The 144,179-nt window shown below is 39.9% G+C and overlaps 4 protein-coding genes across 5 annotated transcripts in view; 2 read left to right on the top strand and 2 right to left on the bottom strand.

Moving 5' to 3' along the window:
• Positions 1 to 41,996: 41,996 nt before the first annotated feature.
• zmp:0000000926 (ataxin-1-like) lies at positions 41,997 to 67,119 on the top strand. Of its 2 annotated transcripts, none has more exons than XM_041799601.1 (3): positions 41,997 to 42,173; positions 59,591 to 61,338; positions 65,443 to 67,119. In XM_041799601.1, the coding sequence occupies exons 2-3, from the start codon at positions 59,749 to 59,751 to the stop codon at positions 65,914 to 65,916; spliced, it is 2,064 nt and encodes a 687-aa protein (XP_041655535.1). In that variant the 5' UTR covers positions 41,997 to 42,173; positions 59,591 to 59,748; the 3' UTR covers positions 65,917 to 67,119. The 2 variants fall into 2 exon arrangements, with proteins under 2 accessions (XP_041655535.1, XP_041655536.1); XM_041799602.1 differs by lacking the exon at positions 41,997 to 42,173 and adding an exon at positions 55,039 to 57,126.
• A 94-nt stretch (positions 67,120 to 67,213) lies between these two features.
• irf10 (interferon regulatory factor 10) lies at positions 67,214 to 82,895 on the bottom strand. Its single transcript, XM_041799666.1, has 8 exons — positions 82,469 to 82,895; positions 74,637 to 74,832; positions 74,274 to 74,350; positions 73,886 to 73,943; positions 70,461 to 70,565; positions 69,965 to 70,351; positions 69,594 to 69,712; positions 67,214 to 67,726 (listed from the first exon to the last, which is right to left on the bottom strand). Exons 1-8 carry the CDS (start codon positions 82,637 to 82,639, stop codon positions 67,589 to 67,591), a joined length of 1,251 nt encoding a protein of 416 aa, XP_041655600.1. The 5' UTR covers positions 82,640 to 82,895; the 3' UTR covers positions 67,214 to 67,588.
• Positions 82,896 to 85,222: 2,327 nt separating this feature from the next.
• On the bottom strand, positions 85,223 to 124,200 carry bmp7b (bone morphogenetic protein 7b). The gene is made up of 7 exons (XM_041798436.1): positions 123,533 to 124,200; positions 99,933 to 100,125; positions 96,618 to 96,766; positions 93,543 to 93,746; positions 89,874 to 89,950; positions 87,354 to 87,464; positions 85,223 to 87,095 (listed from the first exon to the last, which is right to left on the bottom strand). Exons 1-7 carry the CDS (start codon positions 123,930 to 123,932, stop codon positions 86,946 to 86,948), a joined length of 1,284 nt encoding a protein of 427 aa, XP_041654370.1. The 5' UTR covers positions 123,933 to 124,200; the 3' UTR covers positions 85,223 to 86,945.
• A 14,215-nt stretch (positions 124,201 to 138,415) lies between these two features.
• Positions 138,416 to 144,179, top strand: part of spo11 (SPO11 initiator of meiotic double stranded breaks) — a 10,408-nt gene continuing 4,644 nt past the window's right edge. The window contains exons 1-6 of the mRNA XM_041798745.1: positions 138,416 to 138,528; positions 141,393 to 141,506; positions 142,234 to 142,322; positions 142,596 to 142,662; positions 142,803 to 142,911; positions 144,132 to 144,179. The exon at positions 144,132 to 144,179 is cut by the window's right edge and continues 39 nt beyond it. Coding sequence (XP_041654679.1) covers positions 138,416 to 138,528; positions 141,393 to 141,506; positions 142,234 to 142,322; positions 142,596 to 142,662; positions 142,803 to 142,911; positions 144,132 to 144,179 — 540 coding nt within the window. The remainder of the gene's footprint in view (positions 138,529 to 141,392; positions 141,507 to 142,233; positions 142,323 to 142,595; positions 142,663 to 142,802; positions 142,912 to 144,131) is intronic.

Below are 144,179 nucleotides of genomic sequence, written 5' to 3'. Positions count from 1 at the left end.
GTGGGATATCCAGCTAGAATGAAATTTCTCAAACTAGATTTTGTAACAGTGGCATCCATCACAGTACCATGCTTGAGGTCACTGAGTTCTTCAGATCGGCCCATTTTGTATCACAAATGTTTGCAAATGGAGACTGCATGGCTTGCTGCTTGATTTTATATACCTGTGGGTCTGACTGAAACACCTGAATTCAGTCATTAAAAGGTGTGGCCAGTTACTTTTATCTATACAGTACAGTCCTATAATTGTGATTCAAATTGAGAGGGCTGCAACAATGAACAAAATTTTAAAAAAGATTGTTAATATTGTTGGTAGGGAATTTATTAATTGATTGGATTTGTCAAATGATTATGTCATTTGGTAAGACAGAGCTCTATACATTATGCACAGACAGCTTGGCCGTGTTGGTTGCACTTGGTCAGTTTAAACTGTGTTAAAATGTGATCTTAAAATTAACCTTGATAATTTGAGTTGCCATTTATTTTAATGATGTAATGTAAAGAAGGGGTTCACAACCCTAGTAGGAAATATTTCAGACTTGTGACTGATACTTGTGTTTATCTCATACCACTATTAAACTGAAAGAAAGATGACCCTCAGTAACTTTAACTTTACAGTATTTTCAGAGCTGTCCTTTGCGTTCCCTTTGGTTCCTGTGATCTGTGACAGGACTTAGGCCCCCTACCCAGAAATCCCCACTCTATCTCAGCCCACACTGAGCCATAATTACCTAGGGCTTACAGTTACATAATGGTGGTACAATCCTTCAACTGCACACCCGACATCAGCGGGCTCCTACTGCTTTGTAGTGCATGACTGCACAGCTTAGTGGCTTGGTTGTGTACAGGAATGTTGGATTCAAGGATGAGATGAGGAAGAATGGAATAAATAAAGAAACAATAAAGAAAAGGAAGAAGGAAGATGTTTGTAAAAGAAAGAAGTGTGTTGTTATGTAACATGAGCCTGCTTTGCATTATTCCTGGTATAAAGTAACTGTAGAGTCAGTGATTTGAGGCAAAGGGCTTTTCTGGGTCTGCTTGCCTCAGCTAAGCCTCACGCTGACAAATGCAAGGGTGACGCCATGCAGTTTCTGTGCATTTGTTGCCTGTCAAGTCAAACACCCAGTCTTTTCACAGGCTTTAATAGAGCTTGTTTTCTCATAAATCCTTGTTCTTTTTCTGTCTGGCATTTCTGTTCTTACCCTGCCGTGATCATGTCCTCACAGCTCCTTTGTGTCAAAGGATACAAAACACACAGAAGTAGTGTGTATGTGTGTGATTTAGAGGGTGGGGGTTTGTTTCAGGGCCAGAGGTGATGGTTGAGCTGAATCCTGATTTTTTTTTTCATCTTTCTTATTTTTCTTCAGGCGTCTGATCCCTTCATTACTTCCACTTGACTCCTGATAATCCACACTGCTGCTTTTTTCAATAATTAGATAGACAACACATCGGCCTTGTTTGTTTGTTGATCCAGAATGCACCATGCATTTGTTGTCCTCTCTCTGTGCGCCTTATCAGCATCTTTCGTAGGATCAAAACACTCAACACATGCGTCATTGGACGCTCTGTCATGTTAGTGGTGCAGTCATACATCAAGGCTCCTGGGAACTGCACTGGAAGCAGGGAACAAATGTTCCTATTGAGCCAAAGAGTCACATGGTGAAGCATTCAATCCCCATGTGGTGAGCAGAAAGAAATCCCATGATCGTCTTTCTTTTTGCAGTGAACACAGAGGCTGAGTGAAACAGAGCTTATAGGCATTGCATGGCCAGTCACATTTGACGCCTCATCTATTTCAAACTCCTCCCCTCCTCTCTTGCACCTCAAAGCCCCCCCCCCCGCATTCAATGATGGTGTCACCCACTTCACAGCTGTATACACCCTCATCGTTTTTAGGTATTACTTCTTTTATTTACAGAGCCAATCATTGCTGTTCTCTGCACTCATAGCCACAGCAGTCCATCAAGCATAAATCATTTATGAGTGAGATCACTGCACCACAACAGCCACCTCCCCCACCCATACACACATCCATATCTGTACACACAGCCGTGTAGTAGAAAATGAATCCAGTCAGGTCATTTATGATTCTGCTTCTCTACCTCTTACTCCAGCGCTCATTGTTTTACCGCTCCATACTGCAGGATCATTTTAATGAAGTCTGAATTGCTTTCCTTACTTCCCTTTATCTTCCCATGATCCCTATGCTGTGATTGTATCTTAAACCCACTCTGATTACCAGCTCTGTAAGTGTCTGATCAGATAGTGTATTCCCAGGCCATTCCCTCTTCACAAAGCCATTAAGGCTCTTCACTCAAGGCTAAATGCAAACATGACCTCCAGCCATGCCCAGCACTCATTATTTGGGTCAATCAAAACAGGGCTTTTAGCCCTCTCTATAGATCTCATGTTCAGTACTCTACATCTATGACGTGTTACTAAACACCCCAACGAGACCCACCGCCCCCTAAAGCAGAAATAAACTCTCTGACGCAGTGGTTAGAAAAGGAAAATAACTGATTATTCATTTCATGTGAGGTCATTAGTTCAGACACTGTTTCCTTTTGAAAGCAGGTAGCAGTGAGTATTTCCTGTTTCTATATATAGACCTATTTCCGTTAGCATAGTCACACTCTGAGAAGTAATTGTTATCCCTCCACTGTGATTAAACCTCATCTGCATCTGCAGCCATGAACCACCAACTAGACTGTCAGGCCAATTTAGTCGAAAGGATGTGGCCTCTGGCTGTTACTGTTACTCTGAACAAGTAGAATTTTAATGTTTTTGCAAAAAAGAAATTATAAGAAAGAAAGAAATTATAACAACATGTTTAATGTATGGTTTGTGGTAAGTAATTATGTAATGAATCTTTGGGGTGCAGATTTCAGTAACATGGCCCAATGGAAATTATGTAACGGGAATGCAGTACATCTCATAGACAGTGTATATGTATGTAATTTAAAGTACTGCTAACACTTTAATGAATAAGCTTATAGGTGCTCAGTTAGACATCTCCATTTAAGAGTTTTAAAAAAAATGTGGTTCTTATAGTCAATATAAGAAGCACAGGACCAATAGTAGAACTTGTATGCCCTTTGCATAGCTACAGCGTAAAACTTTACATTGTTTGGGATTTGCATGGCTATTCTAAGAGAATATACCAAAGCATATGACAAGTAAACATCTAAATAAAATTAAAAAAAGAGTGGCTGAAGTGTTATATCATATCAGTAATGGAGTAAAGTAGCAAAGCAATGTAATAAAAGTCTTAACACTTTTCCTTGTACAACTATTCTGTAGCTCATGCACTGTTGGTTACTTACATGCCAGACGCTTGTTGTGGTTAGTTGACCCAGTCGACGACATGATCCAGTAGATGTGGGACAGCTTGAGAGAGTGTTACTAGATTGTTTCTCTCCTCCTGTCAAGGCTCCAGGACAGGATGCTGTTGTATGTACTGGCTGGTCATCTAGTCATGGCATATCTCTTGACTTTTGCACCAGGACAAATCAAACATTCGCATTACACTTCATCCCCCTCCCCTCTTCTCCTGTTTCTTCTCCTCTTCCTCTCCCTGCTCTGCCTTTTTGCTCTCTTCTCCCACCCCCCCTTTGATTGCCTTCACTGTTCTTTCTAGGTTTTCTGTCTCACTGCCTCACACTCTCATCTTGGCTGCCTCTCTGTGTCCCACACACTGACATGCACACACACGCTCTCTCTGTCAGGCTGGCTTGGAGGGGTTGTAAGGCGCTGTGCAGCTTAGGGATGGAGGTGGGGGGGTAGAAGGGGGGGAGTGATAGTGGGCTACGGCATTGTGGCCTGTACCAACTGGTGACAGCGAGGGGGTCAACAGGATCAGACAGAGTATGGGCTTTTTACATAATATTTAGGAATATACTAACTTTTAACCCCTCCCATCTCATAAATCACTGCTTTACATTTTATTCATTTAATTTGGGTATCTATTCACTTTGTTGTTGGATGAAAGCCTTTGAAGTAAACTGGGAATAAAGAAGATGTATTGCATGTTAATATATATACACACACACACACACAACCTCTTTCGTCATTTGGAAAAAAAGATCTGAAAGTTACATCACCTCACTGCATGACCATGACTACTGACTTATAAGGTTAGTTTTTTTTCCAGCAGTCTTATTGGGAGAGTTGTCAAACAAATCCGCATAAAAGGAAGCGAGGGAACTTCCATAAGTGACCCCCAATGTGTTAGCAGTTCTGATGCTGTTACTGCACTTAGGTCTGGATCAGACTACATGTGCTTCACCAGAGTTTGATCAGCTTGTGTAGTCGTTGTCCGTGGTCAAACATCAGGCCCAAATATGAATATTGGTAATGACAAACACTCATGAAGTGTGACTTAAATAACTGTGCATCTTAGATGGCCCACAACCTGAGTTTGACAAAACTCTAGTTTGACACCTTAACCTGATATCAAGGATGTGTCTCCTGATGCTGACCAATAGGGTAGCATTTTTCGTGTACACATAATGATTTTAGCTAGGCTAACTTCCCTGATTCGTAAGGTCCATCTACGTATATCAATGCATTGATTGGTTGATTAATTATCCAATCAGACTATTAGAAACATTGATTGACGTCACATTTGAGCTACGCTTTTATGTTAAAATCCCTCCTGCTCGCCCGTCTACAGTTTTCTCCCTGCAGCATGTCTTTAATAAGCTAGTGTAGCAGCAGTTGCTAAAAGTTAGTAGCCGAAATAAAGAGGATATCCACATCTTTCTCAGCTTTGTAAACATATTTCAGACATAGACAACACCAAGGCAGGCCTCTTGCCTGATTTTGCTGACTACATTTGCCATTTTTAGTTAAATAGAACAGTCTTATGAGAGTGTTTAGAGATAAAAAACATTCTCCTCTCATTATGGCTGAAGTAGTGCAAATGGTGTCTGATACAGGCTCTACAGATAAACAGAAAGGAAGAAGTCCACTGCTTTGGGCCTCCACTGATGAACTGATTGTTGTCTACCATCTCACTTTAAATTTATAATGAAAGTAAACTGTCCAAACTGGGCATGACTTTAGCAGGACAGTTACTCTCTTTATATTTTCCCCCCTATTTCTATCTTGTTATGTGGTCACCAAGAGAGAGATCATCCTTTTAAATAAGGTCTTGTCCTAAGCCCTCCATTTATCAAAATCAAGGTTGCAATAAATTACAAATTACGTAAGTCATCACTGTAACATTAATTGCCATTGATTTAGTCTCACTGAAATATGTATTGCAGCAAAACAAATTAAGTATGGGCTTATTCCGCATTGATAGACCACTATGTAAATTATGAAGGACTGATGAAGTGCAGAAATAATAATTTAAGTCGACTTGTGTGCAACTGAATTCAGAAAAAATCTAAAATATGAAAACAGAGGCCAAAAGACTTTTTCATGGTTATGAAAGGTTGCAGAAAAAGTATAGATTGGTCAGAGTACATTAAAGGAAATAAAAATGTTTGGTACTGAAAATGTTTGCTGTTTTAAAATCAACATGTTTGAATGTAAATGGCCATGTAAAGTTTCTAATTTGAAGTTAATCAGGGGCCTTCTATTTAAGTTATAAAAACACCATTTGCAAAATGAAAATGAGTGAAACACGCATAGAAGTTCATCTTATTTTGATTGTAGGCTCCTATATAAAATATTATCAAAATAATATAGTGGCAGATTTTGTAATATCAGAAAATAACATTGTTATCCAAAGTATGAACATCATCTTGCATCGTGATAAAACAGGTGATTGACACCCCCTGCTACCCCCTATTTTCTTTACATGTTATCACATTTAAACTTTAAGTCTGTTTGACGGATAGCCAGTCCTTATTGTTGTTTTTGTAATAGGAATGAGTCAACAGTCTTTTTGTCTTGGTTGTTGTCTTCTTTTATTCTTTCAAGACCACTACCATCACACAGTGCGCTTATATTGCAGCTATGATGGCCTCTCCTTGAGCCACCTCCCCAACTCCCTATGAACTCATGCACATTTGCAAAGCGAGCAGATAAGATCATGACAGCAGCTTACAATAACTGGTAGGGATCACATGTGTAGTGTTGTAGTGTTGGTCAGCCAAGACAATTGTGGAGAGACTGATGCTTTTATCAGTTTTGCACTCTTAATAATTTCAAGAAATTTTTGATATCCAAGATGGTGGGCAAAGCAACAGAGTCCGGCACTTTGATTCAAATTTTGCATTTTTATCAACACAGTGTGTCCTTGGGATTAATCATGCTGCATACAAAAGAGTGGAAAACACACTGCTGGCCACAAGAAAAGAAGATTAAACAGTTTTGTTATGTGAAGTTTTTTTTAAGCATATGTTGATATTTCCATATATAATCAGAACTTCTGGAAACTTCTTGAACAGTTTCAAGCCACTTGTGTGAATTCAATGCAGCTGATTTTTTCCCCTGGCTTTATACAGAACCTTTTCTGCCAGCTGCATAGTTAAAATTTCTGTTAGGTTTAGTTGATGGGAGAGCACAGAGAGGAAAAAATCATGAAAATTTCACTGTGACAAAACATCATGTGACCGACTTGTGATCAATAACATTCTTTGTTTTTGCATGTTTGCTCTTAGCATATCTTTCATTGATACTATTATTAGTATGTGCTATTACATGAAGCACTGATATAAAGGGAATGTTGCAATGTTTCATCCGACATTTCAGTGTTGTCCTTTCCAATATAGTCTACCTAATAAGACCCCTCTCCTCCAGACTGACAGGGAAAGTCTGCCAGTTAGACCCCATATGTACCAGGTTGGCCTGCCTCCAACAGACTGCCCACAATATCCACTGAGAGTGAGACGACCGGGTGGTGTTACTAAGAGGTAAGAGGTAGCATCACTGACGGGATGTTGTGTATTTTTACAAATCATAAATATATACAACTATACGTTCTTCTTCACCAGGATTGCACCAAAATTTTTTCCTTGTTTCAATGAGAACTTGTGTCTTTGGAAAGCCCACTGTGAGGTTGTAACTACAAACTGCAGGTCTGTGGTCTTGCAGCGTGGCTAAATTGTCTTGTGTGTACATTTGAAGCATTACAATGTTAAAAATCATTTGAACCCATTCAGATGTTTTTGATCTCCCTATTTTATGTTGTTTAAGGACACATAATTACAGATGCTGAGCCAGAGCATGGTGGAACAGGCTATGAAAACAAGCAGCAGAGCCTCAGTGAACCGATCTCTAAATTTAAAACCGGTCCAAACCGGTTCGTGCTGCATTTTTACCATTCCAGGGCTCCGCGGACCGATGTCCTCGGACCGGTGACATCAACGTAACCGGTCCATATCGAAATTATCTTTACACCATTAATAGATGGTGATCATGTATAAATGAAAACTAAAATAAAGAAAAAAATTGAGTTTTCCACCCAAGTAACCATCATTAAGTATCCCCTTCTAAGTGTTAACTAATCTGTTTTTATTCATTAAAACATTAATTATAGACCACAAAGTTTCTTTAGCTGGTGAAAATTGAACTCCAGCAGTCCTTTGTCTTTCCAATCAGCTCTTTTGTTACTGAATAACTCTTTCTAATGGAGAGTTTGATTGCTTTAGCTTTAGGACAGAAACAGCTGAGCATCCTCACAACTTATTAACATTTACATGTGCAGATCTGACAGCTAATTAAAAGGTGAGAAACTGCTTAGAAAGTGCGTCATTAATCATTCATTAATGGAAGCAGAGGGTCCCTTTTAAGTCCACCTGTTATTTTCTGATTAAGATTTTCTTTGACTGCATATTACGCAGAACAACTAAAAAAACATCAAATCATTGCTCTTTGCATAACAAACTGATTAACTCTTTTACTGATTAACCATTGTTAAAGAGTTTTCTTAACACAAACATGACCAGCTGCATACAGGCATAACATATCAAGCACACACATACTATTAAAAGCACACATAATCCAACAAATACCCACACTGCTATGAACACCCCTGATAAATGTCACACATGGGGGTTGATAGGCACTTAGCATCATGGACTCTTGCAGGTCCCCACTCCCCCTTCCCTAAAAAAGGTATCTAACAGCCTTTTATTAGACTTCAGCTGGAAGGAGGCTGCTCCAGTCTAACCACTAATGCCACGATAATACACTGGAGACAGCGTAAAAGGATGGAATAGCATAATGTAATGTGATGTGATTCATGACTTGTGCTGCCTTCATTCACCTGCTTTATGAAAACTGAGATGTTAAAAACATTCTTCCACTGCATGGTTTGAATCTCATACTAAATCTGTGTTCGATACATGTTTATCAGTGCAGCCTCTGACTCAATGTTAAGAATCAATAGGTTGTAAACATGGAGATAACATGACAAAATAGTTTCATAGACGACATCAACTTGTCTTACTAATACAAAACCATGCAAACACCAAATGCTTTAGAACATGCGTAACATAATCTTTTCATAATGATCTTTGATCAATGGTTAATGTTTTCTTTTTATTGGTGGACATTATTGGTTGTTATTTTTCTATAAATCTTTTGTAAAGCATTACTGTTTGCACCCTCCAAAAAACAGAAATGCATGTAAAATATAGTTATTGAACATATTTAACAGTTCAAGTATTTGGCTGAATCAGGACATGTTTTTTGAATCAGTCTTTTCAAATTTAATTGGAAAAATAAAGCCCTAGCTATGCTGTCTTTATAGGATAGAGCTTGCTTAATCATAAAAAAAGAAAAAAGGAAAAAAAAAAAAAAAAACAATTGCTCAAGCTGCAGTGCCTGTTTTGGATTATGGAGATGCTCTATATATGTGCAGCTGCTTCCATGTTGAAGGGATTGATTGCTGTTTATCCCAGTGCGCTTCGCTTTATCACCTGCGATAGATTTTATACTCATCATTGTGGCTTATACCACTCAGACCAAGGTGTAGGACCGAACAGGGTAAGATTACTCTTTTATTAGTGTTTCTCCTGTCACGGGAGTACTGCCCTGGGTTCCCTCTCTGGTTTCATATAGCATTTTTAAAGAGCTTGTCTCTACCTTCCTAAAAAAATCATTGCAACTGCTCTAATGTATGTTTTGAAAATCTATCCTTTATTTTAACAGGTACTGAGGTCTCTTTAACAGGGGTGCCCTGCAGCAATACAATGAAAAAAAGAACAGAAAAAAATGGGTGCAGCAACCCTAAAGGCATTCTTACCTCATTCAGTCCTAAACCTTGGTGTTATTAAAGAGATCAAGTTCTGATATCTGGTTGTACAGGTTGAAATGTTTATTGACAGGAGTGAAGTCAGGTGAGAAGGGAGTTTACCTTTAAGACCCCTGTAAATAAACAGAATACTGTGCTGCTTCCCATGCTGACCCAAAGAGGGCCAGCCAAATGAGTGATACAAGTCACAATGATGAGTACGAAATCTACCACCAGTGATAAAACGAAGAGCATATACAGCATCCAACGGCTTCAACATGGAAACAGTTGCATGTGTATAGAGAGTGTCTCAAAACAATCAGTACTTTAGCTTGAACAATCTTTTTCTATCACTCATCGTTAAGCAAAACTTATTCCTGTAAGGAAACACTAGCTGGGGCCTTATTTTCCAATTACATTTGAAATGTGTGATTTAAAAGACAAATCCTGATCCAGCCAAACACCCAGATTCTTGAACTGTTGAACAGGCTCTATGATTATATTGCTCATCATAGACAATGTAGCGTCATGAGGGGCCAAGGTCTATCTGGGACAAGCGTGTTTGATTTTTGTGGGTTTCAGTGTGAGCTTAGATTAATCAGAGTTTGTTCAATGAATTGAAATCATGTTGAGAGAGAGTTTGACTGGACAAAGGTGCACAAGTATATAGAATAATATCATCAGCATAAAGATGAATTTTACAACTGTGTATTGTGTCAGTTATAGCATTAATATACAATGAGAATAGAAGTGGCCCTAAGAAGGAGCCCTGAGGTACATCTGTTCTAGTGGGATTCACATGATTAAAGACAACTGATTAAGTCCTGTCAGTCACACAGTTGGTAAACCTTTTACAAGCGGGCACATTAAGACCTAGTAAAGAAAGTCTGCTCAATAAAATGGAGTGGTTGACCATACCAAAAGTCTTTGATAAGTCAGTGAAGAGGGCTACACATTTTAGAACTCTATCTATTGAGCCGATATGACCTACTGGCTGGGGCATGGGTTTGTGTATTTATGAATGCATTTATTTGTTATTCTTTGTATTTTTCTGTGCTTTTTTATTGGTAGAATTTATTTTAAAGTAAAACAAATATGGCCCTCTTGGTAAACAAAGTTTTTCATCCCTGCTTTAGAGTAGGAAATCTCTCAGGTTCCCGACTGTAACATCATGGGTTAGTCAACAGTGGCATCTGCTGGTGAAGATGTTGTATTACATCTGAGCTCACAGTTGCTGTGTAAGGTTAACCATGCAGGAACAAAGATTCCTGTAAGAGGTTTCACCATGTTTTCTTTACGCCTTTTCTACTTCCCAAAAATGAAACCTCATGATAGAGACCCATGAATATTTGCTGACAAAATTAGATCACTTTTCATTTTGTTGATGAAAAATAGAAAAAGTATGCTTTTAACAGAAAATGAAACACCATACTAAACATTAAAAGTTGTTTTTCTGGTTTTAGATACTCCCATTTTTAATTCATTTAGGTGAACAAAAGGGGATTTCCAGCCACTGTTACACTGTGTTATTGTGTGTTGTGTGTGCGTTTGTGTGTATCCGTGTTGTGCCTGTTGCTTTCTCAGCTCTATCAGTGCTGGCTTCCTCTTTGAAACTGTGTTGTCTCAGTCTTCTGCAGCATAGTCTCTGATGTGGCTTGTGAGTCATACTGTGGTAAATATACACATTTTTTGCGCATGCACATTAGCATGTACACTCACACTTAAGGACAGAGGATCAATGCTTGTGCTCACATTTACTCTCATAGTTTTGACAGAAAACACTTAAGGACATAGGCTCAATGCTTGTGCTCACATTTACTCTCATAGTTTTGACAGAAACACAGTCAGTATTCTTTTACCTCTACATTAGTTTCATAACGAAGCAAACCTCCTGACAGAAGCTGCTGGATTTTCCCAACACACACAGCCGCGGCGACGGATGAAAGAAAAAAGGTCTTCACATCATGTCTTCACAGCCGCACCAGACAGTAAAGTCAGAGCCCTCAAACTTTATTAAAAATATCACATTGTGCTGTATGGGGATATTCTGGGGGTCACCATGGCAACAGACATCCAAGTGCCAAATGCACAAATGTGCACACCTGCCTGCCAGTGTTCCAACTTGTGCCTGCGAGACATTATCTAGGTACTGTTTGCTAAATGTGGCAGGACGCAAAGGCGACGGCATTGCTGCCTTTGTTCTCAGAGAGAGAGGAGCACGTGGCTCTGTCAAGGTGTTAATTAGCCATTGTGAGACAGGAAAGTTGTTAGGATTGTGCTTGCTTCAGCTGTGAGCTGCACAACCTTTTGTGTGCCAGACTTTGTAAAGAATATACAGTGAGTGACAGTCTCTCAGAAAACAGCACAGCTTCATTACAGCATTCAGTACGCTCCTGTATACCTGTTATGTGCTTAAAACTTTCTGACAGCACCCAGCTCACTGTAATATGACATGTCTGAGCTGTGTTTTGTCTTTCTGTCTTAAAATTCACACTAAAAGTCCCCGATTTGAAACATTCTTAGATCATGATGAGTGATTTTCTGTGAAAGTGAGCATGCTGTAGGATCAGTTTTTTGGGTTACCGTGATGGTTTGTGATGTCAGTTTTGCAAGCGTGTGCAGTGTTTTTCAGTGTCAAAATGAGATCTAGTGACTCATGTGGAGAAAACAGGCTGCTCAGACCGGGTGAGTGACAGTATCGGTTTGACTCGTCAAGCTGAGCCTTGCCTCTGATATACAGCAGTGAACTGACTTTATTATGTGGATATTAGTCATTATCAGATGGAAAAAAGTAGACCACGCAGTCAAATGTTTTGGTTGACCTGTTAATATAAAGGCCAGCTATATTTTCTATTTCCTGTCCATGAAAATGTCAGACTATGTGTGCGAGATGTGTATTTTTGAGTCAACAGAACTTGAACCGCAACATATTTCATTGTGGAAATGAGTCACTGATTTATATATATTCTATATGTAGCAGACAATGATTTAATCTGGATGCTAAATGCTAGCATAATTCAGTATTTATTAGCATGTTAATTAGATTGTAAAGGGTTTTGTTGTGTGGTATCATACTATAAAGATGAAAAGGAAGCCAATATGTCACACTATTAAATAGCTCCATTATTTATGCCTTAGATTATCTCCCTGGGGTTTGTGTGTATAATAGTTTATGTTTGAAAATGAAATAGCATTTCTGTGTGCATGTGTGTGCGTGAATATATGCATGAGTATGTGAGTCACGCACCACTATCCAGCCCCCTGGGCTTCAAATTCTGATGCCCATCTTTCAGCTCCTCTACTGCACACTGAACCCAGTGAACCTTCTGCTGTTTACACTCTCCCCCTCCTCCTGCTCGCTCTGTCTCTATTTATCTCTCTCACACACTCTCATGCTCATCTATTCTCCCTCCGTCTCTCTCTTACTTTCTCCCTCCAGCTCCCTACAGTACATCTCTAGTTCTCACGCACTCACGCTCTCTTGTGTTCTTCGTCTTTTCTCTCTTGCAACTCTTCCTCCGCCTGCCTCGCTTTATAACTGCGCCTGCTGTGTACCTACCCCTGAAGATCAAGACTTATTCAGACTCAGACAGTCTCTAACTCTATAAGCTTCTGTCAGACACTCAGGGTCTCTCTGTGTTAGGGCTGTCTCTTTTTCAATGTGTTGATGTGTGGCCGGTGAAAGAGTCAGACAGACGGAGACGAGGTGACAGAGCAGAGAGAAAGAAAAATATGTTGGTGCTTGAGATGAAGCTGAGGGATGGAAACCATCCTTATCGTCTCATCGCTATCAAAGCTGTCTCTGTCCTTCCAAATGCATTCATCCCATCAGGTTGCAGAGAGGCAAGCAGCTGCCATGTCGTCAGCCCTTCTGGTGCCCGCACTTAGCCCCTTCTATCTGTGACAACTTTCTCCAACAGCAGACTGCAAACAATGCAGCTCTTTTATCTGTTATGCTTGCATGTCTGTGTCAGCAAACCTTTTATCTATGAATGAGGGTACGTGAACATGTAGTGTTTCTGGGATAGTAAGGAGGAGGAGGTGAGGGGGTATGCCTCTGTTTTGTGGCGGCGTTTTTGACTCATTGGTTGACGTAACTTTACCCCCCTCCTGAAAAAAAGAAGCAGTACGTCATCTTTGGTTCCAAAGCTCTGAAATGTGCTTTGCTTGCACTTCTCTGGTGCATTGTGGAACTGAAACATGCTATTAATAATCCTTCCTAAGTGTGTGTCCAGTGTGAGCGAGCAAGTATGGGTGTTGGACCCTGCCTGAAAGTCCATTGAGCTGTGTAGAGGAGGTAATGTTCATCACATGGCATGCACCTCAGAAGAACTCATCTCGCTGCTGCTGCTTCTGCTGCAGAGAACACTTTGCTCTGTGCGTGCTGCTTTGCATGTGTATTAGAAAGTGTGTGGATGTGTATAAGGAAGGCACAGTATGCAGATTGTGCACCCATGTGTGCGTGTGAAGATGCTCACAGAGTGTGAGATTGCTTTAATGGGAATTATGCACTCCCCATAAGTCACACAAGTTTAATTTCAGTGCAACAACTCAGCATCCTCCACCACCTCACAAGCTTCAATCATGCATGAAAACAACAAGCACATGCCTGTTGCATGGTCGTAAACAGTGCCTTTTTTGTTCTTAAATGGCACTGATCAACAAGATTGGTTGGATTCATTTTAATGCTGTCATGCCTTTTTTCTCCTAAAGGCAGAGCGGCGTTTCTGCACACGTTGGGAGACCCCGCGCCTGGTCACGGATAGCATAGATACACTGTAAACGGCTAATCGAGTATCAAACCAGCGGAGAAGAAAAAGCGCCTTCACTCCGTGTCTCATTCATTATTCACAGCCAGCAAATGAAGTTGGTACAGTGGGAGCAATCAATTATAGATGAGAGAAGGTAGGAGGGAAAGAGAGAGAGAGCGAGAGAGAGATAGAGAGAGAGAGATGAAGGGGATGGAGAGAAGCCTACCTTGCATGCAGCAGAGCTTTAGCATGTCAATGAGCATCACTGTGGCATTCTGCAACCTGGATGCACAGAGCTGCTAAGGTAATGGACTCTAGAGGCCTAAGATTCTACAGAGAGAGAACTCTTAAGTGTGTATGCACTGTTTACAACACACCAGTAACACTTATTGTATAATGAGTCAGGATGCTAACTTTGTAGATTCTTAGTTCTCTTGTGTGTGTGTGTGCTTTCTATGGCCCACTGCACTCACACACTCATAGCGAAACTGTGTTTGGTCTTTTCAAAAATGTCGAGCGACTCTCATCGGCTCCCCTCAAAAGGTTACGGCTTGTACCAAAAACAGGATATAAAATTGGTTCAGATGCAGATAAGAAGTTTTAAAACACTCAAGTGTCTTTAAGTCACACAGGCCTTGTGCATCTTCTTTGAACTGCTCATAATTGACATTATACCTCACCTTTAGACCCACAAACAGATTTTCTGAAATAATTTAACTCTCATTGTAGAAATAAAACACAAAAAAATCCAACAGAAGCTTTGGCATTGATGTTGTTGAATGTGCCGTCTTTGGTTTTCTCTGAGTCAGCTTTTGTTTATTTAACCTTTTATGTAACCTAGAAAAAGTCAGTGTGATTAAAAATCTCTTTCCCATGATTGTCCTGGCTAAGACAGGCAGCAGCACTGTTAGTTTTTTTTAAACTTTGAGCAGCCATTCATATAAACATTTAACAAGAATATAGTTCATTAACTTAAAAAAACACAAAATAAAAAACAGTATGATAGACAGATGATTGTAATATGAGATACTGAATCCTTTCTTAACACATATTTGTTAACAGGCTTTAATGCAAATCTCTACATGGGTTTTTACATTAATTTTTGCATCATTTCCACATGCTTGTTAAAGAGCTAGAGTCTGAGCTACTAAAGGGAAGGAATTGCAGCTGTTCTTGATATTAGACGTGGGTTTTTAGGTAAGGATGAGTGGTTTTGAGAGCGTTTGAGAGATGTGAATCTTTTGATTCTGTTTGTGGGGAGTTACGATTTCAACCAATATCAGTTTTTGATCTTAATTCCTGATTCACAACATATTTCACTTGTTTTTTTTTAAAGATTTTCACAAAGGAGTTGTAAATTATTATTTGTTATTAAAAAGCACAATCAAATCTGTTCAAGATAGTGCATTTTTCAGCCTGTATTTGTTGCATTTTTATCTGCTGATTACACTAATGTAATGCATGGTAAAAAACCTTAAACACAGACAGCATTAATTAGTGCTTTAACTGCAGAATCATTTAGTATGAACACAATGTGTGGGCTTCAGCAGGAAAAGTCTTTTTCAGAAACTGCTGGGTGAAAACATAAAAATAATAAATCTAAAGCCTTCACTGCTGACAATGGTAGAGAAGAGCAGGTGGTTTGGTTTAACAAATTTAGACCTGATGTAACAATCGTGTCTTCTTACCGCCAAGTCCTGATGCAATGTCTGAATTTTAGATTATGTTTTTGTTTTTAAAAAACAAACTGACCAAGGAACTGAAACGCAATTTAATAGGGATACGCAATATTGGATTTTTTGGTGATATCCGATATTTACAGATAAATCTTAGTTGATACCCATATTGAAATATGTATTTCAGACCTAGAACTTAAATCCTTTTAACACATTTTAATGTGTAAGGCTGAACAAAGATCAAGCTAGAATACCTAAAACACACTTTAGAGTTTAACAAACAACGAATAAAAAAAAAGGAGGTCTATTTTTCCAGCAAAAATGAAGAGTGGATATATGCTGATATTTGCAGACAAAATATCGCTTTTAAATATCAGCAGAAATTTTGATATCTGCTGATATTGATATCAGGCCGATAATATCATGCATCCCTACACCTTACTAAAATGCATGCTAAAGGGCAGATAGGATCAAAGATATCATCCTCTTAGCTTCTTTATCCTTTTTTTCTGTGCAGAAACGCCGAAGGATGCCACATTTTTAAATTCATAAAGCCATGGCAAAGGTAATGGCTACAGTGGTATTTTAGACAACAAAAACAATGATGAAGACTCTGATCATGATCTTAAATGCAGATGAGTGGGTGAGGGACATACACACACACACATATATATATATATATATATATATATATATATATATATATATTTTTTTTTTTTTTTTAAATCTTTATTTTCAATAAGTAAAAAAGATACAGGACACGGCGATTATTATCCAAACATAACATTAAAAGAAATGACAGAAATAAAGAGAAGTAAAGAAACTAATAAATTAAAAAATATTAAAGAACGCACAAAACAACAAGACAAAACCCCTTTTGAAAAAAAGGGTTTTATGCAGGTTTAGGTCTTGGTGGTTTAAGATGGACTCAGGCAGAATAGAAAACTGTTCTGTGGTCAAAAGACACAAGATAATCCATAACACATTAACACTGCATCAGTGTGTAACGGAAAAGGACACAAATGTTACATCAGGTTTAAATGTGTTAAGTGGTGACTTTCAGCTCAGTGTGTCTGGTAAAAAACAAAACATTCTCTGTTATGTCTAACACATGCTAGAATATATGAATTAAAGAAAAACTAAACAAAGGGAGCTCCATATTTTAGGTTATTATGCCACAGGTGCTTTTCACACATGATCACCTGTTAACATGGCCATTTGTTAAACTGTAACACCAGTGTCTGACATTTATCATTGTTTTCATTGTCAGCAGAATGGCTGTTTTAGCTCAGGGTGGTGGTGTATGACATGAGCTCAAACATATAAACTGCTCCTGATGAAGGCTACATTACTTTCATTTAGTACACTCAGCATACATTTCAGGTCAGGCTTCTTCTTATTGAGGGACAATCCACAGCAAGTCTTATTTTTTTTCTTTTTGCAAAAACAAGATGGGCTGAGTAACTCACAGATCCATGGACTGTACAGGCCAGTATTTCAGGCACAGCCATGTAAATGTTACCAACTCTGTGAGTTAGTGCTGCTAATGCTAACAGTGCAGCTTACTTGCCTCGCACCTTCTCATACATCTTTATACCAGGGCAGTTTGAGACAGTGAATGAAGAAATTACCAGCAGTGGATATGTAGATAATTTCTTAGATTTTTTGCTGTTTAAAATGGGATGAAATAAAGCATTGATTTTTGATATTTTGAATCCATTCACATTCGCGGAAGTTGATATTAGGGATTCCGATGCGAATCGATTTTTTTGAACACCTCTTGTGTGTATAAAACTTTTTTTTTTTTTTACTTTGTATATTTTTTCTTGTTTTTACTTGTTTGTACTGCTGCAGGGCACCCCTGTATAGGTGACCTTGGTCTCAGTGGATTCTCCCTGCTAAATAAAGGATAAATAAATAAATGAAAAAATTGTAAAACAAGAGTGAAAATGAATATCTTGAATATCTTTCTTCATAAAAGTCAATTCGGGACTTTCCTTGACAATCAAGCAACCTTTTTACACTAATGTGATTTTGTCTCTTTTCTGTGGCAGGGAACCACTGAGGCAGTTTCACAACTCCAACCTGTGGCACTTGTGCACCCATTTGCATTCAATGTGGGACTGCCCCATTGATGTTCATATACCCACACATACTCTGTTGAGATAACACGCACCACTGAAATTGTCCTTTGTGAAGGGGTTTTTACTTTCTGTGCCTCTCCTGCAGCTGTCCACAATTCCTCATGCAGCTGTTCTCAATGAGCGCTCATTGTTGTGCTTGTGTTGCTGAACTGTGAAGTTGTGAAGTGTGTGCTGAAATATTTGTATCAATCTCTCCGTCACCTCACTCGTTAAATGTCAGATATTGGCTTCAAACTGCTCTATTTGTGCTGTTAGTATTTGGCGTATTTGTGTGTAAGCGTGTGTTTTTTATAGTGTGTGTTTGTTTGTGCATTTGTCTGTGTGTGTGTGTGTGTGTGTGTGTGTGTGTGGGCAGGGAGGCTGTTTGATGTGAGTCAGATCCAAACCCAGGCTGGTTTCTCTCACATGTGTGTGGGACGCATCCAGATGGCTCCGCAGGGCTACACAAATGTCACTCTGATAATGAGACAACAGGGCCTGCTGAAGCGCAGGTAGCAGGGCTGCGGTGGATGCTTTTACACACACATAGACAAACAAGTGCTCACCTGTGGAGAGGGAAGGGTGTTAAAGAAGACAAAGAAGGCGGGAGCAGTGAGTATGAGTGTTGTTTAACAATGGAACAGTGGGTATATTTAAAGGGCTTCTCCTGGGTCATATTTGGCCAATTGTTACAGGATGTTTAGGGCCAAAAATCCAAAAATAGTGCAGACCTACTGCTTTATTCACCAGCTTTCAGTTTTTCTAGCAGTTTGAATTGCTTTGTGTATGAACAGTGCTGTAAAAATAAACTTGCCTTGCCTTCAGCTGAAAGGAAGCAGGTTTGCCTGTCTCGGTCCTGTCTGATTCAACGGCTGAGGCCAAGAGACAGAAGAGGATGGACAAATAAAGCGAAGACGAGAAAAAAAGAGAGAGGCCATGCAAGAACAACTTTGCAGAGTTGATGAATTTGCCAGATTTCATGTCTGTCATCAGGGAGATCCATCTTGCAAAGCCTCAATTTGAAACATTTGCTCACTTCCCAGTCAGAGAATGACAGCACCAATCAGTGTATTTTGAGGAGAAAGAGGCAGTAAAGGGCATGGTTTGGTCACAATGCAAGCATGTAAACAAGGGTGAGTGGTAAAGAGATTATCATGAATGTAGCTATAACGATCAGATTTATGAGTGAATGTGAAAAAGTGATTGCCTCCTAAACCTAATAACTGGTTCTGCCACCCTTGGTAGCAAAAACTGCTAGCAAGCATTTGCAATAACTGCCACTGAGTCTTTCACATTGCTGTGGAGGAATTCTAGCCCACTTATCTTTGCAGAATTGCCATAATGGAGAGTTTTCAAGCTGTTTAAGGTCATGCCATAGCATCTCAATTGGATTTAAGTCTGACTGACTAGGCCACTCTAAAACCTTCATTTTGTTTCTTTTTCAAGCCATTCAGAGGTGGAGGTGCCACTGCTGGTGTGTTTTCATATCATTGTCCTACTGCATAAATGAAGTGTGTTTGAGCTTTAGGTCACAAACTGATGGCCAGGTGTAAAGAGAGCAGAATTCATGGTTCCATCAATTACTGCAAGTCGTCCAGGTCCTGAAGCAGAAAAAGCAGTTAGTTTAAGCAGTTAGTTAGCAGTTAGTTTCCAGCTGTAACGGAGAGCACACCCATGGATGCCATTTTTGCCCTGTCTCTTAATTATTAATTAAAACTGACCTTAACTGATGCCGTTAGATTTTCTGGGTTCCTTTGTGACCTCCTGTGTGAGTTGTTGATGTGCACTTGGAGGAATTTTGGTCGGCTGAACACTCCTGGGAAGGTTCAGCACTGTTCCAAGTTTTCTCCATTTGTGGATAATGGCTCTCACTATGGTTCACTGGAGTCCCAAAGCATTGGGAATAGATTTGTAACCCCTTCCAGCTTGAAAGATGCCAATGACTTTGTTTCTCACCTGTTCATGTCTTTAGATTGCAGCATGATGTGTTACTTTATGAAATCTTTGGGCCTACTTTACTTTGTCAGACAGTCTATTTAAGGGATTTCTTGATTCAACAGGTTTGGCAGTGATCACTAAACAATTACCCTCTGTGAAAAAACAGAGTCAGGTAGGTTTGGATGGCTTTTTTTCCCTCATTAAATGAAATCATCAAAAATGACAGAATAGTAAGTCATGCTGCTATGGGTCCTGTTTACTTTTTAGGTCATAACAAGGCATCACTATTAATTGCAGTCTGTTTCATAAGCAGGCAGGTACTTCTTACAGGAGCTTTAATGGATAAATAAGCGGAACAAGCTTTATCTAGATGGCTCACTATCTGTGACCTGTCAGAAATGATGAATGCCATAATATCCATCCCCTGACCTGAACTAAATGCCAACTTCACCTCCACCCCTCTCCAGTCCTGACAGGTCATCCCAGGTCGGCGCACAGTTTCCATGGGAACACCAGACACGGAGGAAAATTCTCCTGAGCACCAAACAGTGACACCTTATGCCGTCTCCGACAGACTCGGTTGAGTTGCACATAGAAGTGTGAAAGCGGGAGTGCGAAGTTGTTGTTTATTTAATTTTCTTACGAGTCACAAGAGTGCCCTGTCAACCCTACTCGTTTTCACACTCTCGCTCTCTTTCTCTCTATCTCTTGCATGAAAACCCATTTTCACACGAACCCTTGTGGACATTTGCTCACACATATTTTCTTTGTCTGCATCACTCCACTCAGCCGCGCTCTCACACAATATATTCCTGTTATTTCTAACAGCAAAGCACAGGTGCAACCCTACTCTATGTGTGCGTTTGTGAGTGTGCGTGGGCATGTGTGTGTTTTCCAGCTCCGGCTGCTGTGACCTCATGTAACTATTGCATCTACATTGTCAACCCTCCAACAGCTCAGTCATACTTATGAGGTTACTGCACCTGTTTGTCTAACGCGCACATAAAAACACTTAATATATGAGACAGATACTAATCCACTGACACCAATATGATCCAAGGCTCAGGCTATGAAGGCTAGTGCGCGTCCAGTTCTGTGAGGTAGGTGGCGTTTGTTGTTGTATCAAACACTGTCCACTGCTGGCAGCAGATTTCCTCTGAGGTGATCTGTTATAGTGACAGGGAAGCAAGTATTTTTAGCCGAGAGAAAGGACAAATAATGAAGCAGGAAAGACAGAGGGCGGGAGGAAGAGAGGGAGGGAGCGAGAAAAAGAAGGGAGTGAAATCAGAGGGTAAACCAAAACCACCTGGATGTTGCTGACTTGCTGCTCTTCTGTTCAGAGCACAGTCTATAAACATCAAATTACACACAAACTCACGGTCACACACACCTGAAAACACTTAGATACATACAGATGACCTTTTATTTACATAGCTCTAATTAGGGATGCATACAAGCTGGCTAAACTGTTAAATTCAGAGCCCTTTGTCAATGGCACCAGAGTTATGAGTTGGTTCAACTAATTATAAAAACTATATCATTTCAGACTCACAATCACAGTTAAACGCTTTATCTAAATTGTAGCACAGCTGCCTACTACTATCAGTAGCTACTGTAGTTGTTCTTAATGACTGCTGCCTTGCTGCTGTAGTGCTCTTTATTTCAATATAAAGAACCACATACTGCTATTGATAGTCATAGGAGCAGCATGGTTGAGCTCTATTATGATGTAGAAAATGGGGATAAAGTTGTCCAGAGGCTGTGTTAGGCTCAACTACTATATAACCAAAGTATTAAGGGGAAATATTCAGCTCAAGATTGTCAATGTTAACTTGCAAAATAGATAGAAGGCCTGCAGTGTGCATGCTGCTAACTTTGGCCACATTTTGCAAATGAAATTTGCATCTCTGTGGCATAGTATACCAATGCAGTATGAAGTTGGTTTACAGACTCTATTAACTTGACTTTAGACTAGTCGGCTAAACACAGCTATACTTTGCATGTAAAATTATACGCCTAGGAACAACACTAGCTCAGATGCTGCAAAGATATAAAGTTTTTTCCCCACCAATTTTGACAGTATTACTTGTAGCTTCCAGTACAAAGTAATCATTAAAATATTAAGGTCTAAATGTTAAAAGTCTAAAGAGGATTAACCTCTAATGTCATAAGTTATCAAACATGCTAAAGGTATGGTATATGTATGAATAATGCTTCACCGAGGACTGAAAGATGGGGAAAAATCAGAAATCATTGGCTTAATCAAGACTGCAGCCCCCTCTGCTAATCAGCTGCAGGCTGTGAGAACAGGAAGGCCCACTAAAACACACTGGCTGCTTCAATCCTTCTTTTCCTCTCTGACTTTTTCACTATGGCGATCCAAACAAAGCCTTGCTGATTTACTTTTCCATCACCAGTTTTGCCATACCAGGCTACGCCAAGCCACAGCCAGAATGGTCCTGCTCTGGAGAAGGGCCCAAGTATGCCTGCCCTGTCTCCATGCATACTGCGAAGACGTTTCAATAGTTCGTCATCATTTGGGGATGCCTGACAGATGTGTTTAAGTAGCAAGTGCTGCACCAAACTTTGAATACCTCAGTACAACAGCATGGACAGGCATGATGAGAGTGGACAGCTTCTTCTTCTGGTGGAATAAAACAATGCGTGCTGACACACACCCTGCGTCATCAGTTCTAGAGGCGCCCTGAAAGAGTTGGGGTAGAAAAACAAATGTCATGCCGAATCAAACGAAGTAGTTCCAAGATACTCAATGTATGGAAAAGCCCCATTAGAATCCCCTAAGTTCTTGTTCTAGTTCTTGTGATTTGCTTGCAATGTGCACTCGAGAGAATATTGCTCCCTTGCTAATCAGTCTTTGCAGTTCCCCTGCTCAGACTGTGGTTGGTCCTGCATGTGCCAGAAGCGACTCTCCACGGTGCTGCGCTGGAGATATGCACCAGGTCTATTTTTAACAGAGATGACTGTCAAATTTCATCAAACCATGAAGAGCAGATTGATTCAAACAGGAGGGAGAACATGTAAAACAACTAGTTAACTCCAAAATACAACACAGTCCACAGACTTGATCACTTTATCAAGATTCCTGGAATATGGAAAAGAAACCACAGATTAACTTCAGAAAGGCAAATCTGTGATCTTGTGATCCTTTCCTCCAGTTGCTCAGGGCTGGACTCTGCTGCGGGCCATTCCAGAAATGCATTTAGTGGGCGAGGGCGTGCACCATCTGTCGGGGCAAACACAGAGATATGGAGTATGTGGAATTTGTGGATAAGTAAGTGATAAGCTTGCCTTATGAAATGTGCTACATAGAGGGATTTGACTTGACTGGACAGAAGAAATTATTATAAATTAATTTAAAAGAAAATCTGTCATCATTTGAAAATTAAGTGAAAAGTTGTAGAAGAACACTTGAAAGTTTGCCTGCTGCCTTTATTGAACATAGAATTTTATATTTGGATGGCTGTGGATCAGTGGTGAGTTGATCATCCTTTTAACCAGAAGGTCGGGGTTCAATCCCCAGCTCCTGCAGTCACATGAAATGAGACTCGAGACACTTAAGCCCATATTGCTCCCACTGCTGCATCAATGGCATGTGAATGGGAAAGTTAATACTGATGGCCACTTGACTTAACAGCCATCAGTGTGTGATTGTGGAGTAAATGTAGAGTGTATGCGGCTAAGCGTGACTTGCAGTGTAAAAAGTGCTTTGAGTAGTCCATAGGACATGAGCACATGGTCAAGTTCATTACCAGTCTATTTACCATATTATCATGATTGCATTCCCACTATTTGTTTATTTTCTTTATTTGTTTCTTATTCTACATTATTTTATATTTGTGTTCATTAAAACCCTTTTATTGTCACTGTATTTTTATTTGTTGTGTGATTTGTTTGTGGTTTCATTCGGCATATTGGCACATGTCAGCAAAAAGCACATTTTTGCCTCTGCTTGTGAAAGCAGAGAAGAGACTATTTTCTATTCTGGCACATTCCCTGTCAGCTTCAGCTTTTTCATTTTGAAGAACTTTTTCCTTTTCTTCTCATGTATGGTGGTAGAATTCTAGAAATTGTTTTTGATCACCTCAATGTCCATTTCTTGTCTCTCCTCTGATAATGATAAGTGACTGAATATGTTTCTTTGCACTTTAACTTATTTGATGGACACACCACCAGACTTTTAAGTTCATAACTGTACACATTAAAAAACAGACAATATCAATACCTGTTTTATTACCATGACAACAAAATTTGAGTACCAGGCAGCAATATTGGGCAAGTCTTGTTTTTAGTCACCAAAAATTGTTAGCCAACACCCACACTGTCTACATTGCACAAATACATTGGAAATGATTCAGCACCTAAATGTTGCCAATGTATTTGTGCTGCTAAGACCGTGTCACCTCCTCTGTCTGTTTTTAAGAAACATAAAGGCAGCTTTAACACTAGAAGACTTGAGAAACATCAGAATTTTAATGGACAATAGCAGCTTTCTCCTTCACTTGCAGCACCTTTGGATCAAAATTGACAGAAGAGCTACAGTTTTTGATGAGTTTCTTTAATATGTAGTTGGCCCCCTTTTGCAGCTTAACAGCCTCCACTCTTCTTGGAAGCTTTTCCACAAGATGTTGGAGTGTTTTTGGTGGAATTTGTGCTCATTCATTCTGTAGAGCACTTATGAGGTCAGGCACTGATGTTGGTCGAGAATAACCTGACACACCAGACACACACATCCATCTGGAAACCTTCAATACTAAGCGTTTGGGAAAGGGCAGAGGATTTGAAAAACACTCTGAGTGTGATTGGATGAACGTTCTGTCCGTCACATCTTTACGGGCCAATCTGAACAACGAAACATGACGTAGCCGTGACCAAGGTGCGCATGCGCAACTACCAAGGAATAACACTAACCATGGCGACTATAGACATGTCAGTGCACAACTTTAGTCATTTTTGAAAAGAAAACAACTCACTGCTGTTCTTTGTTCTTCTTATAGCGAAGAAATGTCATCAAGTTCTGATAAAACTGGCGGTTTAGCAGCATCCATGCTAATCTCTTCTGCCATAATTGCACTGGCCTTTTGTTGCTGCTTGTTTACATCACGACTCTGCCGCGCCTGAAAATACTGCCCCTCATCGCTGATTGGTCCTGTCACTTTCTAACCGGGCCCAAACGGTTCAGACGGGAGCTTTGCAAGATGGATTCGCCAGTGAGAAACATGGAAACAGGTGTATCCATCTGCTTTTCAGGGTTAGGTTGAGAAGGCAAAACCTCCATTCCAGTTCATCTCAAAGGTGCTCGATGGAGTTGAAGTCAGACCTCTATGTAGGTCAGTCAAGATCTTCCACACCAAACTCATCAAGCCATGTCTTTATAGTCCTTGCTTTGTGCCCTGGGACACGGTCATAAGGGAATGTAAAGGGCCTTCCCCAAACTGTTGCCACAAAGTTGGAAGCATTGCATTGTTGAAAAATATCTTGGTATTCATTAAGATTATCTCATACCATTATCCCTTTACTAAAGAGTTGTAACAATGCTGTCAGGCAGTTCCCCTGGCATCATCCAAACTCACTATCCTTCGTCCAGGGTCAGTGTGCTTTACACCACTCCATGCAATGCTTGGGATTTGATTTGGTAATGTGAAACTTGCATGCAGCTGCTCGGCCATGGAAACCCATGCCATGAATCTCTCACCGCACAGTTTTGTGCTTACAGTATTGCCACTGGAAGTGCTTATTAGCCATTGACCCTGCTCTGTTACAGAGTCTTCTGCTTTATGGCAAAGTGCTGTTGTTCCTTAACACTTCAACTTTCTTTTAAAATCCCCTGTAGTTGACTGTGAAATATTAAGCAGGGATGAAATTGCACAAAAATGTCTTATTGCAAAACACAGAACAACCTTTTATGTATCACAAATGTTTGCAAATTCGTCCATAACATGTATCTTATAATTTCAAAATTTAAAAAAAAAACAAAAACAATAAGATAAATGCAGTGTCTCTTTGATGTAAGAAAACGTCATTTTGAGACTTGAGGTGATGGACCTGGTTGAATGGGTTTATGAGACGGATCATTGACTGGTAAAAGCTAGTGATGGTACAACGTGAAGAAACCAAAGGAGTTGAGACCTTATAGGAATGATTTTTGGTCTGTTTTATAACTTTACAAAAGTTTTATTATACTTAGGTGGTTTATGTCAGTTTTTATTTTTTCTGTGAGTCTTATTTCTGCTTATATCAATTTTGACATTCAATTTTTTTTTTTTTTTTTTTTTACATTTTCTAGTAGAGTTATAAAGAAAATAAATGGTATAAATAGTGAAATATGTGTGATTTTAGTCATTTCTGCAACAGTGTAACAGTTACATTAAACTTTAATGGCATTAATCAGTTCTTTTTTAAAAATTGGGAGCCTCATAACTACTAAAATCCACTTATTCAATATTTGGGATCATTATAGTTGTTCTGTTGGATTTATAAAATTAAACTGATGGTATCGGCATTACTTATACAGTATTCTGAAGCTAGTCATGTCTTGCATCTAAAAGAGGTCAGAATCTAAAGACAACCTCACCATGTCTTGTAAATTGAATATTTTCTGTCTAAATAACTTTATAATGTGCACGTTTACACTCATTAGACTCTATGAGTTTATTTTCCATCCTAATATGGATACAATGAATGGATTTTTTTTTTACCCTAAACAGGCAAGAAACCAAATTGGTCACTTTGTTTACCTTGATTTCACCATGGTTTTTTTGTTTTACAAAATTAAAATCGTATTTGGGTATCCACCAATAATATTCTTAGGCTTAAATTTGAATTTCTAAGTATTTCATGAGTGTCTATCTATGAACGAAGCTGGCTGAAAGTGACCCGTTAATGCAGTCACTAATTCAACCTTAACACTGGGAGCATTAAGAGGAAAACGGTGGATGAACAGAGGGCAGATGGTGCTGATCTGATTGCTGATCCTAAGCCTTAACTGATCTGTTGTTACTATTGATTATGTTTATGAGTTCAGAATTATCACCATAGTCACTGTTTCCATGTCGGTTGTTTACATCTCACACATCAGGTATTTCGTAGCCCAAGCTCTCTCATGTGCCCTCTAGTGGTGGCCTCTATGTGACATGTGTTGCATGTATTCAAGTGTATGTACAAGAACGCTAATGATGGGGCTGGATGTATACTTGAGCACAAATTGAAACAGCAAGTATATCTCCTGCCCTTGGTGGGGGGCTCAGACCCCAGGTTGGGAACCAATGGTCTGCAAATAACTTGATGGTTGCATCCAAACAGTTTGAAGCTGTTAGGAGATCATTTATGTTAGGAGATCAGTAAAGTGAGAAAAGCAGAAGTGTCAGTAACAGCATGCCAATCATATGAACAAATTAGGAGTGAAAAAATACAACTAAAAGGAAAAAGATTGAATTAGACTTCTTCTTTTCACTTCTGCTTTTTCTCAATGGAATTCTCATAAGAGTACAACTTTGGTTTTTCTGGTTCCGTTGTCACGGCAGCAGGCTGATTTGGCCTTAACCTCAAAGTAGCGGTTAAACAAAATAAAGTGCTTAGTGAGGGGGGTCGGGACATTCTCGTTTGCACACGCAAGTTGGGAGGCCTCTGTGTAGCACAATGTCCTCCCTCTCTTTCTCTCTCTCTCTCACTCTCTCTCTCTCTCTCACTGGTTTGTTCCCTGAGTCAGCACTCTGCCTCAGCTCCAGTTTCTCTACCCCGGCCCGCCTCTGCCCGCCTGCCTGCAGGACACTATTAGGACATCACTGTGTGTATGTATGTGTGTGTGTGGGTGTGAGTGCGTGCCTTTGTGGGAGAGAGCTACTGTTGCATTTACGTGGTCAGGTCCTTTCACCATCTTATGCAATACGATATTTTTCACTTTGCGAGTAACCCTGGATATTTTTGTCTGCTCCAGCGAATCAGCTATTGTACCGGAGCGCCATAAAAGATGCACGTCTCCTCTCGCTCTTCCAAAACACTCCCAATGGGTTTTGCATGTTGTAGTGAGTGAATGTGTGTGTGCCGGATACTAGTAGTTCTGCTAACATGGCCCAAAAATAGCAAAGTGGAGAGGTGTGAAGTAGAAAAGGAAAGGACACTTTAGTAGAGGAGTAACTGACACTGGCTGAGTCACTTTCACGCACGCTCACACTCTATGTGTGTCCATCCAAATTCATACACATACTTCAACACAAAGGCATCTACAATAAAAGAACACACAGGGGTGTGAGATCGTCTCACACTGGTTTTGTCACTGCTGAGGAAGCATGGGTTTGTCACGCTGACATGTGATTGGCTCTTTTGTGTGATTCTGTTCTTTTCCTCCAGATTTCCCATCTTTGGCTCTAGGTGCAGCCCCTGACTGACCGTGCCTTAGTTCTGTTCAGTCAGTTACGTTTTCTTTTTTCAATACTTTATCAAAGATTTTATCTTGTTTTATAGAAAAACATACTGATATATAAACCCATTTGCCTAAATATTTGGGGGCAATTACTTTTCACAGCACTGTTCGTTGAAATTCTGCAGTGAAATGTCTACATTAAATAAAAAAAAAAAAGACTACTCTAATGTTGTATTATCTTAAGCATTTAAATTAATGATGCCAGAGAAATTTTTAATTTTTCTTCATTATAATGGTCCATTTCTAGAAGAGGTGGCTATTGCACTGGTCTATGAATGTAAAGGTCACAAATGCAAAACACATTTTTTTCAGGATTATTCTTACAAAAATATGTGCCCCTGGCCTGTCCACAATCCCCCCTAGAATCAAGACCCCCCCCCCCCCACACACATTTCAGAAAATGTGTGCTGAAACAAGCCATTCCCCGACTTTCCCCTCATGATGTCATGAGGGGAGTTAGCACCGCCCCCAGGTTCGATTGGCCCTCCCTACTTGGAAGAAAGTTTCACCCTCCTCTGCTGATCTTCCTCTGAGCTGGCAGCTGAGAGGAGGATCAGGAGAGACACATCCATTAGGCCGCATCCATTTCCTGAAAGGGGCAAGGTCAGACAGCCTGTTAACATTTAAAGCCACAGACACAGAAACAGCTCATTCTGAGCAGGACTGAAACAGAGAGGTTTTAAGACATGCAGAAACCCAAAACTGGAGTGTTTTTTCAACAACAAACTTCACAGGCATGTTTTGGGGACCTCTGAGAACAATATAAACTTGTCCTAAAAGGGTAAAATACATGACCTTTATAAGTAAGTAAACTGCTTGACCCGTGACACTGAGGAGTTCACGCGGTAACTACAGAATCATGCACTGCCATGTGTAAAGATACTACTGAAGTGTATGAAAACATAAACACACGTGAGGCTGTTGTTTCGATCTGCAGGAGTTGGAGAAGGGTGGACTTGCTTGGATTTGTCTCTTTTTTTTTGTACTTTCATTTAGATTTTTATGCTTCTACCATGGTTAAGTTACTTATTTATAAATAAATACGCTTCCTCTTGTCCCTCTAACCTGTTGACTACAGGTTCGGCAACACCTCATTATGACATTTTGTGGATGCAGTAAAGGGAAATACAATCTGGCAATTGTCTGGCATTAACCTCGAGTATTTATTCTGAAATTTAACCGGATATTTTAATTTGGTTTGGGCGAAACTTCCTGCCCTGCTCAATCTGCTGAATTGGTGTGCAGGACTCTACTGCTGCAGCAGAGCTGGTGGAAACACTATTGGTGACTAAAACCGAAACCTATCCGTTGCCATGATGGCACAGAGATGGACCAAACATGTATCTGGTTTTATTTAGGGGTTAGCTTCCTGAGGCCACCATTTAGTAGAAGGGAGGATTGACACAACCCGGGTCATGCTCTGGATGTCTTTGCATGTTACAAGGGGCATGGGCATTGTTCCTACTGATGCAATATTTAATGGAGCATTTCTCAGAGCTGGACATCAGTTCAAGAAATTAAAAACATCCACAGTCAGATACAGAGATGACGATGTCTGAGCAACATCTAAACTAAATATACCTTTTAAGAAGAATTATGAAAGGAAAAAATCTAATTTTATGAAAGTTCTTTTTATTTTAATGTTAAAAATATTATTTCAACTTATTATTCTCCTGTTTCAGACATAGAGATCTCAGTCACTGTGCTTTCCTTAAATCTCCTTTGATTGTTAAGTTGACTTCACACAGGAGGCCTGGGGTTCTGTCTCTTTCATTAATAACTAAATCTTACTTTCCTCCTTTTGTCAATTTTATAAAGCAAAATGTTATAGTGGGGGTGAGACGTACAGGAAAGCAGCTGCCGGACAGACTTAAACCTGGGCTGCCCACATACTGTACACTGGGCATGACCTAACCGCTAGGTCACCTGCCCCCCATGGTTTTGTATTTTAACTGAATCATCAGTGATTCAGATCATTTTGAGAAGGAGAGATTCACATCCCCTTTAACTATATTTCATGTAACTCTTAGCGTATTTGTTGGGATTTTATCAAACTGTTTTGGGTTTTTTTAAGCAGAGAGAGAAGAAAGGATTTCATTTTAGTTTATCTCCTGTAATTTATTTAACCTGTAGAGGTCATTTTTTGATTTTTGTGATTTTTAGCAGAGGGCTGCATGGTTACACAGCGGTTAGCTTCACAGCATGAAGGTTCCTGGTTTGTATCTGGATAAATTGGTGACTCTAAATTGACATTGGTTGAAAGTGTGTGCCAGCTAGTTTGTCTCTGTACGTCAGTCCAACCAGTCCAGGATGTATGTCGCCCCTCACCCAATGACAGCTGAGATTGGCTTCAGACCCCAGCAGGATAAGTGAGATGGATGGATGGATGGATGGATGGATTTTATCTCACCTGGGCCTTTTATTCATACAGGTTTTGTTTTTTTCTTAATGTCAGTAAATGTTCAGTGAAATTTTTGTCGTTGTAATTTCACTAGTACACAATTGGGCAATAATGACAATTTATCTGAGATAAATCTCTAGCTGTTTTTTTGGCTTTTGTAATTAATATTTTGTAGCAAATTTACATTTTTCAATTTGAACTACTTTTTCCAAGTGGGCTGAGTTACCCAAACTAGATTTCCTTCTCAGGTAGCTTTGATGTTGCTCTGCTTCTTCTAGTGTGGGGTAATAGGAAGTTTGCAAGGCTATGATTATAAAGTAGCTCCTCCATCACCAAGAGCCATGATTTTCAGCAAGTATTTCAGCTCATTTCTGTCGGTGACACCCCAGGAAGTATTTTTTTCCTTGTCATGTGCTGCTGACACATGCTGTGTCCAAATTCACCAGAGTACACTATATAAAACATAAGCTGTTTTGAGCATTATCATACCTTACATAGACCACTTATTATATCCTACAATGCTCTGTGAAAAGTAGTGTACAAATAAGCGGCAACCTCTGTGGTTGAAAACTTATGTCAGTTCAGAGCTGCGAAAACTGCAGATCTTCAAGGGTCCATCCATTGAAGACCAACTGCAGAAGCACCAGACGTCACCTACACATGAAGTTAAATTTACAATTTTTACAGCAGAACTTCTTCTGTTGGATCAGGTTCAAAATGTACAAAGGGTAATTTTTTTTCTAACTCCATTTTGGTTTTAAGGATATGAATAATGCATAGTTATAGCTGACTATAAACCAGCACAGTGGAGTTGTTTGATAAGGGCTCCTGCTCTTTGTCTGTTTCTAGGCAGATCTAAAGTCAGTTTGAGACATCTTTTTCATCTTTTTTTTAATTATGGCATGATGTTACCCTGTAACCAAACAGGTGACATCACTCTTGCTTCCTCCAGCATTTTCTGCTGCCTGTCTAAAGCTGATGTTCACTAACGTGACATTACATAGCATCCATTGCAGCTCAGAGATTTAATCTCACCTGTGGCAGATAGATAAGAGACCAGCAAGAGCACAATAAAGAAAAAACAATCTGTTTTTTGGTGCTACACTGAAATCTAGATTCAGTTTTAAGGAAAAGTCAATGATTTTTATAGGATGACGCTCATTTTTTCTTGATGATGATGAGAAGAATGAAACCATATGAGTTGTGGTGTGAAAATGTTGCTCAAAACAATCTCCTGCTAGCTAATACAGATGTAGGTGCCAATATGCATGCAACTTTTTGCCATATAAAACCTCTAGTTTCCCCTGTACTAGAACTGACCTGTTATCAAAATCACGTCCCATAATTCAACAGCAGGTTTGTATGGTGGTTACCTGACGTGATAATGACAAAGTGCTTAAAATAAATAGAAAACAAATTATTTTGCTGTGTAGAAAGATGAATTAGCTGTAGTTCAACCTAAAACCTCAATCCATAGAACGCACCTCAAACTTTAAAGTATGAAGGTGAAAAAAGGTGCCTGCTCTTCTGAGCTAAACTCTTTTTTGAATACATAAATACAGGACTACATTACGTGACAACTGAACAGCATTTATTTTGACTAAAAATGTTGGTTGACTACCTTTTTCCCCATGAGAAAGATGAGACTATGATTACCTAAGCATAGTCAAAGAGACTAAAATGAGACCACTGGCTGTCTCTATGACCACCAGACAATCAAAATCCATGATATTCCCGCACTGTGGGTAAATCCATCAAAACACAACGTATCGGTGGCTCTTCTGCCTGTCAGCGAGAAAGCAGGGATCCCAGGTGTGGCAGGGTGCATAGAACACATTAGTATAATTTTAGTTCCACATTCAGGCAAAGACAAAAATGTTTTTACTAAAAGTAAAGACAAAAATGCAATCCCTTTCTACAGACTAAAACTAGACTGAACTGTTTTTGAGTTTTGGTCGACTAAAACTAGACTTAAACTATAAAGGGTAGAAGTGAGTAAATGTGACTAAAACTAATGAATGTTTTACTCTTAAAGGTGCAGTGTGTAATATTTAGCATTCAATGTAAAATCCAGTTAACATGAAGCATCATATAAATTTATATATAAATAGGTCTATCTAAGTTAGTGTTTAATCACCTTATTGTGTAAGATTGTCTTATTTTTACTCACTAAGAATAAGTCTTTTGTTTATACATGGAGATGGTCTCCGTGGACTCCGCCATCTTTGATTTTTGCTTCTTTCTTTTTTCTACAGCAACACAGAAGGGACAAAAACAGAAACCTATTTTTTAAATTCCAATGGTCGCCACAGTAACAACTAGATGTGGGCATAGCAATCTAGAGTCTTACTGTTAGATGTCGATATTATTCCCGTTTTACACACCACACCTTTAAGACTAACCCTGCGTTCCTTTTGCTGTCTAAAAGTCGTAGGTCATAACTGTGATAACCCCGTCCATCTGAAAACCCGGTTTCCCCAACTATTTGCATTCCTTTGGGCACAACCACCAAGTTGAAAAAACATGGATGCCCCCAGTAAAGCTGCTCTTGCGTTAGCCAGTTAATGTTTTTAGCAGCATTGACCAGTCACTAGCCGATGAGCTGTTAAAACAACACATTGCGCAGTACTTCAGGCATTACAAGACTACTGTGACACACTACAGGCAATTGCAGGGTAGCGATGTGTCTACAATTTCTAAAAATGCACTGAGAAACAGCAAAAGGTTCTAAAAACAGACCAAAATCAAAGCTTTTACTACGTTTAATGCTCTGTGCCGCCATGTTGTGTCGTCAAGGTTGGGGTGATCTGTGAAAGAACGAGTTCACAAGTTGTAAATATGACCTCCAGAGACATTCCATCTGCCACTTCTGGGTCCAAAGTCGGAAAAATAGTCGGAATACAAGTTACGACTAGTAAAGTAACGCAGCATAAGACTGAGAGGATTAGGTGACGGTTTAGCTCAGCTGGTAGAACAGGCGCCCATACACAGAGGCTATAGTCCTCAACACACTGGTCGCTGTATCAATTCCCAGTCTTGTCAGTGTTAGGTGAATGTCTTCCCTCCACTCTCTCTTCCTATATTTCCTGTCTCTCTTCAGCTATCCTATTAAAATAAAGGCAAAAAAGCCCCCAGAAAACTTTAAAGAAGGACTAAAATTAAAAATATAGCGGTCAAAATTAATAATGCAATTGAAAAGAAGCATCATGGCCATATCTGAAGAACAACATTCATCACAAATATTTCTTAGTTTAATTTACACTAAAGTATAGTTTTTAGATGTCACATCATGCTGTTGACACCTGCTTTGATAAAGCTTTGACTATCTAAAACGATGTTGTACATTGATTTTTTTCAATTTGATTAATGCTTAGAATTTAGGTGTTTTTATTTATTTCTTACGTTGACCACTGCCAGATTTACTTCCTGCTTGTTATTCTGTGTTGCTTTAATCATCACAGTTTGAATTCATTCTTGAAATATGAGAAAGGATTTGTCATTTCCACCTCGCTGAGTCAGCAGTATCATTAATGACTCAAATGACAAAAAAATTTAAGTGTACAATTCTGGTGATATGTCACTCACATTTTTTGTTATTATTATAATAATATTCTCTCAGCAAACAGGGCAGTGTTTATTTCCTGGTACTATTATTACCGATGTTTATAGGATTTTGTATTGAGAATACAGAAGTGAGACTGGGAGAGAGAGAAGGAGGGAGGAAATGATACCAAGACATTTGGCCTGTGCAGTGCCTGATGATCACAAGGGCAAAAGATACATGCACGCACATGAACTCATACACTCACACAAATGCCATGTGATCTCTCGATAAGTGCTGTAGTCACACCCTCCCACTCTTTCTGGTTGTTTGAACTTAATCTCCCTCCCACTCCTGAGTTCCAGTCAAACAGAAACTTTCAACAGATAACGCTCGCTCGGCATGATGTCAGCGATGACCTTTGTTAAAATAGCGGTTATTCATTATTTAAATGTTAAGTGAAAAATTTCAGCTGACAGAACGAAAATTAGTCTTTTAAACAAACATACACCTAAAAAAAGTGGTATCACTTTATTTTAGTAGGCTAATTACTGAGTAATTTACAGCAATATGTCTAACTATCACCTTAATTCACCATAATGATGTACTAATCATTGAATAATTCATTGTAATATTGTGCAGTTCTCTGGTAATTAGGTGGTACTTTACCCTAATCCTAACCCCAACCCCCTAACCCAGTGGTTCCTAAACGTTTACTGCCAGGCCCCCCTTTGGTAGATGAAAGTATTTTCGTGCCCCCTCACCCATTATGGTTAAGGGTGAGGGTTAGGGTGAAATACTACCTAATTACCACAATATTATGAGGGTTAGAGGGTTAAGGGTTAGGGTTAGGGTAAAATTCCACCTATCTACAGAGTAAGTCCCGTTATCCAATTGGAAGATTTGTGTTGTAGGTGTTATTGTAGGTTGTTTTGGAGGAGGGGTTTAGAGGATAGTTGGCGTTCTGGGACCATTGTAGTTTGAGTTTTGAATGTTGTCAGTAGCAGTGCAATTTAAGTTTTGCACAATCATTGACATAATAATGATTGAGGTCTAGATAAGACCTCCAAGGGTGAGGGTTAGGTGTGAAGGCCAGCTACCATACATCAAAGGTTAGGTTTAGGCATGAAGCCCAAATAGTAAGGTTTTGGGTAAGGCAGTTGGGCAGGGGATGTATTTGAGATGATCCAGGTCTAAGGTTAGATTTAGGTGTGAGGCCAACTGACCATATGTATGAGGTTAGGTCTATTAGGGTTAGAGGGTAAGGGTTAGGGTGAAACACCATCTAATTACCAGAGAACTCCATGATAATTAACACATCGTTACTAGGTAAATACTTATTTTATATTGATATAGTTTAGAGTTATTACTTGGTAATATCCCAACTTATTACTAGGTAGCATCCACCTATTTTTGAGGAAATTAAGATATGACAAGATAAAGCTTTATTGATTCCCCCATTGGGGGAAATTTGGTTATTACAACAGCTTAAAAGGAGAAGGAAAAGTAATTGGCAATATATAACAAAAGTAAGTAAGAAAATGTGCCAACAATAGTAAACAAAAGATAATACAAAATAGCAATAATACAACAATTACTGGATATTTTTCTTGTGTACTCCATCACTTCTGGAAGGGCTACAGCCAGAGTAATAGTAAAAACACACAATTTGTATGGTACTACTGATTGTTATTATAAAATTACTAGGTTATTAGGGTCCATTAAATTAGAGTGTTACCCAAAAGAGTTATTTAGTGTATGTTGACATTAAATCCCCAAGTATATGCATCCATAGATTTAATTTACCTACTTATCCTGATACCAAGTCATTTCCAGGTGTTTTTTGTTTCAAGAACTTGACGTCCTTTTTCACAATCTCACAGTGAATTAACCTGGTTTTCCCATTTTAGCAGATTATTTTATCCCAGCTTGTTTTAATTTTTTGCTTCAACAGAATCACTGTTGAAGAAAAATGACCTGCCACTCAGCAGGTCCTAAAGAAATATGTTGAGATCTTGAGAAAACAACGATACGTTACCACAGCTAATGGAGTAGGGAATCAACGGGAGATATTTGCAATGTTACATATTTGGACCTGTAAAAAAAAAAAAAAAAAAAAAAAAAAAAAAAATCCTTTATATCGCTGTTTACGGACTTTATAGACTGGTCCCTTGGAAGGTGCTATATAATAAATTCAAGTTACTATAGTTATTATTTTTAATGGATTCATGTCTGCTGAGGACCTCACTGCCCCTTTATGTTTGATGACTCAAAATATCATGGCTGAATGTACGTCTTACAATAGCTAGGTTATTAATAGACCTTTAAAAGAGAATATGATCTATAAGGGTCTTAACCATAGATGTAATCATGGCTCTGACATGCTGAACTCAATGACTGTGAAAGCACTGACAGTTAGTCACATGATGAGAATAGGAGAAGTGATATGAAACCATCTTTTCTGGAGCTTGATTGACCTTAAAGGGCCTTTTCAGAATTTTCATTAGAGGCCCATTCTGAGCTGAAACCTTCAGACCTTTAGACTTCAACTGTAGAGCAAAGCTTTGTATATTATAACAGAACATTTATGGCTGATACACTGTCCCACTGCACAAGGCCATGTCTTTTTGGGGGGATGAGTGGGAGGAATAAACCGTAGAGGAAATAGTTTTTGAAGCAGTTTCAGCTCTCATATAGGGCGTAACCTCATGCTAATTAGTTGTATTGATTTATTTCCATGTACACAATGTAGCCATAATTTGATATTTTAATGCAAAAAAAATTAAATAGATAAATTGTATATGCAGTGTAAATTCAGTTCCTCATTGAAAAGTCATTTATTTTATACTTATAATAAGTTATTTTTTTTAATTTACTTATTTTTCCCATGCCCACAAATCACAGTTTACTGGTCACATGTTAGATGATGAGATGATCCCAATTTTAACAATAACAACTGATAATTTCTTAATCTAGCATGGATGACTGGGATCTGAGTAAATAAAGATCTCACTTGAAATCCAATTCCCTTTGACATTGTGCTTCAAAGAGATCACTGTCATGTAAGCTGCTCATGTGATCTGGCTTGACCTGTCCTGACACTCACAGCTCTGGACCTGAGTCAAATGTTTGAGCCATGATGACAAAGCCATAACAAGAGAGTGGAAGTCCTTACTCACATTTAAGACATCTAAGTAAAGATTTGTCAGTGAGGCCGATCATTACAGGGTTAGTTGTACAGCGCGAAAACTCAAACTTGACCAAGCGCATCATTCATAGTCAAAAATGTGTCATAACACGTAAAGAGCTAATTTAAACTGATGAACATCATATTTCAAGAAAAGGGAAAAATTAAGTCTAAAATGTTTTTAATGCGTTAAAATGGCTGCTTATAAAGCAAACAAAATGAACTTGTTGAGCCTGGTTCTGACCAAGTTTTATGCTCATTCAAGGAGGTTTTTCTTGCCACTAATTGTATTTCTGTCCAAATGTTTTATAAAATGTAATGACATTTTTTAAAAATGCGTCAAAAAAAGGAAATCTATGTGTTTCCATCCACTACTATCAAGCCAGTATTAGCAGTCAACCAGTTCATCAGTAGGTGGTTCTACCAAGGAAATATTTTATAAAACATTACATCACATTGCATTATGGTCCAAAGTCTATCTTAAAAGCATAAATAGAAATAAACAAAAAAAGGCAGGATTTTAAACTTTTGTACTCTTAGAGAGTTCTAGCAACAGCCTTGGATACTTACTTAAATTTATTAATCCAGAGACACCATTTTTCTTTTAACAATATACTGACTCGTCCACCTCCTCTAAGCATATTTTTTCAGATTCTTTGAGTTGTCGAAGCAATTCTAGTCATTTTTTTTGTGAGCAAATTGAAAATGTGCATAAAATGAAATCCCTCTACTGTAACCTTGCTTAATGTTGTCAAGTGTCTTGCTGTGGTGGATTAACTCCGGGTACTTGCTCTTGAGATAACGCTTAGTTTTTTCAAAATCCTTTTAACCTTCATTTAATCACACTATGAGATTTGCATAATATTTTTCAGGGAGACCTGGCTGAGACAGCACACCAGTTACAATCAAAAGAAGGTTAAAAATACAACAAACATAATAGGCAAACCTGAGGGGAAAAGAGGGAATCCTAATAACTGTTAAAGTGACTGTTAGCATGGCTTTTAAGATAGGGCTGTCAGCATTAATGCATAAATTGCAAAATGATTGAGTTCCAAAATATGTTTTAGTTGTATTCTGACATGCTCAGGAGGGCGCGGATGGGAAGGGTCAACTGCCTGATACGGGAACGGCAGCTAAGCTTTTACGAGCACCTGGCACGCTTTCCTGAGCCTTAGCCTACATACTGGGTGCCCAGTAGGCTGGTCCAGATGCCAGGGGCGACGACATTTGTTGTGGAGGGGGCAGCTGGGAGGATTCCTAGAGAGATAGGGCATGGGTCCAGCTAAGGCCTGAGGATGGCCATCAGGAGGCCAGAGCAGTACAGGACCAAGGCTAAAGCCAACTGGCATATGCTCCCGTACCTGACCTGTTTTTAATACTAAACATTTTGTGCACATAGGTGCACATTCTGTTCAAATTAAGAAGTATACTCAAATGCAGAGTACTACCGGTACGATCAAAAACGTCCAAGGTTGGAGTGTGGAATGATGGGCACTTTGCAATCTCAATGAACACCATATTGATGGAGTAGTGGATGTTGTACGATTAGCAAGCTAGCACACTAGCTAATGTTCGCATTAACTAGCTAGCTAGCTATTGTGTTGATAGCAACTGCAGGGAATAATGTTAAAATAAAAGTTACATAGATGAAATTATGAGGGAAAACAGCTTTCAATTTTGGATTATAATCAGCCAATTTCTGTTTAAAACTTGCTATTCAGAAAAAAAGATAAGGAAACAGAGGCAGTGTGCGCTGTGATTAAGTGTTCTGGATTGCATGTAAATGTACTGTATTACAGTTTACTAAAAGAAGTGTGCAGTTTGAGACACACTGATTATCTTTAATCTACCAAAGTTCCTTATTTTCTTTTAAAACAAAACAGGTCCTTATCCAAATAGGAAGTAATTGCCCTTAATTTAAAGCTCAAAACACACAAGTGCCGTCCCACATGTATCAAAAATGATCACCCTCATTAGGGCCTGTGTCCATAGCCAGCTTTTTTAGCACTGGGGCTAAAAAGTGCTTATTTTTAATTGTTTTTGTCTTAAAGTGCTCTCAATGAAAAACTATTAAATTTTTGAACAGAACTGCTCTCTTCAATGTCACTGCTCCCTCACCTGCCAATCAAAATCAAGAAGGGGTTGGAATTGCTGACAATAGTGAAACCGATCTGACTTGTCTTTTTTCAAGAGTAGTTTTCAGCTCTGCAGCTGCTGCCTGTGTCAGGACAGAATTACTTTACATTGTCTGCAAGTCTTCTGACTGACGTTTCCTTTAAATACAGAAATATTAAGCACATAGAGCTTTTTTTGAACCTCAGATTCTACCGAGGAAAGCAGAATTCATTCCTTGTAATGGAGCATCAATAAGCGATGTCGAGAAGCGCTCTGGAATTGAGGTCCTGAGCGCTGCCAGCACAAAAAAGCAAACCCACACTGCAGCGACCAGACAGCCATGACCACGCCATGCAGTGGCACTTGAGGCCACTGCTCTATTCCCTGCGCTGCCAGCAACAACTGGTGGAGTGTGTCCCAGAGAGAGCAGCCTTGTTTGAGGCAGTTTGAGGGCACAGAAAAAGAAATTTACTGTCAACTTTTGTTTGACGTCAAGAATAGACAGCAGGCCTCAGCTGCTGGTGAAATAACACTGCTCCTATTGTTTTTTCTCTTACCTGGCTTTTGAAGCCAATTCATGGAGGCTTCCATATTGAAATTGCTGTCTCAACTGAACTTTGGATCAACCCAACAGCCCGCCCACTAACTCAACTTCCTGTCAGCCTAAAGTGGACACTCGTAGTATTGCAATTTTTTGCACCTCGGCATTGGCTTCATTCTTCAGGACCAGAGGTTGCTACTTGGCTCAAACGCACACACTTTTGAAAACTTCTAAGCCATTTACTTAACTCAGAAAGTCTCTTGTCACTATTTTGCAGTGCAGGCTTTGGCTACTGGTTACATGCTCTTGCACTGCAAAATAGTGGCAAAAACACAGAGGCCTCCTGGGAATGATATGAAATGCTTCAAAGATTTTTGATAGTGTGTACATTTGAGCCAACATTGTTTTGTGGCCCACCTTTACCAAAAACTCACTTAATTCCATGGAGAAACTGTACCCATCTGTTACACTGTTTAGTCTAGCTTCCTGGCCAGTACAGCCAGCGAGTCCTTCTTAAAGGAGCAATGCTCACTGAAATCACTGGAGGCTACCATTTCTACTGCTACATACCTCACATGACTCAACTTCAAAAATACTGAAATATCCCTTTGGAACCATCCAAAAAGTCCAAAATGAATCAAAACCAGTTTCAAATGCAAATAGTGGAATTAACTATAGAAATGCTGATTAATTGAGTTTGGAAAATGTGATAGTAAATGTGACAAAAATGACAGCCCTACTTTAAAATGATTTGGTGGGATTCGTTTTTTTTTTCCAATGTAGCGTACTCTGCAAATTTTTGCAGATCAGTTTTGAAAAAAATAGGCTAACAACTTAAGGTATTTCCATCAAGAGAAAACTTGAAAAATTAAGATTTGTTGATTGACGTAACCCCCCCCCAAAAAAAGAAAAAAAAATGCTGTATTGGAAGCAATTTTAACTCATTACATGCAGACAAGTTCTTGTTTGTTGCTTCTTTTTCTTGAAATAAGATGTTTATCCTGACTTGACAGGCGAATAGGGCTTACATTAAGTATAATGAGATATTGTTAACAGGAATTAGACAATTACACTTGGAAAGATTTGAGTTTTTGTGATGTGTGTGCAGTTAAGTTCAGTCAAGGTTGCATATGATACAAATGTGAAAACAGAAAACTTTGAATGGCCAGAATGTAGTCATGGTTGTTTTCTCTCTACTTTCATTTCCCAGAAAGTGTTTATCATCCACAGTTGTCGCAGCAAGATAAAGGAAGCCTCTCTTGAAAGTTTATACCAGGTCATATGTGGTGGGAACTAGGGTACGCCATACAGTAAAGAGAGCATATGACTTATTGCCACATTACACAGGACATTGCCATACCTCACTGCGCTTTCACAATAAGATGTGTGAGTGGTCTTTTGTGGTTTCATGCTTGAAAGAAAAGCACATGATGCCACTGCACGCAGATCATGACCAAGTGATTAAGCTAAAAGAGAACTTATGACTGTGATGAAACGCTCAATGTGTCAGATTTAACCAGCTGAAATTACACTTCACCTGCCTTAGCATGTCAATACTCAGTGATTATGATTAGCCCTCTCACCTACACTAATGTGTGCCCCAACCCTGCCCTGCGAGCGCACCTTTCCCATCATCCCCCGTGGACTGCGATTGGCTGCCGGGGCTAAGAGGCTGAGTTGTTGCAGCAAATAGCGCGAGCAGTGGGCCGGTCCATTCTGCAGCTCGAGGGAGGTTAATGAGTGAAGCCGCTGGGCTATCAGCCAAACATGAGCAGCAATGCTAAGGCTCCCACAATGAGCCTGACTGTATTACCACTGAGCTCTGTCTAATTATACACTCCCGGAGAGGGCGAGCTAGCAAGAGAGAGACAGGCAGAGCATATTAGGTGGGGTGGGGTGGGGGGGGGGGGAGAGAGAAAAAGTTATCAAGTGTCAGCGTGTGTCACAGAGCAAACTAAGAGACTGAAGTTGTATGGGTGAGACGGAGAGAAGGTGTGTGCGCGCGAGTGAAGGGGAGAGACAGAAAGGGAGGGGAGCAAGCAAGCTGGGGGAGAGAGAAAGAGAGTGCACTCAGAGGGAGATAGAGAGAGAGCAAAGAGGCGTTTAGAGAGTGAGAAGGAGGAGAGGCAGGAATAGGATGAAGGGAGGGGAGGCTGAGCAGTAGAGAGGAGGAAGAGACTCGCAGTCTCAAAACTGGATATTCCTACGTGCCTGCTGCCGCCTGATCCAATGAGTAAACTCTCTGCTACCTGCTACGCAAAGGCACCCGGCGAGGTATGTGACCACACTGCTTCCTCATGGGTGTGTGTCTGTGTGTGGGAGAGGGGGGAGCGCAGGTGTGTGAGCAACTTTGAATGAAGGGATGAACAGACAGGACAGTGGTTTATGTTTTCAACGCTCAGAAGAGACCGGTTGTGGAGTTAGTGCGTACATGTCATCCTGAAAAAGTGAGTGAGCTGGGTTAATTATAGTGGGAGAATATGTCTGACATGTGTGTGTGAGCATGTGGTAAACACTCATGTAAGCCGGCACCTGTGTGTGGGGGTGTTTGTGCGCGTGGAGAATAACAGAGAGAGTGTGAACAAGAGTGTGAGTGATCCAGAGACAAGGAGTGTGTCAGGAAGACCAAGACAGACAGAGAGAGAAAGAGAGAGAGGTCCATCACTCAGACTGACGGCAGATCAGGACTTTCAGAATTAGAGCAGTGGGCTTAAATAGCCCTAGTCCAGAGATAGCCAGGGGCCCTGGAGGAGCCCGCTTAAACTGAGAGGGACGGAGATGAGAATGGTGAGGGTGGGGTTGGAAGAGTCAGGGGGAAATTTAGAAAGGGGAGGAGAATGAAGGGAGATAAAGGAGGTGCAGATGTTTGGGAGTAAGCTTCAAAAATCCTATGGGAGGATGTGCAGGTGTAGCATCTTAAATCTAACTTCTTACCCAACCATGTGCACCGGATAAACCAGAAAACATGCACTTGAAGAACTTCAAACATTACCTTAAATTTTTGATTACATCTTCCCTTCAAAGGGGACTTTAAATATCTGCTCCTGCATCCCTCTCTCATGTGTTTTTTCACTGAATTCCTCCTCATTTTTTGCAACTCTAGATGGAGAAATACTACGCCGGCATACACAATTCTGATTTCTGTATGTCTATTTCTGCTCCAGCAGGAGCTGTCCTTCTGCTGCAGTGATACCCCATATGCTGCCTATAGGAACACTTCACAGGTTCAAACAGTTCGCAGCTATAGATGTCTTTCAAGCGAGACGTACAACATTTGTCCCCACTGACTTAATTCACTTATTTCAATTATGAGGACGATCTGCTGGCGTGTACAGGAAATCCTGTGTCACTGAGGGATTGCTTCTAGAAATGCTCATTTTGAGTAGTGCACAATTACACAGCGTGCATCACATGCTACAAGGGGTTTTTCTTTGTAGTTTCTACTTTTATATTTGTCACATTGAACCACATACTGTGAAGGTGTTACAGTGATAGTTTGTGCCAAGGCAGGGCTTCAGCTGTCGTCAGGTGGCTTCAAAAGCCACGTCACCTGTCTTTGTGATGTTGACAAAAAAATCAGAGGTTTATTTCACGAGTGTGGCTGTGTACGGGAGAGGTTCCCCTCATGAATGATGTAAAGCTGACAAAAAGAAACTGAATGTAGGTTGTATCTTTTTCTTTTGGGAAACAGAAGTACAACCTGTCTCTGCAGGCTGAATGAGACCTACAGCGTGTTCTCCATTCCCATGTTTCTTAGAGTACTGTCACCCTGAAGAGCAGAAAAGGCCTCTTGTGGGAGAAGGTTGAGTGGCTGCTGGCCCTTTAAGAGGTCTATTTTTACAGGGGCACACTCATGCATGGAGCGAGGCGCACAGAGGAGGCAGTGGCACACGGTGCTCTCTCTGCTCTGCCTCACTTCTGTGACTCCACACACAACACATCCTATAGGACTTTACCCTTGTGACCGAGCGGCTGACAGCGAGTCGTAGAAACTTGTTTGGCGTGTAGAGGAGCATGTGTTCTTCCAACAGGGAAAATCATCAAAACGAGAAGTTACGAGGTTTGCAGCCGACATTAGGAATCAGCCCTTTTTCAAGTGTATCTCTCTGAAGTCTAGAAGTGATAATGAGTGGGAGCTCGCAATAAAGACACCCTTATGCACACTGTACACGAATGTGCCAACATTCCCACATACTTGTTTTGATATGCAGATAGCTATGAAAGAAATCTGAAAACATTCATGCCCCCTCTTACAAACACATAATACACTTTAGTTTACTTACACCCACACACTCCTCGAAAGAAACCACAAAATGAGCACATTTCAGAACATTTTTACACAAACGCACATCCGTGCACTTAGAGGTGCGCATAGTGCTGCTCACCCACGCAAAAAAATTACTTATACATCCTCAATATCTGGACCTAAAATAATCTTCTCCTTATGCAATCTGCATGTTATATAATTCATGGCCTGTCATTATCACAGCGCTCCTTCACGCCCTGCTGTGCCTCTCCACCTACAGCACCGCACAGACAGGCAGACACACACACACACCCTGCACCTTGTGTTGACAGTCATATACTCTACTCTAGCACTCTCACCCACGTTGAGTGTGTGCTCTCAAACAGCCAGCCAGATGAGTGAGAGGGAAAGACAGAGAGGAAGACCGAGAGTAGGTGGGCTGGAGGGACTGAAAGTGAAAGAAAGAGAGAGGGAAAACTTTGAGAGTTAAAGACACATTCATGCAGAGATGACACATTTGCATGATTACTGTATTTAAATGTGTGTGATTCTTTAAATGTAGTCCCTGATAGGAAATTCGACTCTTTCACCCATCGAAACAACACTTTGTGGGCTGAGCAGTTAAGCAACCTCCTGTTTATCGCAAGTCACGTGATGAAGAGTCACTCTCATTATTTGTAGTCACACCTATGGATGACCACACACCAGCAATTCTTTGAATTTCCTCTTGTTGTGTTGTGTAATACTGATCATCAACTGGCAGCCTGAGGGCCACACCAGGTCCCCAACATCTTACCAGCCCGGCCCTCAGAACATGTTCTTACTCAGAAAAATGCTGAGGAACAAATATGTTGTGGTGTATTTGGTATATCTGTTTTTAAATCCCCCAAAACTATTAAACCCAAAAAACAATTGAGATTAAAACAGTTTAATCAGGATAAGTAAAATGTTTGATCCATTATAAAGAACCACCACCTTTCAGACATTTTGAGCATTTAAGATGTCACAAACATGGCTAACAAAAGAGGAGGACCCAAGTGTAGAACCAAACTTAAAGATTTTTTTAACAACGTATCAGAAAACAAAGAAACACTTTAAGCTCAGTCCACAGGAAAACACGAAAAACAGAAACCAATAAAAAATTGCCAGATAATCAGGAGAATTCACAAGGAGCTGCTTGGAGAAAGATATGCAATCTGACCCAGAAAGGCAGGATCCCAGAGACTAAATACACACAAGGATAATTGGACACAGGTGAGACTCAGAAAATCTAGCACATGTGAGATAAATGTCACAATCACAGTGGAGGGAAAACACCAGGAAGCCAAACTGGACATGAAACACAAGGGAAAAGGATTGCAAAATACAATGGGAAACTGGAAGGACTCAACAAGAGAACAAATTAACACAAGAACAAAAGGAGGGAAGGATGACCAAGTAATGCTAAATAAATGATAAATAAACAATAAATACTAGACACTAAGACCTGGGAAATACTGTCATTCAAAGCCCAAAAAAAGCATAAAATAAATAGAAACTAGAAAAGCACCCAGAGAGCGCAGACGTCCGCCATTAGCCCTATCTCCCAATAGTGAAGAATCCTTTTAAAAATTCCTGGATCCAGATCACTGGACGGTGATCCAGATCACTCCAAAATCTAATCAGTTCTTCCTTATGCCATTTCTGACATTTCCTGACAATTTCATCAAAATCCGTCCATAACTTTTTAAGTTATGTTGCCAACAAACAAACTAACAAACCCTGCCAATCACATAACCTCCTTGGCGAAGGTAAAACATGGCAGCTAAAACTGGGGAAATATGAACAACCAAGGAACAATGAAGGCAAAAGGTAACCTATTAAATAAAATGGGACACATGACAGTCTGAACAAACAAAATAAGCACACATAGAAACACAAGGGAAATAAATGTTAAAATAACACTTGAAAGACATAAGGCTTCCAAAAACTACAACTAAAGATAACTAAGGATCAACTCATGGCATATGATGCATGAAACAAATACCTATCAATTCATTCTTGATTAAAACTGGGTTTCTTTTTACTTCTTCCTGAGAATCAAAACTAGACCTGTTTCTTACACTGGTGTTTCACCAATCACAACACAGCATATTAGCTTCAAACCCAGTGATGGGGAACGTAACAGCCCCCAAAAAAATATCTCACTTGCCCCCCTGTGGCTGGCTGGGGTAGAACAACTGAGCTTCCTTTCAGGGGAGTAAAAATGTCATACATTTGAAAGAAAATACATGCATTTTTTTAAACTATGTTAGTAAGAACAAAAATTTCTATCTATTTTAGTTATTTGAAAGTTCAGCCCCCAAAGCATTCATGACCCCTGCAGTTTAAGCTCCAGTCTTATTTGATGGTGTTTAAAATAAGTTTTAAATGTAAAGTGCATACTCTGTAATTGTTCATAAGAAGTGCTGTCAACATTAACATACTTATCGTGTGTTGAGACCAAGTTTCAGCATTGATGCATCATTTTTTAAAAACATGTGTGGCACTTTTGTTATTTAAGGTGCACCGTTTAGCTAATGTAGCAGGGCTGTAGCTGACATCTTTCTGCTCCCTTAGTGATAGAAAATAAGGATGAGAATGTGCTTCTGAATGTCTCATTTCACCTGAAGAGACGTGAAGACTCAGTGGACCAGGGCTGCCCATAAGGGGGGAAAGGGGGGCCACTGGGACATGGAGGTCAGCAAAAATACGGTCCATTATATTGATATTTAAAAAAAAAAAACATCTTTCACTGGGCATTTCAAGGGCCGAGCTATTTCTGTGGGCATTCCTGAACTGACAACAATAATGTAATGTACACCTAAAAATGTCCAACAATTTCCTTATTTAGGTTTTTATACAAACAGGAAGTATGTTAGCCCTGGCTTAAGAAAGAAAAAGTTACAAAGTAAAAGCATAACAAACATTTTAATGAGAAAATGTTGTAGCTAAATTCTCAACATTAATTGATTTTCTTACACTGAAAAAACAGGGATCGTTGAATTGACTGAGTCATTTTGTACATGCACTCCTGCATACTTATTTATATTAGGGCTGCAGTAATAGATTCTTTTTGTAATCCAGTACTCTTATCGATTCTTCTGACCATTAATCGAGTACTCTAATAAGAAATATTGCATTTTTTTTAATCAGTCACTTTTGCTTTTTCAAGAGAAGAAGTACTGGACAAATGAGAAAAGGAGCTGGGTCCCTCAAATGAACTACTTCTTATTAAACATTGGTATTAACAGGTTCTCAAAAAAAATATTTAACAAAGTGCAATTAAGTTCTGATGGAAATTTACATTTCTTAAAGTTACAAGGAAAGGAAGTTAAATAGTTACATTAGATTATGCCATATTTGGGGTTTTAGTGATCCTCTACCAGGAAATGTTTGGTGTCAACACTTTATTTCTTCTTTAGTAGTTTATTTTTATTTTCAAATTCGTCATTAAAGTAAAGGGACACTTAATCATTTTAACATCCTCTATGAAGAATAAAGCTCCATCATTCACACAGTGGTCTAATGATGTCTGAAAGCTGAACCTTAAGATTACAGGAATATGGTCTATTTTTTCAAAGGGTGTTCACTTTTAATCTTTGCACATTTTTTGTTTGTGAGTTCATCCACCATAAAAATCTGACCTTTAAGATCATCCACTGACATGGAGAACACATTTTAAGGGGTAAATCTGTGTCTATGATCTGTTGAATCCTGACTGTATGATGATGAAAATTAACCTATTTAGTCTCAGTCACTGTCTGTGGCAATAGCATGTTTCAGTTTCACTGGTGTCAATTCATTATCACTATAAGTCTTACCAAATTATATGGGATGCTAAAACTTTTTGAAAAATACACTGGAATCAAGAAGTCAGTGCGCTGAATTTAAATGATTTATAATTAAATGTATAATGTGCGCACGCGAGAGAGAGAGAGGGAGAGAGAGGGAAAGAACCAAAACAGGACTTTAATCGTGAAGTCTGGCTGTCTTCTGTGAAACCGTCGGGTCCATCAGAGAAGTTAATGAAATTCCCTGAAGTCTGAAGACACTAACTGAGTGCTGTTTCACACCAGCGAGTCATACAGGCAGCACGTAAACTTGGAGATCTGCATAGATTTACAGGTGCAGGCATAGTGCCATATTTGCCATGAAGCCACGGCTAGTGACTGCGTAAAAACGCAGGACGAGTGCCGGTAAACATCACTGCATCAACTTCTCTTCCTTTGTGATTTTCATGCCTCAAATCATGCATGTTATGCTATAGTATTAGCGAAAACAAGTGCATTGTGCCACACATATAGCTGTCCATGTGAAACACAGCACGCCATGCAACACACGATGCGATACCAAGCTTCCAGCATGGGCGTATATGGATACAGGACTGATTAAAGCAAAGCCTCAAGGCAGATAATTTGCCTCAAGGATTTTTTTGAATCGAATCACTCGGATAATTTGTTTCAGCCCAAATATATATACAAGGGCTTTGGAGCTTCTCCTTCCCCTAAGCCATGGTGTTGGACCACATTGGTGTGGCAGTGCAGCAATCATTTAAATAATTAATCTAAAATTTATGATGATACAAAACACTTACACTGATAAGCAGTGCTTCACATTGTCAATATGGACTTAAAGGTTGCATTTTGACGTGCAATGAACTGACAAATTCAAGTAATCCTGCCCCTACCAGAATTTTACATTTTATCATACTTTTAAAAAGTCCTAAACCCCAATTTAAGGAGTTTGATATTTTTAATCTCCAAAAACTAAATCAAACTCCCACACACTGTCTTAACTGCACAAATACAACAAAAACAAAACACTGACATAATGTTGATGGTGTATTTGGACGGTTTGGAGAGAATCACCTTTTTCCTGCTTGTAAAAAAAAATGTAACTTTTCTTCTTCATGAGACACCAAAAGGAGCTCAGAAACATCAGCATTTGCCAACATGGGAATCAGAATCAGTCACTGCTGCTCTCTTCTGCTTCCAGTTGGAAATATGTTTGAAGATCTGCAGTTTATTTCAACTTTAATACCTTCTGATACTTTTGATCATTCCAACATAAGAGTAAGCATCACTATGGTAAAAAGTGTCAAACTATGAAAAACTTTGACTACCTGACTGCCTCCATATAAAGTTTTAAAAGTGTCATTCTGAGTTTTAAGGGGAAAACAAACAACTTTTAGAAGTTGCTTATTTGCTGTTGTGAGTTAGTTCTTTGTTTAAGCCATTTTAAGATCAACCAATAGGATCTGCTTGGCCACCATTCCCAGATCAGCTCTCTCACAGTTGGAAGCCTCTGAGAATTGGCTTGGGAGCTCAGCCGGGGAGCCAGGAGTGTGATGAATAATCCCAAACATAGGCAGGTGTCTGAATACACTTGACACAGAGCCAGACTACTTAAAGGTGACAGACACACCTGTTGGTTGAGGTGTACCATGAGAGTAACGTGCACACTAAGAGAAAATATGCGTGCGTCTGTGTACATATGCAAACTGCAATCAACGAGTTCTCCGAGTCATTCCTTTGCTCTGTTTATTTCGTACGGATTGTTTTCTCCCGGCCCTGAATCACTAACCCTCGCGTATGATCAGGCAGTATGTTCTCCTCCTCCTCCACACTTCAGCTACAATGGGGGTCGATGACCTTTCAACCCCTCCACCCACCGCTCACACCCACAGTTTTTCAGCCAGGCCTGCCTCTTTGCCTGATGGAGCCCGTGCAGGAGAGAATTTGCAGATCCAGTGTGCACAAACATAATATATCGCACAGTATCACAGTACAGAAAGTGTAACATCTGAGACATCCTGCAGTATACAGCATCAATAGTGTCCTGGGAACCTGTGCTGGAGTTGGATCTGTATAACCTTCCCTACCCTTGCAATGCATCTATTCATTGACTCCTTCTTTTCAATCCTGCACTGCTTTTTCTCTCTTTGTTTATTAATTTGAGGCTTTTTTGGACATTATTACCCCTAATAATCAAATTACAAGTGAAAAAAGGTTCCCTCATAAGTGGGAGTGCCCCTTATTTTCATGTTAAAAACAAGCATTAAACCCACTCAATCCTATTTCAAATAAATTCCCAGCACCCTTTTGAACAAGCAGCATAAGCCATGTGTTGAGTTAATGGCTGTGACCGTGTGTGTGTGGCTGGGCAGCAGATTTGGTGTGGGAGGGGTTGCAGAACAAAAGCAATAATGGCAGTGTATAGCAATGTTGCCTTGAATACAGTGAATACAGTGCAGTGATAAAGGTACTCCAGACAGTATCTATGAAGCCAGTCTAGACAGTCTCTTAGAAGATGAATGGCACTTGAGCTGCCAATGGGAGACCTGGCCATGCTCTCTCTCCATGGAGATGTCATCGCTCTGCTTTCAGCTTGCTGACATTTTGCTGTTTAACCAGAGAACCAACAGAAAACCCAGTTTGACTGGCAGTCTGCGGGGGGAACAGTGCCAAAAACAACAAATCTTTTGGAATGAAAGTAACCCCCCCCCCCCACCCCACCCCACCCCACCCCACACACACACACCCCCACACACACACACACACAAATTCTTCTCACATACACACTTGTCCTCGCTCTTTCAAGCTGCTTCTACCCCGTCAGACGCTTCTCGCTCGCTGAGCCTCTCTCTCAACTCTTTTCTCCCATACTCCCCCTCCTCCCCTCCCAGCTCCCCTTTATAAGCTACTGATCTCATAGCGTGAGAGTACTACTCACATCAAGGGCTCTGACTTGGGCTAATCATAAACTAGTAAGAGGCAGACTTCTACCTGAAGCTGAGCATGTCAAAAGTTTGAAAACTAATTAAATAAGCGATGTGAAAGAGAAGGCACAAAAGCATGACTGTGCACCAGCAGTATGTGACATCAGCGCAGCTCTGCGGGAACTGAAGTCAACAAACCGATACAAGAGCATTTGATGTTTGTTTCATGTTCCTTTTTAACGTGTTTGTGATGCTTTTTGTGCCTTATAAATTTAAACTAAAGTCATCTCTCTGTGGTGGGTGCAGGTACCGCATAACAGGCAAATTATCAGATCGAGGCAGTGGAAAAGTGCAAAACTGAAACTCCTATCAGCACACACTTAAATGTCAATGAATGACAGCAACATAACACCTGCCACAGAAAATGTCAGCCACAAGGCTTTGCAGAATACCTGCTAACTGTTACCACTTGTTCCCTGTTGACCTGTGCGTGCATGCTCGTATATATGTCTGCTTGCAGGGAGACAGACAGAGGAAAGAGAGGAGAGCGAGGTGGAGGAATTTTTACTTCTGCTGACTGGCTGACCTGCATGTAATTAGTCAAGTCATATTTTTAACTGATATTGCGTAAAAGCCAGCTTAAGGAGCCATAGCTGCCCTATTTATACCCTAGGGGCTAATGGCCTGTACCACTACACAGGGGGATTTCCTCCTAGAACTATACTAAGCCTGCCTTAGGCCTGGACAAGTTAGGATTCACAGGGATTAACCCAGCAATACATTACAGGCCTCACCCTCTCGTCTGCATTTCTCACACTCGTCTGCTGTCTTTCAGCTCTTTTTGTCCCTCTGACTCTGCTGTTTTCTTTCCATATTTAGCAAAATCTGCTTCAAGCAAGGTGTAATATTCAGTTTATTCTGCTGCACAGATTGCATACACTTTAAAATCTGTCCCTTTCAACAAGAAAGGGCAACATTTATGTCAGAGGAGTTTCAATTCCGTCATAAGAGAGCTGTTTTCATTTAGAATCGGTCTAAAAATGACTCCTTGCTTGCATGTTTATGTTTTAATGTGTGTGTGTGTGTGAGCAGTAAGTGGTGTGTGCGTGGGTGTTAATAGTAACTCCTGAGCCATAAGCCCATCCTCATTGTGCTTGAGCCTGCTGCGGGCAGGGCTGCTGGCTCATCCTGTTGAAGAATGGGTCAGAGCGGTGACCAGGCTGACCTGGCCTTTTGCCCATTAAGCTATCGCCCATATCACCCTGTCCTTTATCAGCTTAGCCGGCTCCTTAGAGAGTAATCCACCACAGGGCTAGTAGTACTCCTTACCTCCTCCGCTCGCCCCCCCTTCTCCCTTTAACACTTCAACTCTGTCTGTCTTTTCAATATCTTTGCATCCATATATCTATTTAGCTATCTCTATAGCCACTTTGTCCTCTAACCCTCCTCCCCCCTCCCTTCTTCTCAGATCTGTTACATTCAGCAACAAATTTCTGCTGCATCAGACATCCATCATAGATCCCCCACTCAGCCTGAAACGTGATCAGACACCCCATACGAGGCTACGCATAAGGCAGGGACTAAAAAGAAACAATGTGAAAGGGCATTTTGGATTCAAAGTGAATATCAGAAGCAAACTTTTTCATGAGGAGTGGGAGTGATTTCACTCATAATTTCTCACCCGCAGAGGCTTTTGAGCCCTTTTTGACTCCTTTACCTTTCCATTTCTTTGATTTATAGAGTGAAGTAAACTCCTGTGACCTTTTCTTGTCAAGGCCCTGACCCTGTGCGTGTTTGTGTGTGTCTGTGTGTGTGAGTTTGTGTGTTTGTGACAGTCAGATTAAATCGTGCAAAGCCAGACAGAAGGACAAACAGACAGAAAGAGAGAGGATGAGAGGGAGGAAGAGTGCGCCGAGTGCCTCCGCGGTGCCTTTGCTGATTGACAGCACAGTATGACTTCAGTGATAAATGTGTGTGCGCGTGTGTGTTCAGTATGCTTAATATCAAAGTATACATGCAGAAGAGCACAACAGTCATTTCTATATTTCCATATAGTAGTAAACACCCTTTGATGAACTTGCTCTATTTTCTTCTCTCTCACTATGACTGAACCGTCACGTCTAAATTTGTCATGAGTTTTGTTGATTCATACTGAAGATCTGTTATTTCGTAATAAAAAGCAGGACTAATGCAGTTATTTTTAAAGAAACTAATTATCTATTTGCTTTACTCATATCCTAATAATTAACTAAAGTACCATTTTAAAACAAGTTTGTCAAATCAACCCTGACTCATTTATAACAAGAGGTTGCTTTTTAGTGATGTTGTTTTTAATTATTACAAAACATTTTAATGTATTTCATATATTACAGTGCTAGAAATTTAAACTTTGGTGCAATTCGAGTAAAGTCAGATGGTTTCCTTATATATATATATCAATACCATGGCACTAGTTTCAGGTAATTTCTTGTTTTTTTAAATACCAAAAATAGAAAAATTATATACACCTTCTATTGTTTTGGTTTTGAACTGAGTTCTTTCTTACTTGGCAGCTTCTTTGGGAGTTGAAGTTTTCAAAGGGAATGATGGTCTTGTGTAGCCAAGAGCCAGATCCAGCCCACCAATGTCAATTATGTGGCCCACATGGAGCCATGTCATTAATTTGCATTATTATACAAAGGGTAAAATGATGCAATCATGACAAAGTTAGCCCACTCTGGGTGCTGGTTTTAGCTCAGTGGGTAGAGTAGGCCTTTAAAAAGTCACTGCATTTGCACTTTGTAGAAATACCTCTCTTTTCAGAAAAAGGAAACACTTTAATTTTTTGGAAAGTATTAAAGTCCCTGTAAAGTCAAATCCAAACTTTGCCTTAACACACTAGATATGTTGGAAAAAGGTTGCTGTAAACATGTGAAAACACTAAGATCTATGTGTGACAGACTGTTTTAATTGAGTATGGCAAATTTAAGAGTCTATGACATCACCAGTATGAATGGGGAATTACCCCGCCCCCCTACTGCTACAACAATATAAAAAAATCACCAAGCAGTTCATCTCAACTCTGTCTGTTGTTAGCTGATGTCACTGTCTTCATTGAAAGTTAACGGTCAGCTACACGCTGTTTTTTTGTTAATTGTGAAGTGAATTTCCAAAATCTATCAGCCACGGTGGCCCACGTGTCATTAAAAGTATCATAGCAGAGAGATTGGTACCAGAAAAAAACGAGTTTAATCTCAAACTTCAGTCTTTCCGTGAGTGGGTGTGGCTTCAGCTCATTCAACCGACACGCCCACACCTTCCTAGAGCAGATTTCACTGCCTGGTGGTTCATAACACAGTGGGCTGTCATACAAAAAACCTAAAATAAAGACTTTTCTTAATCACTTTACAGTTTAAAACAGTTCTGTAAAAACTTAAGGCTTTGTATTTTTATGCTATTAAATATTTTTATGTTTTGAGTAGAGAAATTCTCACTTGAAAACCATCATAACTCTCTGCATCTGCATTTGTCCTGCTTCTCTTAGGCTCTCCTGTCAAAATAAAGGCAGAAAGGCAAAAAAAAAAAAAAAAAAAAAAAGTTTGCCCTCTCTATTTTTGACCACATTTCAAACCAAATGATTTTACTTCAGTAAACAAGATAATTATAAACTCTGCCATTAGGCTGAAAACCTCCTATCTCCAAAACCACCACTTTTCAGCGAATGAAAAAACCTGCTGTATTTTTCAAATGACATTAACACTGAATAGTGATAGTCAGCATCTTTATAACACTTTTTAGTGGTTTCAAATTTGATAGATGTAAAGTGTGACCAGTAGCACAAATTTGTTTTTTAAAAAATGCAGATATGAGGTTTTGGCTCGACGCCATTGGTACACAGATTATAATTATAAAATAAACATGATTGAAACAATTAGAAGCAAATACATTGCTGACACAATTTGGCTCCTAGGACTAATTAATTAAGAAGCTATGGTCTAGTGCCTTGGTTCGCGACCTGGGGTCTGGGACCCCCTTAGGGGGGTACCAGAGATTAAGGGGGTCATGAGGCTCTATCTGCTCTGAGGTTGTTAAAATTAAAATTGATTGATTTAAACAAAAATGGGGCAGGGGGGTGGGGGGCTCAAAGGAAAAGGTTACAGAGATTGTGTTGTTTTAAGCATCTTGAATTGAAAAGTATGATATATTTGACACTCATACTGTCAAAATAGTTTTAATAGTGATAATTTATGGTGAAAATATTTTTTTTTTAAATTGTAAATACATAGAAGTAAAATTAAAACAAAAATCTGTCCCTGAAAACCTGTCCAGTAAATAAAGAAACCTCTAAGTACCAGGTTGTTGAGCTTTTTTGTTAAATATAAATTCATAAAAACATTGGAAAATCAAATTTGCTTTTTTGCATAACATCCATAGAATAATTTAGAATTTATTTTAAGGATTTTTTTTGCCAAAAATAACCCATAGTTATTTAATCCTAATCCATACTGCTTCATAATTGAAGAAATATAAATTTACTCTCTGGTAATTGTGATACTCATAATGAACCCACACAATCACAGCCGAGCAGAGCAGACAGCGCTCATGCCCACACAACCTCACATCGCACATCGTCTTCACAGAGCATTCACTATAAAAAAAATCAAAGTAATCTCCTCCTAAATGTCACAGGAGACTTTCTTGGCAATTGTTGTTCTGCTGTGAGGATATTTCACTGTGGCCTTCAGGCTGATGTGCCTGCACACACACCTCCAAGTCTGATTAACTTTCCATTCCATTGAGGTTGAGAAGTTAGACAAGGTTAGCCTCTAATTCACTGTTGGTGGATACAAGCCTGTACCTTGCTACCAGCTTGGATAAATTGCTCTTAGAGTGATTGAAGAAAAAAAAAAGATTGCTTTTAAAAAATTAACCACCCTTGATGGATTGATTGCGTCATTAAATCCTTTAGATTCAATTTTCCCACTCTGCTTCCATTTATTATTGTTCCTGTTCCACATTTCTGCTCTGCTAATCAGCATAAGCCTGTTTGAACCTTTGCTTTTTTTGGCTGGGTGCAGATGTGTGATTTGCATGGTGTTGCATTTTCAACCTTGGGCCTATTTACTATTTTCTAAAAATAAAGAATATTTTTCGTAATGACAGGTTTTGGATTTCTTGCTGTGAAAAAAGCAACACTGCTCTCACAAAAATGCAGTCCTAATAAGCCATACCAAGCACACATCTGTTGCACTTGACTGAATCACTGAAGCAGAATCATTCACAGCTCTCCTGTTCGCGTATGAACCCATGCGAGAGTGTTTTTATGTGTAAATTTGTTGTGTGTGCAGGAGTCAAATCCTATTTATTCATAAAAGCTCTTTTTAACAACAGGCATGTCACAGAGAGCTTTGATGAGAACAAAGGAGGCAAATTCAGATGAAGACTAGAGAGAAACAAAAGAGCAAGTATAGTGTAGGTCTTTTGTGAGTGTGTGTTTGTGAGCTTGATGGAAGTGAGGTTTAGTTTTGAGTCAGAGGCAGCAGCAAAAGCCGAAGTCTGAGAGTGTGTAGGATGAACCTCCTACCAAGTCCCTCCCTGTCTCTCATAAACCGTCTTTCCCCGTCAATTTCTTCTTCTCTTCTGTCAAACCCATAATTATAAATTGATTAATGATTAATCCTTTAACCTGACCCAGTCAATCCATTGATTTAACAGGTAAAACCTGTGGAAAGCAAGCCATCAGACAGTACAAAGGCAGCATATAGCACCCACTATATAATCTGTATGTGCTGCATCCATGCCTGTTAGTGTGTATATTTGTGTACATGCATATATATGTGTGTATGCATGTTTGTATCACTCACAGTGATTAAAGCAAGTGGGCGGCAGCAGCAACTGGTCTGCCTGTGTGGCTCTGCATAGCAGACATGTTTCTCACTGCTAGATATTACTCATTTCCTCAGCCCTTTGCACACACAAGCACACACACACACTTGACACACACAAACGCTCACATACACAACAGTCACAGAGACGGATAGCTGTTCTTTCCCTCAGTTTGGTGGGCTCGCTGGTGTTATTTCATGCATACACAGATCAGAGGCAGCGTGTAGCTGGAGGCTGCTGCTCTCTGCGGGTGTTGTAGCTGGCAGTGGTGCTGCCGTGAAGGAGCAGTGTGGAGCTGAGGAGTGGGTTGACCCCGCTGGGAGGACTGGAATATGAATGACTGCCAACACTGGGACGCCTGCTCAGCCCGCACTAAGGTCAGTCTCACTTCACATCACAACAACTACAAACTCCATCAACCTGTCTGCTCGCCTCAGCACTCTCTAAATGAATCAAAAGGGCCGGTGTTGACTCATTTCAGCTGCAATTAACAACTTTAGCTTATCATATGGAGCTCCTTTAGTAGCAAAATAGCGGATTCTTTTTTAAGGTTTGCATTCAAGAGCGCAGAGTTAAGTTTGACAGTTCTCCCGAGAAATGCTTGTCAAGAAAAGGCGGGATGAGAGAGGGCTCTAAATAGATTTTTCAAACATTTTCCCTTATCATACCATTTTTTTTTATTTTGATCAGTATAAAGAAAAACTTTTCAGATAACTTTAATTACTGCTTGTAGAGGAGTAATTTTTATTTATAAGACAACAGAATCTCCAGCTAAACTCCAGCTCTGTGTGCATGTCTGCACAGTGTAGGAGTGTTCTGTTAGAAGACATTTCTCTGCAAACTCCTCCACATGCACAATTGTGTTCTTTGTTTTCTTTTACTTTTTTGGCAAGTTTATATCGGGTCTGCTTTGACAACCTTTATCATGAAAGCTGTCGGGTAGACAAGGGTGTTAGAGGGAGTCATTTGAGGACAAAAACTCAAGATTTTTTTTTTTTTAACAAGAGATCTAGAGTATAGACAAGCTCTTTTGCAGTCAAAATCAAGCCTTTTGATTACAGCATGTTACTTATTTTCCAAATTTAGTTTTGCAAAGGGGATTGTGCGATTTTAAATTTTTTTTTTGTTCTTTTTAGCTTATTATTTATGAATGTATTCATGAGGAATCAAGAAAAATCAATGTTTTTTCTGGGATAAACAAGTGAAAAATGTTCATAATTTGACTCTTGAAATATCAATCTACTAACAAGCCAATCACATACTAATTTTATTATAGATAAACAGACTCTAAAACTTACTGATTAGTGCCAATGACTGTTTTCAAGTCCAGACTGGATGTTTTATCTAAATTTTGGATGGCAGTTTCACTCACGAAGAACTAAAAATGATCATTTTCACTCTGCTTTTTTGCCTTGGAGTTGTTCATAATGAACATTTCCTGTGTTATACCCATGACTCCCGTCTTGTCGGTGTCTGGGAGAAAGACTCCCCCTCCTCTCAGCGCCCACTCTTCAGTTTTCCACTCAGATGTACAAACAGCTTGCTCCACTCTAACACTTATTCTGTTTTTGGACCAAGTCACTTGATGAGCAACAGTTTACCCGTCTCTCTGTGGAGTATCCCCATCTAACCTCTAAAGCCGACTGTATTTGTGTGTGTGTGGATACAGTTGCCATGGTGACAGTGGGGCGGATGGTGAGACGGTAGGGAGTTGGAAGGCTGTTGAGACAGACGTGCGGGTGAGTGCGGGGCTGATTGGCAGCACTATGCTGTGGTGTTGTGGCGGCGGCGGGAGCAGTGATGGCGGGTGTTGGTGTTGGCGGCGGCGGTGGTGGAGGGAACAGCTGGGCTGTCTGCGCGGCAACCATCACTTCAAAAGAGCTCCTTTAAAAAAAACGTTTGGAGAAGAATTAGTGGAGCTCCCCCGCACTTCTCACTGAATGAAACGAGGCAGCAAAATCTCTGACACATTCGAGGATTTCAACACAAACACAAGCGCGCACAAAGGCCCAAACAAATAAACACATTCACATATTTCCTCCATGAAAAGTCGCACAAACATGGCAAACATGCATGAACACACAAACACTGTCACCCACACCCCTGCTGGGACACATAATTAATATGCAACGACACATATCCTGCATCCACAACAACTGGTGGCAATATCAACAGTGTTTCTGTCAGCTTTCGGGTGGGTGGTGACCAGCTTTGCCTTTCACTGGGGGAGTAAGTACAGCTGCCTGAGGGAGTATTTGTATGTCTGCTGCTGTCCATGTGTGTCTGAAAGAAAATGAGGTAGGGGGGTGCTAGTAGTAAGCTTATAAAGACGACAAAGAACACTCGGGGGTGTCATGGGGGTGGCTCATGAAAGTGGTACAAAAACATATCTACATATTCCAATCATCCCCAGAGAGAAAACTCTCCCGCTGTGAGTGCTTTGTGTGCGTTCGTGTTTTAACACACACATAATGCACTGCCTCTGAACTTCATTGGCTGCAAATTATATTTTTAGCGCACATGTGGGAGTAATGTGTTTGAATGAAACGAGTAAGTTGGGTAGTTTCAGTCCCACCGCAGTGCACAGAGGTAATGACTAATTAGCAACAGCAATCATAGAGCTAAGAGTTTCTAACCTACAAAGTAGTTTATATGAAGGAGTCACTCTCCATCTGTCTGTACAGCTGAATGTTTGTTTGCATGTCAGACCACACTGACAGCTGAGTCGCATCAACAACTGATGCCAGGACCTGCGAGAGCATCTTTTCTATGAATCTTTGCTGTCTGGCTCCTTGTTCCAGTCCTTATCTCTCTTTCTGTCCTTGTCCGTCTTCTCTGTAGGTGAGTGGTGCTTCAATACAAAAGAATCAACAGTGAATTGACAGTGATGCTGTGGAGCAGCCTTCCCCTCTGTCTGCGCCCCTCGTTTTCCCGTGAGGCCCATGTGACCTAGCCAACACCCACGCACTGGGGGCCCCAACTGCCGCTGGAGCCTACCCATGAATCCCAGCCCCGATCGCGGCCAAGAGTGCCTCCCCCCTAAGAAGAGGGAGTCTCGGCAAGGATCGACTGAACACCACATCCCCCTGGACGAGTTTAAACCCCCTGTGCCGTTCCGGAGTCGGTCCACCGGAGGGGGAGGGGACGGAGGCAGGGAGGCCAGCGACAGGGAGCGAGCTCTGGTTAACCCAAACCCCCATCTCCTTCATACTCCTCCACCGCTCCCTGCTCCAGCGCCAGGCCTCCCCTTGCCACTACCTTGGCACTTGAGCTATTCCCCCTCTGTCTCTCTTCCCCTCTTTCCAGGGTCGGTTAGTGAGAGGAGGGGCTCGGGGTCTCCTGCCTGGAGAGATGATCCTCTCTCCTTACCCCTGCCCCACCACTCCAGGTGGCTCAGAGGAGAAGGGCCCCTCGCCTTGCCACCTTCCCCATCCTCCTCCTCTGCCTCCTCCTTTAAGACTCCCTTTCCGGCAGATTCCAGAGAGATGTGGTCCTACATCAACAGCGGCCGGCGTGAGAATAGCTCATCTCTCTTCTCCCCATCGTACTTGTTTAGCCACCACTCGCTCTACACTCAAGAACCGAGCTTGGTCGAAGCCCGACATCGGTACCTGGGCAAGAGGCCCAACGGCCTGGATGGGCCGGGCAGCAGGACTGCTTCAACTTCCAGGCCTCTGCTCACAGGAGAATACGGAAACGATAGCAGCAGAAGCAGGCTGGACATCAGTCCTCACAGCTCTCACACCAACGGAGGAAGGAGACAGCAGGAAGATCTAACATCCCGAGTCCATTCTGGAGGGCCTTTTTTGTCAGATTCTCAATCTCAGGAGGGCTCTGAGCTACATTCCTCACTGCAGGACAGACATGGTATAGTTAAGACCAGCTCAAATCTACTCTCCACTAGTCCTCTTCCCCTTGGGCCAGTCCCTAGGCCCAGTAGAGGGGGGCTATTGGATCCCCTTGGGGCTACACCAGCTGAAGCCCAGATCTACTACTCTCTGGGATCAGTTTGCCACCCCGGCCCTCAGGCCCAGACTTTTCCACTCTACAGCCCCTCAGGAACGCCTCTTTACAACCTGCACAGGGAGCCAGGCCACAGGCAGCACAACCTTAGAAACTCACCACACTCCCCCGTCGGCCTGCCCAACAGCCACGACAGGTCTCAGAGAGAGCCAGACAGAGACAGAGACAGAGACAGAGACAAGGTCCCACAGAGGGACAGGGAACGAGGGAAAGACAAAGAAAAGCACCTTCAACTCGACCAAGAAAGAGACAGTGAGCGAGAGAGACGACGGGACAGAGAACGAGATCGAGGGAGAGAGTCATCTCCTTCCCATGTTCGCACCTCACCCCCTGACCTTCACCCATCTCCCCCCACGCTCCTACCTCACTTCACCAAGGGGTCTCTGATTGAGTTAGCCAGCGGCAGGTTGAAGAGGGTGGAGGAGCTGCGGACAGAGGACTTCCTCAGGAGCGCGGACACTTCTCCGGAGTTTCACCTCAGCACCTGCACCGTGCTGCTGATTTCTCCCAGCAGTGCTCAGGGCTTCAGCCACCTGCATGTCCACCTTACAGACCTCAACACTCAGGTCAGCACTCTCTTTAGATACATGCTTCAGCTATAGATTTACTTTACTGCATAATTTGTAAATCTTTAAAGGGATGATTTGGATCTTTTGAAGTGGGGTTGTATTAAGGTTGGTTTCATAGCAGCTCTGCCTTTTTTGGAGAAGCTGACTTGAGTACAGACTTGAAAGCTAAGCTATGTGCAAAAATGGACATTTGGGCTAAACTTAAAGATCCTGTGAGTAGATTTCAGCTGATTAAGAAAATGACTGACATTTACACAGATGTATCTGTGTAAGATGAAAAATCAAATTAGACCATCAGCGAGAAGATAAATTATTTCTATACATTTACATTCTTTATGCTTGTTTATCTTGCAGCAGGGTAGATGTCAGGTAAAGTGATTAAAAGATCACTGCTGAAACAGATTTAAACATTTTTCTACACCAACTAGACTCATCAGGAGTTGCACTTAAGACATCTTCAAGGGAAAAATGTATGACTTTGGCATAGTGTTAAGTTAGTAGCTATTTTGAATTTAGTCTTAGTGTTTATCCTTCAATTAAAATGCTTTTTAGTTTACCTGAAAATTAATATAAATGCATAACAATCATTAGTTCACTTTTTACACTTTAATTATGTTTAAATATACTGAATTAAATACTGACATAACCTGAATCCTCTCTAATCTAATTTCTTCTTGTGTTTATATCGATTATATGCACAGTGGAGAAATATCATGGATTTTTACTAACATAATTCTCCTTGATGAAAACTAAACTTACTTTTCATCTGAGTTTTTATCATCAAAGATCTATTAATAGCTGGTCTTTGTCCTGTCTTCCTCATGGAAATAAGGTTGTTGACTAACATTTTAGTCATAATTTTAGTTGACAAAATTAACACTGCTGTGACAGCAGTTATTGAACTGTTGCACTGACCTCTCAGACCTAAACAAACTCGACCAGATTTTGTCTTAACAGACACTGTTGGGGCTACCATGTTGTCCATCACTGGGTTTAGGAAATATGCTATGTCATGATTGGTGGAAAACAAAGCAGGAAACAGGTCTTTGGTTTTGATTTTCAGGTAGTGTAAAGTACGCTCTCCAAGAGTCAAAAAATGAAAAGTTGGCACATAAAACAGCAGATTTAAACAGGGCTGAACTCACAAGTCTGTGTTTATCATTCTTCACATTCACTAATAATGGCTGATTGGTAGATTTCTATAAATCTGATCAAACATAAAGTAATTCCTGATAAAACTGTTTAAAAATCAGATATGTCTTAGGGTCATATTATTAGCTGTAGGGATTCAAAGAGAAAAAAATTACAACTTCTTTCCTTCACATGTCTTTTTGAGTCTAATAATCTTTTGGGGGCCAGATGGGAAGCTTTCAGGGGCCTGATGTGGCCCTTGTGCAACCAGCTGATGAATCACTGTTCTATGTGGTGTCAGGTTTAACAGTTGGAAAGAGCAGGGTTCATGGGTCACACAAAAACACAAATGACATATGTTTGAGCCTCTGAGTGAAACATTAACAAGCTGAAATAAGCACTATTGTGTCACTGTAAACACAGCGCTGAGAGAAACAAACCCAGAGGGGGTTTGACCGTATTCATTTTTTGACAGTCATCACTAAACAATTTATCTAGTTTGTAAATATTTTAAATTTGCTATATTAAGGATTCATGCTTACATATTGTACCTTTACACAAAAAAGGTGGAATTTTTGGTCTGAAACACATCTTACACCTCAGAAGGACAAAAGCATAGAGATTAATGATCATATCATCATGAGTTTCTGGCTGGAGCTTTAAGCCACAAAGTAGCCCTTCTGCAAAAAGTAAAATGTTATTTTAACATTGTTGATATTTTGACTATTTACCCTTTCTTTAGCATGTGACAACCGTACACTTTGTATTGTCTTTGCATGCCCTGCAGTATGTTACGCTGTGGGTCAGCTGACTGGATTAGAAAGTGCCTTGACAGCTTAATTTTACATCAAACTTCACTTCTTTTGAGATTTCCCTTATGCTTCAGAGTCAATTTCCTCAAATAAAAACCAAGATGAAAAATGTAAGTCGGCTTCCTTTTTCCATGTTAAAAAAACAGACTATGACTAGCTAAACAGTTCTGTGGTGATAAAAACTCGAAAAATACATTTAGTTTTCATCAGAGACTAAAACCAGACAAAAATGTAATTCACTTTCTCTCTGGCATTCAAAATCCATGATATTTCTCCACTGTGAGTAAATCCTTCTAAACACATCAGATTTGTAGCTCTTCTGCCTCTCAATTGTAGAAAGCAGGGATCCCAGGTTTACAGGATGCATACAACACAAAAGCATGATTTGGCACCAGACTGAGGCACAGAGAAAAAATGTTTTAACTGAACGTTTTGACCAAAATGTAATGTTCTTAACTTTTGGTCAACTAACATTTTAAGAGTAGAAATGTATAAAATATGATTAAAACTAATGAACATTTTAATCTTAAGAGTCAGACTAACATTAAAAATCCCTAACACGGGGATGCCTGAACTGTTAAAACAGAATATCTTGGGCAACATATGGATTTTATATGTCCCTTCCATTTATTTGGTGACTCAAACAACTGATGACCTAACAACATAAAACTGATCAAGTCGAACCTGCTCAAAATTTTTGTTAAAACTAATAACGTCAAAGTTTTTAAATAGTGGAAATAGATTTTTTAATAATCATTACTCTTACAAATATGTTGGTTTAATTTGACTTTTTAAATTAAACTACAATGTGGAAACGTTCATATACTTAAAAAATCTGTTTTAATCAAACTCAAAACATTTTTAAGTACTTGTTTTAGAGATACGAGTTCGTCATCTACTGAAATTTACCCTTATTTCTATCACATACTTTAATGCTGAATATTAATGCCACTCAAAGTGGGCCAACTCTAGGGACTACAAGTGACAATATGTGAAAAGTGAACCCTGAACCAGGAAGTTCGCTTCCATCATGTTCCATATATCATCCATTATAAATGATAGTTACTCCCTACAAGCGGCACTTCTCTAATTGAGTCAGTAACTTCACTCATGGTGCAAAAAGTGTCTAAAAAGTGTCCCAAAGGGATTCTTGGAAAACTGCAGATTAAGGGATGATTGTCACATAATAATGAGTACAAGACTAAAACTTGAGGCAATGATAACACACTTACTGGATGTTTTTGTCAAAGGTCTGTAGTTTAAATAACAAAAATATTAGGCTTCTTGGCCACTCATATGGTTCAGGTCTAATGAAATCAGTTTACGTATTTTTTTTTATGGCACTTTGGCTCTTTTTGTCTGAGTACAAGGGGGTCTCAACTTAAGTATTTAGTACAATTGGTGGACTCCAAGAGAAAAAAAAAAAAAAGGTTTGGATCAACTGACTTAAAGTGATTATATTTGTGATCTACTGAATACGTAATCAACTGACTATCAGTGTTAATTTTGACAGCTATTTTAAATTTAGTCTTTAGATTGAAATGCCTTTTAGTTTTAGTGTAGTTTTAGTTGAGAAAAAACTTAAAATCATAAAATGTTAATTCCAGATAAGGTCAATAAAATGTCTTTATATTTTAGTCTTAACTTTAAGTCTCAACATTTAACCTCTTTGAACAAATTTTGCAGCCAAACTGTAAAATTAAAACGCATGTAAAAAGATTATATCAATACACTATCAATACTTGAATTGGTTCAAAATATACTCATGAAAACATCAAGGAACATCATGTGTTTTGAACCTCCAAACAGTCCAGCACTAACAATTTAGTCTAATTTTAGTGTCCTTGACTATAACTAGACATGCTTGTCATCAGAGTTTAATCATCAAAGATCTATTTTTAGCTAGTCTCAGTCTTCCTCATAGAAAAAGGTTATCGACTAACAACTTTTAATCATAGTTTCAGTCAACCAAATTAACACTCCTGGTCTTATACAACCCTAATTCATGAAGTGAATAACTACATATCGAGATGACTATCACTGCAAGTCACTAACAGTTGAAGCATTTACCTTAATCTTCTCAGACTGAAGCAGATTGTGGTGATGATAAGTGTCAGACATGAGACATTGAGTGTAATAATGTTGTGGTTTTGTGTAGGAGTTACTGAAGGTCTTGGTGGAGTATCCATTCTTTGTGCAGGACCGGGGCTGGTCATCTTGCTGTCCCCAGAGAACCTCACAGCTGTACGGCCTGCACTGCCGCCAGCTGGTTGAGGGGGATGTCTGCCTGGCTCTCACCCCCACGCCCAACCAAACCCACCGGAATCACCCGCGTACCAGCTCCAGGGCCCACCATCGAGCGCACGTCCCCTCCAGGGCGACGGCGGAGTCGAGCAGCTCACACAGGGACGAGATGCCCCCTCCACCTCCCCCTCCTCCTCTCCCTCAACACCCACCTCCGACGACCGTGCCAGCCCCTCCTCCTCGTGCTCAGGATGCAGAGCCCCCTCTTCAGGAGCAGCCGCGTCAACGCAAGCGGCGATGGTCTGCCCCGGACCTCCTCCCCTCAAGTGGAACTGATGAAAGTCTCCTGGATTTACCTCATGGCTCAAAGCTGATGAAGTGGCAGTAAAAAAAAACACACAAAAAAAAAAAACATGGAAATGCACATGTATACACGCATACTTCTACACACATAAGCACACACACACCCTCCTTGTCTCTGTTGCACCCACCAACACAAACAATGGAGAGACCTCAAGGCAGGGTTGCAGGGAAGGAATAAAAAATAGAAAACACAATTAACGGGTGTCCACACTGCTGCCCAAAAGATTAACCTCGTCCGCCATATTCTGCCCTTCTTTCCTTTCGCTCCTTTCCTTTCTTCCTTCCCTTCTTCTCCTAGACTATACTTAGCAAAGCCCTGAAAGGAGCAGCAGCTGAAGAATCTCTGGAAAGCTCCTTACAGACACACTGAAGACATTTAGTGAGACAATCAAGCACTTGTCTGTGTTCACTCTGTTTTTGTAATGGTTGTCCAGCACACCTACTTACTGACAGTGTTATCTGCAGGGTATCGATTCTCAATCAGTGTTATGAAAGTAAGCCCTACTGATGAAGTGCAGATATATATATGAACAAAAAGTTGACTATATATATATTACATGACAAATGTTATATACAGTAAATATGCTAAACAGATTAAATGCAATCTCTGTCAGTTTTGCAAATGCATTTTGTTTTTTCTTAATTTTCTTGCTTTTGAGCCGATGGCTACCTGTCAGCCTCGGCAGGCAAGGTGAATGTACGAGCAACTCTTCGCCTTTTTTTAATCCTCATCACTGGGAGTCATTTCAAACAATTGTTCGTCAAGGCATTACCCTCCAATATGTTCTTAACATCTGAGAAAGGGAGAACACTAATGAAACTGCGTAACAGACAATCCCGCCCACACAGACAGGTCTGTGCCACATCACCTCGACACTCACGGTGTTTTTCCATTAAAAAGTGAATGATGGAAAGAGTGAAAAAAAAACATAAAATAAAAAAATACAAAGTACAGCATGGCTTAAGAGTAATGGTGCTAATAACACGTTGGAACATGATGCTTTGTGAATACTCTTGACCCCTGTGTACTGTACACTTCTGTTCCCATCTCATTTTTTTATGTACTGTATTTGTTTGAAGGCAGGGAAAACGATGAAAGTATTTTAAACTCAGATACGGGTATCTCCTCTGATTCAGCACACTCTCTCACTTTAGTTTTTGTGTTTTTTTATTTTGTTTTCAAAAAGAAAACCTTACCTGTTGATTTTTTTTCTTTTTAAATGTTATAGCTACAAAATGTATATTTTTAAAAATTGTGAATCTGTTATATGATGTTCGCTAGAAATAAAGGAAAAAAAAGCTTTATAGATTTAATTGCAGTTGTCAATTTATTTTCTCCATGTGTTATCAATTGCCTACATGATAAATTTTTGAATGTGCTCGGTATTAGATTGGAGGATATTGTTGTACATTATAAGCATGTTATTAGCATGTTTTAAAGGTGCAAACAAGCCTTTTGCTCAAACAGGAACTTGCTCTTCTTGCTACATGGGAAACAGGAATAAACATCAATCTAAGGTAAAAAAGAGGGGATTAACTTTTACTAAAGCACTGCAATAAAAGCTAAACTGCAGCTTTATTCTTTAGGTGTTAAATATTAACATATTAGCTGACAAGTCCTTGTATCTTTTGCTCTGTTTTTAGATTTTCTTGTCAGGACAAAGACAAAAAAGAACTATCATTTCCTAAGTTGTTCGTCATTCCCCTGTTTCAGGACTGCTCTCCACACCTCTCCCATCTTCTCCCCGTGTGTCGGCACTAAGAGTAAGCTGTGTCTCCTTGATTTCTCCCAAGTTGAACCTCTTCAGCAACTCCGCAGCAAACAAGGGCACAACCTGGCCAATAGAACACAGTGAGGGGCAATCAGTATGCTCAGGAGGACCTCTGCTGGTACTTAAAGTTACTACGGATACACTACAACCATGAGGTCAATTCAGCACAGGAATTACAGTGCATTCAGAAAGTTTTCAGACCCCCCTCACGTTTTTCCAACTTTGTTATGTTGCAGCCTGATGCAACAGTTCAAGAAAATATCCTCATATCACTCAGTGCCCCATCATGACAAAGTTAAAACAAAATTTTAGATTTTTCTTGCAAATTTATTAAAAATGATTAAAACTGAAATATCACATTGGCCTAAGTATTCAGACCCTTTGCAAAAAAAAAAAAAAAAAAACTTGATGCATAGCTCAGGTTCCTCCCATTTCTCTTGATCTTTGCTGAGATGTTTCTACACCTTAATTGGAGTTCACCTGTGGTATATTAAAATATGAGTATGATTTGTAAAGGCACAATGTCTCTATAGAAGATCTCACAGCTGACAACGCATATCAGAGCACACACCAAGCCATGAGGTCTTTGGAACTGGCTGCAGAGCTCAGAGGCAGGATTATTGCAAGGCACAGATCTGGAGAAGGCTACAAAAACATTCTGCTGCACTAAAGGTTCTCAAGAGCACAGTGCCCTCCATAATTCTCAAATGAAAGAAGTCTGGCACAATCAGGACTCTTCAAAGAGCTGGTCCTCTGGCAAAACTGAGCAACTGGGGGAGAAGGGACTTAGTAAAGGAGGTGACCAAGAACCTGGTGGTCACTCTGACTGAAATCCTGTATGCAGATGGAACAAAGTTCCAGAAGGACAAACATTTCTGCGGCACACCACTGATCTGAGCTTAGCAGAATGGCTGGAACTTTGTTTCACTTTTTTTTCCTTTTATTTAATTAACCAGAAAAACCTCACTGTGATTAAAAAATCTCTTTTAATAGTCCTGGTTGTGCCAAACTTTCCATTTGAGAATTATGGAGGCCACTGTGCTCTTGGGAATTTTCAGTGCAACACAATTTTTAACACATAAGGTATGTGACATCATTATGACATCTTCAGTCATGAGATGTGACTAGTTTTCCACTTTGATAGAGTGAGCCTAAACACACTCATGTATATCTATAATTTTATTTCATGGCCTAAATTAAAAGTTTATCTCACTGGCCATAGGATTTCGGCTCTCAATAACTGTTTAACCTTGCAGTTTTCTCTTTTGACACAATCTCTCCCATTGACTGCTGTTCATTTTTATAGAACGTTTTTTCCCCAGACAGCGATGTGGCGGCAAAGTACCTGAATTGGTGACTCTTATCCATTCCCAGCTGTGAGGCCTTCTATGGAAGTGTGTGCCTTTCTAAATCATGTCCAATGGAACAGGTGGACTCTACTCAAGGTGTAGAAACATCTCAGCAAAGATCAAGAGAAATGGGAGGAACCTGAGCTAAATTTCAAGTGGTTTGCAAAGGGTCTGGATACTTATGTCAATGTGATACTAAAGTCTGTTTTTCATAAATTTGCTCAAATTTCTCAAGTTATTTTTCCAGTTTGCCATGATGGGATACTAAGTGTAGATTCATGAGAATAAAAATGATTTATTTCTACTGTTGCATTCAGGCTGAAACATAAAATTGAAAAAAGTGAAGTGGGTCTGAACATTTTCTTAATGCATTGTATTGGGTGCTTCAGAAAAATCAGTAGGTGCTGATATGATACTAGAGAATTATTTAAGGCAAAGCTCTTTTGCATGTCCGAATTTACATTTTGGATAAAGCATATTGCAATTGGAGCGACCCTCAAAACCACACTGTGAGAGTTATTTCTCCTTTCTCCTGCCATAAAAAAAAGGTTAACAATCAACAGGCATCTCTTTCCACCTACCTGAGCCATGATCAGTTTCCTGTTTTTAGGTACACCTGTGTCTGGATACTCTTCGCCAAAGCAGAGCTCAATCTCATATGAAGGTGTGGGCCCCTTCCCCTGTAAACAGCTCTGGAGTTCTGTTCACAAACATTTCATAGTGGGAAATTCAGATGTCAGATTATATAAAGTTATGGCCTCTGTGCAAAGACAAGAAGTGTATGATTTGTCTTTTTATTTATGCCAACTTAAAAAAAGCAACTGCCCCCTTCAGAAAAAAATCATCTTCTGTTGCAGCCACATTTACATTACTGATGGGGATCTAATCAAATCAAACACTTTCTACAAGATGTTTTAGTTTTATACCCTCAAAAATGTGATTCTTTCCTCACCATTTAGAAATGTGGGTGTATCAAGCAGTTTAAAGGTCTTTTCTCTCTCCAGTTTGTTTGGCCTGTCTGTGTGCGGGGCCGTTGGACCGCTCCAGTACACCCTGCCCTGGCAGAACCGCTTGATGAAGACCCCATCGGGAGCCACCCATAATAGCACCCCCCTCTCCAGATGACAAAGGAGGCGGTTCATTGCTTCAACCAAACAAGAGGGCAGGGATGCGGATGCCGGAGAGGGGAAGGAGAGCTGCTGCACGGTGCAGGGCCCGTAGATCTTCGCGTTTCCCACAGGGACGCTGCCCTGCAGGATGAAACACCCATCTGGGCTCCTGGTGGTCACTTTCATCACCCTCTGGCCGTGGTACAACAGAATTACCTGCATACGAAAGTCTGCACACAGCAGATGCAACGTCATTCAGAGGTCATACATAGAGTTAAAGGTGAGTGAAATATTCAGTTTGATTTTTATTTCTGTGCAAAGTCAAGCAGGTTTTCCTACCTGTTATTGGCAAAGAAGGGCCAAGGAAGTTTATTTGAGCAGAGACTTGATTTTGAGGTTTGTTTCTTGCAAGCTCACAATATAAGTGCTCCCTCATCAGTTCATCTACAGTAGAGTGGATATACAATGTGGTTAGTACGTTAACAATCCGCATAAGATTCTACAATTGTTGTTTGTGACCAGACTTTCCCTCTAAATCATTACTAACATGATTTACTAACATGATTTACTGAGATGTCAAGCCCAGTTAAAGTTGTAGACAGTCAAAAAGCATAACATTCAAGCATAACAGCAAACTGGAAAACAATCATTTAATAAAGTATATGTCAAAATTGGACAACGATAATAAAAACCTCCATAGATCAGATAGCACATCTACAAATGTATCTACTTCCAAATCCCCCAGCATCTTTTTAACTAGAATGGTCGTCTGAAGCGGCAGACCCATGCCTAAGCAGCGCCACCAAGGAACTCGCGCTCCCATTGATTACTATGGTGCTCAAAATTTGAAGTCCGAGAAAAAACGAACGGGTGCGCGGATCATCACCAAAATCTAATCAATTCTTCCCTGTCACTATCCCAATATTCCCTGAAAGTTTGGTGAAGATCCGCCTTTCCGTTCTCGAGTTATCTTGTACACATACAAACAAAGAAACAAACAATGGTACGGAACCCTTCACATAACCCCCTGCCGATTTCATCGGCGTGGGTAAAAATGTCCAATGACATCCAGTCATTCATCTGAGGTATTTTTGTAATTCCTTCCAGTTAAAGGGAGTAGCAAACTTAAAGGGCCTCTCAGGGCAGACCAGAAGAAAACATCCTGAGAACAGCTCAATGGCTTCTCTGACTTTGTAGGTAGGAAGATATGAAGGAAGAAGACCCTTGCAGAGAAGAGCATCCAGCATGTTCATGAAACAGTGATGGCGAAGGTTTTAGACTTAGTGATGAACCTCAGAGCTCCATGATACACCACGGTATCTGGACCATGTGTTTATGCTCTTCATTGTACTGTACTGTACTCTGAAGCACGGGGATTTGGGCTGGATGCTGTGTGTGTCTGGACTATGGTGTTTTGTTTTGTTTTGTTTTTTCTAAGCTACTGAAGCAGTCAGAAGGGCCATTATGAGAGAACTTCAGAGCCAACTCCTCAAAGTTGAAGCCTCTGCTGTTCTTGAATGGCACACGCTGTGAAAAGTATCATTTCTTAAAGCTCTGAGCACTATAAGATTGAAAGAAACATGAAGGCAGATTATTTTTGACTAGATGTTCACTGTTACGATTCTCCTCCATATCTCTAGTTTGAATTTGACCTTGAAATGTATGTTTGACTTTTTTTTTTAGACATCTGTACAAATATGTTTAAAAAAAGAACTCTGGCCATTTTTAACCTAGGCCCTTTTTCCTGTCCTTTTCAAGCTTGTCAACTGCTTTGTGATGAATCTCTTCAATTTTGCCAGGTTTATTTTCTCTTTTTTGATCTCAAGGTTCAAGGTTCTTTATTAGTACCCTAAAGGGTAAATTTGTTGTGCAGACAGGAGTACAGCGTCCAAGAGACAAACAACAACAACAACAACAACAATGGTTCACAATACAAGACACAATCCTCAAAATCCATTAAAAGCTGACATTAAAATGCCAAAACAAACATTGAAGATTAAAACCAAGTCATGATAAAGTGCTCTAGACCACATCCATTCTAAAATAATACTCTAAAAGTGCTTAAGTGCTTAAATAATACAAAATAATACAAATTCCTTTCTAGTTAAAGTGCATCATCTTGTGCTTATCTGGTTAAGAAGTGCAATAGCAGCAGGTACAAAAGTGTTCCTGTAGCGTTTTGTTCTCCCTTTAGGAGCAACAAAGCGACAACCTGAGTGAAGATGGCAGGTTCTACAGCTTAGACATTTGAACACAGCATGACTTTTGTTCTGTCTGTGTTTAAAACAAGTTTTAAATCATAAAAATTCTGCTGAGCAGTATACAAAGCCAGTTGTAGCTGAGTGAGAACTTGATCATATTAAGAATATGTGGTTAATATTAAGAATAAAAAAGAAGAGGCTCAAGAACTGACCCTCGAGGCACTCCTTTTGTTACTTTAAGAGAGACACTGCACACATTTGTCTGTCTGTTAGTGTCAAACCAAGAAACAGTTTGTTGGAACAAACATCTTTGAACAGTAGATTAAAAGGTCTGCACAATGCTGTTTGTTATGGATAAAATCATTGTAAACCTGAAGAGCAGCCAATGTTGTACTATGCCTTTTTCTAAAAACAGATTGAAAATCAAATAAAACCTTTGCAAAAAATTCTCTTCACTGATCACTGATGAGATATTCCAGGATTTTTTGCCAAGACACATAGTTTGGAGACAGGCCTGTAGTTCTTTAAAACAGTGGGGTCCCCCTCTTTGAACTGGGGAAGGACAAAGGCTGACTTCCATACAAGAGGAATAAAGGATGGGTGATAGAATCTGCTGCTATCTTTAAAAAGTATGGCTCCAATTTGTCAGGGCCTGCTGCTTTTGTGTTGTCCAAAAGCTTGAAGGCTTTGTGTAGACTTTGAAGATCCTGACTAGCAGACTGAACTGAAGAGGCACGGTGATTACAAGAAAGCCGAATTTGCATACAAAATTAGAAAAACTACCCAATTTTTTTTTCATTTGTTGCCACATTTTTGTCTTAACATTAACATTGCCAGAGTCAGAACTTAAAGATGGTAAGGAGTCTTAAAATGTATGAAGAAAGCCTTGAAATAAGTCTTAAAAAGTATTAATTTTAATGTCAGATTTTCTGTATACGCCCTGATTCATATACAAGCAACATGTATAAAACCTCAGAAGAAAGGTATGATGTGCAGAGTATTAAAGAAATAAGTCACGTACTAAAAGGTGAAGACAGAGCAAAATGCTCAAGTGGTACAATATGAAACAGTAGAGATAGTGCACTCGGGAGTGTTGCACTGTAGACCCAATAAGACGATTCTATTTCAGTTTCAATAATCAGTTTCATGCTTGTCTTGTGTATTTAACTCATTAAGGACAGACCCGCTCTCAGAGTAGCCAATAATGCCCCATATGAGATCTTGCGCGCTAATGACTTTGCCTAATTTTTTCTCTCATGTTTGATGAGGGGATAAAAAGCCACAGTTGAGAGAAGATCTTACTCGGTTTGGACCATGGCTCATTACGCAACCAATATGGGACTTAAAAACTGCCACACTGGAATTCAATTGATATATTTTCTTAGGTCAAATATATCATTTTATGTCAAACCAATTGGGTTTAATGTTGCTTTCTTGAAATATTTCAGGTAGATTACACCAACAATGCCTTAATCCTTAATTAATAAAGGGAAATAAAGGCCCTCTGACATCAATGACCACCATCAGTAGGAAAAAAACATTAATACATAAACCAGTTCTTACCAGTCAGTAGTTTTGCTTCTTCTTTTGTTGTTTGAAATGATTCATTTTGATGGTGAAGCTACAAAAGCACAAACCAATATCAGCAGTAAGAAGTTAAGAGCTAAAGAGTTGGTCAGTTACAACAATGTAAAGCTCTTTTAGATGTAAAAAACTTAGAAAAGTGCTTTAAGTAACACAAATCCATTAAAATAAATTTTACTTAACTTTATTTAAAACGCTATCGAAAATTACAGACCGGTAACTCATAAAAATAAAGTAAAAACATCATGAAAAACAACTTGTTGTCTCTGAGCATTATTTCGACAATTTAGTTTTATTTCAGAGTAGTTATTTAGATTTAGTTTGAAGGCTTAGTTTATTATATGTAAGGTCTCTTTTTATGGTGTACCTTTTTTTCCATGAAACCAGGGTGCCTTGGAGACCTCTTTGCTGAGATGTTCACTTCATCCTTTGTCAGCTGAGACTCTGAGAAGCAATAAGTGGGCACAAATATGAGAGTAAATAAAAGCCTCTCAGAAACTATCAAGTGAGAAAGGAGCCTAAACAAGGTCAGACAGCCTTTTTTATACTACATATAAAACCCACTGCACACCGTTTTACAGATTATAATTCAATATTTTGATCTTTTCAAGAATATTTTCATACCAGTTTTAGAACAGTTTGTCAGAGGAATGCAAAGCTGATGAAAATATTCAACAACTGTGAAAAAATCAGTAAGATTGGATGAAAAGAAGTTTGTCTTTGTTTTCACCTGCTGGCTTGGTTGGCCCTCCATCGGGAACAATAAGGTAGACTTTGTAAGGCTCAGTGATGTCCAGCTGGTTGCGTTCAGGGACTTCCTTAAAGTCTGAGCTCTTGTTTAGAGCACATCGAAGACGGGTCTTCCACATGGTTGGGTCGGCTCTGTCCCTCCCCTCTCTGTACTTTCCCTTGTACACAGCCCAGGCCTGAGTGTGAAGAAACATGATGTACTCAGCATAGTCATAAAAAAAGACATGGTTAAAAAAAAAATAATTTGAGGAGTTGTAAACCACTCCTGAAGAGCATATTTTAACAAGGATTCAGTTTTTAAAAAATCATTGATTAGTAGAGCCTTTTTTAAATTGGGGATCCTGGGATATAGGCTCAATGGTCACTTTATTAGGTACACCTGTTTAACTAAACATTAACACATACAGTGCTGTGAAGAACTCTTATGTTTAGACCAAAAACTGAGCCTGAAATAAGGTGTGTAATGTCGTGTAAGCCCGCCTGAGGGCACCATATGGGGGGAGGGAGGATTGACACAACCAAGGTCAGGCTCTGGATGTCTTTGCATGTCGCCAAGGGCATGGGGAAATAATCTGTTGAAGAAATAACAAAGTCTACACTTTTAAGGCGGATCAAGGGGTGGGTTTTGAGAATAAGCATGGCCAAGGGTACCATTTAGGTGGGTAGTAGGGTTGCCATGAGCACCTGGTCATGCTGTGAATGTCCCAAGGGCCCAAAAACCACCAGCAGGCTCTGGGAGTATCACCAGGGGGGAAAAGGCCTGAACAAAAAAAAAAAAAATGCCATTGAGACTGACCTCGGCTGCTGAGTTAAACACATGTGGGTCAGCATGTGCAAGCTTGACTGTGGCCACCTTTCCTTCCCTTTCCAGTTGTTGGTTATGGCACATTGGACCTGTAGTGAATCCTTAGCACCCTACATGCCTAAAACATATATATGCACATGACTGTATAGCTAAACAGCCAGTCACATGGCAGCAACCAGTGCAGTCAAGCATGTATACTAGCCCAGACGATCTTTTTAAGCTCAAATAGAGCATCAGAATGGGAAAGAAAGTTGATTTAAAGGTCACATATTTTACCCTTTTAAGACAAGTTTATATTGGTCTCAGAGGTCCCCAAAACATGTTTGTGAAGTCTCTTTTTAAAGAGTGTTTAAAAAGCCCTCTGTTTCAGCCCTGCTCAAAACAAGCTGTTTCTGCGTCTGTGGCTTTAAATGTTACTGAGATGTCTGACTCCACCCCTCTCAGGAAATGGATGTGGCTCTTATATTGTAAATAATTTATACAATGTTGTGATGCAGACTAGATCAGTATGTAGTAAAATGTTTCGGAATACTTTTAAGAATTATTTTATGGCTTTATTTTAATATGGAAGCACAATAATGTATTCTAAATTATGGAGAGGTGGGATTAAATAAGTTGATAGTATTTTTCAAATACATAATCTAATTCATTGATTTTTTTTTATCACTTAATGTATTTATTTGTAAGGTATAGTCATTTTTTTCCTTGAAATAAACACTTATCATTCTGTATGATATAGAGTAGGTGATTAACATGTTATTATTATTATTAATACCTAATACAGTAGCTAATGGATAGGCGTAAGACAAAGGGACTGTCTTCATTCAACTGAAACAGTCTTTGTTTACATCTTCCATGGCAAATGTTCTTACTGAGTGGTACATTTGATGGGTTAAATAACACTTCGGTTCAGTTTTATAAAAGCTTTCTCTTGATTCAGGCACCATAGCATATTACAGTTTTGTTTCTGACTCTCCCTTTCTCTTAGAGATCCTAGAGAGAGAAGTGGCCAACAAGGTGGGATGCACTCTTCAAAACAAAAGTGTATTTTAGGATTTCCAGTCACCACAGCACAGAGACAGCCTTGGCTGAATTAACAATTACCTTCCTTGTCCTTTAGTGCTGCATTTGACACAATGACCATCACATCCTGTTAAAGAGACTGGGACACTTAATTGGCATTAAAGGATCCACATCAAGCTGGTTATCCTATTTATCAGATCCATCTCAGTTTGCACACGTGAACGATGAATCCTCTGTGCGTCCCAAAGTCAGACATGGAGTTCCACAAGGTTTAGAGCTAGGACTGATTCTCTTTACCTTGGATATACTTTGTAGGGATTATAAACCGTAAAGGCTCTATAAATAATCGCTGTGCAGATGAGACCCAAACATACATATCACTGATGCCAGATGAAATCAATTTAACACAACTTTAAGGGCACAGACCTGGATGACTATTCCTAGCAACTACATAAATACAAAACTAAATCTACTGGGCTTGATAACAGATGTCTTGAGTTACAGCTACATTACAAAGCCTTTTCTTGGCCCCCAGCTCTGTTAGGAATTGTAGTCATCTTTAGTCAGATTCATCAACCCCCACTCAGACCACATTTTCCAGAATTGCATTGTTTCCCTATGTGACATTGCAAAACCAGTCAAATCATGCCTGAGAATGACAAAGCAAGACAAGCATGTGTAGTTGTTAAATCTGTACTGGATTTTTAAAATGCTAAGGGTGAACAAGTAAGTCTCTTAAGATCCCCCCCCCAACTCTGGTTGGGCTCCTTAACATTTAAAGAGATTATTTTACTCTATTAGACCTCAAGAATACTTCCAAAATGCTGGTTTGCTTGTTTTAGAAGTATCCAATATTAGTATGGGAGGCAGAGCCTTGTAAAATCAGACCTTCCACTTTTAAGACCAGGCTTAAAACCTCCATGTTTGCTTTTACTTGGGATATGTTCCAGCTTGCCTCGGATGGGAGGTTAGTCATCCTGCCATAGGCCAATTAAAGCAGATAGCCCCAGAGTTTTTGTACTCTCTTGTCTTCACGGTTCATGTTGATTCTCCATGCAGGTAAAATGCTGCTGTAAACTTTTAACAGATTTTCACCTCTATCATTACTTTATTGATAAGTCATGTTCCTATAACCATTATAATTGTCGATATAAACCCAGTTTAGATTATGAGCATATTTAATACCATACTTGTGATTCTCAAATTGCTGTCTGTATGTTGTTTATGAGGCACTCTTGAAATACTTGGAAATTTAAAATTAAGCCCTAGAATATTATTGGTAGACATCTCAATACTTTTTAACTTTTATCACAAAAATCACACCTATTTTACTAATTATGCCAGGAAAATGTCTATAAATTACTGAATTCTACCACTGGATCACTCTTGATTTTTTTTTAAACCTGTGAAACATAAACAACACAGAGTACTGTTATTCTACATTATAATGAGACATTGGTCAGAAAAATACTGTTAGTACGGTTGCTAGATGAGTTGGACATTTGTCTTACTACAGACAACATTTTACATCCCTAAACAGGCATATGTCCAAATAAAGGTCCTCCATTTTCCAAGCTACAATGCAAACAAAACCTATCACGACATTTAGCACAACTATTCACCTTTATAACATTTGGTTTTCATCATTTTATCATGGTTAGTTTTGATTTTAGGGACGTTTGGGACCAAAAGAGATGTAAAACTGCATTTAGCAAGTTCTGGAGGAAACAGGAAGTTTGAGTCGCCCTAGTCCACTGCTGACTGGTCAGATGATGTGATGTCACTCTCTGTGATACTGACTGATCCCCAGTGATAGGCTGAGGAAAATCATTCTGGTTCTACTGAGAGATGGGGGAGGCCACGAAGGAAGTCAACCAAAGTGACCATATATGGGGCCTTGCCCCATAAAGGGTTAAAGATTTTTTATTAATTTATGGTTTTGGCGGATGTTGCCAGTACACATTAAAAGCAGAGTGGTTGAGTTACATATCTTTAGATTAGCATCATTTCATATATTTTCTAATCCATTGTTGTTTGAACTAAAAGTCCTTATTAGCATTATTTAGATCAATCATTAGCTCACTGTCAAGTTTTTGACTGTGATGTCAGGAAAATTTGATACTGTCTTTAAGTACCATTACTTGAAGGTGAGATTAATTTACTTGTTGAAATTAGAAATTTTTAATAAAGACTAAAAACTCCTCAATAAATCAAACAAGCAGAAAATAGTCAACACAGAGTGTGAATAGTCTTTTGAGCCCATTTAGTTTTATCCATTAACTCAAGGCTGTCTGCTGTCTGAGGACTGTGAAGAGACACACTAAGACAGTCAACTCTGGCACAACACTCTTAACAAAAAGACAGAGACTGATTTGAATCTTCCAGAGAGAAAAACTGAACGGTTTCACTCTGGGCACAGTAAACAACACTCTGGCGACAAATGATTGCAACACATAGAGGTAAATTATCATTAATGATTTAGCTTTATCAATTTCCCCCTTTTTTATGAAGGGGGAAATATATATGAAATATATGAAAGCTACGGAAGCCCTGAATGGACATGTCATATGTCATATTCTACTTAGCTTTCCTGTTAAAAGAAGCAAGTTTGTGTTGTTTACTCAAGATATTAACTCATTTACAGTATGTAGGGATGCACCACATTGAAGTTTACTAATATCTAGACATTCATTTTAGCTGATACTGATATTAATAATGATACATAAATGTAGTTCAGACCTCAAACTTCACTCCTTTAAACTCAGTATAAAGTTTAAATAATTAGGATGAGCAAAAAAAAAAAAAAAAAAAAAAAAAAAAAGACTTCAGCTGATGTAGGCCTGTTGGTCCTGCCTAAAACACCACAAACTTATTTGCACATACAGCCAATATGTCAGTTGTAAATGTTGGCACTAGTTTTACAATCTGCTGATAATTAATCTTCTATACTTACAGTGCTTAACAAATTTATTAGACCACCTGTCTCAGAGAGCATCCCGCATCATGAAGTGCTTTAATGCAGACTCTTTCATTTTCAGTGAGCCCTTCACGTTTTACCATTTTGAACAGGAATGAGGGATTTCAAACTGAATTCACCCAAATTTGAGCCGGCTCACTGGGCTGCTCTGAGAAGTCAGAAGTTAATCAAGCATAACTTTCAACCACTAAAACTCATTTTTCTCTTCAGGAATGCAAGTAAATAACTATAATATGACATATTAATCAAGAAATAATAATGTGCTTTACTATTTTTTCAGTTTTTTTTGTAAATCAGTACATTTGAAAATTCATGGATAACAAAATTAATTATATTTTAGCAATTAAAGTATCATTTGGGTTAAAGAGCTTCTACATATTGGTGTATTAACCACTACAGAAACATAAAAAATGATTTTGGTTTTACCAATTTTTACCAATCCTGTTAATTTAGGGCAGCTGTGGCATAAACCTTACTTTAGGTGGTGGTCTAATAAATCTGTTAAGTACTGTATATCTTCTGATACCAATGTTATTCCAGTAACCAAGGCCGCCCCCAAGGTGGGATAAAGGGGGGAGCTTTCTGGTGCCCAGCCAAATGTGGAGGTCAGCAAAATCATGGTCAACTGTAAATTTGGGGAACAAAAACGCAGTGAAAGAAGCAAAAATGGGTTACAAAATGGCAAAAAGGGTCAGAAAAAAGGGCAGAACTGGCAAAAATGGATTAAAGGTGTCAAAAATGGATAAAAACTGGCAAATACGGGTTAAGAGTGGACAAAAAGTGGCAAAAAATGACAGCTTAAGTGGTGAAAAGGGGTGGAAAAGAGGAAAAAGTAAGTCAATATTGTCAAAAATGGGGTAAAGTGGCAAACATTGTTAAAAATGGTTAAAAGTGGTTAAAGGAGGCATACTGGTGAAAGGTCGGAAACAAAGGTTAAAAGAGGCAAAGATGGGCTAAAAGTGGCTAAAAATAATTAAAAGAAGCAACAATGGGTCAAATGTAGCAAAATAGGAAGAAACAGTGGACAGCGAGGAAAAAGTGTCATGAATGATAAAAGAATCCAGCTGCAAAGTGAAATAACTGTTAGCTAGGATGCTAGCACCAATGTTACTGATCCAGCACACATGAAATGACATCATCAATAAATCACGACTGGGGAGGGGCCTTTCCCTGGAGTTTTCAGGGGCCCAGCCTGTGGGCAGTCCTGCCAATAATAACAGGAGTAATCTTGGGATAATAATGCTGATTTTCCTGTGGAGGCCACGAAGGAAGTCAACCAAAGTGACCATATATGGGGCCTTGCCCCATAAAGGGTTAAAGATTTTTATTAGTTTATGGTTTTGGCGGATGTTGCCAGTACACATTAAAAGCAGAGTGGTTGAGTTACATATCTTTAGATTAGCATTGTTTCATATATTTTCTAATCCATTGTTGGTTGAACTAAAAGTCCTTATTAGCATTATTTAGATCAATCATTAGCTCACTGTCAAGTTTTTGACTGTGATGTCAGGAAAATTTGATACTTACTTTAAGCACCATTACATGAAGGTGAGATTAATTTATTTGTTGGAATTAGAAATTTTTAATAAAGACTAAAAACTCCTCAATAAATCAAACAAGCGGAAAATGGCCAACACAGAATGTGAATAGTCTTTTGAGCCCATTTAGTTTTATCCATTAACTCAAGGCTGTCTGCTGTCTGAGGACTGTGAAGAGACACACTAAGACAGTCAACTCTGGCACAACACTCTTAACAAAAAGACAGAGACTGATTTGAATCTTCCAGAGAGAAAAACTGAACGGTTTCACTCTGGGCACAGTAAACAACACTCTGGCGACAAATGATTGCAACACATAGAGGTAAATTATCATTAATGATTTAGCTGAAAAAAAAGTTAATTTCAGTATTTTTCACAATATTTAGAGGGGATAAGTCATTAAACAAGCTTAATCATTTTGGAACAATGACCTGAATAGGTAGCAATCCTAAAAAAAACAACTGAAATTGCCTATTACCAATGAAAAAAAGTAAAATTAAAGGGATAGACAGATGTCTGGTCAGTGTATTTTATGGCCAACTGATTTTTTTTTTTTTTTTTTTTTTTTGAAATGAGAAACCCAAAATCAAGAAACAAGCTGTGTCCCAATTACTGTTGATAAATCCAAAAACAAAACATGGGGAATAAAAAAGCCCTTTGCCTGGGCAGTCCATACTAAATTGGGACTCAGTAATGGAGAACAAACAACAAGCTTTTATTTGGTTTGTTTTCTTTTATTCTGTTTCGAGAACTGTGACTGTGTTAACTGGTTTTGTGGTGTTTCCGACTTTGTAATTTTATACTAGACATAGACTTTTGTAGAATATAAATTTGTTTTGACATTTCTGAAAGTCATTAGCTAAGGTAAATTTGTTTTAGTATGTAAAAATTTTGTATGTGAATTTTGCACTTCCAAGCCACCGTAATCTTTTGAGTCCCAGTTTAATCTGAACAGCCTCAAAAGGCCAAGGGTGTGCTTTTCCATGTTTGGTTTTCCTATCATCAAACAGTCATTAGGAAATTGCTTGTTTCTTGAGTTTGTATTATTCATTTCAAACAAAAAGATTTGTTAGCTGTAAATTACACTGACCATGTCTTCTTAAAGCAGACACATTGGTCACGTGATATTGAGTAAAAGGAAATTTAAGTGACGTTTTATCCCTTTTGTATTTTATATAGGCCTGCTAGATTAAATTGTATAAATTATATAAAATTACATACGTTATTTTAAAAGAAAATTGAGTTTAGAAAATAAGTAAGTGTATCAGTATATCTAGTTATCTTATCAGGCTACATAAAAATAGCTTAATAAAAGTTAATGATAACAATGTTGGATAAAACCAGCTGACTTCACATTTTGATGCATGGATTTCTTTCCCACTTAAACTTGAAAACATTCCGTTAAATCCCATTGTGCATTATAAGAAGCTGTAGATGACTAAAAAAGGCAAAGAATGAAAAGTGCAGACCTTAAAGAGAGCTGCATCCGTGGTCTGTTTGTAGTCTTTCTTGGCTGCGTGCTTCCACGGAATCCTGAACATTGTTCTGTCTTCATCCTCCCAGCACAGTCCTTCATATTTGCCACTCTCTATCTGGGCTATCAGCCATTCTTTCATGTGCATCTTAGCTCCTGGTTCCATCTCTCAACACACAAGTTTGTCAAACAGGAATACAACTTCTCCGTCAAACGTCAGGAGACACATGTGCACAGAGGGCACGAATGCATTAATCACGTCGTCCACTTCACTTAAAATACCAATATTTCATTTTAATCTAGCGTTTGAAGTGCTTTAAATCCTAATAATAACCAAATCCATATATTTATACCTAAAATTCTCGTTCAAATCCTAGAAGACGGAGATAGACAGACCTACACTCAAATGCAGAAGTTCTCCCTAAAATAAAGTGCGCTCTTCGTAGCGAAAGCGAAAGTTGTAAGCTTCTCTCATGCTTTCGGTTTCCTCCTCTCTCTGAGATGCAGCGAAAGTTTAGTTTAATCATTTCCCAGTAAGGCATGAAGGAAGGTGACACCAGGGAACATATCTGGAAAACAAGTCAGATACACTTTTGACGTAAAGTAGGCGTAATTGCAAATGTCACATTAGATACCCTTTTAATAATAATAATATGTGGTTTCACCCTGAAAAATTCTATAACACAGACCACAAACTCAACTCCTTAACTTTCATTTAACTGGTAGAGAAAATGAAAACAATAGCAATGACATAAGTAGGTCGAATAAGCAGGTAACTTTGCCTGTATAAACGTTACTGAAATTAAGGAACAGATTCTTAATTGGGGAATTCCCCTTTAATTAGCTGCTACAGAGATCCGCACGTGGGAAGCATGATAGAGGCTTGCTCTAACACAAACACACCTACACTAACACAGAGGTATAACCACGCTGGTGGGAATCATAACGAAACGTACGTGTGAAAACGAAAGTATGTGGGTGTGAAGGGCCTTTTTGCTCATAGACTCCTCCTCACTATGGTTATGATGCTGACTGAATATGTTTTTCTCTTCAGGTCAGATCAAGAAACTGAGGGAAAGGGCGAGAAATCCAAAGTTCAGATCAATAAATCTGATCTAAGCCTATAAAAACAGCTCTGAGGATGATATAACGAAGTGTGCGGGGAGACGTTGTAGTTGGCGGATTTCTCCAGGAGAGGGCAGTGTAAACCAGTCTTACTGCCTATTAAAAGCAATAGTTCCTATCTGCAAGTGCAAGCAGGGAATCCTTCAAGATGTACAGTATGAGCTATACATAATGAAGGGAGAGGATCCAAAATGTCTCCCCTATAACACACAAACACACACATTTATTTATTATTCTGGGGGTCTTAGGAAAGAGAAGAGCTGATTGGTCAAACGTCGGTTGCATACTGAAGCTTCTGGTTTCTGTGAGAATTTCTCAAATGCATTTGTTTGCTGATACTGGAAACTGGTGTGGCACAAAACCTGTCTCAAAAAGTTAGAGCTATAATGTGTAGAAGTTTTGCATTGGAATGTCTATATTAGTTTTAAGATAGCTAATTCTATGTTATATATATTTTAGTTAATTTTTTACATTACCTCAAATATGTCCAACAGTCTTCAAAAGCAGCTACATTTTTAATTTTGTATTGAAATGTTTACATATTTAGAAAAAGACAGGCCAAAACAGACATCCCCTGCTTGTTTGTCTAACAGTACTTTTTTAAAACACATAGATTAGGTCGTGTGTAAAAACCCCTCAATGCAGTTCTTTAAGCATTTACATACACAATACTTGGCTTGTACCATTGTAAAAGAGTGTTTTTTTTAATTATGAAACTACATTTATTAAAGAAAAAATAGGTTTAGGAAATTTATTGTAAGTTTCGAGGAGAGTTATAGTTCAAATATTTATCTTTTTTGCTTTGCTTATATTTAGGTTTTTGCCGGCCTTCTTGGGACCTCTTAGGCAGCTGTACAAAAGTACTAAAAACAGTGATAGGTAGTATACATTTGATTTGCAGTGGCTGTATTTGATTGTAAGTTTAGAAATGTTAGAATAATCTTTATACAAGTACAATCTAAATAAAATGATAACCCTAACGAAGATGTTACCATTGAAATTAAAGACCTTGTCTCTTAAAGACTTCCATTGATAATAGACTGTATGAAAGTGTTATATCCAGTTGCACTATGCCACTTCTATATTCTCACATGTCACAGGAAAAATAATGAAAACAGTGAACAGCTTCTTAGTTGACAGGAAAAGAGAACCACCCACTTAAGAAGCAGCGTTTTCCCACAATCCCCTTCATTTTATGTGCACTCTGCTGTTCTTACTGTAAAACGTCAAAGTCAATCCCAAGCAAGGCTTTTTATTTATAGAAAAAACTTCATCACACGTGAACTCAATGTGCCTCACTTTAAATTGCATGTGAAAACATCCACCCACCCTCTGTCAGAAAAAAAAACCCACATCCACCTCTCAGGCGTAGACCACATACACACACGGGCACAAACTTGCATCATAAGCCTGAGAAAACGGAAACTTTTCACTTTGCTTTAGAACACGGAAACACCTCTCAGACTGATCTTAGGTCAGCAGGTGGAGGATGAAGCTACAATCCGAGCTAATATTTGTGCAGGCGCGTGTCAAAAAGTGCAGCATGTGTCCTCCTTCAACCTCAGATTTAATCCCATCATTCATCCAGATTCAACACACACCTCGAGGTGCTTTTGTTGCTTTTCTCCCAGTTTATTGTTGTACCAGTTCAGCAGTCAAACATGGTTGAGACATCGGAGCACACAGCAGAACATCTGAGCCAGCTCCCAATAAATAGACCTTTTAAATATGACAGATTGTATTACAGCAGCGGAATATGAACCTGAAAATGTCATGCTCGTAGGACAAGAATTTCCCTCTCTGACACTTCAGCTGATTGTTGCTGTGAAAATGAGCTACAGGAATATGTAACAGTTTCGACTGATGAAATGTGGAGACATCCACGGGTCCAGGTTGTCATAAATTGCCTCCCACCATCAGTGCACACGTGAGGCAGCGGGGCGCATCGACTTTAACCTCAGCGGTCGAGTCAAATCAGCTTCCTGTCAACTTTGTGTGTGAACGAAAAAAGGCAAACCCAACTAACAGTCCAGGAAATAAATACACTTCTTACTTGTTTGAAAAATTATATACACAGTATTTTACATATTTAAAAAATCAGAACATCCACCTGGGTCTCTCTGTTATATATAAAACGAAATCTACAGAATTAACTACAATAACACTTAAGGAAATAAACAAAAGCTTGTTGACTGTGAATGAATATACAGTACAATCACTGATTTTATTGTCTTGTATACACAGTAGAAAGCACAAATGTACCCACGCATCAGGGCCACTGCAAGGGGGAAAAAGCTTCTATGAGAAGTTTCAGCTTGATGTGAAACACTTGTTCTGCACATTTTCAGGTGCTGGGCAGGTGTCAGACGTGGTATTCTAAAACCTTGGTTCTCACTGGTTGGTTGGGACCCAAAAGTGGATCACAGATGTGTGCCGAGAAAATTTTTTTTTGAAAAAGTCTATGATGTGCTTTTATTTTGAAGGATTTGTATCATAAAAATCTGCTCTCGGATGCTGTGTCTGTTGTTGGAACCAGGCTCACCTGGGAAAGCTACATCTCTCTCAACAGTCAAAAACTCTGACATCCTTATTATGGAAAATTTATCTTCCTGCTCTAGTTGATCTGTCCAGCCCAGGATCAGATACTGACCTCATTCTGATGCAATTTGAAGAAACAGACCGTGCTGTTTTTCAAGTTCTGGCATCAAGGGAAGATGGACTGGTGGATTGAAATTCAGAGCAAGCTAGAAATGTAGCTTTTGTGTTAAAACACCAACTTTTTTTCCGAAATTGCTTTACACAAACCTTGAGGTGAAACTACACGTCTTCCAAAGTCCTCCTAGGCTGCCTCACTTTTACTGCTTTTACTGTTGATGCATTCACAAATAAGACAAGTATAAGCTTGCTGGTCTGCTTTCTCCAATCTGTATGTTTGGAGTCAGCTATTGAAAAGGAAAATGCTGCATCATGCCTGTATTTCTGAGGCTTCACTTACACATTTTGGTATTCAATCTGTGATTCTATAAATTTCCCAGTAAAATCTAGTCACTCTTCCTCATCATTTGCTCCTTACAAAGGCCCTGATGCTCGCTGTACAAACTTTAGCATGTGTGCGCTTTTCCTTGTGCACATTTGTGCACTTGTTATGAGTTCCTCAACTTTGTGTTTACTTTAGGATATCCTTGACAATGAACTGAGAGTTTGCTCCACACTTGAACTCTCCGACTGTACATTAAATACACGTGCAAGAGCAATCCATCTCAATGTGTCAAACGGAGCCTGATGGCGAGTAGAAGCCCTCTCTACTCATGTGTGTTTGCATATCTGTGTGTGAAGATGCTGACAGTCTAGTGGCAGCCACAGGCTCTGACCACCATGTTGCGGTATTTTTTGAGGATGACGTTGGAGCTGTCATCGAAGTAGAGCACGGAGATGGCGTGGAGCTGTGTAGGGGCGCAGCAAGGCTTAGGAACCGTGTCCGGGTTAATGAAATGAACCTGTGAAGAGAAAGGGGGATTTAAAAAAAAGCTTCACAGTGTGCTGAAATGCTGACAAATGGTTGAAAAAGATCACACAGAGAGAAAAATACAGCAGCAGAATGTGCCAAATCTCTGATGACAGTTTACTCTAAGATACAATCTGAGCCTAAATACAGAAGTTCCAACAACAGCTTCATTGCCCTGACAGTTGATGAGATGATTAGACTGTTAACATGACTGCTGGGGTTTTTGTTCCCTGCTTTCATGGTTACTCACAAGCGTCTGCACAATGGCATGGTTTGTGGCATTCATGTAGGAGTTCAGCGGGAAGGCACACTCTCCCTCACAATAGTATGCTGCATATCCCTCTGGAGCAATGATCCAGTCCTGAGAGAAGAAGCGACACAGAAATAAATTTATAATGGAGATTTGGTAATATGGTACAGAGTGATGCCACAGAAATACAGGGGAACCTCTGATAGTTGGATTATGAAAACTTTCTGTGAGGAGTTTATTTAGTACAACCCAAATTCCAAAAAAAGTTAGGATACTGTGTAAAATATAAATAATTACAGAATGCAATAATACGCACATCTCATGAACCCGTACTTTATTCACAACTGAACATAAACATCATCTCAGATGTTAAAAGTGATACATTTACCATTTCATGAAAGATATTAGCTCATTTTGATTTTGATGGCAGCAACACATCTTAAAAAGCTGGAAAAGTAAATTGTTCTACTGAAGAAGCAGCTTGAGGAGAATTTTGCAACTAATTAGGTTTATTGGCATCAGGTCAATCACATGACTGGGTATAAAAGGAGATTTTTGGAGAGGCAGAGTCTCAGAAGTAAAGATGGGCAGAGGTTCACCAATCTGTGAAAAAGCGGCTCTAAAATTGTGGCACAATTTCCATTGCATGGGCTCAGGAACACTTCCAAAAATCTTGTCTTTGGACACATGCCACCCACAAATGCATGTCAAAGCTGTATCATGCAAAGGAGAAGCCATTTGTGAAAAAGATCCAAATATGCCCTGCCTTCTTTGGGCCAAAGCAAATTTAAAAAGGACTGAGGCAAAATGGAAAACTGTTCTGTGGTCAGATAAATCAAAATTTGAAATTTTCGCTGAGGAGAGGAACCATCCAGCTCCTTATCAGTACACAAGTTAAAAGCCTGCATTTCTGCTGGTATGATATAACATTAGTGCCTATGGTGTGGGCAGCTTACACATCTGGAAAGGCACTATCAATACTGAAAAATATAGCAAGGTTTTAGAGCATCCTTTAAGAAAAGGCCTTGTATAATTCAGCAAGACAGTACTAAACCACATATTGCATCCATCACAACAGCATGGCTTCACAGTAGAAGAGCCTGGGTGCTGAACTTTCCTGCTTGCATTCCAGACCTTTCACCAATAGAAAACATTTGTGCGGCTTTTCCACTATGACCATTGGCCACGTCAAGCGAAACCAAGCTGTGCTGATTTGCTTTCCCATCACAAGTTTGGCCACGCTTTCTTGCTTTAAAATAATGTAAAGAGAGACTGAGGAGGGCTCAAAACACGGTGACATCTAAATGTGCTGTGCTGGGCTGCCATGCTTAGTCAAACCAAGTAGAGCCATGTTGCGTCATGTAATGGAAAAGCTCAACTGGAGCACCGTAAAACAACCAAAATCCGGCAAAGCAAACCCAGGACTATGACTATTATGCAGCTAGAGTCCTACATTGGACAAGAATGAGACAACATTCCTCTCACTTCCCAGAGGTGGTGGGGGGGCATTGCCCCACCCCTACTTTTTTGAGATCTGTTGCTGCCATTTAATTCTAAACAAGCTCATATTTTTCATTAAAAGGTGAAATGTCTCAGTTTCAACATTTGACATGTTGTTTACATTCTACTATAAATAAATATGGGTTTTATAGATTTGCAATCAGTGCATTTTGTTTTATTTGCATTTTTCAGAGCGCCCCAACTTTTTTGGAGTTTGGGTTGTAATAAAACAAACTGAAATTTACATGGATGCCTCTATATGACCTCAAACAAATAAATAAGACTAACAGCAACATGACAGATCATTTTATAATTATTTCAATCTCTGACCCACTGCCAAACCAAAACCTGGTCACACAGAGCATAGTATGTAAATTTAGTCTGGTTGCTGCAGTGGTTGGTGACTTTTCTTGTGAAACCCCTTATTCTGACATCTCTACAGTAGTGCATGGCGATGGGACGCTGTTTGTGAATGTGTACTTGAGTATTCCTGGCCTATCCGACTTCAGAGTGAAAAACTGAATTCTCTATCCATGGTTGATATATAAATAAATGGTTCAGAGGGAAACTAACATTATTTCTGATACCCCCACATCATTCTTCTCCTTCATCATTTTCTTAAATTGCCATTCTAGTATCTTTTCATTAAATATATCGCCTGTATATATTCAATTACACTATAGGATTTATTGTTCATATTACAACACTGTACCGTGAAGATAGCCTGTTTGTAGCATGGACAGATAAGAAAGTCTGTTCAGAGCATGTTTTGACAAATGAAAATGACCTAAGGCGCATCTTGTGTAGCAGCTGAACAATAAGAGGTCAAAGTTCAGACATGTCTCTATGAGTGTTGTGAGGTCTCTTCAGTGATTACAACCCTCAGGCTCCAGTGTAACGTGTGCTGTGCTGTTTCTACTGTATCATCTATCAGGCTTCTGGGCTAAAGCGGTCAATGAGGAGTCTCAAAGAAAGGCTTCTGTTTGGCCAAGAAGTCTGCAAAAGGAATGCTTCCCGTACCTGCCACCCCAAGTCTCTGAAACTGACGTAGAGTTCATGCTTCTTACACGCCTGCTTCTGATCAGTACTGCTGTTTTCTGAAAAGACAGAGAGAAATTACACTTACATGTGCCACTCTTTCATTTTGTTAGAATAGTAACTATTTTCTGGAGTCAGACCCCAATTAGGCCAAAATGATGAAGACCAGGCGCAAACAGAGCTGTTTCCATCATACAAGATATTTAAACAATGGCTGAAGGAAAACACCTGATTTAAAACAGCAGTTTGGTAATTGTTCCAAATGAATGGGCCACCCTGCTTAGAGGTCAGTTTGCTAGGCTTTAAGTTTCCACTGGTTAAAACAGATGTGCCACAGGGTAGGCTTGCCCCTTTTCTTGTAGTTTTATTTATTCTCATTCCTTTTCTTTTCACTCAATTCATTGTTTTTCCCCTATTTTTCCTCCATCTGTGTGTTGAAAAAGAATGGTCTGTTTCCCATCTAATCCTATCTTTTTCTCTCTGTTCTTCTACTGACCTCTGGGGCTCTGTGGTACATTAGTTCCTTAGAGCGGTACTCATTGGAAATGATCATGAGAGACTGGTTCTCATCATCCAGTTAAAGAGCACTGCTATCCAGCGTTCCAAACAGGCCCATTTGGACCATGTGTTGTGGCCCCGGTTGCCCCACAGCACACCGCAGATGTGTTCTGCCATAAAAGCCTGCGCTGCCTTACCTCCATGCAGGGAACTTGGCCCCAACTGCTCTGTAATGCTTGTGTAAATAAACAAAGACAGCAGAGGGATACTTGAAGCTCAGGCATTACAGTCTTATGTTTCAGCACTTCACATAAACACAGCCCTCCAACACCTCTAAAACAAAAGCCCTGAGTTTGCATCGCAATGTTTTACCATGCAAGAACTGCATTAATTCCTATTGACTGGATTCATGTGGCGGCCATCTATGTCTGAGGTCAGGCTGCAGGTGGGAAACTCAAAGTCTTAGATAATATTATAATGCTATAAATGTCAGAACAATTAATTTTATTGCATCATAGTCAGATTCACTGGCAAATAAACAGAATTAGGATTGTAAAAACCCAAAGAGATGTTAGGCCATGTTTCAGATTAAACAACGTATTTAGTAAAAATTAGCTACTGTCAGACAACAGCTAAAAGAGATATTTCAACCATGCATATTCTACCATTAGGTAGGACATTAATAAGGAATAGTTTAGTGCTATATACGTATATGGATGAAAAAGCAAAGCACTTGTTAACTGTGTTTGCTAAGAAGGTAGTTAAATGCAAATATATAGTGCTCCATCACTGGATAAAAAGGGCTGGCCTTGTTTAACATTATCAAAGAAGTGGCTGAACGCTACTTTTTCCAAGAAAGAAAATAGTTTGGTATCTACTGTGTGTAGTCTTACCACAAGTTTGACTCTTTAAGTAATAATCAGGTTCAGATCCCAAAAATGTATAGCAACAATGGTTTAAAAAACTGGAATGACTGGTGCATGTATTAGTGAGCAATTAGCGACTATAGAACAATTGCTAATACTGTTCAGCCACTGCCTAACCTCAGCTAGAAAAACTTGTATTTGATCGACACTACTGTATTTTCTTGCTTGCTATGATGTTAACTAATAAATAATCGCTAACAGAAGCTTAGCTAATGGGTTATCAAATATGTTCTTGTACCCTATAATTTTGTTCCATGCCTTGTTCAGATATAGCTACATTTTTAGGGATAACCAGGTCAATTAGCAACCACCTCAAAAAAGCTAATGTCAACTAAGCATTTAGCTTTTAGCTGATTCATTCTGCTGTAAGCTAGGACTTTCTCTTACATTGCTAAAGCAACATTGGTTAATTCTTGCTAAATGTATTGCTAGCATGAGAATGTAGGAATACTGACATAAAGACTAGTGAAAAATGACTGAATGGAAAAGTGTGGTATCCTTGCTTACTTTACTTTAAATTAGAAAGTGGTTAACATTAACATGAGCTCACAGAAGCTTAGCTAATGGGTTATCAATTTGTTTATGCATCCTAAAATTTTGGGTTCATGACTTGTTTAGTCAGATTCAGCTACATTTTTTCTAAAGAGACAAAAGCTAACTACCTAGAATAGACTGCAAGTTTTAGTGAGCATTTAGCAATTATTAAAAAGCTGCTGTAGGCTCAGCACTGAGCTATTAGCTAGTTTATACTGCTATAAGCTAGGACGCTGTTTCACCTTAGCTAAAGTCACGACTTAGTAGTGAAGAAAGTGGCCTATTCTTGCTAAATGTAATGCTAGCATAACAAGTAAGGCTATAATACGCTTAATGTAGCTTCGGGGGTAGTTAATGCTAAATGGGCTTTTGTCTACAGCAGCTTATAGTTGGCTGTTTCATATATCCATTAAAAAAAAAAAATCTCAGAAGGTGATTGGACAAATGTTCTGGCAGTCACATTCATGACTGGCCAATCAGAACGACAAGACAAAATGAGGTAGTAGATATGCGCACCTGACTTCTACAGGTCAGCTCTGGTGTAGTATTTGAACACTGGAGCTTAGTGGTGTCTAAAATTTATACTGAGGCCTAACAGGAGACGTACAAAAACAACTTCTCTGCTCAGAGAAGTGTTCAGTGTGGCTTTTATGGAAATATGGTCCAATTCTGATAAATTTGCCACAGTACTATAGCTACATCAGAGCTTACTGCTATAGTGGCTACAACCCATACTGGCTCATAGTACAACAAAACTCTGCCCGCAGCTATCACCTCATTCTCCTCAATTGTTTTTGGTTCTGCAAAAATGTTGTGGATTGGAGCTTTTTAGGATGGATTTGCCTGATACAGACACGTAGTCAAGGTTAGAAATGTTGGCCCATGTTCTTAAATTAAATAATAACAATCAAATTCAAACCCTATTTAAAGGGACAGCAGCTTTAAAGTTGGAACGTTCACACAAATGCTATTGTTAACCTCCAGGCACTACCTAGCTTAAACTTTAGTAATCTAGAAAGTACCTTAAAAATATGGTTTAGTAGTACTGGTGTAGTATAAGTCACTATAAAATGCTGATTTGATTGAGGATGCCATCAAACCTTGCTTCTAATGCTTTTCTTCTGGCTAAAGCTGCAGTCCATGTCCCTTTAAAAGCTAAGTCTTAAACCACTAGCTCATAGTGTACTACTGCAAGCTAGGAAGCTGTTTTGCACTTCATAATGCTACAATATTGTGTGAAGAAAGTTGTAAATTCTTATATTATTATTGGCTACTAAGTGGTTAATTACATCCTGTGCCTACATTGGTTTATCAAGTACCTAGTTCTACATTGAATTATGGTCCCATGAAACTCAATTTGCTATAATACTAACCAACACATTTAGATGTTTAAAGGGACAAATGCTTGGAGGCTGGAAAATATTAGCAAGCTCTTATGATAATATTTTAGCTCTGCGAGTGGCACCACATTGAGGAATATGGCCACCCTATGAATACAGTGAATGATGCACATCAGCTAGGACAAACTGCATGTTAGTAATGGCTAACAGCTTGTTTTCACAATATTCAGAAGTCAGGCCTGCTTAAATTGAAAATGGCATTCTATTTATTGAAATGCTCAATAAAAACACTGAAAATAAAAGTTAATCTGTTCAACAAACAGCATAAATAAAAACTGATTGCATGTATTTACCTGCAACATTGGCCACCCTGAGTGCTTCCTGGCTCTTTGCACCTTTAGAGCGGTTGGGGTTACGCTGTTTGGCTCCCCCTGCTGCTGAGCGGATGCTTCGCAGGTGTACCTCAGTGGCTTTGAAGAAGGCCACCATGAACGGCTGTTTATTTTGAGGCCCGCTGCGACCAATCAACCCTGCCACACGAGGATTGATACTCTCTCCTACAGGGGGGAGGCAGAGAAAACAGGTGTTGGCATCACAGAAATATAGATTTTATTCACACCGGGTGATGCTTTTGAAGACAGGGCTGAAATCAAATGCATATGTGCCTGTGTTTTGAGTTAATTTGTCTGTGTGCGGTCCTCTCTTTTCTCAGAAAAACCATTATTTTTTTCTTTTAGATAACACTGCATTTAGCTTTGAAAAGCAGAGTTTTCCCTGTGAATTCCTTTCTCTTTTTCTCATCCTTTCTAAAACGCAGAGAACAAACGTAGCTCTGAACATCAAAAGCCTCCCTTCTTATGTTTGTGTGCATGTATGAGTGGGAGTGTTTGTGTTCCAGCAGTGTCTATCTAGCTCTCTCTCAGAAGAATGTGTGTCTGATCACTGTCTGGTGCTAAATCAAGGCTTCTGGTTGCTGCTGGCGACAGGACGTCCCGTGCACCTGCCTGTACATGCTCACCCATAACCCTTCATACCTGATCCAGCACACAAACACTCTCATGGATACTGCCTCTACAGCGCTCTCCTCCCACGACATAAAAGCAATACTGAGTCTGCTTTCCACACCAAACATGTAACGTCCTGCCACCCTGTGGGAGATAATTTTTTCAAACAGGCTCATGTTGTCCTCACTCTTAGATGATAAAGTTTTTTACTGACTACCATCTTTGTGATAACAAACTTCTGCTGAGATTTATCCTTAGGATAAGGCGGTGTCTTCTCTGCATTCATGCTAATGATGATGAGGGTATGACATATGAAGATGTGGATGAATGACTGATGAGGAATGATTAGGAACAAGGTTGATTTATATCTGCCATATCTTAAGATTTATAACAGCCACGATGCACGTTTGCTCTCTATGATTAAGACATCTACTAGATGTTAAGACATTAAACATTATTGACTCAGCATTACAGCAAAGCTTCTTACTTATTTTTGCCTTTTTGAACACAATGCTAATTTGATTCTTGTGAGGTTTGAATACGATTTATCAGTATTTACTTCAATGACTGAGCTTGATTACACTGATTTTTTCTATTGCACATTTTACCACATGACAATTGTAGATTTAAACTTTTTCAGCATCGTTTGTGCTTAAAGTTTATCCGTTTATTCAGAAGCAGAATGAAGGGGGAGCTGGGGTGGAGGAGGGTTGCTCCAGACAAGACAAGAGCAGTTTAAATAAGGCAGCACGAGAACAATAAGCCTATAGTGTGCCTAGAACAAATTACCTGGCCATCAGCTGATGAAGGCTTGCATGAGATCAGCTTATCTCAATTATGGCAGCGCTTGACTAACACTGTACGCTCGATTTTATTTCCCACATGAAAACCAGTCCAAAAAATGTACATAACAGAGAGGAAAAGGAACAAAAAAGCAGCTGAACCTCACATTCCCTATTACTCCTTAAACTGTCCCAACTGAAACATGAAGATACTTGATAATTTTATTGTTTCAAGTTTGAGTGGCATACTTGTGATTTCTGGTTGCAGTGCTGTAAACAAAGAAGTGCTGGAACAAACCCCATGGCACTTCACAAACTTAGCAAAACATGTTTTGAAATAATAAAGAAAATGTTATGGAAGGTGAGTGAGATGATTAATACTTCATAGCCCAAGTCTGGGCAGCAGGACTCCAATCTGCTTCTCAACAATAACTGTCAGGGAATCTGGCTGAATACTGAACCACATGTTTGCAATATGAAGTAACAACCTGCTCTGCTGTCTCTGAGATAATGTGACACTATTGGTTTAAAGAATCAGCACAGCTGTACTTTAGCATCAGATTTTGGCATTTCCCATTCATTTATATAGATAGAACATGGATCGAGAAGGATGCCATATAAAGAGCGGGAAGGAGCCGGGGGTTAGGACAAAGGACTACAGATACTGTATGGTGCAAGAAAACTAACGGCCAGGCCAAACTGACGCCCCAGTGTTCACTATTTTTTGTGTGCACACTTTTGCTGTCTTGTCAATCTAGTATTTTCACAATGAAGATGACAGAGAAAGGTAGTCAGTGTTAAATCAGATAAGGTACATAAGAGTCATATGGGGCTGTAGGAGTGTGGCACCAGACTAAATATAAAAAAGAACGTTGGCCAGAAGAGGACAAGCAGTGGAGGGAGTTTAAATCTCTATTGGTGTTTTCACAAATGCCAAAAAATTCCTGAAATATCTCAGAAATGTTGGCAATGGGCTGAATGTTTGAACATAACAAGTCAAATTCTTCACCTGATGAAAAAGGTTGTTAAGGTTAAATAGTTACATATTGTTTCTATTTAAAAGTTATTATCGCCATCTCCCCCCTTGTAGTCTAAAGCACAAGTGTACAACAATGCTTTAAAACATCTTACTTCTGTTAAGCAGGGGTGTTCATGACAAAAAAATTTACAGTCCAATCTGATTGGTCAGATTTTGAGTATAGTCAATAGCCAATGAAGGCAAAAACCATTAACACAAAATCTATTTTTTTAAGTGCAAAAGGGGAAGTTAAAACTGCCTTGCTGCATTGGCAGGAGCAAAAGGAGATAACTGGTGGATCTGGAGTTGGACTAGCAGCTCAACCTCCAGGCTAAGCCCAAACTATGCTGTCAGCTAAGCCACCTAGCCAGATCCAAGACCCAGGGTAGCTTAGCCACCAGACTAAGCCCAGGCTACATCAACAACTTATCCAAGGCTAACAGGTACTATGTTGAGTCCTTTACTGATTTCATAAAAGTGCCTGCCTACCTTAGATATATTTTCTTTACCTGGTTTTTCATGTGTATTCTTGTAATTTTCAACCGCCTATTTCAGAGCCCATCAGCTGATACAGTTAAGATAACTTCTTATACAGAGGAGTTGACTGGTCTGTTTAATTCTTACCATTTGTGCTCTCCAGGGCCAGCTGCAGACCCAGGTTCCTACCAGGGTTCAGGACCCAGTGGTTACTGGTGGCAGTCACGTCAAACACCAGCCAGCCCTCCTCTGCTGCCCAGATCACCCGAGAATCCAGGAGAAACAGGTCGGACTCCCTGAAGAGGACAGATGGAGGAGACAGTCAAAGTTCCTGCTCACAGTAAGACATCAACTTAAGTCAACAGAGATTACGTATATGCACAATTCCAAAGGATCGGTTGAACCCATGTAACAGAGTGTAAAGCCAAGAGACCAAAGCAAAGTAATGAAGTGAAGAGAGGGAGTTAGAGGAGTGTGACTGAGGGAAACAAAGAGTGAGATGAAGTAAAAAAAAGAGAAAGTGAGCGAGGGAGGGAGGGCTCCAGATGGCGAGGCCCAGGGGAACACTTCATTTTCTTAATTGACAATAATGGCTTTATAAACGACTGGTCCTTTCACACACAAAACACAGTCCATCACTGGCTGGAATTTGGTGGGAGAGCCAGAAAGCCAAAGATGAAGAGAGAAGAAGAGAGCGAGAGGGAAAAACACAGCTGCAAAAGAGAAAAAAAACTGTGTGAAAAGTAGTGAGTGGAATAGTGCATATTCAAGTCAGGCCTTTTGTCTGACACTGAACTCTTGATTTTTTTCTCTTTGACCATCGAAGACCAAAATCCCTTGTTCTTCATGTGGCCATTCATGTTTCCCGACCCATTTTCTGACCGGGCAGATAGAGTGTCACACAGCTCTGGTTCATTCATGTACTCAGGCCCGTCTCTGGCAAAGGAATAAATGAGAGTGTTGTTCCCACTGGACAACAGAAACCTTTAGGAAGGTTTGAGGAGAGCAGGACATGGACTGCTCCTGAGTTACATACACCTGCTAGACTGCACAGATTAGCCACAAGGAGAGGTGGGGCCAAAAGCTGCTCTGATTACAGAAACTTCCAGATGATTCTGTAATGCCAAAGATGGTGAAATATTACTGATATTAAATGTTTATCAAGTAAAAAACCTGAAATATGATGAATAAGACAAGTATCAATACTGCAATATACTTTATTGACTGGTATTCCAATTAAATAAAAATGGTTCTCCAAATGATTTGCAATCCAATTCAGCTCTACGTGTCACTACTAGTAACTCCTTTAGGTGGCCCTTATGACATGAACAATGGTAACCTGGTCAGAAGTTAAAGTGGAGAAGAAGAAAACAGATTTTAGGGGTTGCCTGGAATATGTGCACTCAGGATTCATGACTTCAAGTACTAAGCAAAGCACATATCCCATGCAAAGAGAGCTACATGAAACCTGCAGCTGACATGTCAGACAGACAGTTTCATGGTCAATTGCTTGAATATATTTCACATTCAACTGGGAAAACGCCCATAGAAAGCGTTTGGGAAGGGCAATTTTCAAAAAATGTTCAAACAATTCTTGGAAGGTGATTGCACATACGTTCTGTCTTTCCCATTCTCTACAGATTGACGAGACAAATTGATGTTGAGCACATGCACTTCTCCTGAGCTGATAGGTTACAGTAGATTGTTAATGGCGGAGCTTCTTGGTAAATAAAACTGATACAATGCCTGGAGGCCTGTAGGGACAAGCCTTTGGTGTAGCTCTTTCCTCTAGTTTTAAAAAGAAATGTGGTCCAGTTCTGATTAAACTGCCGCTTTTCTACAGCCACACCTGAGATAATATCTACTAACATCAGCAGCCATTGGCTACACCGGCAGAGCCCACTTATAACGATTGCAAACCCATGCTGAAGCAGATCGGGAGGAGAGCTTAAACATCTTTTACATCATGAAAAGCTTTCAGCATTTCTCTCTGCCCTTGTTTTAATAAAGAAATGTCCATTCCTTACAAAATTGCCTCTGTGGCTATGTCTGTGCTTATCACTCCACTAGCAGGCATTGCCTTTACACCAACTCACCCTAAGACTAACCCTATCCCCCCATAACTCTCACAAACTCATGCCGAAGCAGGATGACAGAAGAGCGAAAACATCGTTCCCACCATGAAACCTTTTAGTGTTGTTTTATTCCTCATTTCTTGCAGAAAGTGGTCAAGTTCTGGTAAAATTGACACTATGCAAGAGCTTTATCTGAGCTAGTCACTGCACTTGAGGCAGCCAGTCCTCCATTGCTAACAATCTGGAGTACAACTAAACTCCGCCCATAGCTACCGCCTTGTTCTCCTCAAATGACAATGATTGGTCCGAACAGTGTTAGGTTCGTCGCTGATTGGAGCTTTTTAAGATGAGTTTGCCTAATGACAAAGATGGAGTCTGGTAAATCCATTTGCTTTGCAAGGTTAGAAACCTGCAACACCTGCAAGTTTTGCCTTTGATAAGCACATAGCCAATCATAATTTAGAGTTTTGGGTTGGCCACTGGGTTTTCGGCGATCCCATTCTGTCTCCATAACCCAAGACTCATGACCATAGGTGAGTGTTAGAGTGAAGATCAGCTGCTACATTCAAAGCTTTGCCCTCTGACTCAGCTCCCCCTTAACATCTGCAATACTGCTGATGCTGCACCAATCCGCCTCTCTCATAGTCCATTCTACTCTCACTCATGAACAAGATCCCGAGACACTTGAACTACTTCACTTGAGGTGAAGACTCACTCCCCACCTGAATGGAGCAATCGACTGTTTTCCCAGCAGAGAAGAAGACTAGCTTAGAACTGTGGTTTGCAACCGTTTTTCTATTCCTCCATTGCTTGTAATTAAGAAGAGCATTTAGTAATCTTTTTCATTGCTTTTGGGCCTTACATTACAGATGGCCTCATAGTGGAGAGGCCTGGCCCTCAAACTCCACATACTCTGCCTACCATGCTTTCCTGGTGCACAGCAGTTTTCCCTGCTCTTCCCTGAAGTGGTAGACACGTTTTGACAGGGGTGCCGAAAACAGACCTGGCGGTATCTAGAAAGGGAGCGATTTGCTCCGCAGTGCCTTTTGTGTGCTGATTGCTATGCAGACTGAGTATTTGAAACTTGGGGGTGAGAGTGCAGGTCTTCAGAAAGCCTGTCTTGTGAAATATCAGAGCAACTAATCAAATAGTAAGGAAAAGGAGTGCACTTTTATATAAAGTATACAAACATTGCCATCTTGGCTGACACACCACTAACATGGCCGTACCTAAACCCATTTTAGCTGACTCATCAAAAGTGAAATTTAAAATTTCAGCACTCATAGAAGAGTTCGGGCACTGCAACAAAACCAAATTCTACTTGTCAATTTGAAATATTGAAGCTCGCTTTTGTTGCACAAACACATAACCATAAACACCTGCTCACCTGTCAGAGTGTTCCTCCAACACCTGGTAGACGCTGATGCGGAATGTCTCGTTCTCATAGCGTTCATGGATGAAATCTTTGTAAATACGAAACTCAGCTGCAGTGACCGCCTCGCCCTCTGGGATTCGTGACAGGTCGAATCTGAACTCCTTGTGATGCCGCCGCACTGGTAGGAACTCTTTATCATGCTCCACTGAAATAAGAAAGAAGAAAAAAGAAATTAAAAGATATTATCAGACAGATGTCATGTAAGTAGAGACTGTGGCTCCTTCTCATGAGGTCTTTTGTATCTGGTCTTTATTAGCAGGGATAACAGAGAGCTTCATATACCAAAGAGTTTAAAGTGATATTAAGTTGCATCTTACGATGGAAAAACATCCCAGAGAATGCCCTTTAGCATCTCCTATTGTATCCATAGATGTGCTGTGGCTTAAGATTGAAACATTTTTAGTATTTATGAGAAGTGGCACTAGCAGTGATGCATCTGGTGCACAAAGAGTAAATGATAGAGAGATGCAGGCAGAGTCTGACAGTTTTATGAGTCCCTTTTTCTCGCTCTTTTCCTCTCAAAGCCCAAGAGAGCCGTTCGGTCTGCCCTTCATCTGGTTCTCATGAGTTGGGGCTCCATGTTTGGTGTACCCTCCTCTCTTATCCCTACACGTCAGCTTTCAACCCCCACCTGCATCCCCAAGATGTGGCCCCTATGACCCCACTCCTCTCAAGAGTCGGCAGGATGTCCTGGGGGTCATCGCCTTGTCTCTCATCATCTCCTGGCTCTTCCTCCATCTTCCTCTTTATCAACTTTCAGATGGACCCCCCACATATCTATGCATCCATGCATACTCAAAGATACATAAACACACACAAAAACAGCCAAACCTAGTTGGTTAAAGCTTGCAAAAGCCACAGATTTAACACAATGTATTGCAAGACCCCAGTGATATTTTAAGCATATATTATTGTCTCCATTCTGTGTATCTTAGCTTCAGCTCCTGAAAAACTTAATTTATTAAGTAACAGATTGAAAAAAAATAATTGATTCATCCATCATCCTTGACTGATCCTTTTAAACTTTATAATAAAACAAATAGCCAAGCCTTCTCTGGTTCTCAGCTGCAGAGATTCCTTTCTAACTTGTTTACAGAGAAGTAAACACACTACAAGCTTCCAGCAAACTGTTGACTGTTTCATCAACAAGGCTTTCATCAAGTCAGTCTCCTTCAAGTCTCTGCTGAAAAGAGATAGGAGAAAATATTGATTCACTAATTCATCATTTCCCTGGAAATTTGATGCCAAACAATATTAATGTAATCTAAAAACATATGCTCTGTAAAACCCAGACATGTTGAAAATACTCAAAGTATTTGACACAACTGATTAAATAAAAGCTTTGAGTAGTGGGAAAACATTTTCTGAGTACAACTCAAGAATAGGTATCTAACCTACATGTTTCTCATCCTCTACAATTTTCCCTTATAACTTTGGTATATTCCAATACCAGACAATCATGCCACACAAAGTAAGCTAATTTGATTGACGACAAGTAAGTGGGACTGAAAGATGCACTTTGACCCAGAGAGTGCTCTTCTACAGAGTTCAGTACATCATCCTTTCTATGTTGAAGTTATTCACCACAGGCAGGACTTCCCTAACTGACAGGGTAACTTCACTCATGGTGCAAAAGAGTCCAATGCTCAAAGGAATTCTAGGAAAACTATGCAAATTACAGGATAATTGGCAAATAATTTAAGTACAGTGGAAAAGAATGCTGAGAGTGATCAAGCAATGTTTACTTAAAACTACAAATCTGTTCTATCAACTCAGAAAAATAGAGTTGAAATAGCTATTTTGGATTTTTAAGTTAACACAAATCATTTTTTAACAATCTTGTACTGTTTGGTCTTGCAGTGTGGTCCTCTCAGATAATATCAACGGTATCGTTTGCCAAATACAGTATAGTATGATGGCATATCATCTTGTATCATATATCATATATCTCATCATATCCTATAGGAGTGTTAGAAAATATTGATAGACTGATAAATCACGATATTTTACGGCGCAATACTGTATTGATATTTTAAAATGCAATATCGATATTTTTTTTAACAATAATTTACTTTGTTGGTGCAGTAGTTTTTAGTGTAATGTCACCCCCTGACCGCTACTTGGCAGCAGGCATTGCCAGCTGGCAACAAGCAGTTGACCCTTCCCCCTTCTCTGCTTAGACAATGAGATCCCACAGGACTTCTGAATCCGGTCATTCCTAGCAAGCAGTGCAGGTTCTGCTGCATTTGTAGCGGATATGTAGACTTGTTTTGGCTTCCAAAACATTAAAGACTGTACAGATTTGTACAGGATACAAGTCATTTGTAAGATATGCCACGCCAGAGTGAAATACTCGGACAACACGACGAACCTGACGCCAGACATCATAGCATAGCTTAGCGGCTAACAGCTAACGTGAAAGACGCCTGCTAATGCTACTGCTGATTTTTACTCATGTCACTATAATTACCCAGTCAATACTTTGTTTCTTTTTTTTTTGTAAGGGCGTGCACCATTGTGGTGTCATTAAGAACGAAGGCTTCTGTAATACATTTAAAAAAAAACACTGGCTCGTCATGCCCACCTCACAACACAGTCCATCAGTCCTTAAAGCTGGACATAAGGATCAGTCTTCCTCCACAAGAACCTTGTCAGAGAAGATTTGGCACATTTTTCATGGGCACAACCCACATACTCAGCTCTGCTGCTCATACCACAAATGCATGATCCTTACAAATGTGGCATCACTTAAAAGGGTAATAAACAGGCTTTCTAACAGTATAATATTTATTACCAAGAAGCATTGTTACAACAAAGAAATAACGTACCAAACACAAATTGCCTTACTTTTTGTTTTAAGTTTATAATTACAAAAATATCGCAATATATCGTCTTGCTTATAGTGTCACAGTATAAAGCAATATATCAACATTGGCACCCCTGTATCGTGATACGTATTGTATCGCCAGATTCTTGCCAATACACACCCCTAATATCCTATCATGTTGTATCGTGATGTATCGTATCATATCATACCGCATCGTGACATATCGTATTGTAATACATCATATAGTGACTTATCGTATCATATCATGATGAATCTTATCCTATCATATTGTATAATTTCGTTTCTTATGTCGTATCCTACTGTGTTGTATTGTGATGTCCTATAGAATGGTGACCTATTGTATCATGACGTATTCTATTGATTGTATCATATCGTATTGTATCATGTTGTTTCATGTCGTATCATATCATGTCATATTGGGTTGTTTCATGTTGTGCCCTGATAAATCACATTGATTATAACGTATCGTATCACGTCATATTGTATCATTTCATATGGTAAGGTATCATATCAAAAACTGTTGGTAGTCCACAACATGGTTTACAACTACACCCAAACACACCGCCGCTACACTCCAAACTTGTAGCTGGTAACCACTTGTGTTACAAGTAATGGGATCAATTTTCCCTCTTGGATTGCTTCATTAAAATAGCTGGACTTAAGCCTAAAAGATTTTAAAGGCTAAACAAACAAAAAAGAAACGTATTGTATTACAAACCGTTTAGTTTTAAGTCAGGGAATCAAAATGGGTGTCAAAATAATTTGATTTATTCTTGCATCATGTTGAAGTTAAAAATTGTGTAATGATGACTTCAAAATATTTATTTTACTTTTTTTTTTTTTACCTTAAATCATACCACTAACACTGTGTGTCCACACAGTTATGAACTTGTGTCCAGACAGTGCCCATCAATCTTCATGAGCTGCTATAAAATAAGCTGCAAACCCTCAGGACACTTCTCATTTCGCACTCTTCTATTCAAAAGGTATTTCAATACTACACTTAAAACAGTCATTTTAGTTTTCTGTCATCAAGGGAACTCTTAACCTTGCAAGGCAGATGGATTTGCCAGATTCCATGCGTATCATCAGGCAAATCTATCATGCAAAGCTCGAATCTTAGACGATTGTGTTCAGTCTGAAAAAGGACCTGACCAATCAGCATTATTTAGGGAGACTTGAGCCTTGGTTACGCTTTTTGCATAGATGGCTGCACAGACAAACTGATTTAATGGAAGTTATAAAGGAAAACTTTCTTACAATAAAAAGAACCAAGAAGAGGAGCAACTTGGTTTACTCTTGTTGCTAAAACAAAATACAAAAGGAAGAGCTGATGGTCCGCACAGCAACTCAATCAAGAGAGGCGGGACGAGGGGAGTACAATATACTTGTGCAGTTGATGTGAGAGATAGATGGGGAAGTACACCATTCTTCCTCTTTTCCTACTGTGTGTGACTGTACTCACCTCTGTACCTAAAAGTTCTTCAAAATCGGACATCTTGACGTCTGGCATACCAACTTCTGTTATAATTTGGGAAAGTGCATGGTCAGGCCAAAAATTGCCACACTGGAGCCCTACGAAGGGGTGTGTCTGAAGATTTGACGTCACTCTTGACATGCAGACACTCGCGACTCTGTGGATGCACCGAGCCTAAAACAGGCTTAAGGCAATAGCTACAGGTGGGGCTTGTTTTACAGGAAGCCAAAACCAATAGCTATGACCTGTGTAGTGATTAGCTTGAATGCAGCAATAGTCTAGTAGACAGATGGAACGTTCATCCAGTCACCTTCCAAGTCACCTTCCTGCCCTTCCCTAACGCTTTGTATGGGAGGTTTACCATATGAATATGAAATATATCCATGCAATGGATATATGAAAGTGTATCTGGCATGTCAGCTTAGGGAACTCTGGCCTCATTTTCTCATTTGTCCTTTCTACCTCAGTCTGCTACAGGGTCTGCTTATTCCTCAAGAAACCCCTCCCTCCTCTTGCAGCCCAGTGCAGGTGCAATCCCTCTGGGGAGAAAGCCAGATCTGTTTTTTAGCCTCCGGAGCAGCCGCCCACCCCTTCACTCTAAAACCTCTTTATCTTTGCCTGTGAGAACAGCTGGATGCTGCTGTGTAACTCCCACATGTACCATTTCTCTTACATCACTTTCCATACCCGCTTGAGAAGTTCTTTTTATTTTTAAAAAATAAAACTACAACAACCACTACATGACTCTTGAGCCTTTTTTTCATATACAGTCCATTACAGCATTATGGCAGTCATTAGATGAGAGGAAGAGGCACAGTCAAAGCCAAGCAGCGCATTTATGACTTCCCGTGGGAGGAAGTGAGTAGCCATCGCCCCACCTGTGCCACAAGCACAAACACACCACAAACATGGTGAACACACCCTTTCATGCCATATGAGCCCCTTCATTCAGATTACCAGAGTCTGGATCCACTGCACACATGCAAATGCACACAAACAATGATCACAAAGTGTTTCCTGTGAAGCGAATGGTCTTGTGCGTCACCACACGGTAACACAATCATTATGGGTTTCTGTAATCCATAATTAGAGATTCTGTGACTAACGTATGAACACAAATGAATACACACAGTAAGCTGCTTTTATCATTTGCTTTGCATTTGATTTGCTGCTGCTGATGCACAGTTAGCCCACTTCATGGACTTGTGCAGAATGCACACATGCACAACAGAACACATCAGAGACATCAGGATGATGAAATCTCCCTGCTGTGCACCTGGCAATCAGAAGATTACGAGTCTATCAACACTATGTTAGCATCTTTAAGGATTTATGCTTTCCTATGGGGAATACAGTGTCTTTATCATGTTCCTCACTGCTCAGAGACTGAGCAAGCCAACAGCACAAACCTCAGATATTCTCCCAAACATACGGAATGATTTGAGGTTAACCACATCCTGAATAGAATTACATTTAACTCAAGTCCTTCTAAATACTATGTTGTTATTTCTAAAAACCTCTTAATCCAACAAAAACACATTTCTGGCTTGTTTTTAATAGCAAACAAACATTCAACTAAGTATAAGAGATTAATCCATCCATGGCTACAATTGCCTCTAAATAAATCCCACAAAAAGACAAATAAACTAATCCTAATGGGCATTGACTGTGCACAGAAAGCCTGATCAAGCCGTGGCTCTAAAGGTCATAACATAACATTTCAGGGCACTCTCACAATTGTTTGATGAAGGGCTAGGGCTGGAAACATCACATATGTGGTGATAATCTTAATCAAACAAGCTACGGAGCAGTTTCTGGTGTGCTGGCTTATTTTTCTGTTTTGCAATCTGAACCGTGTCTAAGCATGGAGGCCCTAGCATGGATGGAACGAGACGGGCTTTGGCACAGTATGACTACTCATGTTGTGCATAATTTTAAACAACAATAGATTGTAATCAGACCAATACAACTCAAATTCAGCCCCACAATAACCAAAATAACTACCATGATGTCTGTGTCTTTCTCCATTGTGCTGACTCTGTAATACTGCACGTCTTGTAAACTGTTTGCCATATTACAGCATGAGGATGTAAATGTGTTCAGGCTCATCTGGGCTTGGTATGATGGTACTTCAGCATGGTACAGAACAAGGAACCCCAGAGTAAGCTCATCATTGAACAAGACACAAAACTGAAATGACCTTGTGCTTCTGTTCAACTGTGTAGCATTTGTATGTTGTGGTTTTTGAGGTGCTGCATTTTTCAAGTCCACTGTATGATCAGGCCACTAATTCTTAGGAAGCATATGATACCAAACAACATGACTGGCTAGAACTTGATATACACTAGAGGTGGGCGGAAAACCGTATTAATATCGTCACTGGTAAAATTTTTGCTACGGAATGAATTTCTGCAACACCGTCATCACCGATTTAAATTCCTACATTGTGCTGTGATGCACGCGCGAGGCATATCCGCAGCGTATCAGCTGGTGGAGTGAGTGATTTTTGACTGACAGCTCAGGCTGAGTCTAGTCAATAGCACGTTTAGCTCTAGTATTACATGCAGCCAGGTAACTAACCGAATGTCACCTGCTCTTGCCGTTGAAACTAAGCACGGTTAGCAGGCAAAACACATGCTCTTTCCTCTCAAAATTTGACTGCTGTACCGCAACAAAGTCAGAGTACCGTTTCTGTCAGCCTGCCTGGGGCTTTAACACAAGCTAAGTGCTGCTTTGGGTGGTCTCAGTTTGTCGAGAGCCCAGCACTGCAGGTCTTCATCTTACAACGGCTTAAACAACCATTTAAAGGTCTATTTTAACTTCTGACTTTCTTATCTAAGTCCACAGTGAGTCAAAGATCCAGGTTGCGATGTTAAATGAGGTCAGAAAAGCTGCTGTAAACTAGCTGCAAAAACTTTCCGGTACAGCAGCCTAAGCTAAGCTAACTCAGTGCTAAACACAGTACTTCCATAAAGTCATTAGCAGCTTTACACACCTCATCAGGCTAGAGATGAAATGTGAAACTTGGAGTGCAATTAGACAGAAGTAAACCTAGAAAGACTTTAAGAACAACATTTTTTTCCGTGTTCCTACGCCTAGACATAAATTTAGTATGCCATCAAAGGCTTGTTTTAAGGGGAGAAGGGGGTTAATAACACTTGAATTTTGGTTGAAAAGCATGATCACTTTTTAATTTTGTAATACCGTGATATAATACCGTTACCGTTAAGGCAAGAGAAATACCTTGATATGATTTTTAGGCAATATTGCCCAGGCCTAGTATACACACAAGGACAAAATTGTTGGTACCCTTCCATTAAAGAAAGAAAAACCCACAATGGTCACTGAAATAACTTGAAACTGACAAAAGTCATAATAAATACAAAATTACTGAAATAAACTAATGAAATCAGACATTGTTTTTGAATTGTGGTTTAACAGAATAGTTAAAAAACTAATGAAACTGGCCTGCACAATGATTGTACCCTTCACTTAATATTTTGGCGTTTTCAGTTTCTCTCATCGAGAGAAACTGAAAACTGATACATTGAGAGTTTCAAGTTATTACAGTGACCATTGTGGGTTTTTCTTTTCTTTAACAGAAGGGTACCGACAATTTTGTCCGTGTGTATTTAGGAGTCCAAGTACTGATATGATAGGATACAATTAAATCACAAAACAATACTTTAAGGTAATATATGATACAATATTAATACAATATGATTTACCTTATTGTTCTATCTCTCTAATGAGTCAAAAATCCCCAAAATGAATCTTAAATTAAAAAAACAACAACATATATTTCTCTCTTCCTACATGTCCCTTTTTCCTTCTCCCCCTCCTCCTCCTCCTCACCCCACTCCCCTGCTGAGCCAGTGGACCTAAGACACTTCTGCGACACCTCCAGCTCCGGATCAACAGCGGACAAATCTGACTGCTTGCATTAGCCCAAGTGTCTGTTGGGCACCCTCACACCTCGTACACTTCCGCTGCTCCGCAGGAGGGGGATCTCACCCTTTGCTCCCTCCTCCCCTCTACTCCCATCCCATCAGTTACCCCTGGGGTAAATGTGCCACCATTATTCCATTTAGCCCATACACTTTGATTACCAAAGCCAGAAACAAGCTGGGCAATAGGTCAAAAAAATCTGATATCTATCAATCTATGATGAGGATCTTGGGGTGGATAAAAAGGTGTGTAAAACTACAACACTTCATAGAGGTCTGTTTCTTTCCTTGCTTTGTCACTCTAACTTTAACAATGTTTTAACAAGAGGACTGGGAACAAGTAAGTCATAGTTTCCTCAAGCCAAAAGTAGCAACAGGGAGAGAAAGTCAACTAGCCAAGACCTTAAGATGTTTATCCTATAAAGAGTGAAGAGGGTTTTGATTCCTGGTTGCAGGGTGACTACCCACAGAAGGGCGATTACCACGTTAGGAAACATCCTGCCCACTGACGACCCTTGATGACATCATGCCTGTGTGATGTATTTGCACTGCTGCAGGGCCTGACAGCACTGGCTCCCTGGAAAAGGGTCAGTGAAGTTTCATGCAATAACTTACTCACATTTAATGATCATTAACCGTGTGTGCTCCATCACGCACACACATGCCTCTGAGCCTGCGTGTGCAGAAAGAGTAACAACAGGAAAAGGAGTCTTCACGTTTAAGACTTGTGGTCAAACCAAACTTTTAGGCAACCAAGAAGTCTGAGATTATGCCCACAGTGGCTCCATTGACCTCTCTCTCTAAATCTCACTGCGGCCACCAAACATGCTTGCCCTCTGCACCCATAAACTGTAGGGCTGGGTTCAACCTCATGCTTCGCTGGGCATCATGGAGCTGAGATTTATACTGTAACAGCCTGAAACTCACAAGAATGCATAGGACCCTCTCTCTACCCTCAGTACCCTTGCATGATTTATTTTGTGTTAATCCATCGGTACTGGACTTTAAAATACATGTAGGCATGTTGGTCTGACTGAAAACACACTAATTTCAGGGCTTTTCATTTACCTGTTCTCTTGCATGCATTTAAAGCCTTACAAGGCTTTGAAAAAGTGGGTGATTGTATGAACATTCTGTCTGTCACATCTTTACGGGACTATCAGAGCTACAAAACACGTGATGTAGCCGCTACCAAGGTGTAAATCCATACAGAACTGCATAACGTGAACCATGGCAACTGTAGACATGTCAGTACACGACATTTGTCGTTTTTGAAAAGAAAACAACTCACTGCTGTTCTTTGTTCTTCTTTTAATGAAGAAATTTCATCAAGCTCTGATAAAACTGGCGCTTAGCAGTATCCATGCTGATTTCTTCCGCCACAGATGCACCGGCCTCTTGTTGCTACTTGCTTACATCACAACTCCGCCACACCCGAAAGGACTGCTCCTCGTTGCTGATTGGTCCTGTCACTTTCTAACCGAGCCCAAACAGATCAGACGGGAGCTTTGCCAGATGGATTCGCCAGTGAGAAACACGGAAACGGGCGAAACCATCTGCTTTGCAAGGTTAGCTAAAACCATTACTTTTCTTCACTGATGTTCTATCCAAACCAGGACTTTGCCCCGTAAACTGACAGCAGCAATATCTTGTAGTTACAATGTGGTTTAGCACTACTTTGATCCAGAATGGTAATAAAGTTGTTTGTAGGCTCTGTCAGGTTATACCCATATAGAACCAAAATAATAAGTGATTATATTCAGCACAGGAATGTAGGGACGAATATCTTGTAGCAGTACCAACACATCCAACACTAGGGGTATGATGAGACGAGACGAGATTTTACACTTTTTTTTAATTTTGGAAAAAATATATGAGTGGAAAATATGTAATTTTTATGGCTGAAAATCATTATTGCAAAGCATTCAGGTCTATTCATGTACGTTTACACTCCTCTTGTACTGAATGGGCTATCAGTGCTTACACACAGTTTGCCTTGTCTAACTCTGACTTAAACTGTACATTTTATAGCTCTTCAAATCAAAACCTACACTATGCACTCATTGCTGCAATTACAATAATAGTAATAAAAGCATTTAGATTGTTTTGAAATATATCGTAATATATGATATCGCAATACTCACTATTTTGCAAAATGTTTAAAACGCAATAATATCGAATAGCAAAGTATCGTGATAATACCATTTTGTGGGGCCACTAGTAATTCCCACCCCTAGCAGAGATGTAACAGTGTTGTTCATTTTGCTGTATAGCTGTGGCAGAAGCATCTCAATACGGTCGTGGAAATGCAACAGTTTCAAACGATAGGTCTTCAGGGCAAAAAGTGACATTTTTTTAGTGGAGCAGAGTGAAGAGAAGTGGGAACTAAAGTTACCATCAGCCCCTGCATACCCATCACCCTTTGCACTCAACTCACTGGCTTGATCCAATGCCGTGAAAATGGTGGATTCTACAAGTGGCGAAGGGGAAATGAGTGACAAGCTTTTTAGATTGTGGAGGCTTAATCTGATGTGTGGGAGTATTTTGGTTTCCAGATTCACAGAAGTGCAAGTAGCAGAATCCAGTCAGGTCAAAGGACTTTTCCCCACTTCCCTACAACAGCACAGGGCTCAGCAGATTACATAATGTATAGGTGAAGGTTTTAGACAGTTTGTAAACATGCTGGAGCCAAAGTATAAATCATTTAAGCCTAGTGCATACCTATGGCACTTTTATATAAAGTGTTTGATAAATGCTGAAGTCTCTTTTTTTCCAAGGCTACATTTGTTGTTTGAGGAGTTTTTTTATACTGCAATAAAAATCAAGTTACTGAGGTATCATTGTATCGTGAGATTTTGATATCAATACATCCCTACTACTCAGCTAAATATTGTAGACTCTACCTTTAAGGAAATTTAGGAGAATTTTTTAGAAACCAGTAAAGATGTAATTCAACATAAAGACCCAAAATGGCTGTTTTTTTTTTTCCTCCTCTGCAGTTTTTGAAGAAACTGAATAAAGAGATAAAGGATGTTAGTGATGAGTGACCTTTCAAGGTGTTGGCAGTATTATACCTACAGACAGTCTGGCTAACAGTGTTACTCAAAATAACAACATTGGGATCAATTCTTTATAATAAAAGTGAAAAAACAGTAAATGCCTGGTTTGGGCTTTAATTTCTCTCCTTTTATTTCTATTTTGTATAGACCTCTCCTTTGCTCTAGGGCAAACTGTTGAATGAGAAGAGCCCACACACACCAGTGACTAAAGTGCCTGCAGGATAAATTGAGTCATCTTGGAAACGGGAACTTCATCATCTTCCCTCAGAGATCTGTCAGAAGATTGCACATTAGTGAAAGGCAACAAAGTGACAACAAAGAAACCACATCCTAAATCCTTAGCCTCCATTGTTCTGTGGAGTGATAAGATGTGTTGAGAGACGGGAAGAAGCGGAGTGGAGATATTTCTGCTGAGCTGTGAGGGATCTCTGTGTACTTGACTCTACTTCCTCTTAACTGCAGGATTAAACAGCCCAGAGACGTCGAACCGCAGCCATTCAGTTTCCCCCACTGACTCTTCCCCTCATCCTTGTGCTTTTATGTTCTTTAATTTTGTGGCGGCAGGGGCCACACCCTCTTCCACCAGCCAGGCCGCCTCTTATTATAGACCTCAGGAAAATTCACATACAATACACTCATTGGCTCCAAGAGACACATACACGTGTCTACATAAAACTTTTATAATTTCCTCCTGGCATTTTGTGCACACATGACGGGCACACTGGCACCCTGATTTTAACAGCTTGTTGTTTATTTTGTTTAATTACAGCCCCTTGCTATTTAAAATAAACACAAGAGCTAAAGAGGAAACACAGCTGCACACTTGCCTAAATAAATAAATGTGCCACATGAAGTTCATATTCCACACTGCACAGACTCAAAATGTCGTCACTGATCATAAAAACACTCTGGTAGAGTTGTTGCTCGGCTTTTACAGGCTTTGATTTGGCTGTCGGAGTCTAGTGAGGAATCTGGTCAGTATTACTGGCTTCCGCTAACGCAATCTTCCGCCTGGAGAGCTAACACACATCACACGGTGCAGCTGGTGACTGGGCAGGGTAGGTGGCTCTAAAATTGTGTTTTATTATGCACGACACATGACTGCCTGAACACCAAGACTCTGGAACGACTTCATGCTCCTACAAAGAAGAAATGCACAACATCCATTCAGGATCCACTTCTCCTCACCCCCCACCCCCACCCACTCCTCCTTTCCTTCTCCTTCATAGGTGTTACAAAACCAGAATCTTAGACTAGTTCTAATCAGCCAGCATCAATTCCTGGTATGATACCACTGCAACAACATCCAAACAACAAAAGTAAGAACCAGTTTGGGTGATTCTTGGTATTTATCATCATAGATCACTAGTAAAGTCGGAAAAATATGCCTCACTACTGAAATGTTATCATTGATAAATGTCATTCCCCTCTGACGCACCTGTCTTAAGGAATAGCAGTAGTTTTCCTAAAGTTTCATTCAGTGCCATGTTTGTTTTTGCAACAGCCAAACTGTTGGCCCCAGGATCTCTGGCTGTGCTCTGGCCCACATCTTCTCTCTGTTTCCCCTCCTGGTATGAGTGGTGGGAAAACCAGCTCTTTTTAGATCAGTATTAAGAGCATAACTCATCTTTATTTCATTTAGACTTTTTGGTTTAAATTTGAGCTTTGTTTTCACATTTTTTATTGCTAGTTGGTTTATTTAGTTTCGCTTTCTTTAGTAAAATGTGATATATTGTTTGAGTTTTAATTCATTTCAAAGTAAGAGTTTTGCTTTTTTATCTCTGTGTTATGAATGGTTCATAAAAAAGATCTCAAGCATCTTCTTAACAGTGCCCATAAAAATATTCACCCCTGGATGTTTTGCTCTTAAATTGATTTTATAACTCAATCATGGTCAATCTAATTTGGCTGCTTTGGCAAAAGTAAATACAAATGAACTTTTAACTTCAAAATGAAAACAGATTTCTACAAAGTAATGCCAGTTAAAAAATATGTTAGGTAAAATAAGTGAGTGCATAAATATTCAGTCCTTTAAAGTCGATGACCTTATTCAACAGAGGTCCAGTGCTAACAGTCTTACAATTTCTGAAATGGGGAGTGTAGGGAATGTGTCTCAAGTAACTGTACTAAAAAAAGACCCGTATCCGGAAGGTCCAGTCACTTGTTAATCAGTATTCCTGGCTACCATTACACCATGAAGACAAAAGAACACTCCAAGCAACTCTGAGAAAAGGTTATTGAAAAGCACTGAACCTCCCCCAGAGTTCAGTTAAATCCATCATTGAGAAATGGAGGGTTTGGCACATGTGTAAATCTGCCTAGATCAGGTCATCCTTACAAACTGAGTGACCGTGTAAGAAAGAGACTAGTGAGAGAGGCTACCAAGACACCTATGACTACTGTGGAGTTACAAGCTTCAGTAGCTCAGATGGGAGAGACTCTGCATACAACAACTGTTGCCCAAGTTCTTCATCAGTCAAAGTTTTATGGGAGAGCGGGAGGGAGAAAGCCACTGTTGAAGAAAACTCAGATTAAACCTGGACTAGAGTTTGCTAAAATGCATGTGGGGGACTCCATAGTCAAGTTGAAGAAAGTCCAAAATGGTGCTTTTGGGCCATCAGACAAGACTCTAAATTTGGCAGACACTGAATGCTGCACATCACCACAAACACATCATCTTCACTGTGAAGCATGATGGTGGCAGCATCATGCGACTCGGCGGCTGGCCCTGGAAGGCTTGTAAAGGTAAAAGGTAAAATGTATGTGGAAAAATTGATGAAAATGCAGGAAGACCATCTTGTTCAGTCTGCATGAGAACTATGGCTTAGGGAGAAGATTTTTTTTCAAGCAAGGCAATGACCCACACAGTGAAAGCTACACAGAAAAGGTTTAAAGACAAGGTTTAAAGGTGAATGTTCTGGAATGCAAAAGGCCAGACATAGTAAGTTGAGCAAATTCACCTGACACTGCCTACATTAGGCTGGTGGCAGGTGCTAATTTCCTACCCTGTAGTATAGCCTAAAATCAACATGCCACTTCTGCTGTCCACTGTGGTGAGTGACGTTACAGTGCATGTCTGAAAAAGGTCGATACAAATTTAATGTTACACCATCAAGCACGACAAATCCTCAGTGTTAACTTTGATGAGGCAGTGTGGAAAGAAGACCATTCCTCTGCTTCGTCAATTATATAGCAACAAAAATGGAGAAAAGGGAGAATGACTCAAACGTTCATGAGCAACACATCACTTCTACCACCAAAGAACTCTTATATCCTGCTGGTCACTGATAAGAAGCTGCTGAGGTTATCGAGACGAAAGAGAAAGGGTAGTGGCTAAACAGATGGGAACATGTTAATTTAGCAAACTGCTGCACTTGACACCAAATCTCCTTATTTCAATGTACTATTAGTATCAAAAATGATCAAAACTCTAGAAAAACTCTGTCTATTTCTTCACATAGGAGCATATGGGAGCATAAGTGTCTTCTTGTCTTTTGTTTGGGTTTGTTGCTTTGTTCTTCTGCTTACTTCTGCACATGTCAAAGCACTTTGTAAACCCATGTTTTTAAAAGTGCTATACAAATAAAGTTATTATTATTAATACTCTGTCTAAATCACACAAATACATTCAGTACTGCAACGCTCCTGATGTATTAGTGATAATAAGACAATGCGCAGGTGTTTGTTTGATTTTTATGGTTGCAGTGCACCCAAACAGATCACCCTTTTTTTGTAGTATTATTAAATATTCAAGATTCAGATAGGTCAACAGAAAAATGCAGGAGATTGAAGCTATTAGAAAAACTTACATGACCCCAGAATTCCTGGCAATGAAGGAGGTCCGTACATCACTGAGGCAGACCTAAAACTCCTGCTGCTCAGTGCATCTGGGCCTTTTGACCACTCGCCACATTGTCGTCCCTCCCGTAGAGTGTTTCATCATTTCTCCCAGCAAGTGCCTAAGCCTGGCCAAGAGCGCAGAGGCTCAGCTATGTGCATCCAGATGTCATTCTGGACTCCTGAGATCAACAGGTGAATCTCAGAGATGATATATAGGAAAAATCCTGGAACTTCTTGGCTGTGGTTTTAGCTTATATGGAGATATTTTTACATCTATTTGTGGTATTTATTTCTAAGCCAGATCTGGATATCATACATAATATTTTGAGGAATATCAAGAAAAATTACCTGACAGTAAAGCGGCTGTCTGTACCAACTGTTCAATTCCTTTGCTTCTGCTCACTCCCTGCAGCAGAAGCCAATTTCACTCAGCAACACTGCTTATCTCCACAAACTTTTCTGAAAGGTAAAGAGAAAGGTTCTTGCTTGCATGCATGTGCATACACATGCATGCCCTTTTAGTCTGCTGGGAGTGTATACAGAAGCTATTACATAAATCTACAGGAGTGAGAACAGTTTTGGGAACAGGCTGCACAGACAGAGGAATGACAGACCATCAACACAAACTTCTGTTCCAGTTTTCAGATCCTTTTTGTACAGAGAGCAGACTTAATTCATTTCAACCCACAGCTTCCAAAAGACTCAAACAGAATAATCCGTCAGAGTACAACAACTCAATGACAGACCAGAAAAAGTAGGAGTATGTGTGTTTTCAAAAGCGAGAAATGATGTTGAGAGAAAGAGAAAGCTGTGTTTTAGCCCAGGAGGAAGTGTGTGAAAAGGAGAGCTGCCGAGTGGAAAAACACACAAAAAGAACTTGAGAAAGTGTTGAAATGTTTTATGTCTGGAAGCACGGGAGGTTTAAACCTCTGGAGGTGAGGGCCAGAGCTGGAGGTTGGAGACTAAACACCGCAGAGAACCGCTGGGACCCTATGATAACTAACTAATTAAAACTGTGAGGCCGCTGCTGATAATCAATACTGTTGATTTAGAGGGGGGAAATCTGGTGTCGAATGGAGGGTGCGTGTGGGACACACTGTGAGCCAGACATGACGGTGGAGGTGGAGGTGAGGGGACTTGCTGGACTATGAAAAGATAAAGTTTCTCTGCACAGCTGCTTTGGCAGGAAAACATCTGTATTAGCCTCAGCACTATGAGCCCGCTGTGGAGAGGAATGCAAGGAGCAATAAAGAGACAGGCTGGGGGGAGAGGGAACACAAGATATGAGTATGTTTTTTAAAAAAAGACAGAGAAATTGGAGCTTAGATATTACAAATGTGGACCTCTCGGCTTCTATCGGCTATAAAACGAGCTCTGCGTGCCTCTCGCCTGACTGTAGCGTGACACAGCCTCAGCGGTGAGTGTGCACGCCAGTGACACAACGCTGTCTGAAAGCCAAACTCTCTAATAAATCCAAACTAATTGACCAGTTCGATGTTTCTTCTCCTCTCTGCTCTTCATTGCCTTCATATTAACACGTGTTATGAAGCTGGAAGAGCTGGCAGACAACAGGCAGCTCCTGTGGGAGCAGAAGAAGGGCCGTGAACAGTGGAGGGCCAGGTGGTGCCCCGTCAGGTCACCACGGTAACACAAAGGATAATTACCTGCTAGTGCTGTGACTCACTGTGCCGAGTCTGTGCGATCTGATAACAGCCTCGACTCATTTCTTTAAACATGGGGCAAAGCTTCATTATGACTCAATAAAACTGCTCACTGTGTGGCTCCAATTGGGTCAGACTATTTAAATTTTGTGAAAATGAGAGGGAGCAAAGCTGTAGACTTTTGTTTGTTTACTGCATCTTAACTCTGTTTTAGTCAAATGTTTCACATCTGGTGCAGATTAACAGCAGCCGAGTACTGCACAGTTAAATGAGCTCTGATGGCGCTTTGATATATTTGTTCATTTTTTTAGAGACGTCTGCCAGACAACAGTTCTCTCTGTAGGATTGTTACTATAGTAGGATTTAAAACTTTGATATGACACCAGCTTTGATGTCACAGCAACATAAATTAAAATCTTGGCACCCTACAGGACAATTTCTTGTTTTTGATGACCAAAAACTGCAAGCAAACTCTTCCATAACTCTTGCATACTGTCTAAAGTACATAGTAAACATTGTCATTGTTCCGTTACCAAATATTGCCAATGTTTTTGTGCAATTTAGACATTGCTCCCTCTCTCCTTCTCTTGCAACTGCTTGTAAACAAAAATATAACTGGAGGTTAAGTTCATTTTGATCCTCTGGATCATTAAAATAACGGAGATTGTACATATTTAAAACACAGTATAGAAAAGCATCATATTATCAAGGGGGAAGAAAGTTAGTCCTCAGACTTTCTCACATTACTGTCACTGAATAGCTTTTTGTTGACTTTTTGAATTCAGCATTTTACTTTTACTTAAGTATAATTTGGGGGAAGTTAGACCTTATAATAAACAATCTAGCTGGCAATTCATATTGTTATTTTTGCACATAAATTAAAAATCATATTTGACGATATAACACCCTAATGTATATGATAAGATGCCAGCTCAACAGAGAGTCGTTATAATTTTTCATTTTCAGTACATCAAACTCTTGGCAAAGCCACTGAGAGGGGAGAGCAGAAACATATTTTCCACCAATATAAGCTTTCAGTGTGGTTCTTTGCTCTAGTGTTAATAAAGAAATGTTGTCCAATTCTGACTCTAAAAAATGCAGCTATAGCTGCATCCAAACTAATCTCTTTCCTGGTTGCTGTTGTTTTACAGGCTTGCAGTGCAACTAAACTACACCTTTAGCTGCCATCTTGTTCTTTAAAAATGACACTGATTGGTCCATTCATTCTCTAACTAGGGCCAAGCATTTTTCATGTTCATATCGTCTTTTTTGCGTATTCATTTTTAATTCCGTTTGTTTCTCAAAAGTGTTCAGAATTTTCATGTGTGTAAAAATGATAAATTCATTAGATGCAGTTGTTTAAAAATCAATGAGAACCATATTTCATAGCTGTGATCTTAATCAAATCAATCAAAATCATCATTACGATTATGATTTCTGCCATAAACAAGCAACCCTCGTAGCAGATTTCTTGATTTTTCATATAAAAGCTTGTTTGAAATATCAGATCTTCATAATTTATACATGGTTTTCATACATGTACAAAAGTATTTAGCGGCCTGACCATTACACCAACAGGGACTGTAAAGACATTGTATTAAAATACATGTACTTTTGTATAGAGTTGGACCCCTTTTTAATATTACAACCTCCACTCTTCTTGGAAGGCTTTTGGAGTGTGGGAATATGCACTCATTCATTCTGTAGAGCATTCATGAGGTCAGGCACTGATGTTGAACAAGAAGACCTGATCGCAGTTGCTGTTCCATTTCATCCCAAAGGTGCTCCTTGGGGTTGAGGTCAGGGCTCTGTGTGGGCCAGTTAAATTCTCCCACACCAAACTCATCAAACCATGTCTTTATAGTCCTTGCTTTGTACACTAGGGAACACTTGTGTTGTTGCCACAGAGTTGGAACATAGCTTTGTCCAAAATGTCTTGGTTTGCTGAAACATTAAGATTGTCCTTCATTGGAGATAAGGGGCCCGAAACATTCAAACCCACTTCACACTGCAGTCAGGCAGGTAATGTTCTCTGGCATCTGCCAAATGCAGATTCGCCCATCTGACCGCAATACAGAGACTCGTCAATCCACAGAACACATTTCCACTGCTCCACAGTCCAGTGTTGATGGAAGTTCAGATCTTTCAGCTATGGATCAGTAAACCTTAGCAGTTGTTGACCCGCTCTGTGATTTTACGTGGTCTTTCATTTTATTGCTGACTTCCTGTTGCACTTTAAATTAATATCACTTACAGTTGACTGTGGCATATTCAGCAGGGATGTAATTTCACAAACCATCCAGTAGCAAAGGTGGCGTCCATCACAGTATCATGCTTGAAGTCAATGACCTCAACAAAACGACCCTTATATTTGATCACAGATGTTTGCAAAGGGAGACTGCATGGCTACGTGACTGGTTTTCTAAACCTGTGGCAACGGATCTGACTGAAACACCTGGATTCAATAATTAACAGGTGTGGCCAAATACTTATGTCCATATTGTGAAGTTCAGACTCTTATGATTAAGGTTCAAAATTGATTTAAGAGCTAAACAGACTTGTTACCAAAACTTGGCCTACTTTTTAAGGCACATTTCTTTCTTCTATAACCTCATGTACATTTTCAACAGCAGATTTTGTGTTTCTGCCTTAACATAGTAAATTTAGTATGTGGTCATTAATGGGTTTATGTAAACAGGTATTGTAACACAAGACCAAACCACCTCAGAAAACTTTAAAAGTGTATTTTGTACCTTTTTTAAGGGGCTGTCTGTTGAGAGCCATCTACTTAAAATGTAGAGTTGCCTCTTTATTCTCTCTATTGAGGCTATGTTATTCCAAGCAAGGTTGACTGAGTACAAAAGGAAATAAGGAAGCCGTGACTAACACACCTCATGATAACATTTTACTGTAACAGACTATAAACCCCTCCTCCCACACAAACAAACACAGGTGATGGTGTTGCTGCTGTTTCAGTCATCCAGGATGCAAATAGCAGACGTTTAAGTCACAAATGCCTCAGTTGGCATTTAACTCTGGGCTTAGGCAGTGTTTGTGCATGTGCTTGGAGTGTGACCGGCCTGTGTGTGAGCTGAATTGAATCTAAGCTCAGCACAGGCTAAAGAAGTGGCTGAAAGTCCTGGAAGCAGGGGTTAGTTGGAGGGGAAATGCTTTAATTTGCGGTGGCTGAGGGTTAATGCTGCCAGAGACCGCTGGGACTACATTAAATAATTATTATGAAAGCATTTGTATGAGATTATTTATTATGTGTGTAGTAAGATAGAGAGTTTTTCTATTTAAGCTGACAGGCAATATTTAAAAATGCAATTGCTATGGTTTTGTTTTGCCACCTTCAAAACAGAGAACACTGACGTGCTGGTGTATTATCATGGCACGTCCGGCACACACCCAGTGTCTCTTTGACATGATTTACATGTACATTCTGCTTGTATGCTGTAAGCCATTTACACAGCTGGGCTTTTAAAGTGGAGTGACTCAATGTGAGGACGTCCCTGACCTGGGGTCTGTCCCAAAGCCCACGCCCCACCCACCTGTCATGGCTGGAGTGAGCAACACTCACACCAGCTGGAAAAAAAAAGAAAGTATGATCTCCCCTGAGTGGCAATCAGGAAGGAAATGGAGGAATAGCTGGTGAAATTTTGTCTAATATTAGACGCTGCAGCTTTGTGGTGTGCATCATAAAATCAGAAATGTTGTTGTCACAGTGTTAAACTTTAAATAAAAACACAAACCAGTGCAGGAAAACAGGCCAGAGTCTGACTAATGTACCTTGGCACGGTAGTTCTGGAGACATGCAGAGTTTTGAGGGACAGTTTTTAAATAAAAGCCACACTCATTTTGCTTGCAGACAACCTAAATAAGAAAACAAACCCACAATGAGCAAAATGTGGAAAGGAAGGAATTTGAAGAGGAAACAGTTGATCCATTTGATAGCTATCACTTAGTCCTCTGTGTCTCTCTCTCACTCTCTCACGTGAAGGGTAATGAAACAGCACTGTTTAGAATCAAGCCGCCTCAATCAGGACACATATTTAATGCTATTACATGCAACATGTGGCAGATAGCATTTACACAACTCTGATTTTAATATCCAAATGAACGATGGACACGGAAACTCTGAGCCATGAGGAATGCTCAGCCTGGGTAAATAAATGCCATCAGTAATCTCATTATCCACAAGACTGCGGAAAGACAGTGTGACTTTCTTTGTATGATCTGCCTGATATATTCAATAAAACTGCTCTCTTAGCCTGTGTGACCTATCTTTGTTTAGACTGTCTGCCTCTTTTAAGCATCATCCTCATATCCTACAAGCACAACAATAAGTTATCTTTCTTTCACTCTCCAAAGCTCTCTCCTTCCTTGTGCTTCTTGGCCCCTCGACTTCACGAGGCCCTTGACTTTGCGAGTCTCTGCGGTCAAATCCATCTGTGTCACAGCCTGTCGAAAATAGTCACAATGCTGCCGCTTCCACAGTAATTACACTGTGCAGCAGAGGAGCCAGTGTCACCTCCCTTTCTCCTGCCAACAATGATCTTTCCAGGATTTAATGTAAACGTCCAACTTCCTGCAAAAATCCACCAAAATGCTGCAACAATCAAATGCATGTCCAGAATCATCTCTCCTGTGCCAAATCATGTCAAGGGTTGATAAACCAAAACAACACAGCTAGAGGAAAAGTAGGCCAGTTGCTGTGACAGCATAATTGAATTATAACAACGGTTTTATCTGTCAATAAATCTAACACTGCCTGCAAATGTTGTGAATGTTTGTATTTAACAACCTCTGACTATCCCTGACGGCAATAAAATATTCCAAGACTGTCTGAATTCAGAGCTCACTGGTCCAGAAATAACAACCCAAACAAAACTGTTCCGTCAGACTGAAGTTTGAATCGTCATTGACGAGCTCTTTTCTGAGTGTGTACAGGGATGTCTCCAGATTAGAGTGAAGGGAGGACCCAGTGCACTTTGAGCCCAGGCTGCTGTTGACTTACTCATTCTTTAGATAACACATGGTTGACATATTATCTGCTGGCTGCCTTCATCATCTACAGCGCAGCACCTGAACATTAGCTGGCTGCACAGCTGTTTAACAGAGAGGGACACTGGAATGTGACACTCCTTGCAAACACTGGAAAACTGTACTAATTTCAGTGTAGACATGGTCTCCTTTGGGTGCAAAATACACATGCTGCTCCCTAAATTAAACCCCATCACACTCAACCCATTACTTTAGATAGTTGTCTAAAATATCCCTGTTGTGTCCTAAAATAAACATTACGCTGTATCAACTTTAAAATATTCCCATCCGGCAGCATTGACCGTAAATATTAAAATTATCGCTTGACAAGAGAAACATATGACTCAAAGGTCACGTTCAAAGTGACCCAAATCTGATTTTGTTTTTGCTCATATGTGACTCATATCAGATTTTTTTTCTGACAGTGTGAACTGCACAAGTCACATCAAATCAGATCTCTTTCTATCAGATTCAGGCTGCCTTTTTATGTTGTTTTAAATGAGATTCATATTGGATCTTTTGGAATTCGAAAGCAATGTGAACGGCCAAAAAATAAACATCTGAGAAAAGATCAGATTTGAGCATTAAGGCCTATAGTGTGAACGCAGCCATAAATATCAGTCCAAGCAGATGGCTGTTTAGCATCAGTCTGGTTCTGCTCGGGGTTTCTGCCCTCAAAAGAAAGTTTTTTGGTGTTACTTAAATATTGATGATTTCTATCCCAGATAAATAATGAGCCTTAGTAAATTATATAACGAAGAGTATGGTCTAGATCAGCTCTTTTTCTGTGTTTTGAGACACCATTTGGTATAAATAAAGCAAAAAAAAAAAGGAATCTGAAGGACCTTTATATCCCTGTGGGCATAGGTAGTTTTACCATTAGGTAAAAGTAGCCAATTACCTGGGGCCTCATGCTCATAGAGTCATTATGGAGAGCATTAATTATCACTTAAATGTCTAAAATGATTTTCAGTTATTAAGATGTGTATTTTGAATGTAACTAGGGCCCAAGAGGGAATAAAACAGCATGAAAAAAAGATGCTGATAATTAATGCGTGGGGAGCAAGGTCCAAGCCCCTCAGAAGACCCCAAAATATCATTATGTCAAGCTTTTTTTTTTTTTTTTTTTTAAGTTAAGCAGATCCCTTTGGGCATACTGAGTACTGACATGATAACTTGATGGATTACCGTGCAATGCACTTAACAAAAATTGTATGATTTGTGACACGAAAAATAATATTGCACCAGAAGTGGATTATACTTTATAAGGTGCACTTGGCCCAGATACATGTCCAAATATTAAGACTTAAGCCTGAGTTTCAATGCTCTCTTAAAACATAAACACCAAATTCTGTTGAGTATTTGGCTACTTAAGATGCTTTGACATATTTTGTTCACTACCTTTGATTGCTTTTGGCCTCATATACATCTTTGCCTACAGGCTCTTAAGTACTATAACTACTCCTGATTGTGGCAAGAATCACTTAACATAAGGGTATTTACATTTTGTTATTTAATTGTCTCATTAGAAAGTTTTCCTGACAACTTTCTGGCTTTGCTGGGTAAAGATGCGAAATCAAATCATCTCTAAGGCGTTTGCTGCATGGAGTACTTTGTGAAACAGTGTTTTCAGTAGTTTTCAGTCATACTAATAAAGAAAGAAACAAAACTGCTTACCTAAATTGACAAAACTCATGACCATGTCTGCATCGTTCAAGAAGTTGTTGTCCTGCGTGCTGGCTATGGGAGGCCCCTGGGTGGTGAATACCGGCTTGTACGGATAGGAGTATCTGTTCTCGTCCCCTTCTGTGGACATGGCGTTGTATAAGTCCAACATAAACATCGGTGCAGCGTTGTGCTTGCCGTGGAGGTGGGGTCGTGGCCGGTGCGGCAGCCCCAGGATCGACAGGATCTCGCGTTGCATCTCTCTGCGCTCCTGGCTCTTCAGGCGGCGGTGAATGAAGCTGGAGTGAAACTCGTTGTCCAGCGTAAAGTTCGTAAAAGCGGTATCCGCTAGGACACAGTAGCTCCAAACCAAGAGCAAAGCCGGAGCACGTCTATCCAACATCCGTGCCATGGTGCTCGCCGTGCGTAATTGCGCCCACTTCTAATTGCTGAAACTCTGAAAGGATCCCAAACTCTGAGGAACAGGCAGCCTTGCTTCGATGAATAAAGTCAAGAGCGGACCCTCATTTTGAGGGAAGTGCTCCCGACTAAAACATCAAACTTTTCTTCAGAGTCTCTTGAATGATGTTTTTTTCCGGGGAAGTTTGGATCGCGTGGACCTCCGTCCTCCTCCACAACCTGTAGCCAACAAGTTACAAGTGTAGAGCCGCTCGCGTGGTGGCTGCGGGACCAAGTTGTGAGGAGGCGCTGTGTGCTGGGAGGAGCAGGAGAGAGAGAGAGAGAGAGAGAAAAAGAGAGAGAGTTGTGGTTCTCCTAATGGAGATAGGGCGAAGTTGGCTTCTTTTGTTAGCAGTTGGAGAAGGGCTTGAGGCTACATGTGAAAATTCAAAACGGATTAGGGCTGGATTTGTATCGTGATGCTTCTTTAACTTCATATCAAAGCATATGTCGTCATTCCTCTTCCTCAATAACTCGTGGCAGTGTGTGCTAATTGGTGATACATGTACAGACAGTGGCACGAGGCCTTTCAGTTACAGAGATCTAAGTTTGCATTTGTCCATATGGGTAAATACAAAAGTCTTGTGGGAGAAGTTAAAACATGCAGTTGCATTGCTGTTATAACAGTCTGTCATTTTCTGCAGGTGCACCCTCTGAATACTGTTCTGCACATGGCTTTTGAGACTTAAAAGTCAGTTTCTTTTGATGTCCTAAGAGGTAGCTTTACAGCCTCACAACTGCCATTTCATGCTGCATTTTCGACATATCCAAGTGTTTTTATCCCCACGGCTGAAGCAGGAAGTTTGTGACAAAGGCAGCGGTGCACAGACAGAGCACAGACCGCGAAGGAGGGGGATGCAGATGTTTGGCAGCCACTTCATCCTTCCATCTGCCCCCCTGGCCCCAGCACCTCTTAAACACCACACTTTAATGGAACGCTCCTGACTCTCTGGTGTGCTCTGCTCTCATTGACACAGGCAGACCAGAAACAACCACATTATCTCCACAGACCTCCTGAAAACAGAAAAAGGAGTTTTAAAAGGCTCTGCAGTAGAGATGTTGTAGAGCTACAGCCTGCCAGGTGATTTTTATGACAATAAAATTAGACTTCAATGGCACAGTGAGAGAGGCTGCCAGACAGCTTCAGCTATGATTGCAAACAGAGGAAGGGAGGAGGAGGAGGAGGAGGAGGCCGAGCGTGTCTCGGGGTCTTCTACACTTAGCTCACCTTCCTGCCCATTTAATGTGGTTGTTCTTGTCTTCAAAGACGTTCCACTCCTCTTTTTCCGATGACAATTCAACATGGCTTGAAGCCTGAAAGCTTACACAGCCCTGCCACTACTCATTCTGTATATCTAATCCTGTATTTGCTTTTAACTGGCCCTTCAGTAGTAGCCTGTAACAAGTAAACATTTCTATCCGGGGCCTCAGATAGAATCAGCTAATGGCTGCAGGTGTTTACATTACAGCAGTTTCCTACAGGAGACTTGAAAGGCTCTTAGTCCCAGCTAGAACTATACATCTTCCTCCCTCACACTCTTCCCTTTCTTTCTCATTGTCTTAAACCCGTCCTCTCGCTCTCCCACTCTTGCTGTAAAGGTTGACAAGGTCAAACCCCCACCGGTGCTCCATGATCAACCCCCCAGCCCCTTGGCTCGGTTTGTGCCCAGAGAGGGGCTGACAACTCTGGGCAGGACAATAGGAACAGACCCCCCTTTGTTTAGGCCTCCATGGGCCTGATGACAGTCACAGTAAACAGCGGGCACAGGCTGAGGCCCGGCTGGGTGAGCTGCACTGAGGGGCCTTTGACGAGGACAAGTAAAGCAGAAAAGCAGAACAAATAGTGTTTGAACTTTCCGACGCACAGAGAAGAAACTGCTGAAAGAATAAAAGCAAACTTCCCTACACAATACCACACTTCATATTTTGTCAAGAGATTCACACGTGTCTCACAAATTAAGTGATGCACATTCTCAAGTAAGGGTGTTGAAATTCAGTCATTTCTATGACGCTGAAGTGGATGATTCTGCATCGATGCACATAGATCTAAGTGATATCTGTGTACTCACTGTAGATTTTCTGGATGTAGTTGGACCTGTAAAACTGATTTATTTTTTAGTTTACAGTGCAAAGACTTTTATGTTGACAGTGATTCCTAAAGCACCTTTTCAATCAAAAGAAAGGAGTTTATATTCAGTGATAAAGTAGCAATGTGTTGTGTGATACAGAAAAATGAGGATGCAGGCCATCATAATGCATCGTGATGCATTGTGATATATTGACTCAAATCAAATCACTGACAGGATAATTGAAATGGAAGTGAATCAAAGCGAATCATGAGACCAGGGAAAATGTACAGCCTCATGGTCAGGTATACTCTAACTTTCAGAGCCATTAAAGCTCCTGTGAGAAGTTTTAAGATGTTTATTAATCAGACTGATATTAACACTGATGTCTCTTTATGGCCAATAAAAGCAAATTAGGCGATCTTGTGAAGATAAATAAAACATAAATGCCTAAATGGTTGACAGAATTGAGGGCCATCCAGTTATAGTCACTGAGGGAAACACGGTGCAGTCAGAAAATCTTCGCTGTTCACACCTACTCAAATCTATGTGTGTATTTATGTATTTATTATGTATTTGTTCAGAAGGTTTTGGTGTTGGTTGCATGTACACTGTAAACCCTTACAGCTACCCAGTCTTATATAAATTAAGTTAAATCTACATGATAGTCAAGTATATGTGCATATTACTAGGTTTTAGGGGAGCAGATGGCCTAGTGGTTTGAGGAGCTGGGTTTGGGTCTGGCTTGTGGCTCCTTTTCCCTCCCATGTCTCTCTCCCATTCTCTCATTCTTGTTTTCGACTCTATCCACTGTCGCCCTCTATGAATAAAGGCATAAAAAAACCCTTATCACTAGGTTTTTAATGTTTAATTGCAGGGTGAAGGAAACCATTTAACTGTTGATTCCAGTAAAGTTAACTTTGCAACTTTGTCAATTCACACCAGTGTTCAGCAGGTGGAGGTTAACAGGTCAAAGCAGCACCCAAACAGACAGCACAGAAGAATTTTAACAGTCTGAGCATGTGAGCCAAGTTTTTCTGTGCTGTAAACAGAAGTGAGGACAACACAACATTTCTGTGAAGTCAACTTTTTTTGTTGTTCTACATCTCTTGATATATAAGGTAAGAAAGGCTGAGGTACTCAAGCTAAGTATTTTTCGAAAGTTGTCCACTCAGTGAGAGGTTTCCCACCTGCAGTACTTAGTCCTTGTATTGTGTATCAGGTGCAAGGCATGATGAAAGAGCTCATCCTGATTTGGAGTGCTTCAATAACCAAAATAGCCATATCTGCCCTGTTTCTCACAGCTGATAGATCATAGGGGTGGGAATCCCTGGTGGCCCCACGATACGATATTATCACGATACTTGGATGCAATAAATTGTGATCTATACTTTTTTTTCAACTGTTTAGCTGATTTAACATTAGCCTTGCCCATATGCTTGTCGTATTTCCGCAGTATTTTATTTTCATGTAGCACTTCTTGCAAACCTCATGTGTCATGTCCATTTCATTTGTGCCCTGCTTGCAATCCTAATGTCCTTCCCCTGGTTATTTTTCCATTATCATAGACTTCAGTTCATATTAGCAATTAATTTGAAAAAATCGATACTTAGTGGACAAGATGATTCGATATATTACCAGACAAAATATCACAATACTATGCTGTATCGATTTTTTCTTCCACCCCTAATAGATCACTTTTTTTTTTTTTTTAACTAAACAGTACTCAATCAGTCTAAAAATTTGTTGCATTTTACTCACAGTTTTTGGCAATCATCTCTTAATCTGCAGGCTTCCCCAGAATGCTTCCGGGCATTAAAGATTTTTGCACCGTGTGTGAAATTACCCACTCTGTTATAGAAGTGTCACTTGTGTAGAGGAACACTACCAAGTCAGGGCTGGTGTGCTGAACATGATGGGAAAAGGCTGCCTGATTCCCCCTTTATTTAATGCCACTTAAAGTCACAAAAGTTAGATTCTGTGTAGTATGTATGTTTGAAATTAAAATATGTGAACAACTTAAGAAAAAATAAGAATGGATGAGGAAAAGTAGGTTAACCTGACATAAACGTACAAATAAATTTGAGTTGAAAAACTTAAAATGGCTAAGTACCTAACCTTGCAAAGCAGATGATATGCCCATTTCATTGTTTCTCACTGGCAAATCCATATTGCAAAGCCCTCATCTGAACCGTTTGGGCCCGGTTAGAAAGTGACAGGACCAATCAGCGCCGAGGGGCAGTACTTTCAGGCGCAGCAGAGTCGTGACGTAAGCAAGCAGCAGCAACAGCTGGTGCAGTTATGGAGGAAAACATTATTATGGATGCTGCTAAAAGCACCAATTTTATCAGAACTTGATGACATTTCTTCGTTAAAAGAAGAACAAAGAACAGCAGTGAGTTGTTTTCTTTTCAAAGCGACAAGTTGAGTACTTACATGTCTGTAGTCGCCATGTTTCGTGTTATTCCTCAGTAGCTGCGCACGTGCAGCTTGCTAGCTGCTACGTCACGTGCTTTGTTGCTCTGATTGGCCCGTAGAGATGTGACAGACAGAATGTTCACCTAATCATACTCCGAGGATTTTTCAAAGCCTCTGCCTTTTCTCAAACATTTCCTATTGAAGCTTTCCCAAATGGGTGTGTTTCACACATCCATCTGGCGTGTCAGGTTACTAAGTACCTGCAACTTAACAAATACTGTTTTTCAGCGAGTATTACATAAGTGTCTTAAACTCAAGTGCAAGTAAATAACAATAATAATACATTATTATTAAGTATAAAACACCAAAAAATATTTTGTAATTGCAACACAATATCCAGTTTGCTTTACTGAGGTCAGACAGTTATTTAACTTAGTTTTAAAGGCAATTGGTTTGCATGTTTTTAGTAATTTTAGTTTCCATTCCTTTGATACTGTAAATACACCTAATTACACCTGGAATTTATCTAAAGGCAAAAATTGTCTGGCTTTGCTGATTAATATTTCTGCAGCATCTTTTCTTGTCATATAGTATGCTATTTAACTTTCCTCTGTTAGGTGAAAAAGCAACTCTAGAGGGGGAAGGCTGTCTTGAAATTCTCTAGAAGTTTTTAGGAGTGTTAAAACAGCCTGAAACAATCAGCCAAACATCAGTTTGTGGCTAATCTCTGTTGAAGACCACACATAGGTGCAGTGAAACATCCCAGGAAACTCTTTCACACCCATGTAATACACACAATTTTTAATTTAAAACGATTTTGATGTCCACACCATATTTTTCTCTCTCTTTGTTTCATTTTTTATCTCTGTCTGGGATTTTTCAGTCTGCCTGGTTATCTCTGTCGAGGAGCTCAAAGCGTGCGGTCAGAGGTCAGATTAATATTTATTTCATGTGTTGCCTTAGAGAGCAGCAGGCAGCAATCCTTTGAAGGTCCATGTTTGCAGAAAGGTGGATGAGGTTGGTTGAAGGGGGGTCTGACCGAGTCGACCCACAGACGATACAGCTACATTTTTTTTCAGCGTAAAGTGACCCTCGAATGAAGCAGTGTGGGGTCGGGGTGCAAGGACATGAGAGGGGTGGAGGCACATGTTTTTTCCTCTCCCACCCTCTCTGTCTGCCTGTACTGTCCGCCCATGTCTACGTTTTTGGCGTAACCCCACTGTGTGCACTGCTTAAACCGACGGCCTGTTAAAACAGCCTAACCAGGTGGAGCTGAGCTATTGCAAATGTTCCCTTTCTGGTGTCTCACACTTCCAGGGGCCTCATGAACATATGAGACACAGCTGTGAGACGGACAGAAGAAAGAGGGGGCGGGTATGTGAAACAGCTTCAACATAGTTCACTTTGTACATCCGACTTTGGTTTTTGGTTTGACGGCATTTTTAAAAATCTGGATTGTGTTTTGAGTTATTGAATCCCCGGGCTTTCTATGGAAGACAAGACAGCCTTAACAGAATACACATTTTAATATGAAGCATAACATATGTTAGTCCAGTTTACTGAGTATATTATGTTATGTAAAGGTTCTTCCTGTGGTTGCAGGGCATTAATGAAATCAAAACAGGTAACATTTTTATATGCAGCACTGCTACAACACTGGGAAACAAAGACAAGTAAGGCAATGCAACAATGCACTTCACTCCCATAACAATAGTTACGTGATACTAGGTTCTAGGGTTTGACTGATTATCAGCCTGGCCAATTACACTTTATTGTCAAAAGTATTCGCTCATCTGCCTTGACTCACATATGAACTTAAAGGACATCCCATTCTTAATCCGTAGGGTTTAATGTGATGTAGGTCCATCCTTTGCAGCTATAACAGCGTCAACTCTTCTGGGAAGGCTTTCTACAAGGTTTAGGATTGTGTTTATGGGAATTTTTCACCATTCTTCCAGAAGCGCATTTGTGAGGTCACACACTGATGTTGGACGAGAAGGCCTGGCTCTCAGTCTCCGCTCTAATTCATCCCAAAGGTGTTCTATCGGGTTGAGATCAGCACTCTGTGTAGGCCAGTCAAGTTCATCCACACCAAACTTTCTCATCCATGTCTTTATGGACCTTGCTTTGTGCACTGTTGCACAGTCATGTTGGAACAGAAAGGGGCCATCCCACAAAGTTGGGAGCATGGAATTGTCCAAAATCTCTTGGTATGCTGAAGCATTCAGAGTTCCTTTCACTGGAACTAAGGGGCCAAGTCCAGCTCCTGAAAAACAGCCCCACACCATAATCCCCCCTCCACCAAACTTTACACTTGGCACAATGCAGTCAGACAAATACCATTCTCCTGGCAACCGCCAAACCCAGACCCGTCCATCAGGTTGCCAGATGGAGAGGCACAATTCGTCACTCCAGAGAACACGTCTCCACTGCTCTAGAGTCCAGTGGCAGCGTGCTTTACGCCACTGCATCCGACACTTTGCATTGCACTTACTGATGTATAGCTTGGATGCAGCTGCGCGGCCACGGAAACCCATTCCATGAAGCTCTTTATGCACTGTTCTAGAGCTAATCTGAAGGCCACATGAAGTTTAAAGGTCTGTAGCGATTGACTCTGCAGAAAGTTGGTGACCTCTTCACACTTTGCGCCTCAGCATCGGCTGACCCCGCTCCATCATTTTACGTGGCCTGCCGCTTTGTGGCTGAGTTGCTGTCATTCCTGATCGCTTCCACTTTGTTATTATACCACTGACAGTTGACTGTGGAATATTTAGGAGTGAGGAAATTTCAAAACTGGACTTGTTGCACAGGTGGCATCCTATCACAGTACCACTTAATTCTGATGTACAATATCAAATGATTAACTAATTTGGTCTGTATGAACAATTATTAGGGGCCGAGCACTGTCCTCAGAGAGAGGACCCTATTGGATCTGTAAGGATTATTTGTTGTCTATTATTATTATTTTTCCAACACTTCGAGGTCGATTTTGGGGCTCTTAACCCCCTAAAAAGTCCTGGATTTTGGTTCATCTCGTCAGTCCCAGCAAAAAATGTTGTATTCTGGTGTTGCCAGACTTCCTCCTCCAAAAACGGCCTCTAGGGGATGCCAAAAGCAACAAATCAGGAGCTCTGCCCACAAGTTTGTCCAACATGCATGAAAATCGGTACATATATGTATCATGACTAGACGAACAAAAAAATCCTCTTGAGGCCATCCTCCAAAATGCACAGGAAGTGACATAATATGCAAAACTGCCCATTTTTGCCAATTTTTGGCAAATTTGCAGTACTCGCATTTGAAGGATCTCGTCCGAGGGGACTTATCTCCTGGACTCCAGACTGGTATTTCCTGAAAATATATAAGATGGAGATCTCTTGTTGTGCTCTTGGTGAGTTTCATCAGGGGGCTGGGCTGTTATAAGGGCCCAAACTTTGACGAGCACTTTTTTCACCATTTTTCTCAAAAAATATGGTGTAAAAACAGCAATTTTTGTCCTTAACTTTTTAGTGCCTACACCAATCATCACCAAACTTCTCACAGATCATCACCCATGGAGGCTTTATTAATTCATTGCCAACATCAGATATCAATAACTCCGCCCCCTTATGACATCAAAATATTGAATTTGGCACTTTTTCCACTTTTCTCACTTTAAAAATTCGGCGCCCGAACACTGTTGAACTTAGGCAGATGATCTTCGGGCATGACATGCACCATGATCCCACCTACAAAAAAGCCTCTTGGACCCAGGCCAAAATCCCAACAGGAAGTCCACCAGCTTCATTGCAATTTCACAATAAAACTTTTTTTTTGTCTCTCCCAAAATGGTTAACAGTCATAACTCTAAAACACATCGCTGTATCTTACACAAATTTCATGTGCTTAATAACAGTCCAGGATAGAACACAGGAAGTCAGCCATTTTGATTTTTTCAATTTGCTTCTTGTAAATTTAGAGGTTGTATTTGAATGAACTGGTCCGAGGGATTTTATCTGACTGACTCCAGATTTTTTTTTTACTCAAACTAGACAACCTTGAGACCCTAGGTTGTGCTCTGCGTGAATTTTCACCTTAGGGTGGTTACGTTATTGGTGCCCAGACTTCTCTGCATTGTGCTTTATTTTTCACTGTGAAATTACACCATTATTGCCTTCTAACTTTTTAGTGTTTATTTCAATCATCACCAAACTTCACAAAGATAATTTCACAATGGACCTGAATTCAGCCCTGCATCAATATCATCTTATGGCTACAGCGCCCCCTTCTGCCAGGTGAACAATTACACCATTGATTTTTCATGTCTGTTTTATGGGTTTGCACTAAAAAATTCACCAAAAATGCCCTGTTTATCCAAGGCCTATGATTTTCGCCGTGCATATGGATCGTCATTCAAGCTACAAAAAAGTTCTTGGACCCATGCCAAAATCCCAACACAGAAGTCCACCAGCTCCGCTCCAATGGACAATTATAAACTATAAAAAGATGTAACTTTGGGGGGTATCATTCTATGGTCTTTAAATCGTTATGGCAACAGTATCACGTTGAACACGTCCATGTGAAAACAGCTCATCATGGCGCCCTCTACTGCCAACAGGAAGTGATGCAAATGGGTCATTTCTGGATTATTCTTACTGTGAAGAACCTATCATGCTCTGATTTTGACCTGAACTCCTCACTATCCATCCAAACATGGACATGCTTCATTCCCGGATGACCCAGTAGCCATGGCAGCCATTTTGATCCTTTGCTAAGAGACAGGAAGTGGGTGTAACTCTCATATGAACCATCCGATTGCCTTAAAATTTCACATGTATGATCAGGGTCTGCCTCTCTACAAATTTCATTAAATGGTCCGTCCCTCATGACCTCTGCAAGTCCACCTCCACCTTTGACATACTGCCACCTACTGTTGAGGGGCAGTACTACATCATATACAAAGTGCACCATGCTGAATTTTTTTTTCAACGGAATGACGCTCAAATTAGGATTGCACTGGTCTTTTTGCCGAGCTGCTGCACACTGCATGGGTTTGACAACACCCTGCTATTGCAACACAGTGGCGATTGTGCCACACCCAGCCCTAGTTGCAGTCCTAGTTAACACTTGACTTCAGAATCTGTAGGTGAATGACGAGATCCTTGGTGTTGGATTAGTTAATATCTTAAACCCCTAGTCAGAGCCTGCAGGTGAATGCTTGGGTATTGGGGGGATTTTAAGTAGAGAGAGAAACACAGGAAATCTTGCAGCTTAAATAGACCACCAGTTTGTGAGGATGCATCTGATAGAAGATTGTGAGAATGACGTATGTCAGGTTGGAATCAGTGCAGCTTGAGTTGTCTGCCTGAAGTAGCTTATAGGCTTTGCTTTATTTTTGCCCAGTCATGTTTCAAAGGGCTTCTTTTTTTTTTTTTTTTAAATAAAGCCATCAGTGTTCAGAGCAAATCACATGGCAGTGATGCACTCCAAAAACCCATTATCTGAGGATGATTTATATTTTTTGATGTCTTTATTTAAAAAAAAAAAAACATCTGTATAGAAGAGAAGTAAACAAACAGGTGTTCAGTGAAATAATGCTACCGGTCAAGTACCAACTGTGCATATCATTCATGATTCTTTCTGTATTGGGAGCATAAGTGATCTTATGCTCCAAGTATTAAAAGACAGGTCATACTGGCCTATTAAGATACACTTCCCCTGAAATAAATATTTAATAAATCAGTTGTCTACATATACAGAATGGAGTGATTAGTTGTTGAATATATGGTTATTTTCAATTGGAGCAACATTTTATAGGGGATCCTGTTGCCCTCTGCTATTGGCTCATTCTACAGTATAACATCTCGGTGCTGAAATAAATTATTTTACCTCTCCAAATCAATTCTCGCCTCTCGTAGAGCTAGTGAAACTATAAAGTGATTTACCAAAAAGACAAACTCTGACAAATGGCGGTCAATACAAATGGGTGATGGTTATACAAATACTAATATCCCATTCTCACTTTTGACATGATTAGTTTTGCCTTTCTGTAAAACCTCCTAATAATATGCATGATGTTCTGCTTAGGAATGCATGGTTATCTTGTGTGCACCTTGCTATCACTGGCTGCCTATTTTCTCATTCTGGTTGGTCGTGTCAATCATTTCTCTGTTTGCAGCCAGGTTTGAAACATGGGAACACCAGAGTAGCTCGGATCTGATTTATAGCACTCAGCAGTCCAGCCAGACCTATCAGTTATAGCTGTTGTCACTGAGAGTCAGAGATAGCATTTTAGTTAAGCTTTCTGTAATTCCAAGCTTAGTGAGGCTTATCCATGGCAGGATGTTATCACTCAGGAACTCTGTCACTTGTGTCATCAGCAGAGTCCTGACTCGACATTAAGCTGGTACCTTCAACCTTCCACATACTTATCAGCATCCATTACTGAGGTGTGAGGGCCCGATTAAGGTCCGTCCAGCTCCATGCAGCTCCAGACAGAGGTCCCATTTAGATCACTGTCAGTGCAGCAAGAGGCCTCGGCCCTTTGACTCTTGCTCTTATCACTCTGTGAGGCTGTGCTGACTTGTCAATCACAGAGGACCCTGGGTGATCAGTCAGACCCTCTTTAGGGGATGCTGGTCTAAGGAGCCATTAGAGAGCCAGACTGGCCCTGGCCAGAGAGCTGATGAGAAACAGAGAAACAGGAGAGCCTGAGGTAGAAAGTTAAGGGGGGTGCAGAGGAGACGGAGGTGGATGTGCTGAACTATGTGGATTGTGAGGGGAGGGCAGCTCTGTTTTCTATTTGTGAGGATTAGGTTGACAGATCTGTATTTAGTTTCTTTGGGCCTCTAGCTGCAGCTAATCCCCCTCACCTGCAGCGAGTGCCCCCACTCTCTTTCCTCTGACCCTGCAGCCCCCTACCCCTCCCTCCTGCCCAGCACAAACACTCATCCCGAGACAAGCACATGACTCGTTGCACTCTGTCTCCTCAGGTTAGGGCCTCACACTCGACACAAATCTCTCCCGGGCCAAAGGAACAGCAGGGGTCTCAGCTTTTCTGGAACAGAAGAAAAAGGACCCCCACAACCTGCCGTCTTCCACATGTTAGGATTTTTTCAGCCTGGGTGAAGGGTTGTCCCTCATCACTTAGAGATAGCAATTACTCAGAAATTAAGAGCCATTACTACGGAAGCAGCTTGTCAAAGCCACTCAGGAGAAAGGGAGGACCTTTGGTAAAGCTGCACATTAGGAAATATTCAGGGTCGGGTCAGGGGCACAGACCTCTTCTCTTTAGATCCTGGCTCCCACACAGTCTGACCAGGCCTTCACACTGTGATAGAAAGACTGCAGTGCCTCGGCAAACACACACAGCATGCCTGCCAGCAGCTCTTAAAGGTGGGGACTGTGGATGACCTAATAGTTTTAGAATCAATGCACTTTTCTCTATTTTAAAAACAAACTGACATGACCCCAATGATGCAACAAAGAGAGCTGAGCAGGTTTTAAAGGGTCACAAATAAAGCGAATAACTAATTTCTTCAACTCATTGTTTTCGCATAATGTCATTTTCAGTTTGGAGCTTAAAAGAAACACATAATTCACAGCCTTAAAACAGATGTGATCGAGCTTATGGTTTAAAAAAACTATTATCAAAATTATATTTATAAATCACTTCCACATGATGGCTGAAGGACACAGTATAGTTTCTCTAGGACTCTAACCACAGCTTAATACCCCCCACTCCCATCCTATGCACGTACACACACAATACAGTATACACACCTTCAGACAAGTAGCAGCAAGTTGAAGTAGAGGGTCTCATTACTGAGTACTGTAGAGAGTGCAAATAGGGATTTTTTTAACCACCTTTTCCCTTTAGGAACAAGCTGAATGGACCACACACATATTCCTAGATCTTATTAATAGACCAAGCTTGCAAATGCACTGACCTTTAGTGTGAATATGATAGCTTCTTGAATGCCTTTTCCCACGTCCACGTGTTTCTGTAAGTAAAATTATTTACAATACTTAGTCTAATGTAGTTTTAAGTGAGCCAACCAAATCACAAATACAGAGGCAAAGATTAAGAACATTGATGTTGCTGTTAACAGTGCATTCCATATATAAAAACAGCAATACCAAATTGTAAAAATTAGTAAAAGCCTTTCTCTTACAACTGAAACGTTAGTTAAAAAGAAAGCAGCATTGGCAGTCAAATGCATGTAAAGTATAAAACAGCTCATGCAGATTTACATGAAGCTATACAGGGAGTACTTTCTAGTTATCGTTTAACCCTCCCCACTGTGATTTATTGATGATGTTAATGTATTTGTGTTGGATCAGTAGCATTGGTGATAGCATCCCTATTATTGGGTTCTGCTGTTAAAATCATTTATTCATGCTATTTTTTTTAACATGTTTGACCATTTTTACAGCCCACTTTTGCCTCTTCTTCTAGTCACTTTTAACCCATTTGTGCTGGTTTTAACAGTTTTTCCATGCTTTGTCATTTGAATCTATTTTTTGCTGCTTTTTTCCTCCATTAACCTCTTTTGGCCACTTCTTTTGCCACTATTACACTATTTTTAACCACTTTTTTGCTCATTTTCCCCACTATTAACCTATTTTTGCCACCTTTCCCCATTGTTGCCACTTTTAAACCATTTTCCCACTTTTTTTCTCCTTTCAAACAATATCATGCAATTTTTGCCTTGTCTTTTTGCCACTTAGACCCATTTGTGCTGCATTTAGCTCTTTTTAAACCACTTTTAAATCCATTTTGCCAAGTTTAAACAATTTTTGCAATTTTTTGCTCCTACTATCAATATTTTGCTTGATATACCGCTTTTTGACACCTATTTTTACAACTTTTAACCCATTTGTACTGATTTTTGCCATTGTTAACCCAGCTGAGCTGCTCTTCTGCCTTTTTGTTACCTCTTTTGATCCATTCTTGCCAGTTGTAATTCATTCTATTTTTTGCCTTTCATTTTCCTCAAAAACCATTTCCCCCTTTTTAACATTAAACCAATTATTATCACTATTTGTCAGTGTTTGCACCTTTTCACAATTATTTTATTTTCCATTAAATTGCCACAGCTATTTTTACTTAATCTCCAAGCATCCTGAAGTTTGAGCACATCATGGCCTAGCTATGAAGTTTGACATTGCTCTCCTAATCGTTTAGTTCAGTGTGCCCATCTACATTATTAAAATCACCAATAAGAAAGGTAATTCTGTTTAAATAAAATAGGTTTACATTTTGAAAATGGCTACAGTTTACAATAGCATAAGTAAATGAAATTCAAATGTTGTTGCTCTGATAAAAGTGGTTATTATTCAGGTTAAAAATTCAGAACTTAACTTTACAATGCACCTTGATTTTGCTGACATCCATTGGCCCTGGTTTGTCTGGGTCACAGAGAGCTCTCCCCTTTATCTCCCCTTATGGACAGCCTTGTAAGGATGTAGACTAGTACATCAGTGGGTATTAATTTCAAAAGGCCCTTGTCTAAATGCTAGGCCCCATGTTTAAGCTACTAAGTGGTATGAAAGTTATTTGAGGTAATTAAAGTAATTTAAAAGTACATTAGTTCTAAGATTGGGTCAGGTAAAATAGTGTAAACTGAAAAGAATAGAATAAATAGGCTACCTTTTCAAAGTTTGAGTCCAAATAGGCCTTAATCTGTAGTTAAGTATCATATGAGAAGCATAAACTTAATGCAACAGTTTAAATCGTATACCTTTATTTTTTTAATATTTTCATCACGCTAAGAATTACATAATTGATAACACCTTTTCGTCCAGTGGCGTGTCCTCTTACCTTGGAGGGCGGTGGTCTGTCACTTCAACACGTATGCTGACCTTACATTCTTGTTTACTGTCATGACCCTCAAATCACGCGAGATTTGCATTAAATTATTAAGCGGGAACACCGTGATATAAATTTAATCAGTCTGTTGATCGATTCATAATGGTTTCCCGGGCAGAAGAGCTGTTTTATGAGGTTGACAAGCTTCGTGCTCAGCTGCTGTACAATGTGGAGAGAAACACGGACTCTCAGAGTGTCGAAGAGGACGTAAGCCGGTAAATTAGTTCATTTCTTCAGCAGAGAGCTATGTCTTGTACAGCAAGTTGATCTTTAGCTAGGTAGCGTTGAAAGTGTGAGAGTGAACTTAGTTAAACAGGTGCAATGGCGCCCTATATGACAACTGTCATATAGTGCGCACTTCACCTGCTAATAATGCGTGTGTCATACAGATAGTTAATTGTACTTCTGTATGTGCAGTTAATGAGCTTTGTGCCCTAATGCATTTCATTGTAATAACAATCAGAACATGTTTTATTGGTCAAGTATGTATACACATACAGGGAATATAATACAAGGCTTTGCATTGCTCTCAATTTACAAATCCATGAACTATACTTAAAGCAGGGACAAATTAGACACTCATAGCACAACGTTTAAATATAAAGGCTATGAAGAAAAAAATAACTTCTATTCAAAGGCCTAGATACAAATATAAACTCAACATTAAAACAGATTTCACTATATCTACAGAGAATATGAACTAAGTGTAAGAATTTGTAAAATAACTGTTTAAGCATTAGAATAAAATGAGTATTTTAAAATTTCAATATATCTTTAACCCACCATAGGCATTGGATATGTTTCTATAAATATGCATTGCATGTTTTATATATTGTCTGCAGTAGATACAAACATACAATCAGAGATGCGGGAGAATAGATTAAATTAGGTTTTTGTATTAAATGTGTTTGGCATAGATTATCACCTGTCGTCTAAATGGGTGTTGTTCCGTTTCATTTTTCGAAAAAAGTAGGGATGCACGATATTGGATTTTGCCGATATCCGGTGTGCCGATATTTTAAAGCTCATTTTGGCCGATACTGATTTTTAATTACATTTTTTCCACTTTAAAAAACACCAATTCCATCCTGTACTACAAATATTTTTAAGGACATACACAGCCATACACTAATGAAAAACTTACAGTAATGTCTTCGGGTTACATGTGAATTACATGCTACATGTATTTTCAACAGTACAGCCAAAGTCATCTGCATCTTTGAGGGCAATAAACAGCAGCAAAATAACCTGCTGACACGTAGCTCTACAATGCAAAATTCCTTAATTCCTTAAATTAGGATGAATTCTCTTTATTAATCAGCTAGTTTGCAGGATGGCTCCCTGAGATACTCCTGACAAAGTGCTTTAAATAACAACAACAACAAAAAGATTCTTAAATGCAAAAAATCTAGCTATAGTTCAGAGCTTAAATATGCTTTTAAATTTTTGAGACTCAAGATGAACAAAAGAAATAAAACCTCAACTGAAGTAGTTCTCCTGATTCTGCTTTAAACAGCACAAACTAACTAAGCAACCAAGTTTAATGGGCATTTCACTGTAAACAACTCTGTAACAACCCAGAGACACCCAAATCTCCAATGCTGGAGACACCTTCATGCACAGCCAGCTGCAGTGTGTGCGCCATGCACACAGAAGCCTGTTATTGCTTTTGCCATGTTTCGCACACTGTCACCTAGCACGAAATGCACATTCTTTATCTCCGTTTTCCATATTCAAAACATGCTGTCAAAAGCGGCTGCAATTGTGACTGCTAAGCGAGCACACCTGTGAGTGTAGTACAGGCTTTTAAAGAGTGAAATCCTCATCAATCCACTGAGGCAGTGAGACTCAACACTCTAAAAGGACGGACACTTGGTGTCCATATATCCGTGGTGAAGCTAATATGTTTAGCTTTAATGAGGAGCTTCTCCATGTGACTAGAAATGAAGTTTTGCAGTTCAGGTAAGGCTTTAAGCTAGGGATGCATGACATTGGATTTTTGCTGCTATTCGATATGCTGACACTTGCAGATTCATTTTAGCCGATACCGATATCGATACCGATATTTAAATACCCTTTTCGGAGAAAAAATGTCAGTCCTTTTGGACACTTAAAGGTTCAAGGATGGCCAAGGAGACAATTGTTAGTCCTTGAAATACACTTTCAAGTTTAAAGAATGAGGATAAATAAAGAAAAAGACCTCACCTGACATAGGTCTGTTGGTTCAGACTAAAACTCCACTAATTTATAAGTATATATGGACAAAATTTACAGTTGATGTATGCTGAAATACACAGGCAAAATATGAGATGTAAATATCAGCAGAAATTTTGATATCTGCCGATACCGATATTTGCCTTCTTAAGCGAATATCTGCTGATACCAGATCGATAATGTCGTGCAGCCCTACTATAAGCGCCTGCTGGGTATAACGTAGTGGGGCTTTAAATGCATCATTAGCTGCAGAAGCCCCTTTATTCTACCACGCTGAAAGGCTGATTATCAAGAGCTATAAATTCAATGATTTTCCTGTTCAGCTCTTACCTTTGGGTGGTCGCTGCTGTATTTTTTTTAGCTTTGTCGAATGACTTAAGTAGAGGCTGCTGACGAGTTTTCCCTAGCACGAAGGTTTGTCATTCTTTATCCGAAGAAAGTCCTTGTAGTCATCAGGTTGACGTTTTTTTTAGATGCAAAATTAAACTGGTGGTGTTAAAGGCGTGTTGTCGAGCTCCTCCTAGCATGACATGTACTTTACAAGCGATGCACACAGCTTCTTTGCTGTCTTGTTCCCATACCTCAAACTTCTCCCACACAGCCATCATGCTGAGTTTGTTGTTGTTGGTGCATGTCCAGACGTCACATTATTGGTCGTACAGATCGGCGTAATTTTTATAATTGGCCGATACCCATGCTTAACTTTTAAAGCTGTTATCGGCCAATACCGATACACTGCCAATAATATCATGCAACCCTAGAAAAAAGATAACTGTCACCATGTTGCTTTCAAGTACTTAATTCACAGCAGAAATCAGTCTCTTTTGTTTTCTATGTTTTGTATATTTTATTGTTTCCTCTTCAGCAGGGACATTTTAAGCCGCATTGAAAATGTAATCCTTGGAATAGTGACAAGTCTGTCCAAAGATGAGGCCCCAGTCCTGGCACTGCCCAACAGATCCAGCTGGACCAACGTCAGGTAACTTCTATTTAAACACGCTCTAGCATTGAAGTTGTTGTTTTTTCCCACTCAGACCACTGCAGTCGTTTTACACGCTGACTGTGTGGGATCTGTGTAAGCCATACGACCTGTTACACATAAACACAAGCAGTCATGTTGTGTAAAGAAAGAAATGTGTGGCAGGTTAGGCCACACAAGAAGATCCGACTGCTGTTTAAATTTATATAAAGATTTTTTAAAGCAGGCTGTAGCAGCAACCAGGTGCTAGGAAAATTAATTATATCTCCAGTTTGGGTCCAGGACATTGAAGATGAAATGACTTCCTCCTGCTTGATGACAGAGTGATAATGAATTGAAAAGCACCAGCCTACAAACACACTCACATACATAAACAACATTTCCACAAGCCTTTAATGTGACGAGGCAGCAGAGACCAAATGCTCAGAACAAAGTCAACCGCCTGGGCTTGTTTGGATCAAACCTTGCCGCAGCTTAAAGAGCATTCTTTTGAATGTGAGAATCCCACAGATAGAGCGCTAAAGAGGAATCAGGATGATATGGTATGAGGGAGGTCTTCACACAGGTAGCCCTCAGGGTGTGGGTTTAACTGGCTTAAAGGTGGGGAAGCAGATTTCAAAGCTCAAACAGTAAATGAAGCTCACACAATCTGGGTAAAGGTCTTTGATCGTTGCTTTTTCTCTCTCTTTTACTCCACTTTAATTTCTTTCATTGCTTCACACTTAAGTTTTGACAGTGCTGTTGGGCTTCAGATGTGTTCAGGAAGTTCTGTCACCACCATTAGAAGCAACAGTGCTTCGTCTGTCACTAAATTTGGTGAGGAAACACACACAGCCTCTTACTTCTTATTTCTGTTCATTTTGCTTCATGAACAACTTTCTTTTTTTTTGACAACTGTCATTTCTTTAAAGTTCAAAAACCTTCACAAATGTTTTGTATGTCATGTATCTCTTAGTTGTGTTTATGGAACATAAACTGTGAAAATGCAGTAAAAGTCTGACTGAGTTTGTGGTGATAGATCACAGGGACTCAAGAAGTGGAAGGAAGCTTTTACATATAAGTTTTATTTATTCTTTTTTCTGCTTAAAGCACAAATTATGAAGATTCTGATGGTCATCTACAAACTTGTACAGAGCAACTCTTATTCTACTAAAAGGTAGTTTGTTCCTTTTTCTTGATAACAAACAGTTTCACATTATTTATAACACAAATGTTATGAAGTATTTTTTTTTACACTATTTTGTCACTGGGTTACAATAAGATTTATATAAACATTTGTGTAAATTGTGTCCCCAGAGACATCTATTACAATGATACACAGTTGTTTGGTTCACAAAGGACTGTTGATAGTATTGTGGATGATGTGTCCTGCATGCTCAAGGTTCCTCGAAGATCTCTACACGTGGTAGGAAATTAATTATTATTTTCTCTTTTAAAAAAATCTACAATCAGTCGTTTTAGTAATGTTGTTTAGTAGGTCATAATTCCATCTCTATCTATTTAAATTAATCAAAGTCCTCCTCCCTTGTCCATCTCTTTATTCACGATTAAACATAAACAACACATCAGATGTTGACAGTGAGATATTTTACCATTTCATGACAGATATTTGCTCATTTTCAATTTTATGGCAGCAACAGATCTAAAAAAAAGTTGGGACAGTGCCATGTTTACCATTGTGTAGCATCCTGTTGTCTTTTAACAACAGTCTGCAGGCCAGTTCAGCACCAGGACTTCTACTATGACGTCATGCTGTTGTGATGGATGTGGTTTTAGTTTAGTATTGTCATGCTGAAATATACAAGGCTTTCCTTGAAAGACATGTCTGGATGGCAGCATATGTTGCTCTAAAACCTCTATCGTTTTTCAGTATTGATAGTGCCTTTCCAGGTGTGTAAGCTGTCATTGCCATTGGCACTAATGCAACCCCATGCCATCAGAGATGCAGGTTTATGAACTGTGTGCTGACAACAAGCCGGATGGTCCCGCTCCTCTTTTGTATGCAGGATATGGCGTCTCTGGTTTCCAAAAGGAATATCAAATTTTGATTCTCCTGACCACAGAACAGTTTTCCATTTTGCCTCAGGCTATTTTAAATGAGCTTTGGCCCAGAGAAGATGGCGCCATTTCTGAATCGTATTCATGTATGGCTTCCTCTGTGCACGATCCAGCTTTAACTTGCATTTGTGGATGGCTCAGTGAGCTGTGTACAGGCAATTATTTCTAGACGTGTTCCTGAGCCATGCAGTGATTTCTAATACAGAATCATGCCAGTTTTAAAGCAGTGCTGCCTGAGAGTTTGAAGATCACTAGCATCCAGTATTGACCTTCAGTCTTGTCTCTTGTGCACAGACATTTCTCCAGATTGAGTTTTTTGATGGTGTTATACACTTCAGATGGTGGGATATTTATGTCTTCTGAATTTTATCTGGCCTAAATGGGTTCATGGAATTAAGTTTTGGATTCTGTTGTGGATCATTTTGTGTCATCTTTTTGGAAGCATCTGTGGAAAATGTGGTTCTACTCTATAAAACAGAACTTAGATAAAAGCTGGATTGAAAGAGGTAGAAGCATTCATGAGTGTTCATTTAACACGTGCGTATTTGCATATTGTCCTATTTACAGTTGGCCACTTCCAAAGGCTTGATCTGTGGTGATCTGTGTTATTTGGAG

This window comes from Cheilinus undulatus, linkage group 11 (assembly GCF_018320785.1).
Source record: "Cheilinus undulatus linkage group 11, ASM1832078v1, whole genome shotgun sequence".
Lineage (NCBI taxonomy): Eukaryota > Metazoa > Chordata > Actinopteri > Labriformes > Labridae > Cheilinus > Cheilinus undulatus.
The sequence above is the reverse complement of the archived record's forward strand: the minus strand, read 5'-3'. Positions and strand labels throughout refer to the sequence as shown.

Excerpts from the sequence above, each read along its gene's own strand:
- bmp7b (XM_041798436.1), bottom strand. The coding sequence starts at position 123,932 with ATGGCACGGATGTTGGATAGACGTGCTCCGGCTTTGCTCTTGGTTTGG. Across the intron at positions 100,126-123,532 it reads CATGAGTTTTGTCAATTTAG|TGGAGCATGATAAAGAGTTC; the intron begins GTAAGCAGTTTT and ends TTCTTATTTCAG. Across the intron at positions 87,096-87,353 it reads ATGCCATTGTGCAGACGCTT|GTTCATTTCATTAACCCGGA; the intron begins GTGAGTAACCAT and ends TTCTCTTCACAG.
- irf10 (XM_041799666.1), bottom strand. The coding sequence starts at position 82,639 with ATGGAACCAGGAGCTAAGATGCACATGAAAGAATGGCTGATAGCCCAG. Across the intron at positions 70,352-70,460 it reads CCCTTCTTTGCCAATAACAG|ACTTTCGTATGCAGGTAATT; the intron begins GTAGGAAAACCT and ends TGCTGTGTGCAG. Across the intron at positions 67,727-69,593 it reads GGAAACTGATCATGGCTCAG|GTTGTGCCCTTGTTTGCTGC; the intron begins GTAGGTGGAAAG and ends TCTATTGGCCAG.
- zmp:0000000926 (XM_041799601.1), top strand. The coding sequence starts at position 59,749 with ATGAATCCCAGCCCCGATCGCGGCCAAGAGTGCCTCCCCCCTAAGAAG. Across the intron at positions 61,339-65,442 it reads TTACAGACCTCAACACTCAG|GAGTTACTGAAGGTCTTGGT; the intron begins GTCAGCACTCTC and ends GGTTTTGTGTAG.